This window comes from Carya illinoinensis, chromosome 4 (genome assembly GCF_018687715.1).
Source record: "Carya illinoinensis cultivar Pawnee chromosome 4, C.illinoinensisPawnee_v1, whole genome shotgun sequence".
NCBI lineage: Eukaryota > Viridiplantae > Streptophyta > Magnoliopsida > Fagales > Juglandaceae > Carya > Carya illinoinensis.
Genome location: NC_056755.1, coordinates 41,432,315 through 41,576,493, shown reverse-complemented (window position 1 = coordinate 41,576,493; position 144,179 = coordinate 41,432,315). Strand labels below are relative to the sequence as shown.

The following is a 144,179-nucleotide window of genomic DNA, read 5'->3' as shown; positions in this document are numbered from 1 at the left end:
TATAAATCTACCCCAAAATATATTGAATTACATTCATACATCTTACTCAAGTTAACTAAAGCATCCTCATGCAAAGACCCCTCAAAATATAATCAAGTATAATTAACAGCCCACATAGATTTGTTCTGATAGTAGAGAGTGGTTATAAATCTGCGTAGGCGCCATTGAAATACATACCATCACCATGCCTTGTAGCTACGCGCATAAATGTGTGCTGTTTGCAACCTTCCCAAAAAACTTGGGTTAGTTATATAAACTAACCTCAGCCACTTGTTCACATATAACTCCCTTAACACTTCCTATAATTCAAAAATCAAAAGATTGCCATTCGTGGGATTGTGCCATATATAGCCACTTGCCTCATATCTAGGCCATAAAAAATTCTACAAAAAAGTGAACCTCACTATGAGAGAAAAAAAAAAATCACTTTATTATGGTGGAGCCCATATTTTTATAAATGAATTAGGCTACCTAATGGCTTGATGACATATGATCCGATTCTCCAAATGAAAAATATGGATTCGATACCCCTACTCACTTGTATTAAAAAAAAATATATATTAGACTAAATTAATTAGCATTATTTTCCCCTTGGTCAGTGCTGCCTTGATTATTGCACATCATCAACCCACAAGTAAATGTGCCACAACAATAAAAGTACCTCATGTATATAGTTAATGAGAAATCCTACTCCCACATAAATTTTCGATAAGAATAATGCTAGAGAACCCGCTTGTTTATCTCGTTTAGACGTCCCGCTTGACATGGACAAGCCACTTGGCTTTTTCTTTTTCTTTTTTTATTTATTTATTTTAAATTTCTTTCCTTATTTGACTTCCTTTCGTTTGCTTATTTACTTCTCGTGATGACCATCATCTTCCCCTGCCCCATTCGACTGCCCCCCCTTCCCAAAAATACCATTTCAATTTTCTCCAAATCAGTGCCTTGTTCAACTGCCCCCAAACCCATCCCCAACCTCAAGTGGCATAAAACTTAACCGCTGCAATTTATCTCCTTCACAATCGGGCTAGCATTTTCCCAGATTTGAACTTCCAAATCCAAGACATCTTCCCCTCCATCGTCCTCCAAACTACCGGCGAGGCTACCATTGCAGAATCCCAAACTGCGGGGCTACCATTTTGGTCTCCTTCACTGTGGGCCGAGCATTTCATCTCCTTTAGGTGCGATAGTTGATTTCTTCTGCCATTTTGGTAAATAGAACTTTTTTTTTGTGCGATGGTTGAATTTTCCTTTATTGTAAATGGGTCTTGTAAATATTTTGCATGAAATTTGTATTTGAGATGGGTCATCGTTAAACAAGCTTATTTGCAAAGCACCAAATGTTGACATAATGCTAGAATGGATGTTGAACCCTGCACTTACCCAAAACTTAATTTTTCACAAAATGAAAATTTGGAAGCCTAGTGAAAACAATGTCCAGTTTGGAATTTGAACTTTGGCCATGTGAATGCTCATTGATTCTGTTAGAAATTATTTACAGTTGCTAAGATGTAGAGATTATCTCTTCATCATAGCATAGTTTATGGAAAAAGCCACTAAAATGATATTATGGTATTGCATTTAGTTGTGGTGCATAGCTAATTTCAAATATATAAATATATATTTATATATATATATGATGGAGGGGCACATATCCTACAAACATATATATATATATATATATGTTTAAGTTGAAGCTATTTGATGTAATAAAGTGAACTTTATTATGAGCATTTGCAATTATCATGCATAATATAAGTTGAAATGAAGTCAGCATTCATTACCTGTGATGCATACGGGTCATTAGTTTTGCACGATATTTGCACCGTGCTAGGTTTCCAATTGTGTTATTTGTTATGTTGCAAATACACAAATGGGTCTTGATTTATTACAAAGCACATTAATTTCTGCCATATTGAGATAATGTCTGAAGCACGTAGTAGCACTAACAATAACTCAATCTAAAAAAACTCTTGGCAAAATGAATACCCAATATACTTTTGCGGTATTAAAGTATGTCGACGAACTGCGCATATGGAGGATAATGAGGGTCGCCGATTTTTTAGTTGCCAAAACTTTGAGATATTATATTTCACTCTTGTTTGTACTTATAAAAAAAAATACATATATTTCACTCTTGTTTGCTAAGAAGTGAATGGTAATCCTTATTTGATAATGTGTTGGTTTATTTTGCAGGCTGTGTATTCTTGTAGATATTTTTGTTGGTATGACCTAGAAATACCCACCATATAGTGAGAAAAGAATCAACTGTTTAAAAACTAAAATTCAAAAGATATAACAGGTAATGGATATCCAAACAACTCGACATCAACTAGAAATAAAGATTGAGAGGCGCAAGAGAAAGTTTGAGAGGGTCATTGTAGTTTTAGCAATTTCAATGTCATCGGTACTTTGTTTAGCCATGGTTTTTTAGAAATTTTGAGACAAGCTGTAATGTATGAAGTTAATTTCATATAACCTTTGGGAAAATTTCATGTAATTTTATATAATGTCATTGGTACTTCAAGTAGTGTAATTTCATGTAATGTATGAAGTTAATTTCATGTAATCCTATTGTGTCCAACTTTTGCTTAATTTTTATCTAACTGTTTTTAAAATGCAAGAAGCTGATATGAGGTTTATACATAATGACACCTCTTAAAATGTAATCTTTTGCACAGATTTTGCTTTAAAATTCAAATCAAGCTCTCTATTGTAGAGTACTCTTGTTTGCAAGGTGGTCCCTCACTGCAAATCATTAAGCTGCATGCATCATTTGTTCCATTAAGGTTACGAGATACAACAAACATTTATCCAAAGAAATGCGGCACCACCTGCTATCTTTGTTGGATTCTGTATACAAAATACACTATCAAGAACCATCTCATTTGAATATAACTGAATACATTTACCTAAAAAAATATGGCACCACCTTTTATATAATTTGTTGCATACAATTGAATATATTTCTGAAGAATTATGTCAGGTTATTCACATGTCATGGAGTTTACCAATTGATCGGTGCAAAACTGCAAGTGCACAGTATCGTAGTTTTATAGTAAAGTAATAAGTAGAGTATCGTCCTCAGGGATTGGTACCTTACTCTTGCCAAATATCAAAATTATACTAATCTCAATTTTATCTAGAGGAATCGCTAAGGTTTTTGTAGTTGCAAATAAACTTAGATCAACTCAAAGAGAAATAAGCAAAGAAAATAAAACTGACTTTCAAAGATCAAATTCAATGGGGAAGAAACCTTCTAGGAAATCGATTTCACCATAATTCTTCACTATGCTTTTCTCATCCAGCTAATTTAACTTAAACCTCTTTTGTCTATTAGCAAATCTCTAATTCATCCAAAAGCCTCTTTCGATAGTCAATTGGAAGTGATTCTAGTTTATCAATTCACACAAGAGTATGCAAATTAAATAATCAAGAACGCAAAAAGACCAATGATTTAATTACTACACAGGTTCATACAAGTCTTTCGATCTCTATACTTACCTATGCTGAAATATCCAAGATCTACCCTATGATTCCCTCTTTCGATAGCAAATCACAAGATTAATAATCATCTAATCAATGGCCAGTTAATTAGAAGCATTAAACTCAGAATAAATCAGATAAACAAAGAGAGAATTGCATTAAATTAGCATGGACAAACAAGCATAGTTCGGAATTAGGTTACATCGTTTTCCTAGAAATTAGAAAATTTAGCTCATGCTAGAATTGGAATTCAACATAAACGAATTCACCATAATTGTTCTGAGAAGATGGGAAGAAGAAAATAAACACTGAAAAATCCTCCTTGCAGCCTCAACTGGTCGTCAAAAGCTCAAGGGAACGATTCAACGCCTTTCTCCCGTCCGTGCTCGTGTATGAATCCAACGTACGTGCAATAAATTGGAATTCCGTCTCCAAAACAAATTATTTGAATCCCTCTAGCTATGTTTTTCTCTCCCAAAGAGTGTTCTCCAGTCAAAACTCGCGGCTCTAGAGTGAAGAATGGCCTTTTATATAGTCCCACGGCGGAAAACCTAAAATCTGTCAAAATACGATGTTCGCTCGAGCGGGATGTCGAGCGCGCGTCGAGCGTTCGACTCTGCCTGATTTCGCTCGAGCGTCCTATCGAGCGCACATCGAGCGTTCAACTCTGCTTGATTTCGCTCGAGCGGCCAATGTCTCCGCTCGAGCGATCTTCGTTTTTCAGCAACCTGCTCGAGCTCCCTGTCGAGCGGCAGTCGAGCGTTTGAATCTGCCTGAATTCGCTCGAGCGGCCAAAAGCCTCCGCTCGAGCGAACTTGTAAAATCTGCAATATGAAATTTTGCAAGCCATCAAATACCCCCAAACTTACAACTTTGTTTGTCCTCAAACAAAAAGAAAAACAAATGATAGTTTAGGCAATATCAACTCGACCCCAAAGAGAAGTATCATCATTCACCAAGCTTTTATGAATTTAGATTTCATCTCTAGTATCTTACTCTTTTAACATCAAAGATAGCAAGAAAATCAATCAAAAATTTTGCAATTTGTCAAGCAAGAGTTAGGCGTTTACTTCAACCTAAAGCTAAGACCTTGAGTGTGTGTGTGATATAGTCAATTTAACCTCAAACCACCTGCAAACTCAGATAAAAGTAGAACAACCAAAATCAGAAGAATTCTCTTAAAACTTAACCCCATAAGTCCAATTTTCAGAAATCCTCTCCACTAATGTAGTCAACACCAAAATCAAAGATCAAAATGTCTTTATTAAGGTTGTAATGATAGGCCACAGGGTGAGGATTAAGAAAGAACTGGATATGGAAAATTAAAGCAAACTGGGAAAATACTTAGTGAAAAGAACATTAAAAGAGAAACTCACATGATTCAAATCATAGCTCTTTCTTGGCAATATGCTCATACTTGTGGCATTATTATTGCTGTAATCACTGATGTAATACCAACACTTCCCTTAACAAAATTTGAGGTAATTCACTTTCCGCTTGGCGACTTCTTTTTCTTTTTCTTTTTTTTTTTTTTTTTTTTTTTTTTTTTTTTTTTTTTATCACTTCCTTTCTTCTTCTTCTTTTTCTTTGATCAAACAGAGCAAACATAATACTTTTCATAATGAAACCAATTTTCTCTTTTAAATGTAACTCTCCACCAAAGTATTTTCTCAAACTATCAACGGTAGATTCATTGTTTTTCAGGCTTAGAGCGGGCATGGTTTATGTAGTTTAAAGAATCAATAAAGGCTCATGACGGCTCAAGGGGGTTGACTATGGAAACACACCATGTAATGATGGCATGACATTTAGGACGGCTGGGAAAGCTTTTTGGTTATGCCAAAGAAATGCCTAGATCATTTCTCTAATATTTGGTCTCAACTAGGATTTCGCCTCAAGGACCCATCAACGGATTCTAGAGCAAAGCAAAATCGAACCTCCCTCTTTCAATTAATTCAACTTCTTCTCTTCATAAGCAAAATGGAATAAGAGAAAAATGACTATGTGCTCAATTGTGTTCAAGGTCAAAGATTTAAACCAAAGTACCCACAAAACTTCACTTGACCTAAAAGAAATTTTTGAAAATTTTTCTCAAAACCATCTTCAATCACAAATTTCAGAGTCATAGAGAATTCAATCTTACTCCAATGCATGCTTGGTAAGAGACTCAAACAACCCATCAACAACCCAAGACTTAGAAAACAAGAGGATCAAATGATTATAGGAGTTTACACCCCCAAACTTAAACTAAACAATGTCCTCATTGTGATGCAAAAGTAAAAAAGATTGAAGAAATAAAGGAACTTCCCTGGTTTCATCATGAATCTTCCGTAGATTAGAATTTTTCAGCTCTTTATTCTTGCTAAATAAACCTGCATCAAAAACTAATTTATTAAAACTTAAATAAATAAAGATAATAAAATAAATGAAATAAATAAAGATAGATCTATGGGTTGCCTCCCATAAGCGCTTGTTTTAAAGTCTACAGCCAGACTTTTCAATCTTCCTCAATCGGGATCTCTAAGAGGAATAAGAGTACAGTTCCTCTCCACTTCATTGCTAAGTGATATATCTTACTGCAAGGCTCGTTCTAGGTGATTGGCTGGTGCATCTTCTTTAAAGGCCTTTTCTTCACATTGCTTAATGTCATCAATCCGAAAACAAGTGCTTGGCTCTTCTGGAATTCTCATGGCTTGGTAAATGTTGAACATAACTTCTTCCTTGTTCACTCTCAATGTTAACTCACCCTTTTGAACATCAATCAAAGCTCTTCCCGTAGCCAAGAATGGTCGGCCAAGAATTAGTGGGACTTCTTCATCTTCTTCCATGTCTAACACCACAAAATCAGCAGGGAAGATAAATTTATCCACTTTTACCAATACGTCTTCTATGATTCCACGTGGATACTTGATAGACCGATCCGCTAGTTGCAAAGAAATTGTTGTAGTCTTCATCTTTTCAAGTCCTAATTTCCTGCAAACAGAAAGTGGCATAAGATTAATGCTAGCACCAAGATCATATAAAACTTTATCAAAAAATGAATTTCCAATAGTGCAAGGCAAAGTGAAACTCCCCGGATCTTTCAATTTTTGAGGCAATTTCTTTTGAAGAATGGCACTGCATTCTTCAGAAAGCTTCACTGTTTCAAACTCCTCCAACCTTCTCTTCTTGGAAATGATGTCTTTTAGGAATTTGACATAATTTGGCATTTGTTCCAAGGCATCTGCAAAAGGAATATTAATGTGAATTTTCTTAAAAATATCCAAAAACTTAGAAAATTGCTTATCTAGTTTTTGCTTTTGAAAACGCTGAGGGTAAGGAAGTGGAGGAGCAAGAATAAGAGGATTGTCAGGAAATGAAATTGTAGGAGCAAAGTCGGTCTCCTCTAGTGTATTATTGACAATCTCATCTTCTTCTACTTTATTCTTGCTTTGGCCAATGTTCACAGCTGTAGGGGTGGACTTGCTCTCCTTCAATGGTGACCTCTCTATTTCTTTTCCACTCCTAAGTGTGATGGCCTTGCATTATTCCTTTGGATTCACTTCAGTGTTGCTGGGAAAAGCTCCTCTTTGTTGGGCATTGATGGTAGTGGCTAGTTGCCCAATTTGCACTTCAATATTCTTTATAGCAGCTCCCATATTGCTACAATGAGTCTCAATGTTGTCCAACCTTGAATCAGTCTTTTTAAACCTTGCATTGGTCTCCTGAACAAAGGAAACCATGGCATCCTCAAGTGACATCTTCCTCTCACTTGGTTGGCTATCAAATCCGGGAGGATGTTGAGGTTGCAACACATTCTTGGTATTTCCATATGAAAGATTCTCATGATTTCTAAGCCCTGAATGATAGTAATTTGGCATAGGATTACCACGATAGTTGTAGTTCCGATTGTTGACATATTGAACTTGTTCTTGACTCGCCTCATTGCTTGGAACTATCATACTTGTTGATGCTACATATTCTGTACTTTGTGGTATCTTTTGTGTTGTCAAGGCTGAAATCTGATGAGATAGAGTAGCTACTTGAGCGGAAAGAGCTGCTATCGGCTCCAATTCATGAATTCCAGCTACCTTCTTAGCCAAAGTCCTCTCAGTTGGCCATTGATAGTTGTTTGAGGCCATTTCCTCCAAAAGTGCAGTAGCACCTTCAGCTGTCTTCGACATCAAAGTTCCACCAGAAGCAGCATCAACTATAGTTCGAGTTTGCCCATTTAACCCATTATAGAACATCTGAACTTGCAACCAATTTGGCAATCCATGTTGTGGGCAACGTCGAATCAAGTCCTTATACCTTTCCCATGCTTCATAGAGTGACTCAAAATCATTTTGCTTGAATTGGCCAATCTCACTCCTGAGTTGGGCTGTTTTGGCAGGAGGAAAGAATTTAGCAAGAAACCTCTCAGCCATGTCCTGCCAACTAACGATGCTTCCCGGTTGTAGAGATTGTAGCCAACCTCTAGCCTTGTCCCTCAAAGAGAAGGGAAACAATCTCAGTCTAATGGTGTCTTCAGTAACACCATTAATCTTCACAGTATCACAAATCTCCAAGAACATAGCCAGGTGAATATTAGGATCATCAAGTGGTGATCCACTGAATTGAGCCTGCTGCACCATGCTAATCAAAGCTGGTTTGAGCTCAAAGTTGTTGGCATTGATTGGTTGGCGCATTATGCTCGAGTAATTTCCATTGACAACTGGTCGTACATAGTCCTTCAAGGTGCGTGGTAGTACTTCACGATCTTCTTCAGCCATAGCTAGTATCTTATTTTTTCTTAGTGATCTAAGAGTTCTCTCAATCTCCGGATCAACAGGAATAATGTCACGAGATCTAGTACGGCGCATCCAATGTCAAAAACACACCTGTAGAACAAATTAAAACAAAATTCTAAATTAAAACCAAGATTACTTTGTATCGATATTGACGAAAAGAATAAGAATAAACCAATCCCCGGCAACGGCGCCAAAAACTTGACCGGTGCAAAACTGCAAGTGCACAGTATCGTAGTTTTATAGTAAAGTAATAAGTAGAGTATCGTCCTCAGGGATTGGTACCTTACTCTTGCCAAATACCAAAATTATACTAATCTCAATTTTATCTAGAGGAATCGCTAAGGTTTTTGTAGTTGCAAATAAACTTAGATCAACTCAAAGAGAAATAAGCAAAGAAAATAAAACTGACTTTCAAAGATCAAATTCAATGGGGAAGAAACCTTCTAGGAAATCGATTTCACCATAATTCTTCACTATGCTTTTCTCATCCAGCTAATTTAACTTAAACCTCTTTTGTCTATTAGCAAATCTCTAATTCATCCAAAAGCCTCTTTCGATAGTCAATTGGAAGTGATTCTAGTTTATCAATTCACACAAGAGTATGCAAATTAAATAATCAAGAACACAAAAAGACCAATGATTTAATTACTACACAGGTTCATACAAGTCTTTCGATCTCTATACTTACCTATGCTGAAATATCCAAGATCTACCCTATGATTCCCTCTTTCGATAGCAAATCACAAGATTAATAATCATCTAATCAATGGTCAGTTAATTAAAAGCATTAAACTCAGAATAAATCAGATAAACAAAGAGAGAATTGCATTAAATTAGCATGGACAAACAAGCATAGTTCGGAATTAGGTTACATCGTTTTCCTAGAAATTAGAAAATTTAGCTCATGCTAGAATTGGAATTCAACATAAACGAATTCACCATAATTGTTCTGAGAAGATGGGAAGAAGAAAATAAACACTGAAAAATCCTCCTTGCAGCCTCAACTGGTCGTCAAAAGCTCAAGGGAACGATTCAACGCCTTTCTCCCGTCCGTGCTCGTGTATGAATCCAACGTACGTGCAATAAATTGGAATTCCGTCTCCAAAACAAATGATTTGAATCCCTCTAGCTATGTTTTTCTCTCCCAAAGAGTGTTCTCCAGTCAAAACTCGCGGCTCTAGAGTGAAGAATGGCCTTTTATATGGTCCCACGGCGGAAAACCTAAAATCTGTCAAAATACGATGTTCGCTCGAGCGGGGTGTCGAGCGCGCGTCGAGCGTTCGACTCTGCCTGATTTCGTTCGAGCGTCCTATCGAGCGCACATCGAGCGTTCGACTCTGCCTGATTTCGCTCGAGCGGCCAATGTCTCCGCTCGAGCGATCTTCGTTTTTCAGCAACCTGCTCGAGCTCCCTGTCGAGCGACAGTCGAGCGTTTGAATCTGCCTAAATTCGCTCGAGCGGCCAAAAGCCTCCGCTCGAGCGAACTTGTAAAATCTGCAATATGAAATTTTGCAAGCCATCACCAATCACCAAAAAGTTTTGTTGTGGTCCCTCCCAAAAAATTGTAGTTTCATTACAAAACTAGCAACAAAAAAAGTGGTCCCTTCTAAAAAATTATATTTTCATTACAAAACTAGCTCCCAAAAAAGTGGTCCCTCCCAAAATCAACCAGCTAGCTTCTAAAAGCATGGCATCTACCAATCACCAAAGTCCTGATGAAGAGCCTCTGTAGCATATCCTTGATCAGTTTTGTCCTATGGGGACATCCCAAAATGTTAAAAGTGGCAATGCAATTCACTAAAAATATTAACAAAATAACTTATAAAAAAAATATTACCAAAATATTTTAATTTTACATTACCTGTGAGTTATGAGCACTCTGTCCAATGCCAAAATAATCCGTAGCAGTCGAAGGAGTTGCAAAAAAATTGGGCGCATGTCTCCAAACTTAACTTTGTTGATCCTAGCATTAAAAGTATAATTTAGCAATAAATTAAATAAGAAACAACAAAAACATTTAACCAAGTAGTGTGCCTAAAAAAATGCAAAATTCTGGCCGTTTTGAAGAGGAAAAATTTATCTAGGTTTGAGGAGCCTGATCTTGTGTGCCACTCACAATTCATTCATCTAGAGTGTGACAACTCCGCTGTGCATTAGAATGAAGATAATATTTTAGCAAATGTGTATAGTATAATGTTCTAAAATTTAGTATACTACAATTAAAAAAAAGAAACCTCAACTTCGTTGCGGTGCAGTCATTTTTTCGTACTAGATCTTTAAGACTCTTCTCAACGGAGTGCACTTTTCTCTTAGACGGTGGTCTTCTCTTACTCCAAACGACCAATGGATTAAGAACTCTACCTGTCGTACCCGCCATGGAAGTACCTGGATCAACTGCTCAGTTAGTATCATGATCAGCCAAACTAGGGTACTGTGTCTTCAACTGTTCTATCTGGCTAATCAATTTAACACAGCTGCTCTCGACCTCTAAAGCATTAGAACACAGCTCATAGAAGCTATTTTGAATCCTTTCGTACCTTCGCGCATTGTCGATACTACTAGTGTCATAACTACTTTTCACGAATGTGTATTTTCACTTAACATCCTTCATCCACCAATCCAATATGTATTTTTTTGGTACTGTATATTGGCCTATCTAAGTTAAGATACAAAGAGCATGCCTGCACAATATACCCTTAAACTCAAATAACTTACTGCATTTCACATTAAGAGGATCTTGTTCAACCTTGACAGTAAAGGTTACACATTTTACGAAGTCATCACCAACATGAACCTCATCTACAACTACGAACGTAGATCGACTATCCTCACATCCCGACAACTAGGTAGTCAAATATAGGAATCCTCGCAATTCCTCTTGTACTTATTTGAATTTACAAGCGTATATGCTTTTTGAAATTGCTTCTCAAGATGATAGAGACTGATGCAAGGAATGCCCGTGTTAAATGATTAAAGTTAGCAATTTCTTCATTATCTACCTTCCTCCTAAGGGCCGAATCATACTGCTCAACAAATTATTTCAGAGTTGGTCTAGAGTGAACATGGTCGTCAAAAAATGCATTCATTCCTTCACTCCGCTGTGTAGTTGACATTCCTGCCCAGAACGTGTCTCTAATATAGGCCGGCACCCAAAAATGCCAATCATTATACAGTGATTCCAACCATGCATTATTATTCAAACCATAAGTATTGAGCATATTGCACCAATGTTTCTCAAATTCATGCTCACTGAAAAAGTCATAAACACACCTATGTAGAATACTCTTGATTTCTCCATATCGATAATGTGGTCCAAATTTCTCAGGAAACTTTTTCATTATATGCCACAAGCAGAAGAGATATTTGGAAGTTGGAAATACCCTCGAAATTGTAATTTTTATAACATTTTCTTGGTATGTGATGATTGCATTTGGCGGTCGGCCATTCATACACTGCAACCATAACTTAAACAATCACTCGAATGTATATGCATCCTTACTAGATATCAATCCAGATATCAATCCGCGCCGAGTAGGATTGACTACCCATGGTGGTTCACACCCACAAACGGTGCAAAAGGCATTTTATACGCATTAGTCAGATATGTTGTATAAAATGTAATCACATCTCCAAATGATTCATATGCAGCTTTACTTCGGGCGTCTGCCCAAAAAACATTCTTTAATTGTGTCTCATTGTCAAAGTCTATCTTATAATAAAACTTTTGATTTCTTTTTTGCATATCTTCGAAATAGTTACATAGAACTACACCGCCTCCAACCCTGAGGAAAAGTTGTCATGTTTTGTCAATGTAGTTTCGATACTCATTCTCCTCGAATGGTACATTCTCGTAACCCCATGCCTCAATAACCATAGACTTGAAATTTTTTGACAACTTTATCTCTACCTTGTCATTTGTTTCAAACCTCTTAGCAACGCGAGTATCAACCTTCTTAAAGCATCTAAAGTGTCTTACCTTTCCCAGACTACAAGCGTGTGTGTGATCCAATATCATTTTAGATACGGTATATCCACCTTCGTCATTGCATACAGCATTAATTCTAGCCATACACCCCATCTTCACTGTTTATCTTGGTTTTATAACATTGGCAACCCTACTCTTTGATGTGCCTCTTCACGCGCATGCTAAGCAAAACCATCCTACATTCCCATCGTCATTCTTTTGGATACGCCAAACCCTTCTTCTTACCATACTTCATATAGTAAGCATGCACTTCTTCTACATATGAAAATTTCATTCCAACCATAGGTTCTTCAATACTTTCATCACTTTCAATCTCCTTATCAATTCCTGCCTCATCACACTCATTATCTGAATATTCCATGTCGGCATCCATTGCAATGTTCGAATTATCTACAAAAACACCACAAACTTGTTTGAGAACGTGAGAGATGCATTGTATATGAAAGAATAAGCCAAAAGAAAACAAAAAAACCATAATAGTTTAAAAAACTTTGTCAAATTTGTAAGTCATTTGGGACTGTAGGCCCACAAAAAGGATGCAGCTACCAGGACCTTGCATCACACAATTATTTAATGATCTATCTGAAATTCATCATTCTTTCTACAATGCCTTCCACATTAAGAAAAGGAGAAGATAAAACTGAAATTCATTTACTGGTCATAGTTGATTCAAAGATAGTTTTATTTTAAGTTGGTTAAAGTTTTTAAACTAAAATATCTTCAATAATATTTAAAGTTTTAAGATGGTTAAAGATTTTATATAAGCTTTAATAAAGTTTTTAAATTGAAATAACTTCAATAATGGAAGAAACTATGGTTACTTCTAGTTTAAAAGACTTGCTTGAATTCAATCCTGCTCATTAGTTCTTTTCAAATATTTAACAAGCATAAGGCTTTCTTCTGAAAATAGGAAGCCGATTAAGTTGAAAATCATCTTATTAGTTTCTCCTGCCTTTTGATCTTCCTACAATGGTATCCAATAACTAAGTTAAATTTAGCTCCATAAAAGTTGGTCTGAGTGATGAACATTTTTTCTTGGCAAACTATAGAAAGTTAATCCCATATACGTGTGTCTTGGCTAATTACAAGTAGATTTGCAATCCAGTTTATGCATACTCTACATCCAGGTCATAAAAATTATTAAAAAAAAAAAAAAAAAAAAAAAAAAAGGTTATTACATTCTATGTAATGCTTACTTCTTGCAAACACCAGAACTTGGAGGACGCTGGAGGACCCCACACCCACCTATGCACAAAGTTGGAGGACGCTAGAGGGGGGCTGGTCGGGGGTTTGGAGGTTCCGATGCAAGGGAGGTCACTTCAGTCTTTGTTGGGGGATCTGTTGGTGATTTGGAGGATGATGGAGGGGTCACTCTATTGGGGGGTTTGTTGATGGCTTGGAGAACGATGGAAGAGTCTCTCTGTTGGAGGTTTCTATTTGGAGAGGGGATTACTCGTGGGTCTCTGTCAAGGGGTCATTTTGGAGGGAGATGAAATGGGTGGAAGACCGGTACGTATTGGGGTGAAAAAAAAGAAAAGAAAAGAAAGTCAAGTGGTGTGTCCACGTCAAGCAGGACTTCAAAACGAGAAGAACGAGCGGGTTCGCTAGCATTGTCCTTTTCGATAAAATTTCTACAGATTGAGCTGACTAAAAATAAAACAAAAAGGCTATTTGATCTCATCTCCGTCCGTTGAACCTCATCTCCTTGTCAGCATCCTCTCATCTCCATGATACAAATGAACCCATCTTCCTCTCGGCATCCTCTCATTTCCCTGAACCATGAACTCGCCCATCTCCCTGAGCCCGTTGCCCCCCATTTTCAATAGTCTATTTCCAAGCCATTCTACGTTTGTTATGAAGCAGAGCATTTCCCTTTGTAGCAAAGTAGAATGGCTTGGAAATGATGTAAATGCATTTTTTTATTTGTCCACATATTTTAATAGCAATATGAAAAATTGAACACATTAACCTTCTAGAAACAAAATGACAAAGTAACAAATATTTTTTGAAAAATTAAAAAAGATACAATAGAAACTTAAAAAAAAAAAATATTTTCTTTTGGTTTCATTTTGGTATTCCGTGAGTGTACATTTTTTTCCCCCAAAATGTAAATATATATAAAAAAAAATGTAAAAAAAAAGAAAAAAAATCGGAGGAAATAATAGTCAGCTAATATGGAACTCTGCTGGGTAAGTTTGCCGTGCTTCGGAAAAATTCCTACACGTTAAGAATGGTGCAGATAGGGGGAGGGAAAGGGAGGAATCTGATTTGGGTTAGACAGAGTGATGGGTTAGATGGAGTAGGTTGTTTTACTTTTTTATTTTTTATTTTTAAGCTGACAGGTGGTTATTGCCACATAATTCTATAGTTAATCTAATTATCTGATATTTTAAGCTAATTAATAAGAATTAAAATACAATTCTTACCTACAGTAGACAACCAAAAAAAAAAAACTTATTAACTGGATCAACAGGAGACCAAACCTCGACCATGGACTAATTGGAAAGGAAATAGCATTAATATGGGCCTGCCCCAAGATTTTATCCTCAGCCCAGTTTGAAATTATAAAATCTATCAAAGGCATTTGAGATCCAATCTTTCTAGGATCATATTTTCCAATAAATGCCAAAAAAATAAAAACCTGTAAACAAGGAATGCAAGTGTACTTCTAATTTAGAGTTATGGTATTTAATAAATTTAGAGTGTAATACACTAATTATGAGACCCACTATATTTATAAAAAAAAAAAACACGTTACTTGCCATAACATTTGACAACAACCCTTTTGAATGAATTTACCCACTTTTATTTTTATTTCATTTTATTTTAAAATATCGATTTTTTTTTTTTAGAAAAGAATTTGGTTGTATTTATTTTTATTTATTTAATAAAATTCAAAAATTGAAAAACAAAATAAAAATAAATTTGTAATTAGGAGCAATATTATTGTATATTACCCAACAAACAAACCGGCTTACATAAAACCCAACCCTTTAATGTTCTTCGCTCACCTCTCGCAACCACCTTGGATATAGGTGTTTCTGGTTACCAAATACCTGCACACACCCACCATGCCACTCCCAACCGTTCATCTATAGTACGAGGTGGAACTAGTACCGCAAAACGATGGACATGTGAAACGCACGCACGGCCTATCCCACGTATGGACTTCACATGTTGTTGTGCCTCAGAGCCTCTAGCCATTACACATTGATATGAATGATACGATCAAGAAAAAGTAAAGAAAACAAAAAAAGAAATCAATCATACACGAATACAAGATTTACCTGAAACGTACTTATCATGTCTACAAAACTTTAGAGGTTTTTTATTTTTGAGATGATAGTAGAATACACTCTACAGCCGTACTGCACAATACAATATATATATTTTTTTGGTGAAACCCTAATTAGGGTTATTAAGGGTAGGGAAGGATCAGTTCAAGAGATAAAACCAGGTCAAGCCTACGTTTAATGGCCCAAACCTCTTTAAAAATTTACAAAAAATTATAATGAATTCTTATTGGGTTGAGTCATCAAATTGAGCCACCATAAAATGAAATCAAGCTCTACCTAAAAACTCCAACATCCTTATGCACCATATCTTACCCATCCCACCCCATTCCTCTTCTATGTGGTCCCATGTGTCACGACAATCATATGTGTAGATTTACGGCCACCGACGATTAATTGGGTCAGCCGATGTTTATCTTGCTATGTTACATACGTTTTGTCTAACAAAGATCTTGAGGAGGGGAAGTTGGTCACTCTAACAAACAGTTCAGAGCAACAAACTGCAACGTACTTAAAAAGTAAAAGAAAACTAACCATTGACTTCATTGATAGTATTGCAACCTACCTAAAAAACCATACAAAACCGTCATTTAAGATAGTTTTTTCTTTGTGGGAAGCAACACATTTAACAACATATTTCACAATATATATGGTAAAACATGGATATATTTTGTAAAATAACGTTACTTTTTAAGGTATTTGTTTCACAACATTGTTGTATAAAGTGTAGGGAAAAGTGACGCGTGTTTATTATTTAAAAAAAAAAAAAAACATATGAAAATGGTGTTCAAAGCAAACTAACTAGCATTGCAAAGCACGTGTCGACATACCATAATGATTACCATGAAAACGCGGTCGATCTGTGAAGATAAAGTAGCATGCAAGCTCATGATATTTCTAACGCCGGATATATATTCAACTGATCTTTGATTAATTTATGGTTCTACACTTCGATTATCAAATTCTCCACAAGATTTTTGAAATATAGATCATCGTATTTAGTATCGAACTGATCCTCGCTTACATACTACTACATGTGCACTCCTAAGTATTAAAACTTTTTAATAAAAATAACATCTTTCTTTCTTTAATTAGCTAGAGATTTTGTTAAGATAAAAAATAAATAATAAAATCTACCTCTTCTGATCAGTTTAAACTTTTGGAACAAGGATTTCACATGGTATTAGAGGAGAGAGGTCATGAGTTCGAATTCTGACTCTACACTCTATCACATTTAATAAATATTTCACGTATTAGACCAGACTCTTTCACACTTAAGGGGGAGTGTTAATTAAGATACAAAATAAATAATAAAATCTATATTTTTTCATCAATTTAAACTTTTGAGACAAGTGGTGGATTCGCAAACTTAGAGTTGTAATAATCTTAATTACAAAATAAAAAATAAATAAAAAATCTAAAATCTTCGTTTTTTCTCTTTGTAGAAAACTGTATATGAGAAAATTCTCATATTTAATGTGCATTGACAATATTATGCAAGGTGGCATATAATTTGTAGTGTAATAAGACATGTAATAAAGGAAATACAATCAATAGTACCTAAATACAAAATTATATTCCGAAGTAGATCGAATATTTACATAACATTACCATAATAGTTTTAGATTAATCTTGGACACGATACTAATCTAATTAAGGTCTGTAGAAAATATGGTATTAAAAATATATGTAAATATATATGCTAACACAATATTAAAGAGGTTGCATGTAATGTAAGCATAGAATATCGAACAGTAGTAGCATTTGATGATGACAGCCTAGAAGTTGAAAACGAGCAAATGCAAACGGGTTGTCCCCAAAGTCATGATGATGATATATATGATCTGAGGCCTCCTTGATGGAGGGTTCCACATGTTTAACGTTGCAGATATATATAGTAGAAACAGCTAGACAATGAGCAGTGATTACAATGGATCCTAGGTGTCCAACACCTTAACCTCCTCCTCCTTTATCAACTTCTTTCTTTTTTGTCTTAGTCACTTTGGCATTTTCCTCAAGATTCACACCATCCAGGCACACATGTAGGCCCTTCACAGTTCACAAATCACATTGTCACAACCCCCTCAACAAACGAAAAACCTTTCATTAAATTTTGCAACTCTCAAATTAAAGACAATGCCCGGCAAATACGCCTGTGATTGATTCCCACAAAACGCGAAGCAAAGGTTGTCTGTCTATGATCTGATGAAAGGAATGTGTTGACAGATTGGAAAACTGGTTTTAGTCATGGGGTCCCACGAAGTGGAATACTCATAGCTGGCTAATATATTTGAACCCTTTTGACAGTCTGGTCCCATCCCCACCCCGATCCCCACAGACCGCCACTACCCCACAAAGCCCAACGCCCACGACGCCTAATCACTCTTTAAAAACTCCATTCCTTCCCACGACCCTTTCCCACAACCCCCCCTCTCTCTCTGATTAACTTCTCTTATTCTGTATATCATCATATTTATAGTTTGAGAACGTGCTAGCTCTTTCTCATCCCTGTCAAGTTCTAAATCTTTAGCAGTTTTCAGGTACTGTTTTTAGAGTTGGAACTAAATAATCATTCGGCATGGCTGAGGAATCTGTTCAAAAGCAAGGCCAAGAGACATTGACACAAGAAGAGGTGGTGGTCACTGATGTTGCACAGGCTGAGAAAGCCAACACAAAGGTGGAGAAGGAGCCTCAGTCAACGCATGTACCAGAGACTGAGGAGCCCGTGAAGCCTAGGACTGTCGAAGAAGAGCCTGCCGTAGAGAATGACATGTCCACAAAGCCTGCTGACAATGATGAGAAGATGATCCCACAATCGGTTTCTTTCGAGGAAGAGAGCACCAGAGTTGCTGATCTTTCTGAGACCGAGAAAAAGGCACTTGAACAGCTTAAGCAGCTCATCCAAGACGCGCTCAACAAGCATGAGTTCACTACTCTGGCTTCATCTCCAACGCCGCCATCACTACCGAAAAAAGAAGAAAAGCCAGCGGCTGTAGAGGAAAGAGAGGAGGAGAAACCCGCTGAAGAAAAGCCATCCGAAGTGACTGCTGATGTTCCTCCAATGGCACCGGAAGAATCCACAAAGCCAGAATCAGAAACTTTAGAAGAAACTAAGGATGAAGCAGAAAAGAAGGCAGAACCAGAAAATGAAACAACAGTCGCGGAACAACAAACAGAAACAGCGGTGGTTACAAAAGTCATTAAAGAGAAGGTGGCTGCGGATTCTGTAGATGATGACGGTGCAAAGACTGTGGAAGCCATAGAAGAAACCATTGTGGCGGTCTCTTCTTCAGTACCACAGGAGCAGCCTCCTCCACCTCAAACAAAAGATGCGGAAGGTCTGAAGGCTGCTACACCTCCGGAACCGGAAGAAAAAGATGCCAAAGCCCCTCTGTCTCCGGAGGAGGTCTCTATCTGGGGTATACCATTACTGGCCGATGAGAGGAGCGATGTCATTCTCTTGAAATTTCTCCGAGCGAGAGATTTCAAGGTGAAAGATGCGTTCTCTATGATCAAGAACACCGTACGCTGGAGGAAAGAGTTTGGGATCGATAAGTTGCTTGAAGAAGACCTGGGCAGTGATTTAGAGAAGGTGGTGTTCATGCACGGCTTTGACAAGGAAGGACACCCCGTGTGCTACAATGTCTATGGGGAATTCCAAAGCAAGGAGCTCTACCAGAAAACATTTTCCGATGAAGAGAAGAGGCAGAGATTCTTGAGGTGGAGAATTCAATTCCTGGAGAGGAGTATCCGGAAGTTGGATTTCACCCCAGGCGGTATTTGCACTATTGTTCAGGTCAATGATTTGAAGAATTCTCCTGGGCCTGGGAAGTGGGAGCTTAGACATGCAACCAAACAGGCCCTTCAACTTCTCCAAGATAATTATCCTGAATTTGTTGCCAAACAGGTATGTTATGCTCTATAGTCCTCTTCAATTACATGTAGGTTCTTCAATGTTATTCGGAGTTTTAATTTTCGGTTTGGATTTTGTGTTAGGTGTTTATCAATGTCCCTTGGTGGTACCTGGCAGTCAACAGAATGATAAGCCCATTCCTGACCCAGAGGACCAAAAGCAAGTTTGTTTTCGCTGGCCCTTCCAAGTCTGTGGGGACCCTTTCGAGGTGAGTGCCAAAATGTTCATCTAACCTGGCTTGGGATGTATATCTAAGTTATTTAGGTTGTCTTGTGAGTCTAAATTGGCTTGTAAAATGCAGGTACATAGCTCCAGAACAGGTACCAATCAAATACGGAGGATTAAGCAAAGATGGTGAATTTGGCACAACTGATGCTGCCAATGAGATTACTATTAGACCAGCAGCAAAGCACACAGTGGAATTTCCAGTTACTGAGGTGAATCATTATATGTCCTTATGGTCAAGGGTCTTTTTCTAGTAGCTAGAATGACTTTGAACTTAAACTACTATTTTCTAGTACTTCAATTTTGTTGGGTAAACTTCTATGGTATCTTGTGCTATTGAAAACAGGGAATCTAACCTTGGATTCTCCGAACCCCCCTCTAGTGACATTATATACTGTTGCATGATTGCTTTTTCTGTACCGGTACCATTTAATTAGGGACAAGCTGACTATGCATTGATAATTCTTCTTGAAATACATTTATAGAATAGCATGTCACCACCAATTGAAATAGTACAATTTTTACAGCATAACAAAGTCAGTAGAATATAACGAGTTAAACCCTCCATAGATGCTTGCTTATGCTGATGCCAACTACTTTATGGGGTTGAAGAAACAATAATGTTTAGAAAAGTTGTTCTGCACTGATGGTTTTTCACGGTAGGTAACAAAATGCTGAAGAGCACATAAATTACGAAGATACTGAACTTTCTTCAATTCATCAGAGCATATTATTTAGCTAACAATATGGAGAAGCTTCAGTAGCTTGCATTCAACTTGTTAATAAATGAAGTTTAAGCTGTGATCAAAATGCTCACGTTAAATGATACCATTTGTTTTCCCCTTCCTTATCCCTCTAAGTCAATGTAAAGTTTGGGTCTTTCTTTTGATGAGTATTGAACTAAGGCCTAACATGGGGAATTATTGATTTGCAGTCCTGCCTTCTCTCTTGGGAGGTCCGAGTAGTGGGATGGGAGGTGAGGTACGGTGCAGAATTTGTGCCAAGTGCTGAAGAAAGTTACACTGTGATCATACAGAAGGCTAGAAAGGTTGCCTCATCGGAAGAACCAGTTGTTTGCAATAGCTTCAAGATTAGTGAGCCTGGCAAGGTGGTACTGACCATTGACAATCCTACCTCTAAGAAGAAAAAGCTCCTTTACCGCTTGAAGACCAAGCCTTCTTCTGATTGAATAAACTGATTGCTAGAGGAAAGGAGGGAAAGAAAAAATAACTCTAAAGATTGCTCTGCTTAAAGTCCTTCATCCAATTCCATCATCATCATCATCAGAGCTTGAAGAATGGGGTTCGTTGATTATAGATAGGGAAAGCAAATATATTTGTTGAAAGTGGTTCGTGTTTCTTTTGTTTTGTTTTTGTTTACCTTAATGTGGAATTATACAGTTTGTGTTTCTTTATTAAATATGAGTATTTGATTAATTAAATTTTTTTCAAGTGTTATTGGTCTGAGAAATCTTAATTGATTTGGAGAACAAAATTCAATGCAAGCATTGATGTTTATTGGGGGCTATATACAGAATGTGTAGGGACAGAAATGAAGCTCTGTTACAACTGCCATAAGAACTGCTCCCAGTTTTTTTCAATGTAAATTTTTGTGATTCCCTTACCTTTGTTTTTCCTCACTGCGATTAAATACTTTTCTTGCAAATACAATGTATAAGGAGTAATTAATTTAAAAAAATGTTCTTGTTTTCTTAGGCTGGCCTTTTTCTGGTCAACCAATTTTTTCAGTAAAACACTCACATTTGGGTGGGAGTAAAACCACAGTACAACGACGGGGTTCAGACCGGGAGCTTCCGTCCTTAAACCAGTCAAATTTTGATTCTTTTTGTACACGAGATCCATAGATAGACAAATAGTAAAGAAAGGCAGAGACCGAGAACTAATAGTAGGATCCGTTGCCTCACAAGGTAGGATCTAACCCAACTTGACCAAACGGTGATCCAAATCTGAGCAAAGGTGCCAAATGTGTGTGTTTCGTCATGGCGGCCTGCCTGCAGGGTTGAGATGTGGTCTCTGCAAAGGTATCAGGTTAAAAAAAAAAAAGGGATGAAATAGCATAGAGAAATGACTCGTGGGAAGTAGACAGACTTAGTTGATACAAACCTCTGAGTAGGAAAACGAACACGGGTGGGGACAAGCAGCTTCGGGAGAAAAGGAATCTCTTGGTTCATGTTGGATGGAGGGGCGCCCACTTGGGCAGACCCCTCCCCTCTTGTGCGTTACAAGCACAAGTAACGCATGGTATTAAGGCCATGCGTTACATACACGGCTTGTAACATCTAACGCATTACCTTCAGAGTAAAGGCTCCAGCCGTGTAGGGTGGGCTGTATATAGCCCCCTCATTTTGTTCTTGAGTTTTACCTGACTAATAAAATTTCTCTTTTTTTGTTTTCTCTTAAAATAAGTATTTAGGTTATAGATTTGTTAAGTGTCACTCTAGTTTTATACTATATAGTGCACTTTGCCACTAAGAAGAAACGCTTGGAATTTATCAATCTAGACAAACTTGTGGAGCAACTTTATAAGTTAAACTTGAGGTACTTTTCCGCTGTACTTTCTAACAGTTCAGATGGGAATGCGTCTGTTGTATCAGATTCATTAGCTAAACTCACCCCTATTACTGGGAGAATTCCAAGCTAGTGAGTATTGGGTAAGGTTATGGAGGAAAGAGGAAATAGGATTTTGGGCATGGACAGGGAAAAGATGAGGCTCCTCTTTTCTTTAGAAGTGGTTTGTTGGGTAGCAATGTTTTCAACTGGACAGGAAGGTCCTGGGGAGGGAAGTGGCTGTCTGTTAAAAGAATTTGAGATCTCGGGGTCGGGTCGAAGAAGTAACAATAGTCGAAGTCAAAGTTGCAAAGAGAAATCGATATAGTCTTCTCTCTGAAGCTCTCTAGGGTTCCTTAGAGAACAAAGAGGTGAAGTGTTCAATCTTGATACAGGGGAGAGTATGGAAGAACTTGAAGATCAGTGGGGACACCTCAGGCTAACAGAGGAGGAGGAAGAAGTGATAGTCAACCCTTCGGGGTGCGACGATGAAGTGATTAGGAAAGGGGGCTTAAGCCTTATAGGAATAATATGCTGTGACCGGACAATAGGAAAAGAAATTGTCTCCAGAACCATGGAGAAAATATGGCGAATCAGTAAACGAGCGGTCTTCCAATTGGTGGAATGAAATGTATTCATAATCACCTTTGCAAACCATGTGGATAAGAATCGTATCCTAGAAGGCAAACCGTGGTTGTTTGACAACATGCTGTTTGTTTTGCAGCCCTATGAAGGAATGATGCAACCGAGCTTTTTGCTATTTCAATCCGAGGTGTTTTGGGTTTGCATGCACAACATGCCATTCGGTACAATGATGAAAGCTTGGGGTACACAGATTGGGGCATCAGTTGGGAGTGTTATGTACGTAGACACGGAGGAAGATGGAGTCGGATGGGGTAACTTCTTGAGGGTCCGAGTGGAAATTAAATTGCAAAAAGCTCTTCAAGGGGGAGATTCATTGATGTAAATGAAACCAAAGTCTGGATCCCTTTCACATACGAAAAACTTCCCCATTTCTGTGTCTCGTGTGGATGGTTAATACACGGAAATTAGGGGTGTACTAAGGAACTGAGTAAAACAAGCTTAAAAAACTCAATAACGGCACAGTTTGGCCCTTGGCTACAGGTGGATGAATCACCAAGACAAAAACCAGTGTTCCAGGCCAAGCAGGGGAGAGCGAAAATAGGGGAAGGGTCCGAAAGCAGTTTTGACCCGAAGCAACCTCTGCAAGGACACTGCACAACGGAATGGTGCCAACAGTGCTTCTAGAAACTCCATCGAACAGAGTGAAACTAGACCGACATCAATATCTACTGGCAAGGGGTTACCGAGGCAGGTGAAAAGGAGAGACTGGCACACGGAGAGGGTGACGCGAAACAGGGGGTTGAGTCTCTTCCCGCCAACCCAAGTCAACCGGATCCGAGTAATTTGAACCAGCCCGTTTGTGAATGGCCTTCCACTGGGCCCAAGCCCATGGACCATTCAGGGCACTACCCCCATATGGCCCCTAAAACCCAAAGCTTGATTCGGCCATCTTCTAACCCAGAACAAAGTGAAAGTTCACTTATTGAGGAAAATGTCAGTTCAGGTTCTCTTCAATGGGCGACCGAAACCCAGAAGAGGAAAGGGGCAAGTGAGGAAAGAGTAGAGTTGTAGAAATCAAGGGAGCAGACCGAGCATGAAGGACACTGGAAACGATGTGCACGTGTAAAAGGTACCCCTCTTTTACCCTCTTTGTTACCTACGGGTTTTAAGAGGAAATCTTCTCATCTGGTTGAGAACCGATCCCAGGGAGGGGGGATGAAGAGACCGAAGAGGTCTTCTTCTCTCACTGAGATGTTGCTTAAAGACCTGGCGGTGGCTGCTAGTCAGTCCCGCCGATCACCATTAAGCTCCTCAGCTGGAACTGTCGGGGGCTCCCAGTTCAAACCCTTGGTTTCTTAATCAAGGAAAAAGGACCCGATTTTATTTTCCTTATAGAAACGAAGCTTGCGGGGCCTAGAGCAAAAACTATTTCTTGTAGATTTAAATACGATTGCTGTGTTGTGGTGGATGCGATGGGAAGGAGTGGTGGATTAATGCTCTTGTGGAAGAATGATGTGGAATACGAATTATTTAATTACTCCAATCGGCATATCAATGGGTTTGTTTATAGTGAAGAAACAAATACAAAGTGGCTGCTGACCTGTTTCTAAGGGGATCCCGTGACTAGTAATAGGAGGGCATCATGGCAATTGTTAAAGTCCTTCAAACCTGCTTCTCTGGGGTGGTGTGTCATCGGAGATGTTAATGAAATTCTGACTATGGGTGATAAAGTGGGGGGTAGAGACAGAGGAGAGGCCCAGATGCGTATGTTTAGGGAAGTAGTTGAAGATGGACAGCTTTTTGATCTTGGATGGAAGGGCTTAAAGTACACGTGGAGTAATCGTCACGAAGACTCTACATTCACTAAAGAGAGAATAGATAGAGCTTTTGCTAATAGCGAATGGAAATCAGTTTATTCAGAATCAAATGTGGATGTTCTCCCAGCGACATGTTCTGACCACTGCCCGTTATTACTCTCCTTTCACTATAACAGGGCAAGGGAGGGTTGGTCTCTTTTTCAGTTCAAGTATGATGTAAGCTGGAGCAAGGAGGAGGGTTACAAGGAGTTAATAGCAGCTCAATGGCAGAAAGTGACAAGGGAAAGGGGTAAAATCCAGAATGCACAACACAAATTAGAGGACTGCAGCATGAAGTTGAAACAGTGGAGTAAAAGCCCAGTCCACCACAGAAACCAGGAAATACGTGCTAAAATGGAAGAAATCAAAAGAAACCAACAGTATGAGAATCCTAACAATATGCGGCAACTTAAAACCCTCCAAGCTACTCTAAATTCTCTACTAAAACAGGAGGATCTTCGATGGAAGCAGCGTGCAAAAATTCACTAGTTAACACAAGGTGATAGAAATTTCAAGTTCTATCATGCATGTGTAAACCAAAGAAGGAAGAAGAATAAGATAAAGTCGATAGAGGATGAGGATGGTAGGGTGATTACAGGAAGAGAGAACATAGCAAGGGGTTTCGGTAGTTATTTTCTGTAGATCTTCACAAGTTCTTTTCCAGACCACAGTTGTATTGAAAGTTGTCTAAGGGGGATCCAACCGAGAATTTCATCAGATATGTAGTCAAAATTAGACCCATCTTTTCAAAGAGATGAGATAGAAAGGCACTAAAACACATGTCACCTTTTAAATCCCCCGGGCCAGATGGGTTCAACGCTTGTTTTTACAAAGACCATTGGGATATTGTGGGAGATGACACAACTGCAGCTGTTTTGGACTATCTAAACACTGGAAATATGGCTTAGGGTCTCAACCATACCCTTATAGCCTTGATTTTGAAAATAAACTCCCCTTCTACCATGCTACATTTTAGACCTAGCAGCTTGTGTAACGTCCTCTACAAATTAATTTCCAAAGTCCTAGCAAATAGAATCGAAGGGGTGCTGTCAAATATCATATCTTGGAACCAAAGCGCTTTTATCCCTGATAGACTGATTTCTGACAATGTTATGGTGGCTTATGAGTTACTATATTCTATGAGCTCAAGACACAAAGGTAAAATGGGTGGTATGGCCATTAAACTCGACATGTCCAAAGCTTACGATAAGGTTGAATGAGATTTCTTGGAAGCTGTACTTCAAAGGCTGGGTTTCTCAGAAAATTGGACCAGCTTACTAATGGCATGTGTTAAATCAGTGAGTTACTCAGTTCTAGTCAATGGGACCCCCGGTGAGACCTTTACTCCTACAAGAGGGCTAAGGCAAGGAGATCCTCTATCTCTGTATCTTTTTATTATGTGTGCTGAAGGTTTAACTTCGCTTCTTCAAACAGCGGAACGTAATGGCAGCATACAGGGAGTTTCGGCTTCTAAAGGGGGCCTTAAGATAAATCATCTCCTCTTCGCCAACGATTGTGTCATCTTTAGTAGAGCAAAAATTGAGGAATAGACTAGAGTTATGCACCTTCTAGCAATCTATGAAAGAGCATTGGCCAAGTTTTCAATAAGCAGAAAACCTCTCTCTTCTTCAGCTCCAATACCAAAGAAGAGTCAAAAACTTTTATCCTCCAAGGGACTACAGGTATCTCTTGTGATGACTATAATAAATACTTGGGGTTTCCTACTCTCGTTGGGAGAACAAAATACAATACTTTTCGTGGTCTAAAAGAAAAAATCTGGAAGGGGATGAATAGCTGGAAAAATTCCTTCCTCTCAACAACTGGGAAAGAAATCCTAATCAAAAGTATTCTACAAGCCATTCCGACGTATACCATGAGCATTTTCAAACTCCCGGTAAGGTTGGTAAAAGAAATAGAAATGATGTTCTCAAATTTCTGGTGGAACCACAAGAAGGAAGGTAGAGGAGTTCATTGGCGAAAATGAGAGAAGATGGGGAAATCAAAACAAGATGGAGGCCTGGGTTTTTGAGACATGCAATGTTTCAACCGTGCACTATTGGCAAAACAAGTCTGAAGAATTCACAAACATCCCTCCTCTCTAGTATCTCAGCTCTACAAAGAAAAATATTTCAAGCACTCCCAGGTACTGGAAGCAAAAACAAAAGCTGGTTCCTCTTATATTTGGTAAGGTCTATGCTCTGTTTTGGACCTAGTCAGGAAGGGTTCAGTTTGGCGAGTCAGCAATGGTAACTCAATAAGAATATGGAAGGACAAATGACTCCCACAAGAAAAAACTTTTGAAGTACAAACCTGTCCCAATACGATTCCAGCAGAATCTAAAGTCTTTGCCTCATTAACTTGTCTAATATGAGGTGGAAAACAGAGATGGTTAGAACCATTTTTAAACCAGAAGAAGCAAAACTAATTTGCAGCCTACCAATTAGTCTCAGAGGTGCCGCGGATTCATCCATTTGGGGCTATACAAAGAAAGGGATTTTCACGGTTAGAAGTGCTTACTTTGTTGACTTGGACTCAAAACATCATAAATATGGGGAACCATCAGGATGCAAACAGGTTGTGTACCGATGGAAAGACATTTGGAGCTTGGAAGTTATAGGGAAAATAAAGCAATTCCTCTGGAAATCAGTCTCAAATCTCCTTCCCACTAAGGAAAATCTTTTCAAGAAGAAGGTGTTGGATAATCCTATTTGCCCAGTGTGTGATAAGGTAATAGAAACTACTCTACATGGTTTATGGGAGTGCCCGGCAGCAAGAGATGTTTGGGGGGATCGGGAATCACCAGTGGCAAAGTGGGGAAGCTCTTTTGATAGTTTTGCAGAGTTGTGGACTGAATTCTGTGACAGACTTGAAGCTAAGAACCTGATCTTGGTAGCTGTAGTCTGTTATAGAATTTGACAAAGAAGGAATGACCTTGTTTTTAGAAATAGTTTCCATGGTCCGAAAACTATGTTAAAATCTGCCATTTTTGACTAGGAGTTCTGTTCTATAGCACAAAATGAAAGCGTGGTTAGACAAAGACTTATGACACATCAAGCTGCTGCTTCTTTTTGGCACCCTCCCCCATCTTCTTAGCTAAAGGTAAACTTTGATGCTAGTTTTAAAATATCAGATTCGGTGATGGGAATGGGCATTATAGCCCGAGACTCAAATGGTGAGCCACATTTTATGTTGGCTGCACAAAAACATTCGGTATCCTCTGTTTTCATGGCTGAAGCATATGCTTTGTTGAGAGCCTTTACCCTTTGTGATGAAATGGAAGCAGGAAGTGTTATTTTTGAAGGGGACGCAAAACTGGTTGTAGATGATGTAAAGAACTCCACTCCAGATTATGCATGGCATGGACAACTTATTGAAGATCTCAAGCATGAGTTGGAGACACACCCGAATTGGAAGCCAGCAAAGGGAACAACAAAGTGGCTCATGAACTAGCTAGATTAGCTTTCTCTTTTGTAACAGAAACTGTTTGGATATAGGAAGGGCCGACTGTGGTCTCTTCTCTCATATCTGGTGACAAACCTTGTGTTAGTATTTAATGTTTTATCATATATCTCATTTCAAAAAAAAAAAAAAAAGAACAATAGTCGAAATCAAAGTGGAAGGAGAACCCAATTCGAGTATTAGGCGAACTTTCACATGCACTTACTCTGGCTTCTTCTTTCAAACACAAAACAAATCACTATATATGCCATTCCCATACAACACAAAAAACCAATAATCAACATCTCAGTGTAGGTAAGCCAGACCTATCCACAACCCTTCTTTTGGAAGATCTCCAAAGAACATAAATTCCCGAGACGTGCTCCTTGCACCTAACTTTGCTAACCATCAGCAATTTTCTTGGTTTCTCTAACATGTGTTTCAACTGTGCATGCATGACTTAAAAGCAATTCAAAAGTCATGTAAAAAATCAAACAAAGATCAACGAAAATGACCCCTTCCAGACAACTAATTGACTACCAGCTTGGAGTCTGATTCAAGTACAACTTCATGGAAATGAAGCTTACGGCATTATTTCAGACCATCCAAGTCTCCAAAGTCATGAGCCCCTTGAACTTATTTACACGGATGTGTGGGGACCCGCTAGTTATACTGGGATTGATGGATCACGATATTACCTTATTTTTGTTGATCATTATACAAAATATATATGGTTCTATCCCATGACCACTAAATCCAGTGTTTCTACAATTTTTCCGCACTTCAAAAAATTTGTTGAAACCCGCTTTCAAAAATCCATCAAAACACTATAGTCTGATAATGGAGGTGAGTTTATTGCTTTAAAATCATATCTCTTACTTCATGGTATAACTCACCTCACCATTACCCCTCACACTCCACAACAAAATGGTGTCTCTGAACATCGTCACTGTCATCTAGTTGAAACGGGCCTCACGCTCCTTTATGATGCAAATCTTGATTTTTCATACTGGCCCCACGCTTTTCAAACAGCCTCTTATCTCATAAACCGTCAACCCACGCCTCTCCTAAAAAACAAATCCCCTTTTGAAGCTCTTTTTGGTCAATCACCCAATTATTTAAAATTTAAAAAAAAAAAAATTATTTGTTATCCTCTCACCAGGGCCTATAACTCAAACAAAATGCAGCCCAAATCCAAAGCCTGTATTTTTCTCGGCTACTCACCAACTCAAAATGGCTACAAGTGTTTTAAGCTCTAAACAAAAAAACACTTTATCTCTCGCCACGTGTTATTTGATGAAAACCAAAATCATTCCAGCCAATCCTCACCCGTGCCTTCCGAGCTCACTCCACACCTTCAAGACCCTCATCAATTGCTTCCTCTTCACTTCGGTGCCTAGCCGCCTGCAGTGCCATCCTCACCGGTTTCCGACGCATCGGCAACCTTGCTGCCTCCGGAAGGTTCACCTGTCATCGTTGCGTCCTCCCCAGGTAATTTCGCACCCTCTGCTCCTTTAATTTCTGGTTCCTTGCAAGCTATAGATCTCAACCCCACCCATCCGATTACTCATCCAGGTGACAATCGAACTGGGTCTTTCTTAGATTTACCGATGTCTTTTTCACCTGATACAAATTCCGTACAGCTAATCCTCTCCCCAATCTGAATCTTACAAACCCTAACCCAACAAATCCTCAACCTCAACGCACTCACACCATGACCACAAGATCAATGAACCAAATTTTTAAACCTAAACTAATCCACACCGTGTCAAAGCATCCTCTCCCTCAAACCATTGAACCAACAAGTGTGAGTCAAGCCATCTCTCAACCTCACTAGCGTGAGGCCATGTCCACAGAGCTCACTGCCTTGATGAAACATGGGACTTGGGATCTCGTTTTACCCACTGCTGATTGTAAACCCGTGAGGTGTAAGTGGATATTTCGGGTAAAACGGAAAGCTGATAGTTCTATTGATAAATTCAAAGCCAGACTCGTGGCTAAGGGCTACAATCAACGTCCTGGTGTTGATTACACAGAGACCTTTAGCCCTGTAGTTAAACCAGCTACTATTAGAGCTGTATTGTCTATTGCAGTGATGAATGGATGGGATTTGAGGCAAATGGACGTTAATAATGCTTTTCTAAATGGTAATTTAACTGAAACTATTTTTATGGCACAACCTCCGAGATTCAAAGATTTGTCCAAATCCCAACATGTGTGCAGACTAAAAAAGGCTATTTATGGGCTTAAACAAGCCCCACGGGCTTGGTACACTGCCCTCAAAACTGCCATTCTTCAATTGGGATTTCGAAACTCCAGGGCAGACTCTTCTCTCTTCATCTACAGCCACAACTCCACTCTTTGCTACCTTTTGGTGTATGTTGATGATCTTATCATCACAGGAAATAATCCACCTCTTGTGACCTCCATTATTAAACAGTTGGGTGACATGTTTTCTCTCAAGGATATGGGTTCCCTTCATTTTTTCTTGGGGATTGAAGTGATTCCTACCAGAGCAGGGTTATTTCTCTCACAACATAAATACATCCGTGAGCTTTTAGACACTACAAGTATGAGTGGTGCGAAAGATGTCTCAACCCCTCTCTCCACCACCCAACCTCTTCAACTGATTGATGGCACGGCTGCTGTGGACAGCTCTAACTTTCGTCGAATAATTGGCAGTCTTCAATATTTGTCCTTGACACGTCCAGATATCTCTTTTGCAATCAACAAACTATCTCAATTTATGCATAAGCCAACTGCAAATCACTGGACAACAACCAAACGGCTACTCCGCTACTTAAAACAAACCATTTTTTATGGTATTCAGATCCACAAAGTTGGATCTTCTATACTAAGGACATACACCGATGCCGATTGGACTAGAAATATGGATGACCGCACGTCAACTTCTGCTTACATCAGTTTCTTGGGTCCTAATCCAATTTCTTGGAGCTCCAAGAAACAACGTGCAGTTGCAAGATCCTCAACCGAGGCTGAATAACGGGCACTAGCTAATGCAGCTTCCGAGACAATGTGGTTGTCTACACTTTTCAAAGAACTTGAACTTCCACTCAAAGACTCTCCTCATCTGTTATGTGACAATATTGGAGCCACACATCTAAGTCTCAACCCAGTCCATCATTCGCGTATGAAACACATTCAAATCGACCTTCACTTTGTGCATGACTTAGTCCAAAAAGGAAGCCTTCAAGTCAGACATGTACACACTCAAGACCAGTTAGCTGATCTCCTCACCAAGCCACTGTCAAAGCAGCGTACAGAATTGCTGTGTACCAAGATTGGTCTTGCCGATGGAAGCCCAATCTTGTGGGGGGCGTATAAGGGAAACATGCGTGGATTCTACTCAAATCAAAACAGAGCATGTTTAGCCTAAAATCATGATAAATATTTGGTCATCAATTCCATACTTGTAGCTGATTCTATTTTTGTATTATATAGCTGTCTGCTGTAACTTTAGCACAATTCTAGCATTACCGTATATGTATTTCCTAAATTAGCTTCTCCTCATTCTTGTATATAACGACACAGATTTTCTATCAATGAGAGTGTGGGAATATATTCATTGAAACCTCAGCAGTGCTTATCTTCTATAGCACCCATTTGTGCCATGTTATTAGGGCCAAACCCATAATGGGATTTAAATGCAGCCAAAAACCTCCCATCAAAATCTCTAAAAGTTCCTCCACTCCCATAAGAACCAGGATTACCAAAACTGCTCCCCTCTACATTGAGCTTGACCAATCCCAGTTTAGGACTAAACCAAGTCAATTCTTATTCATTTCTACGGTACTGCAGCTGCAAATTGTAATTATCTTGACTACTTTTAACTACTGAATGTTGAACTGATGTAATGTAGAAAAGCCGTAGATTCTGTTCAAATGCAATCTAGCTCTTTCTGAAAGCCAATTTAAAATTTGGGAGGTACCTTTCTTAAGTCGTATTCTTCTTATAGTGTAATCTATGCTTTCTTCCATTTGGATAAAGCTACTTCCTTCCTTCGAGGCCAGTTTTGGAACTATACCAATACTTCTTTCAAGATTACTGTAAACTTATAATCACTAAACAATCATATTTATATCTTTTTTGAAAGTTTCAGTGGCTGCTTTAACAGTTAGATATTCTTTAAGAAACGGTCATATTTGGATCACCACCTTTAGTTTCTAAGACCAACTTGAGCATGCTTCTCAAGTATCTCCGGGGCTATGGCTTCCCTGCTTCTTTCAGCTTCCTGAACTGTGCAAATCATGGTTGCACATGCCAAAACAAGATATTTGGCGACATCTGGAACTACTATTTTTTTCTCTTTTCAGCACTGATTTTCATCCTTAAACCCACTTTACTTTGAATTCTATAATCGTTTAATTATGCTCCAAACAAATTATTTCCCTTTCTCCCCCATGTTTTGATCCTTTTTAGGCATGAACAGAGGGGGTTTCTTTATCCTGCAAAAGCAGCGAATGGTCATCATTTAGGCTAACACTTTACTTTATGAAAGTCAAAAGTGCATGGTTGTTTCCCTTCTTTACTTTTTAAAGAATGTGAATATTCTATTGGTTTTCATCTCATCCTCTATCAAGATTGCCAACATATTATAAAAAGCATTTCATCCATAGCCAACACAGGGTAGTACGATAACTATTAACAAATGGGAAAGAGGTATCCAAAGTGAAACGTGTATATAGTTTAAACTAGTACCCTGAATGGTCCAGCCTTATCCAACGTCTTCTTTTTTCCCGTTTTCTTGATTTGTTTATGTCAAATGAGATGACAAAAGATCATTCTCCGATCTGGCAAAGTGAAAGTGAGCAGCAAAAGCATGCACCCGAGTTTATAATGTGGTCGGGGGTGGAAAGAGCAGCAATGCAGGGGCTGCGGCAGGCAGCAAGCAAGCAGGTGTGCCTTTAGTTGGCATCATCATTATTTTGTGCGGTGGTCCAAAGGGCAAAATACAACTTCCCAGTCTTGGCTTGCCCCCATTTGGTGCCGACTTGAGAATTTTGGCTACAGCTCAACACTTTTTCTATGCCATTACTGCATCAATATAGTGGAGTTTCTCTCTATAAAACTTCAAACGAGCATTCAAACATGGGGCCCGGCCACCTTTCATTCCTCTCCTCGATAGCCATGTAACGTTGGCTAGATTCTTCAAATCTTTGAGAAAGTGGGCTGTACATGCATGCCTGAACACAGGCCCCCTTTCCTGTCAGTTGCTTTGGACCTAATAATACTCCGAAAGTAATCCCTTCACCCTTCATCTACCCCATATTGGATTTAAAAATTTGTCACAATCCGAGGAAATGATAGCCAGAACTGCACTATTATAAAGCCTATTTTCACCTCTAGAATATTTCAAATAGATTTTCTTTTTTTATATATATATTGAGATTTTGAATCCAAGTTTTTCATTTAGAGAATTGGATTATATGCCATCAGATCATTAAACTCTTGGCATTCTACATAGAATTTAAGACTGATAGAATCCTCTTTACCACCCCCACCATTAATATGAAACTTAACAACTGTCATATTCGGAATTTTTATAGCTAACCAATGTGATAGTACCACATAATATTTCTCAAAACTATAAAAGAGTTGTAAAAATGTTGTAGCTGCATATATAATTGCTCTTCTGACTTATAAAACGTGTCAAGTCTCACATTATTTTGAATGAGTTGTGCCGGGATCGTATGGGTGCTAAGACTCACGAAGAAATGTTTACCAAGTGAAATTATACTCTGAAAATAATTTTCATGACTCTAGTCATAAGATCAACTAGTCTTTATAGCAAGTATAGTGTAAATGCGGTAAGCATAAGCATTTATTTTAGCACATAGGATGAGTTTGATCGTTGACGTACCAAAAAACATGTCCAAAGAGTGGTAATGGATCAAGCCCAATGGAGCTGGTTCATCCGATGGGTGTGCATGAGTAAGGCCTACTGCCCATTCAAGAAGAGACCAGAGCTAGAGAATTGGGCCCTTGGGTTATGATCATTTTAATTTATGGAAAACAGAGGTCGGCAGAACTGGCAGTAGAATAAGGTCATGTTCAGAATCATAACTGTTATCAGATTTTTTTAGAATATTTTATTATTATTTACAAATTATTTTATTATTGTTTATAGATGATTTGAGATATTCTTAACGTGTAAACCTATTAATAATTTCATTTCGCTTAGTCATTTTGTAATTATTTTTTGTTATTACTGACGAGTATAGATGGTGCATGAGATGCAAGAGATAACTTCTATATTAATCATATTAATTAGGAAACTCGTGAATGATGACAATGACTTTCTGATTTAACCATGCCGACAAAGATGAGATTTCAGTGTGAATGAATAACTGGAGTGGTCCTGCTTGAAGATAAGATGAGATTTCGGGGTTGGTTGGGAAAGGTGAGTTGTTTCTTTTTTGTCTCTTTCCTTTCATTTCCTCTGTTTCTTTCCACTTTTCAATTGCATATATGGCTACTTTACCGGATCAAAGATCCCAGCTTTTAGATATGTATTCATCTTTAGATATGTATTCATCTTTATCTTACAGCTTTAAATCTTGAAATATTAAAAACTCCAATCTCCTCATCTATATGCTTTTGTCATCTCAGTGAATGACTGCTAACTTTATTCCACTTAGCCCAAAGCTCGATTTTCTTACCCTTCTTTTTTTTTTTGTTGGTGGAACAAGGCGACTCAAACGGATCAACACTCATAAAGAGGGTAGCATTTCAACAAACACCCTGTTACATGATCTAATAACCTGTTAAGAAGGGGCCACCTAATTAAATGATGAGTTTTTTTACAGTTCGACTGTCTAAAGTGTAATAGTTGGAGACTGACAAGTCGTGGTTTTGGAGTATTGATCGATGGGATGGCGAGATCGTTCACGATCTTTAACCATGTATTTGAAACAAAATATGGCCACCCACGCATACATGATTTTGACATGTTTTACTGCATGTGAGGCCTCAAAGCTGAAAGTCTTTCAATTTCTCCTCGCCGCGATAGATTCTATATATTCTACAACATCCCCGCAAACAAATACGGGCTTTTTTATATTATGTCAGAGTGAATTTCCAGTACTCTAACTTTACACCATGACTTGTTTGTACAATTATTGCATGAAGAGTAATGGATACTTGGCGTGATATAGGCATGCATGTGAAACAGATTCTGAATTAGTGTCATTCGATGTCTGCCCTCGTTTAATATTGCTTGCTTTACCCTGACAACTAATGTTTTTGGTACCGTACCGTACCGACGGTCGGTACATTCTGTATCGGTCACCAAGTCGATACAGGTAAGATATCTATTTTGTATCGGTTGAAATACCGGTCGTACCGGCCTGTATTTCGGCCTGTACCAACCTGCGTACCGGCCAGTATTTCGGTAATTCGACCTTCATGTTTTTTTTTTTCATTTTTTTAAGTTATAATCTTATTTTTTGACTCCAATTCATATTAGACTATTTATAATTTATATATATATATATATATATATGTATTCATGTATAATTTATTTATATATAGATTATTATTTTGAAATATAATTTATATATATATTTATATATATAATTTATTTATATATCGACTGTCTCGAAACGGTATACGAAACGATATCGATATTAAAATATTTCGTTCTAGTATCTTGACCGATACGTCATCCGGTACAGTATTCAAAACATTTCTGACAACTGATCGCAAAAGGCAAACGCCCACGTACCATAACTTGATTACATTATTACAAATGCACTGTCCTCGATCTTGACAACACTATGCCATCGAATTAAAAGCATGCTTTTTGGCTCGTGTATCAATGCTCAGTAGTCTTTTACAGATCAGCATTTGTTTTTAGAGAAGTGCTATATATTATTTCACACCACATATTTTATATATTAAAATATTATTTTTTATGTTTTTTATTTTTTATTTTATTTTATTCTTATTAAACTAATTGAATTATTTTATTTATCATCCACACATTACATATTTATTATAAAAAAATAAAAATAAATTAAAATAAATGTGATGTGTGAAGTGTGAGGATGACAAGAAAAATTTTCCTTATTTTTATATATGCACCGTCCGATCACTCTTTTGCTGGATCGCTGACACGAGAGTGGTAGTACGTTTATACGTGTCGGTCTCAACTCCACTATATATGTGGGAGAGTATACACCTGGAAGAGGAGCTACTAGCATTTGCAGGGATAAGAGTTGGATCTGAAGAAGAAGAAGTAGAAGAAGAAGATCATCATGGAGAGGAAACCACTTGGATTTTTCTTGTTGCTGCTCATCGTCTTGGCTTCTCGTAGGACTTTCTAACTTCCTTTCTCCACTATTTTGATTTGTTGGAACATTTAAATTTAGTCTAAATATGCAAGATGTCTGTTTGGTGTTGATTTATTTATTTATTTTTATTTTTTTCATTACAGAAGATCAGATGATTATGCCAAGTGAGGCAAGAGTTTGCGAGTCAAAGAGCCACAAGTTCCAGGGACCATGCGTGCGCGACAACAACTGTGGTCTGGTGTGCAAGAACGAAGGTTTCACTGGTGGTAAATGCCGAGGATTCCGTCGCCGTTGTTTCTGCACCAAAATTTGTTAATTGGTGCTACCAGAGATGAGGATCATTGCCCGCATGCATCATATATATATGGTTTTTAGTAGATGGAAGTAATGAATAATTGCCATGCATATTTGTAGCTTGCTCTAGGATTTAAAGTTTGGCTTTGTGAGGTATATATAAATCATCATGCATGCATGCATGTTGTGAATGCTTGATCTTGAAGTGATCAATTAGTACTGTCATCTAGTCATGACTTGCTTGATCCATACCGTTTGTAATTTGTTTGAATAAAAGTACTGAGTCAAGTGTGTGTCATGTCATCTAGTCGTGACTTTCTTGTTAATGCATGTGTTTGCAATTATATGTATGTATTAACTAAATGAGTGAAGTGTGTACGTATTTGCCTTTCATTTTATGGTATTCCAACCTAATTATATATGTAATGCCTTTAACAAGTACTGTACTTTCTTAGAAAATAATAGCAAAGAAAGATTGAAAAATTGCGAACTGAGGCAATTGTTAATCCGTCTATTATATTGTGTCTCACTCATGAATTGAGTTCTACAAAAGATAATTTAGCAATTATATTCACTTTTGTACGTTTATCCTTATACGTGAGATTAATAAAAAATCACATTAAAGAAAAATTTCAAATGAAGTCTTAATCCAACACTCATTATTCACATGAATGATTAATATATAAATTAATATTTAATACATAAGTGATGTTTCATACATATCAAATTACAAATTAAATTTCATGACTAACAAGATTTGTAGAGTGCATAATTAATTAATTGGAGATTTTATATCAAGCTGCATATATATATGTATATATATACATATATATAAATTGTTATGAAATCATAGAAAAGAGAGAGCCATAACGTATTATAAAACTTTTACAAGGAGAGAGAAAGAGATAGAGCTCAGAAAGGTTATGAAACTTATGAATTTCTTAAAGAATTCAACGATATATATAGGCGTATAAAGGGAACTATGCTAGCTTATTATGCTGTACTATGCTAGTACTATACACTATGCATATGTCGGCCAACTCACTATGTTAGTACTATGCTAGCACTATGTACTATGCATATATCGGCCAACTCACTATGCTAGCACTATGCACTATGCATATGTCGACCAACTTACTATGCTAGTACCATGCACTATGCATTTGACGATTAGATAAATGTGGTCATACAATTCAAGATAGTTTATAACACTTTCCCTTTGGATGACCATATTTAAAGAATATGCCTTGTTAAAACCTTGCCAAGGAAAAACTCTGTGGGAAAAAACCAATAACGAAGGAAAAAGATTACAGTATTCATGTGTATCGCCGAGTGCTTTAGGATTGCCTCATTAAAACCTTGCAAAGGAAAATCCAGTGGGATAAAACTTTAGCGAAGGAAAAAGAGTACAATCAGCACAAGTCTTTAAGACATTACTTCCCCTGAAAAGTGCATGATAACATGTCTTCAAACCTCCGCATTCCAATGTTCTGCATAATCTTCTTAAATGTTGCAGTTGGTAGTGCATGATAACAGGTCTTCAAACCTCCGCATTCCAATGTTCTGCATAATCTTCTTAAATGTTGCAGTTGGTAGTGCATGATAACAGGTCTTCAAACCTCCGCATTCCAATGTTCTGCATAATCTTCTTAAATGTTGCAGTTGGTAATGCTTTAGTGAATAAATCTGCCAGATTTTTACCTGACCGTACCTTCTTGATATCAATTTCAACTTTCTTCTCATGAATTGCAATGATCTTCTTGTGTGTATCTGAAAGATAACTCGCATCTGTACATCCAACTAACTGTGGACTTGATCCATGTTGATAAAATAATCACAACTGGATCTTTCTGCTCATCACTACTCTTCTGGAGTTGTACTCTTCTAGAGTTCTTGTAAATAACACAGTTAGTGGAGAATTCATCAACATTAAACCGCTAACCTCATTTTTTAATAAAAACGATGGCCAGCCTTTTAAGATCAGACAAGCACCGCGGATTTTCAACTCCTCTGTAGGTGTCAGGCGTACTGTCAGGCTCCGCAGAGCTATGAAGCTATATTTCATCTCTTTTCTCTTGCTTCACGAGAGATGTTGTATCATAATTTTCTCTATGAAAGAGATATTCAGCTCATCCTCATTTGCATCTCATCTTCTTCAATTTTCTGTAATCATACTGCATTTTTATTCTGCAATCTCTTTCTACATTCTTATCCTACAATGGCTCAGCGATCTTCTCATGGCCAATATATGAGGTACTCTGCACCTCGTTCATCAGCTGTACCTGCTTCTACCACAAGTGTTATTATGCAATATAATGATCTGACTCATAGGTCAAATAATAAAGCTATATATGAGCTTGTGAGTCTCGGTACCCGATACTCATAATCTATTGTCGCATTTTCTCAGCGACTGTAATCCAGAACTCGTGGAGTTGATAATCTCCACGAGAATATTGCTATACTTCAGCGACTTCTTCTGGAGTCCAACATGAAGATAGAATCATTAAAGCAAGAGAATAGTAATTTAAAATCCTTGCTTAAATCTTCTTTTTTATTGCCCACCCCTTTAGATATGGATACCATGCAGATTCTTGAAGAACAAGAGCGTTTAAAGAATGAGGCAAAATACCTCAAATTTCTGTAATTCTTGCTTCAAGATAATAAAATAATATTTCACAAATATTCATATTTGTGTTTCTATCTTTTGGTAAATGTTCTGTGTGCTCCCTTTTATTTCTTCTTTAATAATACACACTTCATATCAAACTCATAATATGAATCTGAAATACTAATTGTATTAAAAGATGGTATTTCATGACTAATAACATCATCCATCTTCCCCTTGAAGCCGCAAGAGTTTCAGATTTATATTTCAAATATGTGCAGTTTTTATAAGCTCTTCTGGAGCCTCAATGACATTTAAATCATATATATAAACTGCAATAATAGCTTGTTTTTATTTGCATTTGGATTGCTTTAGATCATATAAGGATCTTTGAAACTTGATAGAATACATATTTCCAGATGTATTCATATTAGAAGTTTCAGACATTTTCTATCCTTCAGGGATTTTCATATATATATCATGATCCAATGATCCATATAAATATGCAGTTAATCATACATATCCAAACTCTCGGTAACTTTCAAGCTAATAAAAATCTCAATATGATTTCAACCACTTTAAAATCATATCAATATTGTTTCTTCGAGAAACTAACTTGTGATTTCTATATCATATTTTCATATTAAAAGTTTCAGACTTTTTATATCATGTATATAAATATCCACTGATATTTAACATAAATCACCTCTTTAGGTGTTTGGACTTCAAGTCCATATTTATCACATTTTACTTAGTGATATCAATTCTGCAAGAATTGAGAAACTGACTCGTGATTTATATATCACATTTTTATTTCCTTTCCATAAATACCCACTGACATTCAACAAGCATCACCTCTTTAGGTGTTTGGACTATAAGTCCCGATGCATCATATTTTACTAGTGAATCAATTCTGCAGGAATTGTTTCTTTTAAATTTGGCCAATATTTTACGTCGTATTTTTCGACGATTCTTGATTCACTTTCATCATTATTTCTGATAATGTCAATTGCCATCTTATATGGAAATACATTGTCGACAACAATTTTATTTCTATCCATAATTTCTCAATTATTCATGAAATGTAACGAGATCTCGTTATTTTCAGGTACCTGTCCCTCTTCAAGGGAAGACATTTTCATGAAAAACCTCTTCAGGAGGTACTCTTCAAGAGTTTATATAGGAGAATTTTATACAGAGAATTTGGATGGACTTTATTGCTTGTTTTGTGGGTATGGCCTCTTCAGGAGCACCAAATTATTTGTGCCTTGCTCTTTTGAGATACTCTATCTTTTGTATCAATAAGTCTTACATGCTTTTATATATGTCTTTAGACTGCTGAATTTCTTAATTGTCCTACAGGGACTTCAATCCTCGCTGGGATTTTAGCAGCTAGAATATGAGACATTTTTATCTTATTGTATCCAAAATTTAATTATCATCTGAACTTCTGGTTCACATATGATAATTAAGATAACGTCGAATAATTTCATCTTATTTACTTCAGGCAAATTTTTCTTTTCATTTCTGGTGGTAAAACTTTATAGTAGAAGAATCTTCTGGTTCACATATGATAATTAAGATAACGTCGAATAATTTCATCTTATTTGCTTCAAGCAAATTTTTTTTTTCATTTCTGGTGGTAAAACTTTATAGTAGAAGAATCTTATGGTTCTTTTATGGACATCCATATGAAAATCATTCGACTTATCGTAATTGATTTTGAATGATCAAGATAACCATGAAAAGATACAGATATTTTGAATCATATCACCTTTTGATGCATCATAATATTTGATTCAATAATTTGTATAATATCATCTCAAAGAGAAAGCTTACAGCTTTTCCAATACGAGATTCTGGCCCAAAAAGATATTCATTATCACGTCCAATCTCTTATTTTTTTGAATGAAATGCATCATTCTTTTCACTTCAGGGAATAGAATGATATAAATTCATTATCATTCAATTCAGGGAATGATGTAGATCTAGTAAGACGTGAATAATGATTCTTATCAAAAACTCATTATTTTGCTCAGTCACTGATACAGATTTAGAATATATTGTGAACGTTTGCATTTCATATTTCTACTTCAGGAGCATACTCGATATTGCTACTTCAGGAGCACATTCGAGACGTTCATTCAAATATATATTCTTTCCACAATTTCAATTATGCAACTTCAGGTGCATAAATCATAATGAGTTTTTGGTATAAGTATCACTCATATGAGATACTCAATAAAATTATTGATTTAGGGCGATCCTTCAGGGATGCTCCATTTCCATTCTCAGATAAATCATATCATCAATAATTTATAACAAGTATAAAAGAATAAATAAAACTTTCATTACTACAAAATATTGCAGAATATAAAAATATTTTATAATAAGATAAAGGAAATACATTAATTAAAAAGGAACACTTTCATGATCAACTTTACCACTAGAATCCTCAAAGAAATCAGAAACATCAAGACTTGTAATATCTTCTCCATCTATAGAATCTAAAGCATATGATGGTTCAGTAAAATTTGTTTCAAATTTCTTTATTTTTTCTTTTATAGAAGATTGATATAAGTCATCCAAGTGCTTATCTGTACGACAGATACGAGCCCAATGTCCAGTCATACCACATCTATGGCATCCATCTTCATCTTTCTTTAAAAATTTGTTTTGGGGACCTTTGCCCTTCTCTAAGTTGAACCACTTCTGGTGGTACGGTGTATATCTATTATTGTCCATTTTAGTGTTCATTTCTAGGACCTCCACTTCCATAGTTTTTCCTACCACGTCCACGCCCTCCTTTTCTTTGAAAAGATGCACCATTCGCTTCTGGTAATGATGTAAATCTAGTACCATTCACTTCAGGGAATGATATAGAACCAGTAGGACGTGACTGGTGATTTCTTAACAAAAGCTCATTATTTTGCTCAGCTAATAGAAGACAAGATATAAATTCAGAATATTTTTTAAACTTTCGCTCTCGATACTGCTGCTGCAGGAGCACATTCGAGGCATGAAAAGTAGTATATGTCTTCTCTAACAAGTCATCATTAATGACTTTTTCACTACATAATTTCAATAGCGAGCTAATTTTAAAGAGTGCAGAGTTATACTCACTAACACTCTTGAAGTCTTGCAACTTCAGGTGCATCCAATCATGATAAGCTTTTAAGAGGATTACAGTTTTCTGGTGTTCATATCTCTCCCTTAAATCATTCCACAAAATAAGTGGATCTTTCACTGTTAGATATTCAGTTTTTAATTCTTCATGAAGATGGTGCCGAAGGAAAATCATTGCCTTAGCACGGTCCTGCAGGGACCCTTGATTTCCTTCTTTAATTGTATCTCCCAGGTTCATCGCATCCAGATGGATCTCAGCATCAAGATCCAAGATAAATAATTTTTTCCAGAAATATCAAGAGCAACGAATTCCAATTTTGTAAGATTTGACATTTTTTACATATATAAATCAGGAATATAAAAATATATTGAAAAACTTACTTGAAGTTGAGGACTACTAGTTTCAAAATCGTCAAAACTTTCGTGCTGATAACATGTTATGAAATCATAGAAAAGAGAGAGTCATAACGTATTATAAAACTTTTAAAATGAGAGAGAAAGAGATAGAGTTCAGAAAGGTTATGAAACTTATGAATTTCTTAAAGAATTCAACGATATATATAGGCATACAAAGGGAACTATGCTAGCTTACTATGCTGCACTATGCTAGTATTATACACTATGCATATGTCAGCCAACTCACTATGCTAGTACTATGCTAGCACTATGCACTATGCATATGTCGGCCAACTCACTATACTAGTACTATATACTATGCATTTAACGACTAGATAAATATGATCATTTAATTCAAGATAGTTTATAACATAAATATATATATAGCTAGCATTTGATTAATTTGCTAAACAGTGAAACAGTATAACTCATATTCATGTATAATTGGATCAAAGATAACGACGAGGTTGGCCCGAGTGGCCGTGACAAATTAATGAAAAAGAAGGCAAAGAAAGTTTAATTAATTACAACAAAATTAAATTAAAGTTAGATGCATGATGATGACGAGATAGGTCCAGTACGTAGCTACGAAATCCCAATTAAAATCGCCGACAATCTAACTTTAATTTGGAATGACCAAATTAATGGCTTTAATTTGGACGACTGTTACGTATGTAGATAACAAAAGCAGTGCCAGCGAATGCCTTCTCTAAAATGGCTTTTGGACTGTCGGCAGCGGAAAGATAAAAATCTATTTATTCGTCATTATTTATTTATTTATTTTTCTTATCATTCTACAAATCATTTGTCAAAAACTCACCAATGTAAAGTTGGATACGGGATTTTGAGTCAATGTGAGCCTTGTGAGGTATGTTTGGATGGTTCAAAATTGTGGTAACATGACACGTACAGGTGAAAGAAAATCTATGATTATTGTACGTAGTACAAAATCTTAGAACGGTCAGAGGGAATTTGAAGTGAATAAGTTTTGGTGTATGAGGTGGTACTGTGTTTGGTCAGTGGAAACTATAAGGAAAGAAACTACAGTTTAGTTTTCGGGATCTTATCATCTCAAATTCAAATGAAATAAAAAAGATCGTTTGTTTTTGTTGTTTGGTTGCTTGGAAAATGAGGGTAAATTTATGATTTTGGACTCTAGGGGTTTTATTTTTTTCTTAGTATCTAAATACATGAACTGCTTATCTTAAACTATATATATTATTCTTATGATTTGGGTATATTGGAATTATCTCATGCATCTCACCCTTCCCAGTTGTCATCAAAGTTGAAAGGTCTTGTATATAACATGAATTGGAGAAGAAAAGTAAGCAACAATTGGAATTTATAGTTAAAGACTTGGCGGAAACAAGATTAAAGGAAAATGCTGGAACACACAATACATGTTTGAAAATCAAATGAGGAGAAAAATGTATGTCACCGAGATGAGTGGCAATCGTGGTTGTACCATTGGAAAGTTTGACTGAGTGACTAACACGAGTGATATTGTGTGTAAAAAAATTGAGATTGCATACCATGTGGTCTGTTGCCCCAGTGTCGAGAATCCACTGCAGGGATGAGGTGCTTGTGCTGTTATGTGTTAAGAAATAGGAACTATTACCAGACATAGTGGGCGAGTGGAGAAGCTGCGCCTAGTTTATAGCTACAGGTGTGTTGTCAATGGTGGATGATGAAGATGGTTGGAGTAAGGCAAGAAGCTTGCTATACTGTTCTTGAGTAATGGGCAAGCCATTATGATTTTGCTCCTATTCAAAAGAAACAATATTAGCAATGTATTTAGACTTGGGGCCATTTTTGTGGCCTGAAGGATAACCATTCAACCAATAACATTTATCTTTGGTATGGCCTGGTATACAGCAGTGAGAGCAAACTAGAAGGTTGGGATTAGCTTTGAAACAGCACTCAAGGGAATGTCCTGAAATGTTGCAGTGAGAGCAATATAAACATTCCTTGCGTGAGGATGATGAAAGCCTTGGATCTGGTCCTTGTGTGACCATCGCAGCTGGTGCTGGTGTTGGTGTATAATGGAGTTGCCGACGTGACGTCTCTCTTCTTGTTGAATGAGAGAGAAAACACAGTTTAATGATGGAAGTGGATCAGACAAAAGTATTTGAGCACGGATGGCATCATAGGAATCCTGAAGTCCCATTAAGAACTGCATGACCTTGTGACAATGATGATATTCCATGAGAGTCTTGACAGATTCGCAGGTACACAGAGGCATGAGCTCGTATATCTCGAGTTCATCCTAATACCCTTTGAGCTTATTGTAATAAATGCTCACAGAATCAATATCTTGAGTTAAGGAAGACACGGCCTTCGTGAGTTGGAAAATTCAAGGAGCGTTCATGGAGTTCACTCCATACCTCTGTTGCTGTCTAGGCATGGGCAATCGTGGGTCGAAGATCTGGACCAACAGAATTTTGGAGCCATGCAATGATCATGTCATTGCATCTTTCCCATGGGAGGAACAAAGGATCTGAATCTAGAGGTTTGGAAATCTTACTATCGAGGAATCCGAGCTTATTTTTTATGTTTAGAGTTCTGCGCATGGAGCGAGACCAGGTAATATAGTTTTCGGTAGTGAGTAACTCTGGACCATTATCACTTCGGATTACCTTAATTTTGGAAGCAAATTGGTTGTTAATGAGGGAACAAAAATTTTGGAGACAGGGGCGTGCTTCAGCTTTGGATTTTAAAAGATAGAGCCAAGTACATCTAGTAAATTGATCAACTATAGTTAAAAAGTACTTGGAACCATCATATACTTGAATAGAATTGGGACCCCATATATCAACTGAGATAAGATCAAAAGGGTTCATGACATTGTTTTCTTATTGTGGAAAGGGTAGTCTATGCTGTTTGGCAAGTGGACATATATTACATGGACTGGCTTTAGTCGAAAAATGAACATCACTTTTACTAATATCATTTAAAATAGTTTGTGTCATAGAGCTGTGTCCAAGCCGAAAATACCACCAAACAATATGTTTTTATTGTTTAATTCATTTTCATTGTATATATATCTTACAAGATAATGGAAAGGAAGCAGGTTGATATTGCCTTCACAAACAGACTTTGCCTCCTCATTTTTCTCTGCAATTATTTTTGAACCACTTCCATTATGGTATCATGAGCCAATCGTCTTCAAGCCCTTCAAGTTTCCCAATTCATACAGTCATGTCTACTCCTGAGAACCCCAAACTTGAGGACAATCCTCATCACCCAGCCAGTCCGTATTTCATTCAGCCTAGGGAGAATGCCTCATCTCCATTAGTCACCGAGGATTCTTCACTACAATGCAATTCTCAAGGTTCTACGATATCTGAAAGGGACACCAGGTCAGGGACTATTTTTTCCCATTGATTTACAACTTAATCGCACAGCTTATTCAGATACAAGTTGGGCGAACTGCCCAAGTACAAGACGGTCAACTACTGGATTATGTGTATTCATAGGAAAATTCCTGGTTTCATGGAAATCAAAAAAACAATCTACCGTCTCTAGATCGTCTGCAGAATCTGAGTACAGACTTGGCTAAATTACCTTCTTGCCGATTTGCATGTTAATATTTCTAAACCTGCCACACTATTCTGTGACAATTTAGCAGCCATTCACATAGCTGCAAATCCCATTTTTCATGAACGGACGAAACACATTGAACTAGATTGCCATCTAGTTCGAGACAAAGTGACTGAGGGACAGGTCCGAACAGTTCATGTGCCTTCACATTCTCAAATTGCAGACCTACTCACTAGGCCGTTGCAATCCTTTGTATTTACTCGACTCCTGCCCAAGATGGGATTAATCAATGTTTACTCTCTATCTTGCGGGAGGGTATTGGAATTATCTTATGCAGCCACTCATGCAGCACCTCACGTTCACTCTGAGAAATTGGTTACAACCACCAACTAATGGAATGAAATAATGGAATGCGATGGAAAGCGATGGAATCTGCTTTTAGCTATTTGTGTCTGCCACTTTTTGCTATTTGTGTCTACCACCAAACAATATGCTTTTATTGTTTAATTCATTTTCATTGGGTGTATATATATATATATATATCTTACAAGAAAATGAAAAGAAAGCAGGTTGATATTGCCTTCACAAATAGACTTTGCCTCCTTTTTCTCTACAATTATTTCTGAACCATTTCCATTAGGGTAAGTCAAGACTAAATGACATTCATTGAGAAAAAAATAAAAAATAAAAAAGCTTGAAAATTCAAATTTACAAGATCGAATAAACTACGCTCATACATAATACAGGCATAGACTCGTTATAAATAATCTGTCACAAAAAATCATTTTATACCTCCTGCTCGCAATAACTTCTCGTAAAACTGAAAAAGAAAAAGGTGATTTGTGAGATTCAAGTTATGGCTAGACAAAACCACACCAAGATCATTAACTAATAATTAAGACAGTTGGGAAATAGGTTTCTAAGTCATGTCTAGACTCTCACCTAGTTTTGGGTGGTGAATTTAAGTATGAAGGGTAGAGTGAGGGAACTTCTGTTTCTCTCCATCTGTCTCGTAAGGCTTGGGTACTTGGGCTTCCTTATATTTATAGCTTGGCACGAAGATTCACTTCTTCTCATGCATTAGAGCAATCCAGGAGGCGATGTGCCATTTATATATATAGTGAGCAAGCTGCCGCGTCATGCATGGGTGATCGATGGTTTTTGGTAAATTACTAATTTGGTTGTTCCTTATTATATATATTATCCCTAGTTCCTTCATTAATGGGTGATGGATTTTGGTTCTTCGAGGTAGGTGCATATTAATAAGGACTAATATACATGATAGTACTTTTGAGGATATTTTGCTAATCGTGTAGTCACATGTTCCTCTCGCCATTCAGACTTCCCAAGTCCCGTTAACTGTGCCAATTAAACCACACCATGCTCGATCCATCCGATTTTGAACAACTCATAAATTTTGTACCGTAGTTGAAAAGGAATCAAAGGTGCTGACTGTTTTGAGACCACGCGCGAGCGTTTGTTTTTGCGTGCTTTATTCTTATGAAAATAGTTTCGTTTAAAAAAGAATTATAAAAATAATTTATAAATTTACATAATTTGATAAAATATATTATATAAATATAAAAATTGACATGAGTTTACGGGCCATAAGTGAATTGTTAAGTCCAACATGAGGCGGGTCATAAGCCCAGTAAATTGTGAGGCTTTTTAATAACCTGAGAGATCTACGTTAGGCCACACGATCAGGCTTCACCTCCCGGCCCGGCCATCTTCCCACTCTCACTCTGCGCGCAGTCTCCACACTACACTTCGAGCTTTTGATACCTTTCCATCTTATAAGCATCGACGACGCATGTTTTGCAGCTTTGCTCTTACCGATATATATTATATTAAATTCCGTCGGATATCCTCGAGGTACCTCGGACGCGGAGGAAGTTCTCGAACCTTTTCACAATTGAACAGTTGTTTTCATTATAAAGATTCGTTTTCAGACAAGCATACTGCATGTCGTCCACTTTGCACGTGAAGAGATGGAATCTCACAGTCACCAACCATGCATTGATCATTCTTTAATGAGATCACCTCTTTGTTTATCTCTGATCTCCCTCTATATGTATTGATGAGGGAAACTATTTGGTTTGCAGGAGGTTTCAACAGTGAATGAAAGAAGATCAGAGCAAGGGTTAAAGCTAGACAAGACATGGAGAGGAAAACCTTTGGGCTTTTGTTTTTACTGCTCATTTTCTTTGCTTCTCGTACGCGACTCTCTATCACTACTCTATGGCTATAGCGGACGAGCTAGCACATTTCTTTGCTTCCATATATAATGAGAAATCTAGCTGCTAACCTATCATTAAAAAATGCCAAAGATTTTTGTTAAGAGAAGGCTAAACCCTTTTGTCTTTCAATGCAGGAGAGATGGTGCTGCGTGCAGAGGCAAGGGTTTGCGAATCCAAGAGCCATGGGTTTCAGGGTATGTGCACGAGAGATCACAACTGTGCTCTGGTATGCAGGAATGAAGGTTTCTCGGGTGGCAAATGCAGAGGATTCCGTCACCGCTGCTTTTGCACTAAGCTTTGTTGATCCTACTCGATAATATGAATAAGGTGGATAATCTCTTCTCGTTTTAGGAGAGTTGTCGTGCTAGCTTGTGTCTTTCTTTGAATTTAGGGTCATATTGTCGTGGAACTTGCTCAGAAAAACGAGACAAGCATTAACTGTTTTTGGCAATATCGTTCTTGTTTTAGAGCTCTAGGCTCGGCTTTAAGATCGGAATAATGTATCTTTTGCAATACCTTTCAGGAGCAAGATCCCACTGTTCATGCGATGTGTCTTCTTAGCGTAATGAGTTTTCTTTTACGTACTTGATAACTACTATTCTCCAAACATTTGATTTTTCTATATATCTTCATGATCTGCTGGAGTCTATTATTCACATAGCTAGCTAGCTAGAGAGAAGAAATAGACAGAAAAAGAAGTAATCGGTCGTGTCTGATGAAATGAGAGGTAGGGAGAATCCGTACGCCAATCGCAGTAGTACTTGATCAGGCCAGAATGGGGGGTTTTGGGCGCCTCCAGGTATATGGATGATCTGAGAATCTCCTCTTCATTATAACATTCTTGAGTTGCAACTCTCCTGGATTTAGGAATGGGATGGGATTATATTTTTAGTTAAAAGTGAAAAATTAAATAAAATATTATTTTTTAATATTATTATTATTTTAAAATTTTAAAAAATTAAATTATTTATTATATTTTATATAAAAATTTAAAAAATTTATATTAATAAGATGAAATGAAACACTTTCTGAATCTAAACTAATATGAATATGAAAAAACTCCAATGAGAACTACTTGATCATATGATTATAAATCTACCATCATCGATCATTCACTCGGCCTAAATAATGGGCAGGATTTTTGTTATTTTTTGTTAACTAATTAATACATCTTGTTGAACCCGAAGCTGTCAATCCACTCAAATTTTTCATTGCATTTGACAAAATAAATATAAAGAAATGATAATTTGAAAAAAAAGATAAATATAATATTTACATGAAAAAATAATTTTTTTTAATAGTGAACTCAATTATTTAAAAAAAAATGTTTAAAATTTACAAATTCTCAAACTACTATATCTAGCATTACTCGTAAATATATATATATATATATATATATATATATATATATATAATACTCTAGTCATGTTGATTTTAAATTTGAGAATGATTTAGATTTTATAAAAATAAATTTATAAACTGAAATAAGTTAAATTTTAAAATTATTTTTATTATAAATTAAATATAAAATATCATTTAAAGGCATATCAATTTAAAATTTAATTTTATAAAATGGGTAATACTTCTGATGATCTTTACTTTTATTTTCTAATTGATAAGATCAGTAGTTTGCATTCACTTCGGCTCCGAATGGGTCGGATATCCGATATTTGCAATATTAGGCCCAAAGCTGACCCAAAGCTGACCTGGGTAATATTGGCCTTGTGTTGTTAGATATATAGGCCGTACTCTTAACTACTCCGACACAAAAACCAAATGTGGTGTCACGATGTGCTGCCGATCGATCGAGAAAACGGCGGCTTAACTGCATGCATGCAGCATGGCCTGGCCAGCGTAATATCAAAAACTCTACTTTCTTGGTCTAATTTTTGCATCTATCAAATTAACAATAAGGTTAGTACTGTACCACATTTCATATCTCAAGTCATGTTAGGCCTTGTTTGTTTAGCCAAAACCAAAAATCTCATCTCATCTCATCTCAACTCATCATTACACCTTTTTCAAATTCCAATACAAAATATAATAAACAATCTAACTTTTTCAAATCCCAATACAAAATTAATATTTAAAAATTATATTATAACAATATTTTATTTATTACTATTTAAAACATCTCATCTCATCTCATCTGTGTAACCAAGCGGGGCCTTAATCTCCTATTTTATTATAATTAGGAGATATATATTTATTACAAGGTTTCATGGTAATTAGTATTGACTGTAATAGTGTTCTTGATAAGAACTAGCAGAAATGGAATCATTTGAACTCACAATCAATTTGAAAATCTACTTAAGAAAGTTAAAATCAAGCTAATAGAAAATCTACATCCGTTGAAGAAATGGAATCACTTGAAGAACGATACAAAGGTTATGATTTACTTTTAATAAATTCAAAAATTCATTCAAGAATAAAAAAAGATAAACTTAACTCACAATAAATAAAATTCATCAACCAGTCATGCAATGATAGAGTAATAAGCATAACCAATCATGCTTGTTTTTTTGTGATTGTTATAAGCTGCATCGATCATATATAATAACAATATTAAGATCAAAGAATTTTGGGGGGGAGGGAGTAAAGTTCTCCTATATGCAACTTTTCTTTTTCAAGTCTATAATCAACATAATTTGTTCAGATTCTTAACTTAATTGCAATTAAAGCGCCTCATAAACTTACAAAATTCTCTATAGTGTCCAAACAAATGCACTTGACCAAAACATTCGTATTGAATTAGTCAACATGATCATTTTAAAAACAAAAATTTTATTATGTGCCGTTACTTTTGTATGCTATTTACATATTTTATTAATGTGATTGGTTGTGTCACTTTTTTTAATATAAAATAACTACTTTAACCAATTATGACATCAGTAGAATGTATAAAAAATACACAAAAGTGACTATATATAACAAAGGTATTCTAATACCTGTTTGGCATATTTAAAAGGTGCCAATAATGCACCCCTCAAAACATTTAAATATTAGAAGGCATATGTGCCTAAGACCTCGATCGATAGAAGAAAATAATTTAATATATGGTCATTAATTCCCTTATATTCTGGTCTGGCGCCTAATGTGGACCCAATTCTGAAAACATTACATCGACAAATATTAGAATTATATTTGCAGTCAAAAGATCATGATCCTCATGTATAAGATCAGCAATAAGGATAAACTTAAAAATAAAATAAAAAATAAAGAAAGAAAGAAAAAAACATGACCATACATATATTTGCAAATGGGAATAGATAACAAGACAGGAGCACATATAAAGCACAAAGACCCACTTGCTCCAATATCTAGATGAAGTTGGCAAAAACATAAAAACATATATATTATATAGGTCTGGAGGTGGGCTACCAACCTGAAAGATTCTTCCATTTTCTCTCCTTTTTTCCCTGTTGATCCATTTGTAATCATTTATTTTCTTCAAAACCCCAGCTTCCAGAAGCAACAAAAGCTAAGTTAGGAAGATGGCCCTTACCAACCTTCCCCATAAAAGAATTTCACAATATGGCTGGTCTAAAATGACATTCTTTTGCTTTGGAAAGCTGGAATAATATTATGTTGGTAGGGTTGGTTGAACAATGAAAATGACAAAAAAATATAAAACTTTCCAAATTCAACTAAAATGAAAAGTAACGTCAAATGTTCTAGAAATATTTTCAATTACGGGCCCATTTAATATTCAATATAATTTGTGGTGGGTAGGATATATATTCTATGCGGGAAGGAAGATGCCCTTTATTGACAAAATTTAAAAAATATCTAACTCAAATTATCTTATTATTATTCATAAAATTTTTATATTTTTTGATTCTCCAAATGAGCCCTTAATTACTAGATATATATGATATTATTTGATACAGAAAATAGTATTATTTCGATATCAATATGATCAGATAAAAACAAGTAGTTCAATCCTTATTTTGGGGGTTTTTCATTAATGGGACAAAGAAATTATTATATGCATGATGTGGAAAAATGATAGATATTCATGAAGTTGGGAACAGTAGTTAATCTCAATGATCATGGCAAGTAGGCAATTAGTGTGTTACATTCATCATACTGAATTGACAGGAGTAAGTGGAGAGTTAGTGGGGATGTGCTTAATTGGTCTTCTAGAATCCTTTATTAGGAATATTGGACATATATAATTTAATTAGAAATTAATGTAGGCTGAATAGAGTGTGGAAAGGAGGAATACCATTAAAAAAAAAAAAAAAAGAGTTAGAAAAAAGAACAAGTTTGGAAGATGGGATATGTTTTGGTTGGGAAAGTCTAACAAAAAAGTTTGGTAGGACGGCCTCAGTCGTCTCAACTCATAAATGCGATCGAGTATATAATTTATGGAGTCTTATCCCGTTTTATATAATTTATAATATCTTTCTAAATATTTTGAATTAAAAAATTTTATTAGATTTTATAAAAAATGTTAGGATAAAAATTTGAATAAAAATATGATAAAATTAAAAAATTATTTAAATATAATTTTTATTTTAAAATCTTAAAAAATAGTATATATTAGTGTCTTTTATATCTTGTTAGAGAGTTTGGGTAAATTGTTCTGATTATGTAATGATTTGATTATTAAAAGAATATTAAAAATTTGAAATTAAAAAATATTTTATGATCATGATTTTGAGATTTAATAAAAATAAATTAATATATATATATATATATATATATATATATATATATATATATATATATATATATATATATATATATATATATTTGTGTGTAATTGCATGCTGAAGTTGCCCGCCCCTATCTGGTATAGTGATAAGTTGATAATTAGCTATAACTTAAAACTCTCTCGATTGGCCAAGAAAGAAAGAACTCCAAGGATCAACAAATGCATGAAAGGTCGCAACCTATAGCCAAGCTCCAATATTTTTCATGAACACAATTATTCAATATTGGTAGATTTGTTTTTTTCTCGCCGTCTTTCTCATGACATTCTATATATATTACACATATACTCTCAACGATTACCAATAATCGAAGATTAAGATGACTACTTTAAAAAAATAAAATGAAGATAGATTATTATTTTCTTTTTGGGCAACCAAAATTATTCAAAAATCATGGGGATTGAAGAGCACATTGAAATCGACTGAATTGGCATAACTAAAGAGAAATCTCCCTTTGATGTCCAGCGATAGTGGTGGTGGGCACTCAAGAATTATTTATTATCATATTTTTAATTTAATATATAACTTAGAAGGAAAAAAAAAAGAATAATGCTATATACAGTCGTAGAATGTGCAAGTACTGTGTAATTGTTTCGAAAAAAAGTGAGGTTCACTATTAAAAAAATAATTTTTTTATGTAAATTTCTTATTTATTCATTTTTTTTTAAATTACAAGTTACTTGCACATTTTTCGATTTTAAATATTATTTCTAAAAAAAAAAAAAAATCATTATGCATTGAAGGGTATTAACTTGGTAATAGATCATTGGAGGTGTAGATCCAGTAAATTTCATAGTTTGGGAGGAAAATGGAGAGTTCTAAAAGTTTGGTGAGAAAATTGAAAAAAAAAAGGGGGGAAAGTACAAATTAATATTAGTGAGTGCAAAATATTAATTTCCAAAAAAACAACAAAAACAAACATAGAGCTACCAACCAAATCGAGCACTAACTTAATTGCAACCACTCGTCGATCCTCACCAACTCGGTCAAATACACTCCCCCCGCTTTACATCTTATAAGAAAAAAAGAAAATATTGGAAGTAGCAACTATTCATCACTGCACACCACACATCCTATAAAAAATATCTATATATCTTATGAAAAGCATCCTTACACCCTATAAAAACCTATAAGTATGTGGTATGCAGCATGAATAGTAGCTGCTCCCTAGAATTACTCTAAGAAAAAAAGGGGTCCCGAGTCAATTGCACCTTCTCCATCCCTGCTCTCTCCACCACCTCCCGTTTATATTCCTTCTTCCTCCTTTTCCCCCAATTCCTTTTCCACCTCCATTCCCCGCAGGTTTCTCTTTTTCTCTCCCTTTCTAACAACCAACAAAACTATGGGTAGATCTCCTTGTTGTCAGAAAGAACACACCAACAAAGGAGCATGGACCAAAGAGGAAGATGAACTCCTCATTAACTACATCAAAGTTCATGGGGAAGGCTGTTGGAGATCTCTTCCAAAAGCTGCAGGTAACTTTAATTCCCACGGCCCTCTCTCTCTCTCTCTCTCTCCCTCTCTCTCTCTCTCTCTCTCTCAAAGAGATTTTGGGTTGTTCTAAGGATTGCTGGTTTCAATCATGTAGGTTTGCCTAGATGTGGCAAGAGTTGCAGACTGAGGTGGATAAACTACCTCAGGCCTGATCTTAAGAGAGGAAACTTCACTGATGAGGAAGATGAGCTCATCATCCACCTTCACAACTTACTTGGAAACAAGTACGCAATGAGTATTCCCTTGAAACTTTTTTGTGTCGTTTTCGTTCATTATATTTACTTCCCAATATATAAATTTCGGAAAACATTAATCCTGCTTTTGATTTTTTCACTTTTAAAAGTTAGAATACTATTAATTTAATCCCAAACAATGTTGTCTACCTCGAACTTAGTTAAATTAAGCCTCTATGGACTAAAACCTCCTTTCAACATGAGGATGATCAGAATCTGCCAAGAAAAAAGAACGAGCAGAATCCATATGGGTTTGATAATTTAAGGATTTTTCTTAATATTTTTACCATTTGCATCTTTCAGATGGTCTCTTATTGCTGCGCGCCTACCAGGAAGAACTGATAATGAGATCAAGAATTATTGGAATACACACATCAAAAGAAAGCTTTGCAGCCGTGGAATTGATCCTCAAACTCATCGTCCACTCAACGCAGCCACCACCACAAACGCGATCAATGACAAAACAAGTACAAACAACGGCAACAACAACAACAGTAAGAGCTCTGATCTCTTTGAAGTGCAGAACTACATGGCTTCATTCATGCAAGTGCCTGAATTCAAGAATCCAATGAATGGCACTATTAGTAATGCCAACGTGAAAGTCCGAACTCAATCTGCTGAAGAGTCGAATAGTAGCAGTGGAGTGACCACGGAGGAAGTGTTTCCAGAACTCAACCTCGAACTCTCCATAGGGCTGCCCTATCAGCCTCAAATTCCGTCTCCCAACATAAACGAGCCGAAGCAGCAACATCCGCAGCAGCAGCAGCAGCAACAACAACAGGAGGTTTCGATCCAGTGCCAGTGGTATGGGAATGTTAGTCAAAGTGTAGGACGTCTGTGCTGCCATTTAGGGTTTCCGAATAGTCAAGCATGTAGCTGCAAAGCCATGGGAACAACATTAACAGCTGACAATCTGATCTATAGACACTAGAAGCCTTTTTTTTAGTACTCTTGATGCCTTAGAAGTAGTCTCTCAACCTTAATTTGCTCACATGTAATGATCTTGTGGTGGTAAAAAGGCTTCTGAAATAGTTGTAAGATTTTGTTTTTCCCCTCCTCTTTGACAAGAATGGCTGGAAAGCTGTACGATATCTTGAACCTCTGAGAAAAAAAAATCCTTTGATCTCCCCCAAAGTTGTTTCTTGTCATTGGGTACGTCTTCCGTCAATTCTCATTTTATTTGCTTGATCATGATTTAATATTCTTGCCATTCATGAGTGAGAAATAGGAATTCCTCTCCTCGAGCTCGTAGAAATTAACAATGTACATATATCATGTGCGCTAATTCTTGTGATCAAAAGACTAGCCGACCATTATTAATTTAATATGGTGGAACGATCCAATGATCTTCTGTATACGTGTGTGTGTGTGTGTGGGTGACTCAGCGTCGATGAAAAGCAAGATGAAAGTCATTGCGAGTCTTAATGCTAGTATAAGATTGGGAAGTTATCCATGATATACAGTATCCAAAAAAATTCATTCATTCCAAAGAATAATAAGAAACATGTTGATCATATGCCAATTATCATCCAATTAATTCAGTAGTACTGTTGGTGGTAATCTATTGGTTAGGTGTAACGTACGTCCGACGTTAAACGAAGACAAATTATATATACCTCTGAGAACAAGATTATTTAGGACTTCAGAAAAGCTAAACCCACCTAGGATCCGGTCTCAATACATTTTTTTTTTAAATTTTTTTATACTTAAGGATTAAAAAGATATTTTGTAATAATGTCGTGAATTTTTTCTTTTTTAAAAAATTATTTAAAAATAAGATAAATAAATTAATAAGATCAAATGGTCTTTTCAGGAGCCCATCTTCAGACTACACTCTTGGTGGGTGTAGCACGGCTCTTATTGAAGTCATGAGATTTTTCAACTGCTTATATATATAATTGACCATTAAACATGAGGTATATTGCCATGCACATGTGTATATATACAGCATGAATCCTACTTCATTTTCAATTATACACACACGTAATAGAACTTAATTATCAACAAATTCTAAAGTATCTGCGCGCAGTCTATTCCAATTATTAGTTAATTACAAGGGTAATCGTGTTCTTGTACTTTCTAGTGGTATTTTTATCTTCATGGATTGATCATGTTCAAAGACGTTCGATTTATCATGTCTCGTCGTCGAATATCTAGTCGATGATCCGTTGCGAATTACATAAATATTAGCTGAAGATGAAAACAGAAAGGGCTAGAAACCTAGCTAGATGCACCAGAGAGTTTCACAGTAATTGTATTGCATGTCCTCCTGCCCTACACACTAATTGCTCCTTTTGTTTCCCTAGCTATCAGAAATCAAGAGTAATGCTAAGAATAAATTCAAACAAGTTTCATATAACTTCTTTATAAGTTTTACTAATAAAGGATATTTTTATAAAACTTTTTATTTTAAATGGGATCCAGTACTTTTACCTTTTTTTTTTTATTTTATAATTAAGAGGTGAATATTATTGATCTGAATGAAAAAGGTATATATAGCCCATGTAAATGAGATCCATTTCTTTAAGAGAACTTGTATGAACTTGTCTATTTAGAATATGTACAAATTATTTCTTAGAAATTAAACACTAACCAATTTTTATTTTATTTTTTCTGTACCAAAAGAATATGGAGAATTCTAATACAAAGAGAAGTACTAATACAATGATATTTTATAAAAATAAATTTATAAATTAACATAATTTTTTATGATAAGTTAAATCTACTATATAATAAAAAAAGAATTTTATAATTTAATATAAAAATAAAAAATTATGTTAATTTATAAATTTATTTTTATAAAATCTTTATACGGCTAAAATATTTCTATTAACGGAAATTAGGGTATATAGCAATGAAAAACTTCCCGTGAAGATGTATGAATAAAGAAGTCTTTGGGCATGCAGCCTGATCTTTCCGTTGGACAAAGTGAACCAACTCTGATGATCTGAACCTAACCTAGACATTAAAAACGAAAAACCAAACCTAAAGGACGTGAGAATTAAGATAGAATAGACGACCTAAAGGGGGCCGGGGGGTCATGTTTTGTACATGTGGTCTCCAGCTTCATATATAGTTAATTTCGTGTCCTTGTAGGTAGTTTGGGTTGGTAGATATATAGGAGGGGTGATGTCGGCCAAGAAACCTACCCCTTCCGAATCTGCTCTGGCTCATAAATTTCTTGCTATCTAGCTATATATATAACTTCTGTTCGCTGTCCTTTTAACCTTTATTTTAACATCTTTTTCTGATTCAATGAATGATTTGATTTTTCATAACCGCACAGTTTTCTTTTTGAATTTTGTATGATCAGACTTTTACTACTTTAGTCCACCAATTTATGATGCAAAGGCTGGCGTTGTTTACGAGGCATGAGTTTGGCTGTCATCATCTAGAAGGTAGGGGCCGGGAGTGCATTACATATTCGTATATCTTTTGCAGAGAGTTTTACTCACTCTCTCGCACATCCCACCTAACTCTTTGGTGTTTTCCGTTCGTCATCTTTTGAGGCTCTTTTTTCAGTTTTGTCTCGTTAACGAGTGCGCCAATAATGCATGGTTACGTATATCCTCACTTCCATCGGATCAAAATGTTGAGAATTTTTTTTTTTTTTAAAAAAAGGGAAACTAAAGCTATTTCCTTTTTAACTTCTAAGAAATGTTTCAGCTACACGAAGTTTGTGTAAAAATAAATTTATAAATTGATAAAATCATGTCATTTGTGACTTTATTTTTATAAAAAAATTTTATAATTGTAACATTTCTCTTCTCATAAATTTGACTTACACGGTACTAAAGTTTTTCACTAAACATTTTCCATTAAAAACACATGCGCAAGATAACAAGATTTGAGGAAATTCTGATTTTTTTTTTTTGTTTATAATTAGATATTACAATTAATCTCTTTCATTTTTTATATATTTAATCCTCTCAAATATATAAAAGAAAAAAAAATATACCTATTTAATGTTGATGCTAAACTATCAAAGTTGAGATATTATACTCTACCTACCCTCCTTCCATTTCCAAATGTTGAGATAATAAAAAATAAGTTCTTAAATGGGTGTTCAATGTCTCCACTTTAATATATAATTTTAGATACAAACAATGCACGCTTTTTAAAGATGCAACATTGTACATTAATGGGTAATAATATTGGGAGTACGAAGTGCGTTTTCACAAACCATAATATATAATGCATGATAGAAAGTTGAGGACATGACGAGAACAATGATTATGAATCCCATTAAAAACTTCCTTAAAGTCTCTTTTCTAGTCATCAAAGAGCATGTTCTACCATTTAAACAATACCATCTTATATGATCAGCAGAATTACATACCATACCCTGGGAAAGTGATATATATTTCAGGCATCTCCACGCTAGTTTTTTGCTCGGAACTCTTTGCCAATGACTTATGACAGTCTTAGAGCATGACTCTCATTGCCCATTGGATTATGCAAATGTAAATAAAGTGAGAAGTTTGACTAATAGAGCATAAAAACGTGTTGCATTAGATTATACAAACTTAAACAAAAATGACTTTTGGATTGGGAGGTGATCTCATCTTATCTTATCTTATCATTATAAATTTCTCAAATTTTCTTATAAAATATAATAAACAATTAAACTTTTTCAAATCTCAAAACAATAATATCAATATTTTATTTAATTTTAATCTTTCATCTAAGACTATCTCATCTCATCTCTCAATCCAAACCAGGCGTAGCCTTTAGCTATAGTAAAAAAAGTCCTTGAGTCATATTTGGTATTTACTATAGCTAGGCCAAAAGCATTAAAAAAATTATTTCTTCCCTCATTAACACACACACACTCTCTCTCTTGGCACTTTGATTGCCTGGGAAACAAATTAATTAGTATAAAAGTTATTTATGAGTTTTCAGAAATTACTTTGTTTTAGGAAATAATTAACTAAACCCAATTTTTTAAAAACACTACAATGTTCACCTCTATCTTCTTTTTCTCCAATTTCCTTTCAAAAGGCTACCTACCTCATGCATCTTTTACTTATTAATTAGGATTTTTACCGTTTGTAACAACCAATTATATGTTAATTATAATTAAGATTTTTACAATTTTTCTCTATCTTATTTTGTTAGGGTTTTTACCGTTTGTCTCTACTGCAATCATATGTTAATTATAATTAAGATTTATACAATTTGTCTCTATCTTCTTCTGCTAGGATTTTTACTATTTGTCTCTACTAATCATGATTATACTTAACATATAATTGGTAGAATTGTAAAATATTAAAAAAATAAATTAAGAAATATATTATTAAAATATTATTATTTTGACTAATAGATAAATAATCTAATGTAGAAATAGATTTTGAATAGAATAGCCAAAATCATGAGATATTATGAAAATTATAATTTTCCATTTGCATAATCGAGGATGCTATTAGAACCTACTCTTAGCATTAATTAGTCTTTGCTTTTACATTTTGGTGGTATAAGAGCATTCTTAACGGATTATCTATATCCAAAACTAAAGTCTTTTTTTACCTATTGGATATAAAAATCACTTGCAATGAATTATCCATAGTCAAATATTTTAACTTTGAGCTACAGTATATGTAAAGAAAAAAAACAAATTTGATGGTTACTGTTCTATAAGCAAATTTTTATTTTATTATTTTTTAAGTCTCTCTCTCTCCCCTTTGATATTTTCAAAACGCAATTATTATGATTTTGGTTCTTGCTGATTTCTATTTTTTTTTTTTCTGGGATTGGGGGCAAACCTCAGAAGCTTTACTTCAGGGGGTTTTGAGTTCAAAAGGGTCTATGCCAATTTGCTGGTAGATTGTGATCCAAGAGAATAAAGGGCAAATTGATGCCTTAATCTGATAATTAGGCTGTGAATTCACAAGGGTTCTATTCTATTCACAAGACTGTGAATTTACATTTGTGGTTAAATTACAATTGAAAAAATATAATTTTTTAATCTATAATTTAATTAGAATATGATTACTAATTAACATATAATAGGTAAAATAGTAAAATATAATAAATTAAATTAAATTAATAATTAAAAAAATTCAATATTTTTTAATTTATTAATTATTTTTTACTATATAATAAATAAATAGATAATCGAATGTAGAGATTTGATGTAAATAACCAAAGTCAAATTTATTTTATATTATTTTATTGTTATATAATGAAAAAATAGCTATTCCAATGTGGAGACTTATGTAAATGAAATAACCAAAATTCAAATTCATCTTACATTCATCAAAATTGTCTTTTACATATACATAATCCAATAACAATATTGCTCTAAATGGCAATCATTGGAAAGTAATATCACAATAGAGTCAATGGCAAATGAGCTCGTGCTAAACCTCGTGTCAAGCAGAAGCAATTATTTGATAGTCCCGAAATGCAGGAACATAGTACTCTAGTACTATCATAAGACGCCATGTGAATTAGAATTAGTGCTCATCTAAACAATTTTACTACGCCGTTCAAAATTCAGGAATACCTAATAATTTTCAATGAGATAGATACTATTTATTGGTAATGCCATATAGGCCACCTTCGATGCAATTAAGATCAACTATCGATTGTTTGAAAACAATCAAGTATCTACCATGGACACTTTGTTCAAGACCAAAAGTTTAGATGTAATGTGATGCACTTAACTCAAAGAAGCTTATCCAGGTTATGCTCTTATCACTTCCCCTCATCTTAAATTGTAGAGGAATCCAATGTGATAGAAGGTATTTTAAATTTGAAAATATGTGGCTTAAATCTAATGGTTTTGTTGATAGGATCAAACAATGGTGGTCTTCTTATAATTTTTTAGGCTCTCCAAGCTTCATAACGACAAGAAAGTTAAAAGCGCTTAAACATAATCTGAAGCAATGGAGTGAACAAGTTTTTGACAATGTGATTCAACAGAGACGCTATCTCTAAGAGGAGCTAAAGGGCTTAGAGGGTGAGGAGGAGGCAAGAATTTTATCTAAATCCAAGAGAACTTGCAAGAGTCAAGTAGTCACAGAACTTTCAAGAATAACATTGATGGAGGAGATCTATTGGCAACAAAAATCAAGGGCGCTATAACTCAAGGAGAGAGATAAGTGTTAGAAGTTTTTAGGGTGACTAATTCTCACAAGAGTAACAATGCTATTGATATGTTGATAGTAGATGGTGCATTGTCCTTGGATCAGCTAGTCATCAAGAACCAGAACCACGTCGCGCAGTATCACCAACATCTCCTATTTGAACAACAACACATGGCAATCAAAAAGTGGATGGTATAACTTTTTCAGCATTAGATTAGCATTGCGCAAGGTGGCTAGAGACACCTTTTGAAGAAGATGAAATGTGCAATGTAATCTGTGGCATGGCTAGTGACAAGGCTCCAGACCTGAACAGTTTTACCATGGGTTTCTTCCAAACTTGTAAGGAAGTGATCAAGGGTGACCTTTATGCAGGTCTTTCAAAATTTTCATACTAATGACAAATTTGAAAAAAGTATTAATGCTACTTTCTTAGTACTCATTCCCAAAAAGATGGGATTTGTAGATGTTAGAGACTATCACCCTGTTAGCTTTGTGAATAAGGTTTATAAGATTCTGTCTAAAATGTAATCGAATCAATTAAGTACATTGATGGAAAAGTTCATTTCAAAATCGCAAAACGCATTTGTCAAAGGTAGACAAATCTTAGATTCGGTCTTAATTACAAATGAAATTTTGGATGGTCGACTCAAATCTAGAGAACCTGAGTGTGATATCTCATATGATAGATGGTGAATGAGATCCCACATTATTTGGGAAAATAAAATTCTTGTTTTTTATAAAGTTTCAATTGGGCTCCAATTATATCATTAACTAATCATTTTAAAGTATAGACTATGTGGTTTGAGTCTTCTATTGGGGCGTTACAAATGAACATATCCCAACCATAAATGTAGGACTTGAGCCGTGCCACCTACAACAAACAATGCCAACGAGGATATCGGAAATTTAAATGGGGAAGATTGTAATACCCTGTATGATAAAGATAATGGTAGGTAGGGAATGAGATCTCATGTTACTTGAGAATGAGAAGTTCTTGCTATTTATAAAATTTCAGTGATGCTTCAATTATATCATTTACTAGTCTTTTCAGAATATAAACCATGTGGTTTGGGCCTTCTATTGGGGCGTTACATTGGGTTAATTTGCATATTAGATATGGAGAAAACCTATGATCACGTCAACTAGAAGTTCCTACTTGATTTAATTGCAAGGTGTGGCTTTGGGGAGAAATAGTTGAAATGGGTAGAATTTCGCATCTCTACAGTTCAATTCTCTTTCTTGGTGAATGGTTCGCCGGTGGGTTTCTTTGACTTCTCCCGTGGTTTGAGATAGGGGAGCCCTCTCTCTCCTTTACATTTTATTCGTCATGGAAACTCTCAATAAGATGATTGTAGGCCTTGTGGAATGTGGTTTTCTCTATGGTTTCTTAGTGGAGAATGGTGATTATGGCTCCATTGATATTTCTCACTTGCTTTTTGTTGACTATACTCTAATCTTCTGTTGAGCAAATCTCAAGCATATCCAATCTTTGATAGCTCTACTTCTTTGTTTTGAAGCTGTCTCAGATTTGAGAGTTGATCTTTCAAAGTTTGAATTGGTGTTCATGGGGGCTATCCCTGAAGCGGAGAATTTAGGCTCTCTCTTGGGATGTAAGGTATGATCTCTTACCCTAAAGTATCTTGGATTACCATTGGGTGCTCCCCTTAAATCAAAGGGAAATTGGAATGGCATGCTTGAAAAGGTGGAGTGCATATTGACTTCTTGGACGATGTTGTATTTGTCTAAAGGTGGTAGGGTCACTTTGATTAAAAGTACTCTTTCTACCTACCCACCTATTTTCTGTCCTTGCTCCCATTCCCCACAAAGGTTGCCAACCGAATTGAGAAGCTACAATATGACTTCTTGTGGAGTAGATTGGGGAAAGAGTTTAGATTTTACTTGGTTCATTGGTTAATTGTTTATACTCCAATTTTTTAGGGTAGTTTGGAGATTCGTAACTTGATAAAATTCAACCAAACCCTGTTGGGTAAATAATTGTGAAGGTACCAACATAAAAGGGGGGCCCTATTGAATTCTGTTATAAATTGACAATTGGGAGAAGTTTAGTAAGGATAGTCCTCGAATGAGATATGGGGCCCATATAAGATGGGTTTATGAATTGGAAAATTTGCCAAAAACATGAAATAATTGTAGTGGGTGACAATTCTTGTGTCAAATTTTGGTATGACAAATGGTGTGGTTAATGAAGCCTCTGAGATGCCTTCCTTGCCATTTTTGAACTCGCCAGAAATAAGGATGCAGCGATAGCCATTTTCTTGGTATTTTCTAGTGGCCTCCCTCAATAGAATGTAAATTTCATTAGGGCAACTCAAGATTGGGAGTTGGAGACTATCACTGAGTTCTATGCAGCAATGTATTTCGTAACTATGACATATTATACCATAAAATAGATGAATTGGAACCCCTCTAAGAAAGGTGAAGTCACCAACGAATGATTTTACCAAGTTCTAATGAGTCTTGGAATGATCATGTTCTCATTGAAAAGTATATGGCAGACAAAAAATCCTTCAAAAGCAGTTTTTATTTTATGGACAACATTATTGAACAAGAAGCTCACCATAGATAATTTAAGGAAATGACAAATAATGATATTAGACCAATATTGTATGTGTAAGAAAAATAGTAAATCAGTAGATCATTTGCATTTATATTGCAACGTGCTCATAACCATGCAAAATGATTTTTTCGCAATTAAGAATTGAATTGTCATGAGTCCTGCCTCTTAAATTGTTAGATTTCTTTGCAAGCTAGAGAGGCCTCCAAGGTAACTCACAAGTGGTAGCAAAATGAAGAATAGTTCCTATATGTATGTGTTGGTATATTTGACAGGAGAAAAATGATAGAAACTTCTAAAGTTGCTAGAGAATAATGGATGAGCTTAAAGTTTTTTTTTTTTTAAGTCATTATTTTTTTGGGTGGGGACCATTGTTTGTAATGGACTGAATGTCCATAATTTTCTTCTTTCAATTGTAAACTCTGAATAGGTTGTTCTCATGTATATTACCTGTATACTTGGATTTTACCTACTTCTATGACTAAAACTTCTTAATTATCTATCAAAATGTGATGCACTGTTTAAAGAGGAAACTTCCTCTCTAATTGTGCATTATATTTTACAGCATCGTTAGATCAAGGAAAGAAGAAATAATCAGACTATGCCTATCTTTATATCAATAAAATATCTTCTTACTTATCAAAAAAGAAGAAGAAATAATCAGACTGATGCGAGTTAGAGGACTCGATAGTGTAAATGACTACAAACCAAGTCACCAGTATTGTCAAGTCTTGCCTAGAATGATCTGTCAACTCTTGGTGCATTATTAATTCTACATGATCATAAACTAATGGCATGAACAATTTTTTCTTACTCTTTTCTTAATTATTGGGCATCAATGTGATGACTTCAAAGCCACAGGAAAAAAGAATTTTTTTTTTTTTTTATATCCGTCAGCAAGATTTTAGAGATTATAAGGATAGGAAAGAGCCCAATTACACAGGATATATACAAGAGCAACGTCAAGGCGTGGTATTCTAGCATTTGCATAACAGTATTTACCATAACCCAAACCATTTCAAGATGAAATTGTGATAGAGCTGGTCATTCTAGCACGTAGGGACCTTAATGATGCCCAAAAAAAAAAAAAAAAAAAAAAAAAAGAACAGACTAGAAAGTTTGAGACGGTTTTTTGGTGGTATTAAATCATTAACTCTCTTCGCGGTAGAGTTACACCACCATAGAACCATAAATGATGAAAAATACAAGCAAAAGAAATGAGGCTACATCCATAAATAGATATCACCGATGGGACGTACGTTACATATTAATACCTCTAGTTGGACGGCAAACATGATTTCTCTTACGAGCATGGTCTTCATTATGATGTTGCGTTCGACATGCATATCCATACCAGCAATCTTCCCTCTTTGATGCATCTGGCGGTAAAAGCTAAGAAAATGGTGCAAATAACCACGTTAATATAAATAATAACGAAAACTAGAAGCCATTTTTCAAAACTAACCAATTGGTTGGTTTGACTAAAATCATTACCGATATTTGATTAGACCTTCAAATCATTACCGATATTTGAAATTAAATGACTCTTCAAGAGGAGATTTCTAGAGCTGACTAATGATACTAATGATCGTTATGGTATACCAATTGGTCAGAATCACACTCGGTCAGAGAAATCACACTCGATTCCAGGGAGGAAAAATTTATTGAATGTTTCCGCAATAAGAGAACGGATTGACCAAAAAAAGATAGACCATTGGGCAAACCAATTGGAAAGCCACTTTCAGAAAGTTGCCAAGATGAGGCATTAATTTCCTTTAAGAAAATTAAAACAATTCTCGGTTGAATGACAATAAATCAAATTTGGCAATATATTCTTTGAATTGAATTTATTCGTGCAAGTTCCTATTGGACATGCGTTCACTAGAAATCATAGCTAGAATTGAACTTGATTTTATAATGATTCAAGTTAATCATACTTACATCCTTGGGCATGGAAATCCGAAACCAATATAGAAGGAATGAGACCAGTTTGTCATAACAATCGCTGCATCCAAAACAAACATCCATAATAAAAATCTAGCATTTGATGAGGCAAGATTTGTGAATTCAATGTCCTACTGTAGCAGGTAGTTTTGCCACTGCCAGAGCTTCATTCTATAATCCATGGATACAATTTGAATTAACGGGCAATTACCAAAAATAAAGGCAGGTGCTATCAGATTCAAGTTCTATTACGTCCTTCCTCAGTGAGAGCTATTTGGAGCTGAATGGCAGGAAGCTTTCTACAAAGCTAAATGTCATTAACAAAAACACAACCTGGCTGAGGTAACATCATCTTACAAAGCTCATGGACAGCTTTTTTTAATGTTGGCTGTCAACACTCAGTCAAACACAATCATGAACAAGGGGGCCTTCTAACATTTGATCATTAACAAACACCTATTATCTTCCTGTTGAGAAAAATGGTTAACTTATCAAAAGGGGGAAGAATTACTCTTATTAAAAGTATTCTTTCCAACCTCCCAACTTATTACCTTTCTTTCTTTCCTTTGCCTGCAGGGGTGGGAAACCGTATTGAAAAATTATTTCGTACATTTCTGTGGGGTGGAATGGGTGAGAAGACTAAACTCCACCTAGCTAGTTGGAATAGAGTTTGTTCTCCTATTTCAAATGGTGGTTTGGGGGGTTCCTAATTTGAGCAGCTTTAACAAGGCCTTGTTGAGGAAATGGTTGTGAAGGTATCAATTGGAAGGGGAATCGTTGTGGAGGGAGGTTATAGATCGGAAATAGGGGTGTGATTGGGTGCTTTTTTTTGTTTTTTTTTTTTTTGGGGGGGGGGGGGGGGGGGAGTTGTTGTTCTAAGGATGCTAGGGGTGCTTATGGTGTGAGTCTTTGGAAATTTATTACAAAGGGATGGGAGAACTTTGTTAAACATACGAACTTTGTTGTTGGTGAGGGTCCAAGGATCCGTTTTTGGTTTGATATTTGGAGTGGTGATCGGGCTCTTTTTAGTGTGTTTTCTGTTATTTTTCGTATAGCAGCACATCAGAATGCTTCTGTTTCTGATTTGTTAGTCCATTCTAATAGAACCTTGCAGTGGGATGTTCATCATATAACTTATATTAGAGCTGTACAGAACTGGGAACTTGATGAGGTTTCTGATTTTTTCAGCTTCATACATTCCCTGCGGGTTGGGGGTAATGAAAGAGATCAAATAATACGGAAGCATACGGGTAGCAAGAAGTTCTCGGTACGGTCTTACTACAAGGTGCTGACTCTTCAGCATTGTTCTCCTTTCCTTGGAAGCATATTTGGAGGTCTCATGTGCCTTCCAAAGTTGCTTTTTTCATATGGACAGCATCACTTGGAAACATTTTGATGATTGTTAATTTGAGAAAGCGTGGATTTGTTATTATGGAGTGGTGTTTCATGGGTAAGAAACATGAAGAATCTGTGGATCATTTACTTCTGCACTGCAAGGTGGCAAAGGCATTGTGGGAAGCTGTTTTCAGTAGAGTTGGGTTGGTTTGGGTGATGCCGATGAAAGTAGTGAATTTGCTTGCGTCCTGGATGGGGCTTTGAAGTTCTACTCAAGTGGCTGCTGTGTGGAAGATGGTTCCGTTGTGTCTCACGTGGTGTATTTGGTAGGAAAGGAATGGGCAATGTTTTAACAATAAGGAGTGCACCATGGAGAAAATCTGAAATTCTTTCTATTTTATTTATTGCAGTGGTTTTCCGCAATAGGGCTTGATGGAGTTTCAGCTCATGACTTTCTGTTTTCATTTTCCTCTTTATAGAATGTAATTACTAATTAGGTATTTCTTTTGTATACTTCATGTGTACATAGGCGAACATTCTTTGAATAAAATTCTTACTCAAAAAAAAAAAAAAAATTCCTGTTGAGAAAGCTTACAAATTAATTGATTAAAAAATAAAGATTTAAAAAACAAAACTAAAAATGTTTTATAACAAAACTAAACATTTAAAAAAAAAAAAAAAATCCATATGTAGACTGAGTTTTACTAAATCAAGAAGTACGTTACCCCAACATAGAGGAAGTACACGAGATACAACTGAGTAGAAAGGAAATAGATATATAAAATCTGAAAAGAAGAAATAGAAAAGGCCTTGGGCTTTGGGGTATGCTCTCCCTAGGTCTAAGGTTCAAAGGTTCAAATCTTCTTGAGTGGAAACAATCTCTAAGGGTCATCTGACTGAGAAATTTTCCTCTTGAATTACCTGAGGTGCACTTGCAGAAAACTCCTTACCGAGGGCCTGTGCACCTCCGGGATTAGTCAGGATGTTGTTCCTGTACACCCGATGCTTAAAAAAAAGGGAAAAGTCGGGTTGCTGTTCCTGTACACCCAATGCTTAGAAAAAAGGGAAAAGGCCACATTAATGTGGACCACCATCCACTTATTAAGGTGTTGATAAAAATTCATCACCAACTTCTCACAATCTTTGAAACTACACTTAGTTTTCTCTCCATATATACTACAATTAACAAGAGAGATTCATTTTTTCCAATAATGCTAATTGACGACTCCTGAATTGTCCATTCCAATATGCTAAAGATCTACAACCCAAGAATGCATGACCTGATCCATCTCAAATAGGCTAAAATCATGTTCCATAAAGTACTAGTTACATCACAATAAAGTAAAAGGTGATCTATGGTTACCCCATTATTCTCGCGTATTCAAGATAAGAAGTTTTCCTAAATCTTCTGTCCATGCAAAAATGTTCACTCTCGGAGGAGTCTTGTGTCGCCAAGTAATATTCCAAGGTAAAAGAGAGCTGTCATGAGCGCATAACATGCTGAAAATAACTTTTACTTGAACACTCATTTATTAGCGGGGCACCAAACAGATTTATCTTAACTATCCCATCCCACCCTAATGGATTCCAATCGGTTGAAGAACAAGTTGAAGAGATCCACCTCCAGTCAATAGCCACTCCAAAAAAATTAACATACAAGTGATATAATCACGTGAGTGCAGAGTGCTGACAATGATCTGCCATAGAAGCATCCTTAAAACGTGCATTGTCAAATAACTTCAGGAAAACACTTTTCAAGATCTGATCTCCACACCACACATCATCCAAAAAATGGAGCTTATATCCATCACCCACTTCAATTCTAATAAAGCAGGAAAAATCTCCCTAGCCCCTTCTAATGCTATTACTAAGACCAGCCTAAAGGATCCATTAACCTCATGAGAACACCAACCTCCTCCCAAGATCACATACTTTATGTCCATTAGCACCCTCCTAAGGCTCTCTTTCATAGGCCTAATGCCATAGCCACTTCCCCAAGAGACCTTGATTTAAAAGAATTTAAGGAAGCTCATATTTTGACTAGATATTAAAGAGCGACTAAAAATAAGGAGTCACCTTTCGAAGCTCATCACAAAAAGCTTTCCAACCATTTCCATCCCTTCGTTTTGCAATGCCTAACAAGCCTCTACAACCACCTCCTCCATACTCCACAAGGTCCATTAATTGACCATAGCTTTTGAGCGACAATGAACAAAAAGACTCCATTCCCAACCAAAGGAGAATTTCAAGAACTCTCTTTGCCCCTACACTTGAGGTTGAGCCCCCATTGAAAATATTAACCATGCAATACTTAGTTTACCCAACAACATCAATCAGCAACCACTTCTACTTTTGAAAATAGGGTTAGGGCAAAGGAGGTTCCCCCTCTGCCACCTCACTAGGGATGGTCACACTAGTTGAGAGGGCAAAGGGGTGTAGTCACCCCCATAAGATGGATCACACTAAGGCCCTCCCTCACCTCTACTTCAGTGCTTACAGGGGTGGATCCCAACCACCCCACAAAGGGGTGGAGGCCCCATTGCCAGCGTGAGCACCTCGTTAAGGGTGGCATGCCTCTTCTGCCATACGAAAAAGAGGAAGGTCCCCTCCACATTGCTCATCTTTTTCTTTTTCTTTTTTTATAAGTAAACGGTAGTATTAATAAGAATAAGCATAGCCCAAATACACAAGATGATATACAAGAGATAAAACCTATCAAAATCATACTAGTAGAGATAAGAAACTCATGAAGATTAAAGTCCACAGCTAAAGCCCAAAGAAAAAGGGTATGGAAAAAGAAAGCTCTAAGCTCCTCTAGTGTCCGCTCCTTGTCTTCGAATGTCCACTCATTACGTTGTCACCAAATGCACCACATAATGCATATAGGGACCATCCTCCACACGGCTTTGAATTGTGGGACACCATCCGAACTTGTCCAGCTTGCCAATAACTCAACCACTGTAATTGGCATTACCCAACTTAATTCCAAATGACTGAACACTTCACTCCAAGTGGTACTAGCTATCTCACAATGAAGCAAAAATGGTCTACTGTCTCACCGGCTTTCTTGCACATACAACACTAGTCTGAAATAATTACCCGACGCTTTCGCAGATTATCAGTTGTCAAGATCTTACCCAAGGCTGCTGTTCAAGTGAAGAAAAGTGCTTTAGGGGGGCACCTTATTCCTCCACAAGCTTCTCCATGGGAAATATGAATTAGGTAGAAGAGTAAGGACCTTGTAAAAAGGAGCGAACCAAGAAGGTACCTTTGCCCACAGGGGTCCACCACAACTTGTCAGCTCGCAGTCCATTCAATCTCACGGGATACACAAGGCTGAAAAAAGTCTCAAAGCTGTCTAATTCCCAATTTTGGGCTGCTCTACTAAAAGTAACATTCCATTGGATTTGGTTCCTAGAGCAAACCATAAAATCCGCCATTGACGCTTCTTGATTGCATGCCACTCGGAAAACGGATGGAAATGAGTCCTTTAGAGCCTCCTCCCCACACCAAATGTCCCTCCAGAATTTTATATGGGTACCCTTCCCCACCACAAGTCTAGTTTGGTGAGAAAACACCCCCCACCCTTGTCTTATGTGCTTCCACACCCCCACACCATAGGTCCCATTCCCCTCGCTAGTGCTCCAAACCCCCCATAGACTACCATGTTTGCAATCAACCACCAATTTCCAAAGAGCTTCAGGTTTCATATTATATCTCCAAAGCCATTTCCCAAGAAGGGCCCAGTTAAACGTTCTCAGGTTCTTAATCCCCAAACCACCATAGGGAATTGGTCTGCACACCTTATCCCAGCTAACTAAGTGAAACTTGAACTCGTCCCCTATTCCACTCCATAAGAAATCCCGATAAAGTTTTTCAATCCATGCCACCACGCAAGCTGGAATAGGAAATAAAGACAAGAAATAAGTTGGTAGGTTAGAAAGAGTGCTCTTGATAAGAATCAGCCAGCCTCCTTTAGACAAGTACATTCTCTTCCATCCTGTCAATCGTCGTTCTATCTTCTCAATACTAGTATCCCAAATAGATAGTGCCAGTGAGGCAGCCCCCAACAGCAATCCCAAATAGGACATGGGAAGAGAAGCCATCTTACACCCAAGTGTACCAGCCAAATGCTAAGTGATACTGACGTTCCCAACTGGCACTAACTCTGATTTATCGAAGTTCACTTTCAACCCTAACACTACTTCGAAGCAAAGGAGAGCCTTCAGAGCCTTAACCTATTCTTGCTCTGCATTGTAGAAAATTAGTGTCATCTGCAAAAAGTAGATGGGAGATCGAGATAAGGCCCCTATTCGAATCGTTTACTGAAAACCAGCCATAAAACGATATCTAACCACCACCGATAACATCCTACTCAAGGCCTCCATGATGAAAACAAAGAGAAGAAGAGATAGGGGATCTCCTTGTCGTAGTCCACACAAGCTGTTTAAAGAAACTCTCTGGGCTGCCAATGATCAAAACAAAAAATCTTGCCATTGAAATACACCATCTGATCCACAAACACCATTTTTCCCCAAAGCCGCATCAGTTTACATGATCATATGCCTTTTCCGTATCTAGCTTGCAGATAATCCTTGCAATACCAGATTTTAATCTACTATCCAGAAACTTATTAGCAATAAGTACCAAATCTAGGATTTGACGACCCTTTACAAAAGCATTTTGTGGCTTCAAAATAATCTTATCCAAGGCCTCCCCTAGCTTATTAGCAAGTACCTTGGAAATGATTTTGCATACCCCATTTATAAGGCTAATAGGTCTAAAGTCATTCACTTCCAAAGAACCAGACTTCTTTGGAATCAAGGCAATAAAAGTAGAGTTCAGGCTTTTCTTAAACTTCCCAGCCAAGAACAGCTCATGAAATACATTCATAATTTCTTCTTTCTAAACCTCCCAACAAGTTTGAAAAAACCCCACTAAAAAACCGTCTGGGCCTAGCACTTTGTCTTTCACCATTTTTCTTACCACCCCATATACCTCCTCTTCCTCAAATGCTCTTTCCAACCACGTCGTTGTCTGTGGCTGAATAGAATCAAAACCGAGTCCATCTATTTTTGGCCTCCACCCCACTCTCTGTGAATAGCTGCTCAAAGAAATTTACCACATGATCCTGAATCACAGGGGCCTCCGTGCAGTCAGTACCATTGATGTTCAACATCTCAATGGTGTTATTTCTCCTATGAGAATTAGTCACTCTATGAAAAAATTTTGTCCTTCGATCCCCCTTCTTTCAACCAAAGTGCTCTTGACTTCTACCACCAAGAGATCTCTTTTAAGAATAATATTCTTTCCAACTCTGAGACCAATTCTATCTTACGTGAGACTTCAACGGGGGTGAGGACTCTATCCTTAGTAATCTTCTCAAGATCCTGTAATTCATCTTTCCTTTTTCAACTTTTTCTCAACGTAATTTTAGTCAAATGCAGAGGCAAGCAATCCGAGTACACAAGTATACAATAAGGAACACCAAGTATAGGGGCTTTTTCCACAATAGCTTTTCTTTTTTCTTTTTTCTTTTTTAAATTGACTTTATGTTTATTTGAAAGAAACAATAGTTTTTGACATTTTTGGTTTTTATACTTTTATAGTTTTTACTTTTATAAGCACAAGAATAATACATTGTAAACTTGAAAGGGGAAAAAAATTGTAAAGCTTGAATTACAAGCACAAAAATCCATGATTAAATTTGATTATATTGGTACACTGGCGTGGCATGAATTGAAAAAAAAGAGGTTATCAAATGACTATTTATGTTTTGACAAAATAAAGAGAAAGTTCCATAAAAGTGTAAAATTCTAAGGGTGTTTTAGAAAATATGATTATAATATGATTCCAATCACTAGGTTATTGCACCATACCACCATCAGAGCACGTGTAAAAGATTCTATTCTAGTGTTACAACAGAACTAATATGAAAAGCTATTCTATTGACAGTAATAATTGTTCTTTTTCCCAATGGAATAGCCATTCCGCATACCAAATGCCCTAAATGTGACAGCTGACTGAGGGTTAACAATGACAAAGAATATACTAAAACGCAGTGTACACTTGAGAAGTAAACAAACCAAAAACTATAATTAGCATACCTTTCTTACACTCTGCACACCAATAATCAAATGACATGCACCCTTTTGGATCCATGTGGACAACCAAATAAAATAAAATGATCTAAGATTTTGTGCCTGTGTATAGATAATGTAGAATCACATGATTTGATCTATTACAAAGATTACTAAATTTGCTATGGGAAACTGTGAAGACAGATGAATTAAATAAGTAACTGCAGGCATAAATTTAATTCATTTACCCATAACACCATTGATGCAAAATGAACTTACTTGCAAATGTATGTTGCAGCAGTAATCATTTCAGCATGGTTCAGAGGCATCCTTGTTCGATCTGCCAAGAGACCAAAATTAACTCTAAATTAAAAGAAGGGACCATTCAGGGTGAGAATATTCAGAAGTTTATATCAGACCTCTATGGTGGCCGAAGGATGAATGAAAACTTAATTATATTTTACAATAATGCTTTCTCTTGAATTCATCTTGTGTACTTGGGCTATGCCTGTTTTTTGTATTAATAAAAATATGTTTTTACTTATCAAAACATGTGTGTGTGTGTGTGTATAGAGCTACATATGAAGGGGTGACAGGCGGGGTGACAATCTGTTTACTGGGTATACTTATCCATGGCTTATATATATATATATATATATAGAGAACTACACATATATCTATATTTATATAAGCTTATATAAGAGCTACATATGAAGGGGTGACAATCTTATTAAAGGCATGGATAAGTATACCCAGTAAACAATTTAGAAGACTAGTCTTCCTTTAACAATGTGAAGAAAAGATAACAACACATCAGGAAGGTTGATCAACTGCTAACTAGCAGTCAAACCAATATGATATACTGAGCATTGCAGTTACAAATCAGGACTTTCAAGCCCAACAAGTTAACTTTTTCAAACATCAAGCTAAAAGTTAAGAATTCATCAACTTGCCGATTTCTCTGTTGTTGAACTTTGCAACCCAATCTGAGACAACATCCTGCAATGTTCTGCCCATCCGAATAATACACCTCTTTGTGATCTAAGAAATCAGTAAGACATGAGTCATGTAAAACATTATCTAACCAAAACAATTACAACAGTTTGGTATTTTGGTACAGAGAAACCTATACATCTTGTTCATGCTGATTCTTTTCATGTGCAGCCTCAGGAATCCTAGAAATAGAGCAATCTGAGATCTGCAAAGTGTAACAAAAAAGTCTATCATTAAACATTTATATAGTGAACATTACATCATCATTTATAATATCTTTTGGTAACATAAGAGAAGTCCTTGATAAAACATAGGTACAGTACATAAAATATCAAATATCAATCTATCTTTCAACTAGGCAGTTTATGTAGCATATGGATGTATCTCTCAACTCATCCATATGCTATCGCTCTCAGCTCTGATGGCTAAACCAGGAACTCCTGGGAATGTGAAGATATGAAGCCAAGGTGTTTGTATATGGAATCTTTTAAAAAAAAAGAGAAAAGGCATGTAAGATGAGCAACAAAAATTGGAAGGAAAAAAAAAAAAAGCAACAAAAATGAGATTAAAACCTACAACTATTCGAAACAAGGAATATAACTTCGAGAGATTTCGTTGACAAAGTTTCAAAAGTAGTTAGACAACTAGAATCAACAAACCTAAACAAAGATTTATAAAGTTGCTGAGATTAGTCGAGACACTGTTCCAGGACACCCGGGGCCAATAAAAAAAGAGATTTATAAAGTTGAGAAAAGAGGATGCATAAAAGAGGACAGTAATGGAATGAGTGTTTTCCAAAAGAGCCACAAAAATGCCCTATTAAATGGATGTTGATTGGTGATGATCAGCAACAACAGTTGTCTAGGAATAGGAAATTCAGAGTAACATAAGCAACAAATGCAACTTTGAAAATATCAAAATTAGAAAACAAAAAAAAAAAAAAAAAAACCAAAAAGGCTACATACTGGTTTAAAAGTCTCACTACTGCAAATAGGGTGGAAGTTGCTTCCAGTAAGCCTTTGAGCATTCCAATAAGCACCACAAAAAGCTCTATCACATCCTAAACCTACAAGAGGGGAAGAAAATGGCAATTCTAGCTATTTAGAATAGATGCCTTATTAGACCTAAACCTAAAAGGGTATGAAAGTGAACATCCCGTGGAAAAGTTAATCTTCCTTATCTTAACAAATGCTCCATCCAAGTTCATGATCAATAAAACTTTGTTTACGGGTCAAAAAAATAAATGCTCAAAATTAACTCGAATTCCAAGTTTACATACACAAGTAGTACGGTTCTAGATGTAAAGTTCAAAGGGTTTACTAAACTTCTAGGGTGGGTACAGAAAAAGCAAAGTCCAAACATTTAAACTAGCAGGCTGATTTAAGTTGTAACAAGAATGACATGCTAGAAGACATAGATTTCTGCTCCAAAATTCAACTTACAGTGCTGAGGTACACTAATATCAGTTCTGGAAGGCATCATTCCTCCACATGCTTGACATTGAAGATGGACAGTGTTCTGGTTGCAGTGAAACCCCTCCAATTCAGTACCTGGAATAAATGCACTGCTTATAATTTTTTTTTTATAAGTAAATACACTTCAATAATGCACTTCTTATAAGTACTTGATCATTTTAGTAAAATGCACAGTGTGTAGCTATAGTGGATAGGACATATGCCTGAAGACCAAATATTCAATAGCTATGAATTAACTACTTTGAAAAATTTCTGCCATATAATGAACATGAAAACTTCTTTATAAAAATAACTAAAGCAGGTCGTGAAAAATACATATATTGATGGATAACATTGGCAAACTGCAAAATCTATAATTAGTAAAGCAATGAAAGAGTAAGATAAAGTTGATAGATGGGTGGATAACCAAATTGTCAACCCATAATGTTTAATAGAATGAGGAATAATTCCAAACACAAGATAAACAAATTGTATTTACCACATTGAGGGCATGGAAGGTCTATGTCATCACTTTCTTCATCCACCAGTAAGTGAGCCCTCTTCCGAGGAAGACTTTTTCCAGACCTAATCACCTAATTTAATATGCAATTACAATCAACACAAAAGGGAAAGAATCATAAATCATTTCGAAGTGGAATAATATAGGAACAGCATAAAACCCAACCAATGACGTGAACACAAAGAACAAAAAGATCATAATCTCTTATTTTTCACAAGTCAACAAGATCAGAAGCAAATTATACCCTTTCCGGCTGAAGAAGGAAAGGGAAAAAAACTACACGTAATACACTGCTCATCTGCATACCAGCTCAGGTTTCATATATTATAGACTATTCTCTAGTACAAGGTGCAAATACCATTAAAGCAACAATGCTCATTATTCAAAATGTCAAGGAATTTGAATGCAACTCAAACAATAATAATCGCAATGCTGGGATTTAAATCACTAGACATGGCAATAATGGTTTCCTGCCCACAGAAATGCTCCGTCAAAAAAGGGCTTGCTATCAAACGACTCTATTTAAAAAATAATAATAACAAAAAAAATTTTATAGTAAATAATTTTTTTTTTTTATAGGTAAAAATTTTTATAGTTAATAATCGTGGAATTGCTTGAAGAACGTCAACAACGGAGACATCATAAATTGGTTTGAGCTTTATTTTATTTATAACCTATTTCCTTGGTTTAATTATGGGATGCATGTTCTACTTCAACTTTCATATACAAAACTGAGGATTTCCAAGGGTACAATTTGATTCTTGTACATATACAATGCATTTACTAAAGATTGTCAGGCATAGACCAAGAGCTTCCTTATCTCAACAATCCCAATACCAACTAAAAGCAAAGCTATCTTCCTCATTTGTTTATCGTCTCTTGGCCTACAAGGTTGCAGGTACCAACAACCACTTAGACAGCAAGTTAGAATCACTGGACTACCACCAACAACCACTTAGACAGCAAGTTAGAATCACTGGACTACCATCATACCTTCTATTGGATTACTGTTTATATGATATTTCAAGTTATACAGCAGATTTTTTTTATGAGACGGTTTACTTCTAAATTTGCCTACAGTGAACTCCACATGTAGTTTCATGCAAAAATAAAACTCATGGTAGACAGGAGTCACAGGACTCCCTTAGATGGTGAGGAGACTTGGCTTGTCGCTGTCCGAATTAGGCTATGATACTCATATTGAGTAATATGTCGTGAATGAGATCCTACATTACTTGAGAATGAGAAGTTCTTGCTTTATAATGAACTTCAAGGGGCCCCGATTGTGTCATTAACTAGTTCTTTTGGAATATGAGCCCAGATGTGGTTTGGACCTCCCTTGCGGCATTACAAATGGTATCAGAGCCACTATCAACCAAAAATGTGATACTTAAACTGTGCCACCTATGATGGAATGACCCAACAGGGACGTTGGGAATTTAAGAGAGGAGATCATGATAACCATATTGAGTATCTGTGGTGAATGGGTTTGTTCCCACATTACTTGGGAAGGAGAAATTCTTGCCTTTTGTAAATTACTTCATGGGACTCCAATTACACCATTGACTAGTCCTTTTGAAATACGGACCCAAATGTGGTTGGCCCTCTCTTGAGGCATTATATAAGCAGACTGGGTTTGTTAGGGGAGCCAAGTCTAAACGCATACCAGATAGTGGACAATCAATGACTATTTGGGCGATCATTCAGGATTTGAGGACTTCATGTGATAATAATTTCCTATCTAAGCACTTGGCAGAATAAGCAACCAAAATATCAGAATTGGTACCCTTTTTCTAATCCTTCTGTTCTTTCCTTTGATACCTGCCTTTTTCTCCAATTTTCTCTTGCATCATTCCCTAATTAGATTGGCCTTCAACCCCCCTATGCAGGGGAGTCCCTTCCCCAATTGCCGGTAAATGAAAGTGCACATCTGTTTTTCCCTTTCGGTCAGTGTGTCATCATGACAGTGAGTGAGTAACGAGGCCTTTTTTTCTGTTCAAGTGGTTACCCCTTCCCCTTTGTCCCCATTTCATTGTATTCACAAATAACTCCGAATCTGTGATATGACCTACCAACACATTTATGATAGATGGTATTTAAAAGAATGGTGAGTGTAGGTGGAGCCAGGTCTCACCCAATGCATCATTCTCCATAAGGTTTTCCATAGGACCTGCTAAATGTTCCAAGCCACATGCCATGGGATCACAATTGGAGACATCATATTGGCAGATCATATCCTTACATTACAACCGACAAATCTATTATTTGAATGACTGGGCTGAATTCTAAAAGCAATAAATCAGATATTTCAGGGGCACACTAGAACTACAGTTGAGCATTGCATTGTCTATGCAGAAACAACCAAGCAAAAGTTATAGAAAAGTCAATAAAAGAGAGAGTATCCCTCCCCACGTGAACTGGAAATAATTCCTCCTCTTTGCTGACACACCGATGCAGTAGTCTAACCAAACAAGTCATATCTCTACCTTCATGTCTTTTTATGCTAGAAATTGTACTACACGCTATACTGCACTAACACAGTATGGCTAGATAGTAATAAGACTACTTACGAGATTCGATCGTATCGTTGCATAGCAATCTAAAAGTGCAACTTCGTCATCAGAACGCTTTAATGAAGAATCTGTTTCCAGTATATCCTAGACAAAAGCAAGCAGAAAATAGTCAAAAGAGATCAATGAAATCCATAATGCCAGAAATAATGACATGCTCTAAACCATAAAAATTTCAAACATATGAATGAGAGGTGCATGAGAAAACAAAGTGGAGACTGAAACCTTGTGAATAAACGTAAGGTAACAAGACCTTCAAGAATATCTAATATGATGCTATGCGAATACCTCACTGACTCAAATGCCTATGACGCTCGAAAATTTGTACAAAAGCAAAGTTGTAGCTGCAACATACATGCTATAAATAATTAAGCTTTCAAATTAACATTATAATCGAAGAAAACATTTAAAATTTTGGCACTAGATCAATGTTACTCTATCAAGCACACAATCATCGTCAAAATTTATTAATAATACGAACATTATACATTGAGCAGTGCTACATGTACTTATTATTTTACTTACATTTTTACGTACAAGACTCATTTTGTCAGTTTTCTTTTGAAATTCAAATTTCATAATTTTCAGTATATCAATAGCTGATACGTGAAGAAGTAAGTTGTTTATAAGTTTTTCTTATGTACATTTAGCATTTTTATTAAACATTTACTGCTCCAAACACCAATATCATACATCAATAATCTGTTTTCTTCCGATAACAAAAACATCAGCATCGAAAAAAAGCAGAGGAATAACAGCATGATCTTCCCAACACTTTTGGTAGTTGCAATATAGGAAGCAGATACAGTCTACAAGTTCTAAGTAATTCACAGCATTCTACATTTAGTTGATGATATTATAGAATACTAAAAAATGGATGATTTTCCACCAACAAATGCATAAAGAGAATAAACAACAAAAAGGATGCTATTCCACCAATCACATTTATAATAACTCCAATGCACATTTGCTTTAATAAACATCTTATCCATATAACCCAAAGCTCGTCTGCCTACCTCTGCAATATTATGCAGAAAGTGGTTTCTTCCAACAAATTGTACAACTGCTCTACACTGGGGACAGAGTACATTTGAATGTTTCTCTTGAGATCTCCTTAACCACTCTGAGAAGCACCCATTGCTGAAAATAACAACCAACAACTTCAACAGGAATCTTTAGATAGAAAATAAAAAAAGCCTTAAGGATGGCAGCTAAGCAAAAATGCCATAATAAGTAAAGTTACAGACCAGAAGTTATGAAGGCAAGGAGCAACAGTAACAACATCATGCCATATATTTAAGCAAATGCTGCATTTTGCATGCTCAACATCAACAGAAATCTGGTAAAATCAAACCGAGAGATCTAAGTCATCAGCATCACTACATATGAGAACAACCCTCAAGGGAAAATTTAAAGGTAAGAAATACACTAAATAATTTACTCACCTTTAATTTCTTCTTGCAGATTTCCAGGCTAGGTATTAACTTGAATCTGTAGCCAAGATACCCTAGAGCATCAAGAAAACATAAAATAATTTGCTGATGTATCCGGGCACAGCACATTTGATAATTTGAACCACAGCCTAAAAATTACAGTACAAAATATGTTTCCAACAAGGACAGATAATCCCTCCTGCAACAATACGCTCACAATTCTATCCACTTTTCAGATGTATATAATAGGCTCATACCTTTCTTTAGACTAATTAATTTTTCATTCACATGCATTATAACACAACCAATATGAGTATTAACCAAAGGAACAACACTTTAAATAAGTAATGAGCAGCAGAGAGTTTAAAATAACACTTTCTCATCGACAAGATCAGCCATTAAGAACTACAGAATACCAATTTGAATAGATACTGACCTTCTCTATCAGGGCCTGGAATAATTTCAGTTCCACACTTGATGACAATAGTGTCTTCATCATGGACAACAGTCTCATTAACAAGTATCGTATGGGAACTATATCACCCAAAAAATGATAATATAAATGTCAGTCTTCTGTTGCCAAATAAATGAATACAAAGGTTCCTCCAATAATATCATCAATAAAGCAACTTCAAAAACAGCCCCTTGATTTTTCAAACAACTTGAGCACAGAAGCAACCAAACGATAAACAAGAACTAATATATTCAGGAAAATTAATATGACATTAATGCCCTTTATGCTTTTTGATAATATATTTTGGCTGTTGAACCACAGGTTATCCGCATCCTGTCCTCTGATTACCCAAATTAGTTAATCATGGAAAGTTCATGAATCCAATCCATTGCCAACTCTAAAATTGACAGCTGCTATGGCAGATGATTTTTTTATTAGTTGTTATGGCCAATGATTTAACCATAATACAACTGGCATACATGGCTTTTACTGAATATTGACACCCTTCAAGGTATATCCACGGGAAATTTAATGTGTTCATCATGCGTCCATCATTATCTTACAGGAAAAATAATCATTTAATCTTTAAACGAAGGAAAAAAAGGGAAAATGAATTACCAATTTTAATATTTGCAACAAAGCATAAATATTATATTTGACAGATACACAAAAATTGAACAGCTGAATATTATTCAACAGAAAATACCTCATGTTTTGCATTGTGGCACTACATAGATTGGAATTCCGTGAAATTTTGCACCACTCTTGTTTATCAGCAGAGGAGGATCTGATCTCTGTGCATACAAGAATCTCATCCGCCCTTATATTAACTTCTGAATATCGTGAATCCAGTGGAACTGCAACATGAAAAAAAAGTTTACCAATATTCTAAATCATAAACACAATCTCAAATTCTACAATTAGTTCACTCCCCTCATTAGCTTCATATCTAGTAATAGCCACATCACTAAAAAGCTTAAAGTCATAATACCAAGGAGGAAAAAAATTATATAGACCGCCAATACAAAACAGGCTGAACTGAGTGACAACTTGAACACAGCTTCTCTACAACTTCCATTGGCTTTAAATTGTTGTGTTAGTCTTTAAAGCTTAATTCACATTGTCATATGAATATAGAATTCTGAAAGGAAAATTATTTAAATAGCCAAACCAAGGCCGCTCCATAAAATTGTACATTACTAGTCATTCCCTGTTTAACAAACTACCCTCACATACGAGTTCACAATCCATCATTCTATAGTTTAAAAATGATGAAACCTTTCCTTGTGTTATAACTAACTTCATGCTATTGCAAAAAAATCATCAACAGCATAGCTTCAGATTGACAATGACAAATAGTTGATACGTTTTTTTATAAGACAAATAGTGGACACATATCTTGAGTTTAAAAACTCACTGTTCACACATACACGAAGCGTTAAAACTGAGAACTTTTTTATTAGGAACCGGAAGACTAAACTGTTCTGATATAACGAGTGTTTGGCATGTACAAATTATTGTCGTTATCTATTGTTTACAAATACCTCTCTTGATGTACCATGCCTACAAGTACCCACTGTAATATATTGATATTCTTTCACATGTAGAAACACCTATTGTATCATGCATTCAGGTTTTGTACATAATGAAAACCATTTAATGTAAGGGGGATTTATGACATCAACAAGCGTCTCCATATTAGATCCCTCCCTTGTAGCTGGAAAATTGATATTGTTTGTCTTCAAGAAACTAAGTTGAGTTTTATTGATAGAAACATTATTCGTAGTTTGTGGGGATGTTCTTTTGTGGGCTGGAGTTATCTTTCATCATTGGGTGCTGCAGGAGGTGTTGATGTGGGATAAGAGGGTGATGGAATTAGTATAGGAATTTATTGGGATTTCTTCTGTGGCTGGTTCTTTTAGAAATACTGAAGATGGGTGGAGGTGGGCTCTTGCGGGTGTGTATGGGCCTAATGTGGATAGGGATAGAAGTTTTTTGTGGGAGGAGCTGGCAAGTCTGTATTTCTTGTGGGATTTGTCTTGGTGTTTCTATGAAGATTTTAATATTGTTCAGTTTCCTAGCGAGAGGGCGGGTGCACCTACTTTGTCTACGGCTATGGAAGAGTTTTCGAAGCTGATTTTTTATCTGAATCTTGCGGATCTTCCATTGGTAGGGGGTTTATACTTGGTCTAACAGTAGAGGATGATCAAGGTTGGATAGAGTTCTAGTCTCTCCTTCTTGGGAGACTCATTATCCGGATTTATGTCAGAAGAGTTTGCCCTGTGTCTGTTCTGATCATTTTCCCATTTTGCTTGACTGTGATGGCTTACATGGGGGTAAGAGTTATTTCAATTTGAGAATATGTGGCTTGCAGCTGATGGATTTCTGGAGTAGGTATGGAATTGGTGGGCCTCTTACTCCTTTTCTGGTACTCCTAGTTTTATATTGGCAGGTAAACTTAAAGCTCTTAAGTTTGATTTAAAGAAGTGGAATAATGAAGTCTTTCGGCATACTGAAGTGCAGAAAAATCTGCTTTGGGATGAGCTGCACGCTTTGGAGAATGAGGAGGAAAATGAGGAGTCCTTGTTAAGGAAGAATGAGCTGGTAACTGAAATTGAGAAGGTTTTGTTGATGGAAGAAACTCCTTGGAGGCAAAAATCAAGGGTTCTTTGGTTGAAAGAGGGAGATAGATGCACTAAGTTTTTTCACAAGATGACTAATTCACATAGGCACAATAATGCCATTGAGGTACTTTATTACGGTGTCAATGAGCTTCATTCCCCTTATGAGATTCAAGATCACATTGTGCAGTATTATGAAGATCTCCTAACCAAGACAGAGGAGTGGTGTCCCAAGTTGGATGGTCTGAATTTTGACCAGCTGGATTTCTATGCAGCAAGCTATACCGTTTGAAGAAAATGAGGTGCATCAGGTGGTGAGTGGAATGTGTAAAGATAAAGCTCCAGGTCCGGATGGTTTCTCTACAGCTTTTTTTCAAGAGTGTTGGGATATTGTGAAAGAAGAAGTTATGCAGGTATTCCAAGAATTTTATTCTTGTCATAAGTTTGAGAAGTCCCTGAATGCTACATTTATTGCACTCATTCCTAAGATAGCTAGTGCCTATGAGTTGAAGGATTTCCGTCCTATTAGTTTGATAGGCGAGATTTATAAAATTATTTAGAAAGAGTCAGCTAATCGCATGAGTAATGGATAAAATCATTTCTAAACCTCAAAATGCTTTCGTTAGGGGACGTCAAATATTGTATTTGGTTCTAATTGCAAATGAGTGTTTGGACAGCCGGATGAGGATAGGTATTCCGGGGGTTCTTTGTAAGCTCAACATGGAAAAGGCATACAACCATGTGTGCTGGGTTTTCTTTTTTATATGCTAAGAAGATGTGGCTTTGGAGATAGGTGGTGTGAATGGGTTAGACATTGTGTTTCAACCGCTCGTTTTCTGTATTAGTAAATAGCAACTCTTGTGGTTTTAGAGTTCGAGGGGCTTGTGACAAGGGGATCTGCTATCCCCTTTCCTTTTTTTTTTAGTGATGGAGGTGTTGAGTCATATGGTGGAGGCTGCTGTGGTGGGTGGTGGTGGTGGTTTTGGTGTTTTTTTTTTTTTTTTTTTTTTTTTTTTTTTTTTTTTTTTTGGGGGGGGGGGGGGGGGGGTGGTTGGGGTTTCTCTCTAGTTTCACAATGAATAATAACAACGGTGCTATTTTAATTTCCCACATTATTTGCAGATGACACTCATTTTTTGTGATGTTGACAGTGGACAGATTCAAGCTTTAAGGGCTGTATTATTGTGCTTTGAAGCTGTCTCGAGCCTCAAGGTGAATTTTAGAAAGTCGGAATTGGTACCAGTGGGAGATGTGAGGAATATTAATCATTTAGCAAGTTCATTGGGCTGCAAAGTTGCTTCTATCCCTATGAAATATCTTGGACTTCTATTGGGGGCATGGTTCGAAGCAAACAATATATGGGATGGAGTTGTAGAAAAGGTTGAGAAAAGATTGTCGGGTTGGAAGAGGCTATACGTATCAAAAGGGGGAAGATTAACCCTTATTAAAAGCACCATTTCCAATCTTCCCGCTTATTATCTTTCTTTATTCCCATTACCGGTAGGTGTGGCAAATTGGATTGAGAAGTTGTTTATAGCATTTTTGTGGGGTGGTATGGGAGAGAAGAATAAATTTCATCTTGTGAGTTGGTATAGGGTGTGCTGTCCGATTGAGAATGGAAGATTGGGGGTGCGAAATTTGAAGAATTTTAATAAGGCACTGTTAGGGAAGTGGTTGTGGAGGTATCAAATGGAAGGGGACTCGTTGTGGAGAGAGGTTATTGATTGAAAGTATGGATGTGATTGGGAGGGATTGGTGCTCTAAGGAGGGTACGGGATCTTATGGTGTATGCTTATGGAAATATATTAGACAGGGGTGGGACAGTTTTGTAAAACATAATAAGTTTGAGGTTGGAGAGGGTGAAAGAATTAGTTTTGGGTGGGGAGGAGGCACTGAAGGATTCTTTTCCATCGGTATACCAAGTGGCTTGCGATCAAGAAGCTTCGGTGGCGGACCTAGTGGTTCGCGCAAGGGATCAAGTCGTTTGGAATGTCACTTTCTGTAGAGCAGCACATGATTGGGAACTAAACACTTTCGTGGAGTTCTTTAACCTCCTGTATTCTATGGAGCCGAATGGTTTGCAAGAAGATAAGCTATGGTGGAAACCTACGGGTAAAGGTACTTTCTCGGTTCGCTCTTATTATAAGGCTCTTACAGTTATACCAAACTCTCCGTTTCCATGGAGAAGATTGTGGAGGAATAAGGCGCCTCCCAAATCACTCTTCTTCATGTGGACAACAGCTCTGGATAAGATATTGACTACCGATAACTTGCGAAAGCGTCGGGTAATCATTACTGATTGGTGCTGTATGTGTAAGAAAAATGGCGAGTCAGTGAATCATCTCCTGCTACATTGTGAGACAGCTAGAGTATTGTGGTGTGAAGTTTTCAGCCGAGTAGGACTAAATTGGGTGATGCCGAGGTCAGTGGTGGAATTATTAGCTAGCTAGGCGATGCCGGGAGGCGATCCACAAATCAAAGCTGTGTGGAAAATGGTACCGATCTGTATTATGTGGTGCATTTGGCAAGAGCGTAATGAACGAACTTTCGAAGATAAGGAGCAGACTATGGAGGAGATCCGTATCTTATTTTTCAGTACTTTATTCTTGTGGTCTCTAGCTATAGACTTCAATGGACAAAATGTACATGACTTTCTAGTGACTACTATAGCCACCTAGATAGGTCTTATCTCTTGTATACCATCTTGTGTACTTGGGCTATGCCTATTATTATTAATAAGATTGTGTTTACTTATCAAAAAAAAAGAATTAGTTTTGGGTTCGATGAATGGTGTGGTGAGAGAGCTCTTCATTCGGTTTTCCCGGTTGTTTTCAGATTGGTTGGAAATCAGCAGGCTGTTTCAGAGGTGTTGAGTAGTGTTAATGGGACTGTGCATTGGAATGTTATTTTCACTAGAAATGTTGAAGATTGGGAACTTGATGAGATTGCAGATTTTTTCAGTTTCTTGTATTCTCTGACTCTAGGAGGAAATGAGAGGGATCGAATGCTGTGGAAACTCATGGGGAGCAAAAAGTTTTCAGTTAAATCTTATTATAAGGTGTTATCTGTTCAGCAGCAATTCTCTTTTCCGTGGAAGAGTATTTGGAGGGTTTTTGTGCCGTCAATAGTTGCCTTTTTTACTTGGACAGCCGCACTCGAGAAGATTTTGATGGGTGACAGTTTGAGGAAACGTGGCATGATTGTTATGGAGTGGTGCTTCATGTGTAACAAAAATGGTGAAACAATTGATCATTTACTCTTACATTGTGAGGTGGCCAGGGAGTTATGGGTTGGTGTTCTTAGTAGAGCTGAGTTGAGTTGGATTATGCCAATGAGAGTGGTGGATCTACTAGCATGTTAAAATAGGCAGCATAGTAGGTCTCAGTTGGCAGCAGCGTGGAGGATGATTCCTTTGTGCATAATGTGGTGTTTATGGAGGAAAGGAATGAGTAGTGCTTCAACAACAAGGAGCAAAATGTAGAGGATATCTGGAAATTGTTTGTGTCTTCTTTGCTGCAGTTGCAGTGGTTTTCAGCTATTGTCCTTAAGGGAGGGAATGCTCATGAGTTTTTGTTTTCTTTTCAGGCTTCTAGAATGTAATTGGGTGTTTCTTTTGTATATTTCCTGTGTGCATGGGCTTCGCCTAGTTTCATTTAATAAAGTTTCTTACTTATCAAAAAATAAAAATAAAAACAATGAGATCAAGTTTTGGGTCCATTTTTCATACCACACACAGAGTATATTACAGAATGCAAAATAGAAGCTTCTAAACAAATAAATAATGTCACAACAATCCAATCAGCCAACCGGAAAACATGTCACGATTGACCCAATATCAAAAGATGCCAAAGGAACACTTTCCAAAGCAAACCAACAAAACACACATGTTATGCTTTAATGCCCCAGACAAAGAGCCTTCATAGCTGAACTTAAGTGCAAAAACACACTTGTTGTGTATAATGTTCTCAAACTGAATTGGCTAGTTCTTATGATTTCAAGGTGGTCTACCATACGCTTGAGCCTTTTTATTAACCCTTAAAAGAAAAACCCAATGCGTTCTTCACCTTTAAGTAACATTTATTCTTCAATTACTAAATGCATATGAATGCCTCTCTGATCATGAATACCAGACCCATATTTGAGTGGCTCAATACCAAAGAAACGGTATTTATGTTCAGAAGCTATTTTATTTCAATATTGCATGTTAGATACTTTTATGTATCCCAATTTTTTATTTGAACTAAATTTATTTTCGCACCTACAGAACATGCACTTTAACTCTTCCAGATTTATGACTTTTTTCAACTTTTTCTCCTAGATGTTAAGAAACATCAGCAATGCCTCAGTGCACCTTGAGCCTTCATTACCATTCATTAAAAAATAAATACAAAAGAAAGAGAAATCACAAACTGACAGGGTTTCAATCTACAACTAGTTGAAAATTTGAATTTGTGGAGGGTGATTCTTTTATAGTATCAACCTTATGATTAGCATTGTAAATGGCTGAAAACAGATTAGAAAGGATTAGAGTTGAAATGATGGGAATGGGGACAAAGAATGAGAGAAGAACATCTCTCAGACAGAACAAATAGAGACTTAATCTGATTGTTGAAGGATTTTAAGTTGAGTTTTTACAGTCGCATTAAACAAATTTCTTGAAGAAAACAAATAATTCCATTCTTTAATCCAAAATACAATCAAACAAATCCCATTTTAAAGAGGCTTCAATTGTCCAGGACTATTACTAAAATATGCAGACTGCATCAGTAGGCCAGATGGAACAAAATCTTTTTACTATTCGTAGGACTCTTAGGGTGCATTTGGATGGTGAAGTGATCTCAAATGATCTGTGAACAGTAGTGTAAAAGTAATGATAAAATATTAAATAGTAGTTAAAAGTATGTGAAAAGTAATGATAAAATAATAAATAATAGTGGAGTGATCTCACTACCTATACACACCCTTAAGCCTCTTTTGGGAATATCTCATCTCATTTCATAATTTCTCATAATTTCCCTCCCAAACATCACTCCAACACAAACAATTTTCAATTTTTTCATCTAATCATTACAACTTTTCCAAACTTCTAAACAAAGCACGAAAAAACAATATTAAAAAATTCAAAACAAAAAGTATATTAAAAACTTATATTATGATAAACCCCAAGGGGTTGGCCTAAGTGGTGAAGGCCTTGGTCTTGGGGTCTCATTCCCTTCAAGGTCCAAGGTTCAACACCTCATGGGTGCAAACAATCCTTTGGGGCCACACCCCCTGGTGAAAAGCCAGCGATTTAACCAGTTCCGTGTAGGGAAACTTCCGAGGGTGCGGTGCACGGGACCGGGGTTTATTCTGCAGGGGTGGGTCCAAAGGGCCCTGCCTTGGAGAGGTTCCCCGACATCAAAAAAAAACTTATATTATGATAATATTTTGATTGTTTTAACTTTATATAATATTTTAACTTTATATATTTTAACTTTATATAATATTTTTATTCAATTTTTTCCCTCGCCTATCCCAAAATCCAATAAAACATCGTAGCTTAAACCATTTCAATAGTATTCACAAACTACTATACTACTATTCATAAACCATTTTACTACTATTAATAAATTTTTCATCTCATCTCATTCCTCAAACGAGTCCTTAGGATCCTTTTGGCAACACAATTGTTCTTAAGTATTCTCAGATATTTCCTTCCCAAACAACACTAAAACACAAAACACTTTTCAATTTCAAATATTCAATTTTTTCATCTAATCATTACAACTTTCCCAAACTCTCAAACAAAATACAAAACACAATACTAATTTTTCAAATCTCAAAACAAAAATTATATTCAAAACTATATTCAAAAAATTTTTTAACTTTATAATACTTTAGTTCAACTTTTTCTCTCATTTTCCAAAACTCAATAAAATATTTTAATTCAAACAATTTCACTGCTATTAATAGATATACAGAGATATTCTAAATATCTAAATGGGCGCTTAATGCACTCCTTGACTGGCTAATTGATAACATCTTCGAAGACTGAACAGCACATTGGATTGTTTCAACAAATGACTCTTTGGACTATCCTGATTTACTAATGATTCTTATTAAACCAAACCCAAGAAAGATTCAAACCAACTGAGACCCAACTTCAACCCATTAATGCATAACGTTTGAACCTGAATATATTCCATCCAAGCAATAAAATGGAGCGGTGGAAGGAAAAAATATAAAGGCCTATACGGCTAAAATGTGTTGAAAACCCCCAGTAGAAGAATGTACTTCTTTTTCTTGAATGTAGTCAATGGTGATTTTTCGATTCATGCATGTACTGCACAACAAAGAAACTCCGTAGGGGGAAAAAGAACCAAAAGAGTTTAAAAAAAAAAAAAAAGAGTAAGATGAAAATACCAAGCTTGGCCCAGATTTCCTCTTCAGAGAGCTTTGCACCTGAGCCCTCTCCCACTTCCATTATTATCCGTCGATCTTTTGATCAATCAATCGTGAAAAGCTTTCTTACTAGCGAAGACGAATCGTGGGACGCACGCAGAGAAGTTAGCATAGGCGTCAAGAATGATATCCCCAAACTATCCCATCCGATCGATTGTTTGTATAAAGTCGATATTTGAAAAGGTCGGCAAATAAAATTAAAGAAAATCCCATGAAAAATTCGTTTCGTAAATCCTAAATAAAAAGTAGTGGTCAGCTTTCAAATAAAATAAAATAAAAAAGAAGTAGTTGTCAAGTAATTGGTCACAGGGCTGAGCACCGACGAATCGGAGTCGGTATTGGAGCCATCCGACTCTGACTCCGATTTTATCGGAGGCCGAATCTAGCCTCCGACTCCGCCTCCGAAGGTGTTAGACTCCGCTCCGGCTCCGGCTCCGACTTGTCGGAGCGGAGTCGGGACGGAGTCAGTGAGAAATCCTCAAAAAACAAACCCAAACGACGGATTCGGCAATCGGCGCAGGGGGAGGGGAGGGAATCAAAACCAAAAAACGAAAATACAAATCAAAACCAAAACCAAATCCATAACAGAAAAGAGAAATCAAAGAGTGAGAGAGAGTGATTCGGCGCAGGGAGAGGGGAGGGAATCGGGGGGGGAAGAGGGAGGGGGGGGGGGGGGGGCGGGGAAACCTAATAATAAGGTTTTGAGATGAGAGGTGAGAGAGATCGGGATGAGAGGTGAGAGGTGAGAGAGGCAGAGAATCGGGGAGGGGAGGGAATCGGGGGGGAGAGAGAATCTGAGATGAGAGGTGAGAGAGGCAGAGAGGGATTCGCTGCATTCGCATTCGGCGCAGGGGGACTCGAAGGGATCGGGGGGGAAGAAGAGAAAGGGGGGGGCAAAAAGACCTAATAGCAAACACTGAAACGGCGCCGTTTGGGGCTATTTTCACCCCAAACGGCGCCGTTTCAGTGACAGAAATCTGAAAAAAAATAAAGGGTTGCGTGAAACGGCGCCGTTTCACGCAACCCAGTTTCCAATAACGGCGCCGTTTAAGACTTTCTACTTCTAAATTCTACTTCTAAACAATAAAAATAAATTAATAAATAATAAGTGAGTAAAAATATATTTTAAGTTAGTAAAAATAAAATTAAGTAACAATTTAATGTGTATTATTTAATTAACTCACTAAAAAAATCACTAGTTAATTATTACTTTATTAATTATTACTAACTTAGAGAGTTATATATTAGAAATTTGACAAATTTTTTTTATTGTTGTTATATCCAAGGGAATATATTTAATAATTATGTAATTATATTGTGATATTAATTTAATATATATTAACTAATAGTATACTATTATATATTATATAAATATAGTTAATTAGTAAGTTAATATATAACTATATATATTATAGTATATAAGTATAACTATATATATTATATAAGTATAGTTAATTAGTAAGTTAATATATAACTATATATATTATAGTATATAAGTATAACTATATATATTATATAAATATAGTTAATTAGTAAGTTAATATATAACTATATATATTATATTATATAAGTACTCCTCCAATATCTTATATAAATATAGTTAATTAGTAAGTTAATATATAACTATATATATTATAGTATATAAGTACTCCTCCAATATATTATATAAGTATAGTTAATTACTAAGCTAATATATAACTATATATATTATATTATATAAGTATAACTATATATATTATATAAGTATAGTTAATTAGTAAGTTAATATATAACTATATATATATTATATTATATAAGTATAACTATATATATTATATAAGTATAGTTAATTACTATAGATAGTATAGTAACTATATACTATACAAGCCCTTAATATATATAGTATATATATAACTATATATTATATATTGACTTATAGTAAACTAGTAATGTAAAATATAAAATAAGCTATAGTAACTTATATAGTAACTTATAGTAAATTAGTAATGTAAATTAACTATATAAGGTATAGTAACTTATATAGTAACTTATAGTAAATTAGTAATGTAAATTAACTATATAAGGTATGGTAACTTATATAATAACTATATTAACTTATAGTAACTTATAGTAAATTAGTAATGTAAATTAACTATATAAGGTATAGTAATTAGTAACTTATAGTGTAACTAATAACTATATTAACTTATAGTAACTTACTAACTTATAGTAAATTAGTAATGTAAATTAACTTATAGTAACTATATTAACTTATATTATTCATTATAATGTTTATAGATTATTATTTATTAGATGTTAATATATTGATAACAAATATTTTTATAAAATATGCACAATATCGGAGTCGGAGTAGAAGTCGGAATCGGAGTCGGATTGGAAGTCGGAGTCGGAGTCGGATTGTAAGTCGGAGTCGGAGTCGGATCGGATCGGAGTCGGGACACCTCTACCTCCGACTCCGACTTCCAGGGGAAAAAAACTCCGACTCCGACTCCGACTTGTCGGAGTCGGAGCGGAGTCGGAGCGGAGCCGGAGCGGAGTCGGAGTCGGAGTCGGATTTTCGGATTTCTGCTCAGCCCTAATTGGTCAAAGGAAAAACATATTATGCTCTCTCGATATGCCACTTCAATTTTTTATTTTATTTTAATAATTTTTTATTTAATAATTAAAAAATATTATGAAACTAAAAGATAAATGATATTGTAAGAAAAAAAGAATATTGCAAGAGAAATAATTGTTATTCAATGCAAAAACTTGATCATATACAAGTGAATGATACCCATATATATAAGAGTACAAAAGAGTAATTATAACTTAAGTCTTAATTGATGTTAAAGATAGGTCTTAATTAATGGTTAAAGATTAGTCTTAATTGATAGTTAAATAGTCATACATATAAGTTTATAACACTCCCCCTTTAGATGACCATACATAAAGAATATGTCTCGTTAAAATTTTGCCAAGGAAAAACCCAGTGAGAAAAAATCAATGGTAAAGGAAAAAGAGTACAATATTTATGTATATGTCAAGTGCTTTAAGATTGTCTCATTAAAACCTTACAAATGAAAATTTAGTAAGATAAAATCTTAGCAAATGAAAAAGAGTACAATCAACACAAGTCTTCAAGACATTATTCTCCCTGAAAAGTGTATGATAATAGGTCTTCAAGTCTCCGCATTCCAATGTTCTGCATAATCTTCTTAAATGTTGCAGTTGGTAATGCTTTAGTGAATAAATCTGACAGATTATCACTTGACCGTGAATCTACTTGACATTAATTTCACATTTCTCCTCATGAATTGCGATGATCTTTCTGTGTGGATCTGAAAGATAACCTGCATCTGCATATCCAACTAATTGTGGACTTGATCAATGTTAATAAAATAATCACATATCAATCGTACCTCGGAGGTAACAAATGACATGTTTAATACCATTTCAATGTCTTCGAATTGGTGCGGAACTATATCTTGCAAGTAAATTAAATGAAAATGCAATATCAGACCGAGTGTAATTTGCAAGATACATCGGAACTTCAATTGCACTAAGATAAGGTACTTCGGGACCAAGAATTTCTTCATCGTCTTCACAAGGACGAAATTGATCTTTCTGCTCATCAAATGATCGAACAACCATTGGAGTACTCAGGGAATGAGCTTTGTCCATATAAAAGTGTTTCAAGACTTTATAGTAAAAGGTCCTTGCGTTGATGCATCTCAATATTGTGTACCAACTCTTTAAATGATGCAGTTGGTAATGTTTTGGTAAATAAATTCACCATATTGATTCAAGATCGTTTTAACATTAAATTCACTACTCTTCTGGAGTTATGCTTTTCTGGAGTTCTTGTAAATAACATAGTTAGTGCAGAAGTCATCAAAATTAAGTCGCTAACCTCCATATTCAACAAAAGCGGTGGCCACATTTTTAGACCAGACAAGCACCGCAAGATTTTAGAGCTTTTCTATAGCTGTCAAGCGCCGCAGGGCTATGATGTTATATCTCTTGTCTCTTGTAGAGAGATATTTCATGAAAGACGCTGTGAAGCAATAGAAATGTTTTGTCCTTCATTTTACTCACCTGAGGATGTTGCTCTTATGATAGGAGCAGAGATTCATTTTTCTGGAATGAGTTATTCTAATGTCGTTTCAGAATCAAGATTTCTTAGTACTCAATATTTTGCCTCTGTTACAATTATGTCTCGGAGGTTATTAGCTAAAGTGAATAAGGTCAACCAATTCAATAATCAAATATCTTAATTGCGTTAGAAGCTCTTTGCGAAGAGTCATAAGAACAAGAAATTGAAGGAGGAGAATAAGGTGCTAAAACAACATGCCCGTGATCTTCAGGATCAGCAGCAACGGATATTTGAAGAAGTCTAAATACTTAGAGAATAAGAACAAGTTGCATTTAATCTCGCCGTGGATATATGAAAAAGTCCAACTTCAAATAAAGTAGGGGTAAGCTACTTTTAATTTCATGGCCTAGTAAATAACTGTAGGATATTTGTGTTTAGCGTATCCTCTATCAATATATATAATTTTCTCTATAAAAAAAATATTCAGCTCATCTTTATTCACATCACATTTTCTTCACTTTTCTATAATTAGTCTGCATTCTTACTCTACAATTTCTTTCTGCATTCTTACTCTGTAATGGCCTAGCAATCTTCTTGTGACCAATATATGAGGTATTCTACATCTCGTTCACCAGTTGTTTCTACTTCTACCATAGATGCTATAATGCAATACAATAATGATTTGACTAATAAGTCAGATGATGATGCTATTTACGAGCTTGTGAGTCTTGGTGCCCGATACTTATCAACCATTGTCACATTTTCTCAGCAACTACAATCCAAAACTTGTGAGGTTGACAAACTCAACGAGAAAATTTCTATCCTTCAGCGACTTCTTCTGGAGTCTAACATGAAGATATGAGCAATAAAGTAAGAGAATAGGAATTTAAAATCCTTACTTGACTCTTCTTTTCGATTGCCTACTCCTTTAGACAGGGATGCCATGCAAATTTTTGAGGAACAAAATCGTTTAAAGAATGAGACGAAAAGCTTTAAATTTCTGTAATTTTGTTTCGAAATAATAAAATAATATTTTACAAATATTTATATTGTGTTTCTATCTTCTAGTAGATGTTCTGTATGCTCCATTTTATTTCTCCTTTAATAATGCAGATTTATTACAAAACCGTAATATGAATCTGAAATACTAATTTCATTTAAGAGATGGTATTTCAGAAGTAATAATTTTATTCATTTTCCCCTCGAAGCCGAAAGGGTTTCTGATTTATATTTCAAATATGTGCAGTTTTCATGAGCTATTCTGGAGTCTCAATGACATTTAAATCATCTATATAAACTACAATAAAGCTAATCTAGATACTGAAAATATATGGAAAATAGCTTATTCCACCTGCGTTTGGATTGTTTTAGATCATATAAGTATTTTTGAAACTTGATAGAATAAGTACTTCAGGACTATATGCTTTATGCATTTCATATCTAGTAATCCATATAAATATGCAGTTAATCATGCATACCCAAACTTTCGGTAACTATCAAGCTAGTAAAAACCTCAATATAATTTCATTTTTAATAATAAAAGCATATTAATATTATTTCTGCGAGAAACCGACTCGTGACTTATTTATCACATTTTCCTTTCCTTTATACAAATACCTACTGATTTTCAACAAGCATCACATTTTAGGTGTTTGGACTACAAGTCCATATGTATTACGTTTTACTAATTATATCAATTCTGTAGGAATTGTTTCTTTCTCTTTTGACCAATATTTTTATGTCGGTATTCTTCAACGATTCTTGGCTCACTTTTTTCATTACTTCTGGTAATGTCAAGTGCCATCTTATATGAAAATACGTTGTCGACAATGGTTTTAATTATATCCAGAATTTCTCTAATAATCATGAAATATATCGAGATCTCGTTATTTTCAGGTACCTGTCCCTCTTCAAGGAAAGACATTTCATGAAAAACCTCTTCAAGAGGTACTCTTCAGGAGAATTATACTCTTCAAGAGTTTTTATTATGAGAGAATTTTGTTCAGAAAGTTTGGATGGATCTTATTGCTTGTTTTGTAGGTACAACCTCTTCTGGAGCACAAATTTATTTTCTTTGTGCTTTTCTCTCTTGGGATGCTTTATTTTTTATATCAATATGTCTCAAACGCTTTTAGACATGTCCTATATTCATTATACTACTAAATTTCTTAATTGTCCTACAAGGACTTCAATCCTCGTTGAGATTTTAGCAGCTAGAATATGAGACCTTTTTATCTTATTGAATCCATAAATTAATTATCATCTGAACTTTCAGTTCACCTATGATAATCAAGATAACGTTGAATTATTTTATTTTATTTGCTCAAGCAATTTTTCTTTCCACTCATGGTGAGAAGACTTTATAATAAAAGAATCTTCTAGTTCTTTTATAGACGTCCATATGAAAATTATTCTACTTATCGTAATTGATTTTGGATGATCAAGTTAATCATGAAAAACATAAATATTTTGAATCATATCACTTTTTATGCATCATAATATTTGATTTAATAGTTGTATAATATCATCTCAAAGAGAAAGCTGGTAGTTTTTCCAATACGAGCTTCTAGCCTGAAATCATAGAAGTACTATAAAGATATTCATTACCACGTCCAAGCTCTTGGTTTCTTTGAAAAAATGCATCATTCTCTTCTAAGAATGATATAAATCAATATCATTCACTTCAGAGAATGATGTGGAACTAGTAGGACGTGACTAATGATTTCTTAACAAAAACTCATTATTTTGCTCAGCTACTAGAAGACAAGATATAAATTTAGAATATCTTGTAAACTTTCGCACTCGATATTGCTACTTCAGAAACACATTTGAGGCATTCATTTTAAACAGATATTCTTTAGTGACTTTTCTCTACACAATTTCAATTATGCAATTTCAGGTACATTAATCATAACGAGCTTTTGGGAGGATCCCGATCTTTTGGTACACGTGTCACTCCTTTAAATTATCTCATAGAATCAATAGATCTTTTATTATGAGATACTCAATAAAATTATTGGTTTAGGGTGATCCTTCAGGGATGCTCCATTTCTATTCGAAGATGAATCTTATCATCAATAATTCATAACAAGTATAAAAAAAAAAATAGAACTTGTATATAAACTACGTGAATAAAAATTGATCACAGATATAACGTCTGAAATGTAAATTATGAAAATTTTAATTCACTATAGATATAACTGAGATATAAACTATGTGAATAAACGTATAATTTTATCAAGTAATAATAAGGAATATAATATTTAATATTCACTTTGGGGATTGCAAATAATATATTGAAAAACTTACTTGAAATAGAAGACCACTAGCTTCAGAATCAGCAAAATTTCGTGCTGATAACGTGTTATGAAACTAAAGGAGAAATGATATTGCAAGAGAAAAAGTTGTTATTCAATGTAAAAACTTGATCATATACAAATGAATGATATCCATCTATATAGGAGTACAAAGAAATGTGTATAGCTTAAGTCTTAATAAATGGCTTAATGATTTTAATTAATGGCTAAAGATTGGTCTTAATTAATGACTAAATGGTCATACAAATAAGTTTATAACAAAAAATTGATTCCTAGTATATTAGTGTGATTCTACGCTACCCCAAATCTATGAATTTGCACTGACATGGCCTTGCATTATTTTTAAAAAAGTTTTGCTACACATAAATTCAAACACCACATATTACATATTTTTTTATTATTTTATTTTTTAAAATTTTTTTGAGTTTATTCTTTTCAAATTAATTGAATTCTTCTATTTATTATTCATACCATATATTTAATATAAGAAAAAAATTAAAAAAATATAATGTGTGAGCTTATAGTTAAAATGAGTGAAACAATTGAATAAAAATATTATAAAGTTAAAATATTGTTAGAATATAATTTTTGTTTATAGATTTGAAAAGACTGAATTGTTTTTTATTTTTTATTTGAAAGTTTGAAAAAGTTATAATGATTAGTTTGAAAGTATTTTTGTTTGAGATAATATGAGAATTTTGGGACTTTTTCCAAACAAACCCTTAAATACTTCTAAATAGTAAGGGTGGGTGGTGGGGCCCCGCCCCCCGTCTGCCCTCCCTCCACAGTCGAGCCCCTATTTGGGTGAGGCGGGGGCCCATCCATCAGATGTGGGCATCCACCCGCATCTAGGAGCTCAACAGGGAAGTGGATGGTCTGGGCCCAGGCTTGCCCTCATAATCCTCCATCCATCCACTTTTTTTTTTTTTTTTTGAAAGTGAAATTCCATTCATTCATGAAATTGGACAGTTACAACTTTTAACTTGCAAAATACAAGTTAAAATCTAACATTTTCTCGCTCTTCAGTCCACAAATTTCTTTGTGACTGACAGGGTCTTATCCAAAGCCTCCAGACTAACCGTCTGAGAGACAGATCTCTAGACTAACTGTCTGAGAGACTAAACTCTATCTTAGACTACTACCGTCTAAGACAGTCCACATTATATATACACATTATAAGACAGTCCACTCTGTCTAAACTCCATCATCCACTTTATATATACATATATATATATATATATATATATATATATATATATATATAACAAAACGACATCTTTTTGGGTATCCCCAATACGGCATGGTTTTATTAAGGGATAATGTCCCTTTGTCTTGAACCAATTATTTTAAATTTCGTACCGTACCAGTTGATACGGCCAAAATATTTCGTTTCCATGGCTTAGCTGGTACAAAGAAGACCATTGTTTCATACTGATCTGAATTTCGGCCATTTTAGTCCATACCGGCCTATATTACGGCCCGTACTAATCGATATTTCGACCTTTACTTTTTCTTTTTTTTTTCATTTCTTCAAGTTGCAAGATCATTTTTTGACCCTCAATTTAGATTAGGCTATTTATAATTTATATATATATGTATTTATATATAATTTATTCATATATGGACTATTATTTTGAAATATAATTTATTTATATATTGACTATTCTGAAACAGTACACAAAACAGTACCGGTACCGAAATATTTCGTTCTAGTGCCTTGACCGTTACGGCCTCCGGTACAGTATTCAAAACTTTGCTTGAACCACCCTCTGCCTCTCTCACTCTCTCAAACTCCTTTATCTCTGTCTCTCACTCTACTTTCAAGTCTCAGCCTCTCTCTCTCTCTCTCTCTCTCTCTCTCTCTCTCTCTCTCTCTCTCTCTCTCTCTCTCTCTCTCTCTCATCGACTCCATTCGTAGCTCACGTCGTAACCGAGCACCGAACCTCCTCTCTCTCCATCTCTATAAGTATTCTAAAATCCCAGTCTCACTCCATTCGCAGCTCACATCGTAACCGAGCACCGAACCTCCTCTCTCTCCATCTCTGTAAGTATTCTAAAATCCCAATCTCGATTTTTTTTTTTTTTACAATAAATTAGACTATAGAGGATGGGATCATTCATTAGATTTAGAGGATGAGATTGTGTTTTGTTTACTGTGGAGAATTGAATTGTGTGTAATATGTATATTGAATGATTTAAATAATTGATTGGAATTCATTAGGGTTTTAAACCAAAATCCTAATTTATGTTAGTGTTTCTAATTGAAAACCTAAATTAGATTGGGGGCTTATATTGAGACCCCTAACCTAATTTTATTAGAGATTTTAATGTGGGGTTTCAAAGCTAAAACCCCAATCTATTTTTAGGTTTCAGTTTAATTTCAAAGTTCCAATTTTTAAACCCCAAATTGTGGGAGATCGCCCCTGCAGCCGAATTCCAAGGGCCAAAGCCTCCCCCCTCCCATGCAGGGGGTAGGGGGTGGGATAGGGCCTACCAAACAAGGTAACATGGTTTTGGGACCTAATTATACTATGAAATGTGTTTACGTGTATATATGTGTAAGTATTTATCAAGATTTTGTATATATATGTGGGGTGTGGCTTGGGTCCTGTTACAAAAATAACAGGAAATCTCATGTTAAGTAAACCAAGGTCGTGTAGAGGTTGCCAAATCAATGTCATGTATATATCTTCTTTTTTGGCGCAAGAATGCGAAAGGTTTGGGTACATTGGCCACTAAACTTATATATATATATATATTTACTATTTTTCTTTTACACTGGCGGAACTCAGTTGCAACACTTTGGTTTGAAGTGTACTCATAAAAATCATTTTTCCTTTCTAGTAAACTACTTGCTTGCATGGAGAAGCACAGAGAAGAATGAGCAACAAAAACTTGGAATATTGGTAAATGTAAATATCCTTTGTTATGCACTTTTCACTCTTTTATTGGTAAATGTAAATCTACTCATCTCTCTCAATTCAAAGTCTTTTCCATTTATTTGTTTTCCTTATATTTGAGTTGATCTCCTAAGGATTCTTCCATTTTTACTCTGCATATCATTTCCTTAAATCCAATTTGGTCTTCCAATCTCTACGACTAAGCCATTGTTTGGTTTTCTTGTCGCTATATTTTTGTAGCTTGTGTTTGCCAATATGTCATTCTAACATGTAGACTGAGTTTTTGTTGTTTTCAGTCGTTTTTAAATTTTCTTTTTGACAAGTACTTGTCACCTTCAAGGACTTGATATGAATCTAAAAGTTTAGGTGCTTATTGTAATTTTTTAGAGACCATAATATACATGGAAGAGATAATCAAGAATAATGATCAAACTTTGGTTATAGATCATACACCAAACCTTGGACTTGAGTTTGATTCTGAACAAGAGGCATACGACTTCTATAATGAGTATGGAAGGAACTATGGATTTAGTATTCGAAAAGAGTGGTATAATAAAAGAAAGGTAGATGGCTTGGTGAATTAAAGTACTTCCAGAAAAATACATCCTTAAGAGATGGACAAAAGAAGCAAAAAATGGGAGTGTGCAAGACTTCAATGGACATGATATCATAACAGACACTAATTTGAAAGTCACAACTCGATATAAGTCTTTGCGCTCCTTGTATGCAAGCTTATTAGTTGGGCGGTTGAATGTGAAGAAGCATACATGTTAACATTGGGAAATTATAATGAGTTGAGCAGAAAGATTGAAGATATATTCAGGAAAAAAATATATCTGATATTTGCCAAATTGAAGATTCTCAACAACATTCATTAGAGAACATTACAACCATAAGTGTTAAGGGTCTTAAGAAAAAGTAGGGTTTTAAAGAAAGATGTCGATACAAAAGTTGCATTGAGATGGTTAAAAAGAAGAAAAAAATTTAGTGGCCACTGTCGCTCACAAGAAAATCAATGTACTCTTTATGCTAAAAGAAAGAAAAGAAGTAGCAACGACCAATATCAATAAGAAAATAAAGATTTACAAGTACAAATCTTGATACTCTACTTTAAAATTTATATATGTCCATTATAATATAAATTAATCTTAATTTAGTGATTGTCAAACATGAAATTTGGTAAGTTAGTGGAGTTGATAGTTCCAATCCATTGTTTCCATGTCATCCATATGAGGTATTGATCCTTGCACTTTTCTTTTTCTATTTTCATTTAAGGTGATTTAACGAGTAAATGAGATTTATATTGTTGCTGATAATGAGTAAATGAAATAGGATTTTTATATACCTGGTTCTGCAAATGCTAATGACTCTTACAATATTTACCATTCATCACTATATCAGGTACTCTTCAGAAAACCAAAGTTTATTTTATTTTGTTATTATTGAGTAATTTTTTATGTTAACCAAGCTAACAATATTATCTTCATCTTCGTTGAATAATTACAATTTTCTGAAATTTAATTTGGAATATTACAAGATACTAAAAGTAAACCATGTCTTCACGTAAGTACAAATATTTAAGACACGAGTATCTGGGACTACTTCCAAGATTAAGTTATGTTTCACCATATCATTTCTTTCTAGAAATACGGCTACAACTCAAGTATGTGCAGTTAGACAACATTTAGTTATGCTTTGTCCAAGGATACAATGGAGCAATTTTGAGGCCAATTTTTTTTTATATTAGAGAAAATATCGAGTATTGGTGCATTGATGCACAAGTTTTACTTATGTATTGTTTATGAACTGAATTCTTGAAAGTCAAACTTGATAAATATAACTATTAATTACACATTTGAGAGTAACATATCATCTATCAACATTATATTACAAACTAGAATAGGATACCCCACTTCACATTCTAAGAGTACTTTTTTACAAACACTTGTCCTACAATTTCAACTTGATTGACAACAACAACAAACTATTTCATCATGAAAATACTATTTCATAAAGAATTTTCTTAAATTCTTCCATCTTATTGGGAACCTATAGTTGCACTACTTCCTTTTGTTCTGATTGTTATTGTTGTCTCTTTTGATTTTACAACTAGGATTGCCTATTGATGTCCTTTATTGGAAGTATCAAACATGTTGTCTTCACCAACAACTGCACTCTCCTTAACATAAATAATGTAGTTTCATATTTGCCAATCCACGATTTTGCAGTTAGTTCTTGCCAATGTTACAATTGAGTTTTGGTAGCTAGCATATAGCAAAGAAATGAGATAGATATTCAGTCATAGCGGCCAACACATAGAAAAAATAAGGAAATATATACACGACATTAGTTTGGCCAGCATAACTCCACACGACGTCATTTACTTAACAGGAGATTTTCTACTATAAAAATAACAGGACCCAAGCCGCACCCATATATGTGTATGTATCGATATGAGATTTTCTACCATTTTTACTTGTATAATATATGTGTATCATTGATTTGTTGATAATTAAGAGATAATAAATGACGGTAAATAATATTTTTTGGTAAACTTACCAAACAACCATACTTATTTTAGGTATTGAGGGTAATGTGAGTGGAGCCGATAAAATAACTAATTTGGCTTAAAATTGGACTTCATTGGATTAACATCATCTAATTTTTTAGCTGCAGTAAAATAGACAGAATCAACAAATTTAGCTTGCACTGTAGCAAGGTCATTTTTTTTTTTTTTATGATTGTTTCATCCTACCAAAACCAACTTTCTTCTATATCTCCGTTGTAATTTCTTTCACATGAATTTTACCTTTCCCTTTTCTTTCCCACGTTGTTTGGTTTCCTTGCATTTATCACTTGCAAAATCTCTTGTCATGATGCGAGCAACGGTATTAACAACCGGATGTTATATTGGCAAACAACTAAAGGAGTGGAGCAACTGGATTACTATGGTGAAATGGTGTTATAACACCATTGATGATTCTTCTATTGTGGTCTCTCCATTTGAAGCTCTTTGTGGCTATTCCCCTCCCAAATTGCTTACATACATTCATGGAACTGCAACTAATGTAGCAGTGAATCAACACTTGAAGTCTCGAGAGCAACTCTTGTCTATTTTACAAGAAAATTTGCAGAAGGCCCAACATAGGATAAAACTGTTTGCTGACAGAAAGGGGGCTGAATGATCTTTTGAAGTGGGTGATTGAGTATTCTTGAGGTTTCAGCCTTACAGATAAAATACAGTGGTAATGAGGCATAGGTTGAAATTATCCCCAAGGTACCATGGTCATTTCCAAATTGTTGCAAGAATTGGAACAGTGGCATATAGATTAAATTTATCTTCTAATTCTAAAATCCACCAAAATTTTCAATTGTCCTGTTCAAAGAAAAAATTGGGAGAACAAATCAGCTCACTACAACAAATAGTGGTTTTGGGAAATTTTTTGCTGTGAATCCAATTTGGTTGCAAATAATTACTGGTTGCTATCAAATTCATGTGGTCAAAAAAAGCCAGTCGCAAATAATTACTGGTTGCTACCAAATTCATGTGTCCTAGTGTGCCTTCTTTGCCTACATTAGCACCATTGGATCATAAGGGTAGTATTCAACCTGAACACGAGACTATTCTTAAGAAGAGTTGGGAACTATGCATCTACTGAAGTTTTGATTAAATGGTTGGAGGACTAGTGGAAAACAGTTCATGGGAGTCTTTATGGAAATTGCACAACATCTACCCACACCTTGTTGGCAAAGTTCTTTATGGGGGATAGTGTAGGAGATTTTGGTATTGCATAGGCTGGAACTAAAATGAAACCAGTTCATTAACTCATCTAAGTCATGAACATGGACTAATTTTAGTGGCTTGAGTACTAAGTTGGTAAAAACGATAGCTTGATAGAATTTTAGTTATTACCATTAGATTCTACAAAAATCATTTACTTAGAATGAACAGAAAAGTGCGCTTTATAAGATTATGATAATTAAATTAAAAAAATATGATTGTTAATTAAAAAATAAAACATGACCAGTAGATATGTAATGCTACATACAGTTGGCTAATAAAATGATTGTATTTGGCTAATCTCATTAGCTGAATATGATAATTATATATACAGTTATAGAATGCGCAAGTGCTATGCAGTCATTTTGAAAAGAGTAGAGTTTATTATTAAAAAAGTAATTTTTTTATATGAATTTTGTATTTATTCATTTTTTTTTAAAGTGATTGTATCGCACTTTTGCACTCATAATTTTAACTATCATTCCTCTTAGTTTAACGATCGAGTGATATTGGCAAGACAACTTCTCTGTATTTCTGACCATTCCAATATTGTTTCTGAGTAAAAGTTTGAAACTACTTCAATTATCTTAATTTAATGATATTAATATATATCCTTAAAGCCTTCTTCGGATGTGTCACTGTATATACAAGTAAACTATCGTTTTAGAAGTTATCCAAAAATCTTAAAAAGGGATATTTGTGGGGACCGATAAGTAAAATATCAAATCAGTTTTTAACTGGAGTAATCTCGTAATACAGACACGTAATACTGTATAGCATTTCTAATTATTTTTTTTAATACAATCTATAATTTGATTCGAAATTAACTGATTATGATGGAAGAGTCTGACCAATTTAGTTAAATAAATTGGGTTATGGTTAAATTATATACAATATGAACACAATTGACACAATTAAACATAAAGAAATAATATTTATAGTCGTTGAATGTATAAATACTGTGTAATTTTTTAAAAAAAAATTGAGTAAATATGAGACCTAAATGAAAAGAATTAATTTTTTAATAGTAAATCTCGCTCTTTTTTAAAATAATTACATAGCATTTGTGCACTTTATGATTGTATATAGTATTACTCTTAAACCCAACACTCGAGATTCAAAACTAGCAATTTTTGTTACATTCGCAAACCCGACACAAACTTAACATGAGATTAGTGGATTAAGATTTAGGGATCTTAATTACTTATTTAACTAAATAGATTATAACGTCACGTACGCAAACTCAAGTACTTAACATGACTACATGATGAATCCGACGTGAAAACAAAAATTATCAATCCATTTCAATCTAAGCTAGCTTTAAGAAAATGACGTTTCACTTGCATGTGATGGAAAGTTCAGACTGATGCATGATTGTCTTTCAAGTTGTGGGTATAGATTTTCATGCATATGGGGTCGATCCGGCCGGTAGCAACATACGACCCGTCGTTGTTGCAACTTTCGTATTAGGCTCATTCCAGCTAACTGAACAATTGCTTTAATTTAACTCAATGATCATGAGATCGAGAGGACGATGATTGGTAGCTTACGAACCTATATATTCCTCCACACCTACAGCCAACACCATATATATCAATCATTACATCGGCTATAAAATGGAAATAAACAGCAAATAAATATTTATATTATTATTTTAGGACTCATTTTAAAAATCGTAAAATCTTCTTAATTTCAAATTTACATATTTTTTATGATTTAAATTTTACATAATTATATATATATATATATATATCATTACTCATTAATTAATACAAAGGATACATGATGGTGAAATGATTTTCAGAAACACATTATAACTAATTATTTTTTATAAGGATCATTTGCTTAATAATTATTATTTTTTTGCCAGCAATATTAAAAGTGTGCCTAACACGTTTCCTTATGTGTATTTTATTGACTATTATTGTACAGCACATTAGCTGAAAACACCATGAACCTAAAATGTTTTCAGACATTGGGTTTTGTTTTGTTGATGCATTGACACGCCACCTTGTGAGCTGCCACCCACATGGCTCACGTACGTAAAGGCAGATAACCAATTACTATATGCTATGTACGTACTTTGTCATTTTTGTTTTGTAGTATTTTACAAAATCAAAAGCAGATTAGTGGGAAAAATTAATATTGTAGAATCTTGGCCGGATGCATGATGAGTTTAGGTGGTGGCTGCCACCTCTGATCCCCAAATAATTATCATCAAACCTCCTTACAACATTAATTCTCTTGATAAATAATTGGCGCCGATCCCATACAAAATCCAAGGCATGCACAATCTCTAAAGGTTCGAAGAGGTGTGATCTTGTCTTGTAAAAGCCAAGATATATAATGATATAGATAAGAGATCGATGCCATTCCTCATGATTTGGGATCACAGAATATTAATAAAGAAAATGCTATATTTACCGTTGGTTCTACCGCTAGAGTCTACCGCTGTATTTTTATTTTATTTTATTATTATTATTATTATTATTTTTTATTTACTGATTAAGTAAGTATTTTTTAATAATATTATAAATTTTTTATAAAAAAAACATTTAAATGTATTAAACAACGGAAGCTCCTAACAGTGGGAGTAGCACCGCCCTATTAATAATATATGATCATGAAAGTCGATAGGAGGTGCATTTGATCCAGTAAGACGGCAAGGCGAAAGAAATTTTAGTACTGCATATACATTTAGGCCTCGTTTGGATGTCAAGCTGAGTTACGATGAGTTTATTCTTTATAAATAGTAGTGAGTTGAGATTGTGAAGTGAGTTTTGTAAGATTTACTTAAAATGAGTTTAAATATGTTTAAATGTTAAGATGAATTTAGATGTATTTATAAAAAGTTGAAAAATGTTGTAGGGCCTACATATAAAAAGGTATTAAGTTGAAAAAGGTTGTGGATTTCACGTATAAAAAAGTTTTGAGTTGAGATCATGAGTTTATAATTAATGATTTGAGAGTCGAGCGTTTAGATTTTGACACAAGATGAAATTTGATTAAAAGCATAAAAATGATTTCTGAAAATGTCCCATGCATGAATAATGTTTAGCGCGGGGAAGACTTCAATGCTTATATTAGCTATAGGTTCTTTGGACAAAATCTCTCCTTTTGTTATTGACTAACTTACATGGGAGAAGATCAAAGCAATTGACATTTCAAACCATGCGAACAAATTTCTTACATATTTTCTAAGATCATACCAACTAGGCTTGCAACCCGATCAGCACAAAGCGGGTTTGAGACTGACCCGACCTGAATACCCTCGCCCAAGGAGCCAGATAGAATCAACCCGACACAAATAAAACAAAATCGGGTCGAATCGTATGACCCGACCTTTGTCAAAAAACAACAAAAGCTTTGCAGAGTCTCCTCGTTTGCAGAAGCCATTTTCAAACAAAAACCATTACAAGAGCTCTTCATTTGTTTCACCATCACTGCATGATCCAGAGAAAAAGCACACATCTCAGATGTTTAGAAAAGACCCAAGGAAAAAAAAAATGGAAAGAGAAGCTTTGCAGTGGTCTCCTCATCTCCTCGTTCCAATTTCAGCCTTGTGACAGGTTGGTGAAGCCCATCGATGTCGCCAGCCCCTCTATGTCATCAACCCCTAACCGCCGCATCTCAAGGTGAGGTTCTTCTCCTCGACGCCATGCTAACTCTTTTCCGATGTCTCTCTCTGTTCTCTCGCTCTCATCACTCTCTCTCTCTCTCTCTCCCTTTGTTACTTGGCCATGGAGATTGACGGCAATTTCATCGCGCCACCCAAGTCAACCATGGATTTTTGTCACCGATTTGACCGCCTGGAACGGTAGTCACGTGCCTCGTCTTCCCCACGGTGACCTCTGCTGCCTTGGTTAAGTTTCTGCCGCTTCCCCAAACTACTCAACGCGATCTGATTTTGTTGAAAGCCCTATAACTTCTTATTCGACTCAGAGAAAAAGAATGATAGTGTAGAATTATATTTCACTGAATCACTATAATGAACTTTAAGTCGGTGTTGTCCGATATTGGTCAGATTTGAGGTTTGTCAAAATCGACATTTCCTCTACCCGACTTTAGCCGGTTCAACCCAGTCGGGTTGTGCAGCCCAACGGATATTTTGCACGGGCCTAATACCAACATATATTAAATGGATAATAACTTTAACCATTTAATATCAAGTTACATGTGAAAATGACTTCCATTGTTGGGAGGAAAAATTACACCACGGAGGTGATGAAGCGCCAGTTGATCGTCACCCTATCATGTTTCCCAATAAAAGGGTGGATAGAGAGGTTGAGGCGAGATGAAGGCAAGGGGTGAGGGAGGCCACCAAGCGAGAATGATGAGACGATTTCCATGATTAGTGATGGCTCTACCAGAAGAATAAAGATTAATAAGAATGAAGATTGAGGTTGTATGAGAGATATGATTAGATATGATGTGACAAGTATAATAAATGTGAAATGGTCTGCAACATGTTGTAATTATCTACTTGATATGAACATTGTCAAAATCTAGCATATATCCAACATTAAATGCATATAACAAAGTAATTCACATTAAATGTTCTATAAGTTGGGTTAGAGAAAAGGAAATTTTCCACTCTAGACACAATCAACCTACTAGAGATACATCCCTGGTAATACATAACACTCTTTATGCACTTTTTAGGAAATGTACACTCGTTGCGTTATCAACTTAAGGTTGATTACTTGATGTTATTATTTTCCTCGTACACATACTTTAAATTAAACTAATATTTTTATTGAAAAATGTTTTATTTTTCTGATTTAGCAGTCAATAAAATCAAGTAAATGATATTAATTTATATAAATTGATAGAATCATGAATTACGATCGATCTAACATATTAAAATGAAGAAAAATTCTAAACATAAGCCCATACACCACACACCATCTATTTTTTTAAATTTTTTTATTTTTTTATTTTGTCAAATGTTTAGTATATGAATAATAATTAGAAAAATTAAATTAATTTAAAAATAATAAATCTAAAAAAAATTAAAAAAAATAAAAAAAATAAAAAATATATAATATATAGTGTATGGAATTTATGAATAGCAATGTTTTAAAATGAATTGGGTGAGAAAGGTAAAACGAAGAGTCTATTTAACTAACTATTCGATTGAAAAAATAAAAAATAAAAAAACTAACTATTCGTTGTGGTCACGCAAACTCTGAATTTGCCGTGAGTGGCACACTGATACGTGGAACCTAAACAGCCTCTGTCACGACAGAGTATAGCATACGTGGAAGTCTTCCAAGAAACTGTGAAACAATGGATTAGATGGAAAAAAAAGGTTGAAAATTGGTCGCTGTCAGTGTCCCCGTCCCCGCGATAACGTTGGATCAGAATCGAACCCAAAACTAACTCCTCTTGCTCATTAACTAACCCAACCGCTCCTCTGGTTTAGTTAAAACTTCCTAAGCGGTTGTGACCCTGCAACAACACCGAATAATTTTGATATTTTTGCAATCATGTCCCTATTCTTTGGCATTTTTAATTTGTTTTCACTTGTCTATCGACATGATATAAACTGACGTGACTGTTTTGATTTTTGTTTTTCCTTCCTTATTTTCAGATCACGCTCTTGCATTATGTAGATACTTTGTATTTGAATAACTCTATTCTTTGGCCAAGTCTCCAGCATCACACACTAATTGAGCTAGCTTTTTTCTTTCAAAAAAAAAAAAAAATTGAGCTAACTTTTTCTTTTTATTATTTTTTTTAAAACGATTAGTTTAGAAGACTACTCTCCAATTTTTCCACCTTCTTTCCCATATCTTCCATTTGAATTAAGGGTATAACCGGTCCGATTCAATCTGATTTTGGATAAAATTTAGGACCGAACCGGTAGGCATCGGTTTTATATTTTTCAAAACCGATTACGCACTGATTATTCTCCTAAACCAGTACTCCGGTTTTACCGGTTTCCGATCCGGTTCGGTCCGATTTTTCAGTTTTAATAAAATACATATTTATCATAAAAAATCTGTTTATGAAAAAAAAAAAAATTGCTATATCAAAAACTTCTACTATGTAAAAAAATTATGCTATTAGTATAGCTTTAGTATAGCTTTATATAAATTATATGCTAATATATATAATTTATATTTATCTACTAATGTCTTATGTACTTATCAGAAAAAATATAAAGAGTTTTAAGTGTATTAGGCTATTAAAATTTAATAATAATATTTGAGTGATTTTCTTTCTTTTCTGGTTCTTACTTCTTATGAAATTATGATAAAATGTTATTAATAAATAAAAATATTTATAATATTATATATTTAAAGCATATGATCAATTAAATTTTCATGTTTAAGATTAAATTTTTATTTTATAAATTATAATAACATTATCTTATATATAATTATAATTTATATTATTATATATTATATATAAAAATTATATATAATATAAAATATATAATATATAACGTTAAATAAATAAATAAAAATATATTAAATAGTACCGGTCCTGTCCGGGCCGGTTCAGTCTAAAAATGACCGGAATCGAAACTGGACTGGTTCCAACCGGTTTTCCATTTTATGAAACCAGTTTCGGACTAGACCGGTCCAAAACCGGCACAACTGGTCTGGTCCGAGCCAGTTTTCCAGTTTACAGGTTACCATAAATTCAAAAGCAAGACCGAAAGAGAAATGCATCATCTTTTAGGCAGCTTATTATAATCCTTGGACTCCGTCTACTCAACAATATCTGAACCGAATGTTTGCATCAATCAACAATCGACTATTACCAAGTGAAAAACAAAAAAAAAAACATTTCTACGCTTGACGGGAGAAGGCAATTTGGCTGGGTTAGTGAGGGAGTGTTTTTCAGATCTCTTGATATATGTCTTAAGCAGTGTCGAGAGGGTCGTCACAATCGGCAGAGGGATGGAGGGAGGGATTTTGTGGGAGATTTTTCAGTCTCCTACCTGGTTTTTTGAGGGGTGTCGATGGGAAAAAACGATTCAGTTTTGGAAGGGGGAGAGGGATTCGTCAGGAAGGGAGAAGAGAAGAGAGGGGTTAGACCATTTTCAAGAAACTGAATTTGCCAGCTCAATTGGTGTGTAGTGTTGGAGACTAAATTGGCCAATGAGTAGAATTACTCTTTATATTTTGGGGTGATTTTGTTCGAAATCCCATTGGTCTAGATACAATGTAACAAAACTTAAATTGATTTATTTTATTTTTTGGCACATTGATTTACATTTCAAACAAAAATTGTTTAAATAATCTATTATAAATTAGGGAACCCTTTTTTAAAGATACTAGTAATAAGTGAATTTCATAATTTATTTAATTTTTAAAATTATTTAAGATTATTTGAAGTATACTTTTTTCGGTAAATAAATCTTGACATTTGATATTTTTGACGGAAGAGATTTTTTAAATAGTAATGATACCCTTACTACTCCATTACTACTTTTTTACTATCCAACCTTCTATTGCTTTATTTTTTTTTCCTTTTGTTTTGTCTTCTGCGCTTCTTCTCTGTCTTATGTCATAAGTTTTATGTTTGACTATCAAATATTCAAATATCTTAGCTTTAAGAATATACCTATTAGTCCCTCCACCCCTATGAGACTCAAATGTATATGTCAGTTTTGTTTTCATTTTAAAATTCATAACTACAATCTTATATACTAACATTTTCACACCTCTCCTTTCCACTCTATCGTGAATCAAGTGGAGCCTCCTCTCCCTCACAAAAGAGCAACGGGAGAGTTGAAGAAAATAAAATAAAATCACATAAATTTGAGTAGTAAATAGATAATAATAAGATAGTAAAAGTGTCATTGTCCTTTTTTTAAAGACAAATGTGTTGCTAAAAAGTTAAAAATTCCCTAGATTTTATAATCATACAAAGAGAGGCATAATTTTTAATTCTGGTAAATAGAGGGAGCAAAAGAAAGTACCATGCAGAATAAGGAATTACAAAGGAATTAAGGAATTAAGGAGGCATAACCATAAAATACAAATACAAGAATATTACAAATTTAGAGGGATATCATCGCAAAAAACACGAATTAAATATCCTGAATGACAATATCGGAAAAATTCGATTGTTTTCCAACACTCCCCAACTTCAAAACCCTATAAATACATAGCTCGATTTAAGCCGGGTTTGCCAAATTACACAGCTAAACACGTACGCACTGCAACAAAAATGGCGGCATCTTCTAGAAGATCATCAACAGGACCAGGTGCTCGATACCTCTCACCTTCCGGAGGACTCCGTGGTTCTCACTCTCGGTCACACTATTCTTCTTCCTCGTACTTCGCCTCTTCCTCCAGCTCGAATTTCTCCTCCAGATCCACCACCTTCTTCACCCGCTCCACTTCCCCGACCCGCGTCAACATGTGCGGAACCTCTCCACCTGTCCCCTCCGTACGATTCTCCTTGGACCGCTCTATCTCCCCTAGCCGTTCCATTTCCGTCTCGCCGAGCGGTAGCGGTGGCGGCAGCAACCAGATCGTGAAGCGGCAGGGTCAGAAGCGGACCTGTATGTGCTCGCCGACAACCCACCCGGGTTCGTTCAGGTGCAGCTTACACAAGGGATACGGCTCGCAGTCGGCGGCGACGTACTCGCCGAACAGGCTGAACGCGCGGCGATCGGCTATGACGAACTCACTAGTGAGGATCGGCGGAGTTGAAGGTGATCTGATGAAGCGAGCCTTATCGGCATTGATTCGTCCCTCTTCGCACCAGCAGCGTAGGCGCGCCGACTTCCGGCCAAGGCCGAGCCGGCTTTCCGTCATGTCAAAAGCCGAGGAGTGATTAGTGTACGCTGTCCGGTAAACTCTCTGTTTGAGTATTCCCGACGGCGACGGAGGCGTCGGAGTCGTTGGATTTCAAATTCTCGGATATATCAGTTAACGGCGAACGGCTCGCGATCTGATCTGCTCGGAGAAGCCGGCGATTCAGAAGGGACATGGATTTATAATTTTTTTGTGTAATCCAGCGGCCGAAACTCGATATAGGGAGTATGACACATACACCTATCTCATCTGTATAGATATATAAATAATTAATATATTAGTGAATGCAAATCAATCGTTTCGACAAAATAAAATGCTTAAAATCGAAATTAAAATTCTCTCAAATTTAGAGAACTATGAACCGACGGATACGGATTCATTGCATTGCGTTCTCGTCGCATCTGGATTTTAGAGAATATATATATATATTTTTTTTCTTGCCATTTCATATTTTGACGTTTTTAATCGTGTCTGTCCGAATATTTATCTGTTCAATTTTTGATTTCTTGGAGATAGATTTCTTATATTTTTTTTTGGTAATTATGTTTTTTATTTAAAAATTTGTGAGTTCGGATCTAACTGTGTTGTTTTGTGTTTGCAGGATTTTATTTATGGGGATGAAAGTGGTAATAAGCAAGTGGGGAAGATAATTGATGATTCAGAGAATAATCATAAGGAAAATGAAAAATGAGATAATGAGACAGCTGGAGACCCCTAATTGGGGTTGGAGCACCTGGACCATCTAATTATGAGAATTAATAATAAGAATTTGAAAAAGAGAGACATCTGGACAACTTCTTGGAGCGGAAGGTTGGATTAATTACCTACTTAATTAAATTTGATTTTAATTTATCTAATAATTATAATTTTTTTTTAAATTTTTATATAAAATATAATAAATAATTTAAAATTTAAAATTTTAAAATAATAATATTATTAAAAAATAATATTTTATTTAATTTTTATTTTTTTCTTAATTTATCTTGTATTAACTTACTGTACAAATTAGGCCTATGCAGAAAAGTCTAGGACCCGGTCTGACTGTGCGATCTGATCCCACCTGATCCGAAAAAGCGGGCTAAAGCGACTTGCGGGTCGAACTTGTTGAAACCGATTACAATCTTAAACCCTAGCTGCCAACCTGCCATCCCTACCCATTTCTCTCTATCATAATCCACTTGTGTTGTTTCTTCATTTTCAAAACCTGGGTCTCGAGCTCAAATGCCTCTCAGTCTCTAGTACGTGTTTCTTTATTTTTTTTTTCTATCGCTTTTTGTATGTGTTTGGTTTTTGGATGATGGCCTTACAAAACTTTCATATCATCTCATCTTAATCATTATAATTTTTTCAAATCTTCATACAAAATAAAATCTCAATACAATTTTTTCAAATTCCAATACAATTTTTTCAAATTTCAATATAAAAATAATATATTCTAATAATATTTTATTTAACTCATCTTATCTCACCTCATCTCATTTCATCTCATTTTTAAAAACAAACTAGGCAAGAAACAAGGTCTCAAGCTCAAATCCCTCCCCATGCTCTTTCACCATGTGATTAACAAAATTTACAAACTCAGTGGGTCAAATATGTCATTGGCTGAGTAGTGAGTCAAATATGTTACTTCTTTGATTCCAATCACGACGCCTCCCTCGCCTTGGCCATCTCTAATTGGGCTTGCTCCATTTTCAATAATGATTCGGAGAAGATGAAGCTCGTTGCCAAACTGGCGACTCGCAGTGACTCACCAGTTGATTTGTAGCTTCTGAGTCATCAAAGCTTGGGGCTCTACACAATTCTTCGTCGTCGTCGAGGGTAAGGGTGTTCGGCGTGGACCGGATAAGAATCGGGCTCAACTAGTTTGATCCGCCACTGCAGTTTTGCCTCCTTGTACTTCCAAGCTTACGTTGGGTCAGTCCAAACCGGCTTGTTCTGTTCTGGACCTCTGGTGCCAGGTCAGGTCAAGTCCGATCGTGCTCAAGTAGGGGTGGGCAGCGGGGCCCTGGAACCCGCTGCCCCGCCCCGTTCGCCCCGCCCCCGCATAGGGCGGGGCGGGGCGCCCCGCACTGTTAGGGCCGGGGCGGGGGCCCCCGGCCCGTATCCCAACCCCCAGCGGAGGCGGGGGACGGAAACGGACCCCCCGGTCCGTTTTTCCCCCGCCCCACACCTATATATATAATATAAATATATAATATATTATATATTATATATATATAAGTTTATAACCGGATATATAAGAGAAACGGCGCCATTTTGTGGTGGACAAAACGGCGCCGTTTCAATTAGTGGGTTTTATGCCGTTTCAACAAATACCCTAACCCATAACCCAACCCCTCCTGATCCCCTGATTCCCCTCCCCTCCCCTCCCCTCCCGTCCCCTCCCCTCCCGAGTCCCTTCACCCCCTTCGGCCTAATCCCTTCGGTGTTCCCTCCTCCCACCGGCAACTAGTCCGGCCGCCGCACGTATTCCATCATCCCTCTCTCTCGCACGACGCATGAGGCCGGACGCACGCCGCACGTCGCACGGTAACATTTCTCCTCCCCTTTTGATTTTCTCTGTTTGGTTATTATTTATTATTTTTTATTTAGTTTTGATCGGAGATTGGAGGTAGGATGGAGTTGAATCGGAGATGGAGGATGGGATTGTTTGGATTGTGTGCTGTGGATTCTTCGGATTGTGTGATTGTTTGGATTCAATGGATTGTTTTTTTTTTGTAAATTTCATTGTGATTCGGACCCCTAAATTGATTTAGGGGTTTCATGATTGAAACCCCTAAATCAATTTAGGGGTTAGGGTTTCGGATTGGGGTTCCAATCCGAAACCCTAATTTTGATTTAGGGGTTTCAACCTAAATCAATTTAGGGTTTCGGATTGGGGTTCCAATCCCCAATCCGAAACCCTAATTATTTATACTAATATATATATATATATATATATTTGTTAATCATATACATATATATATATATATATTTATATACATATATAAATTATTTATATACATATATATAAATTTATGGAGTTGTGAAACTTGTTTGAGATAGTAATCATCATGGACGCACGGTATGATTTATTAGGGTTTTAGGCATCTTTCCTTTCTTGGCTAGGGTTTTTGCTCTTGAAAGTATGAAATTAAGTTTTTGGTAAATTTGCACTTTTTGATCTTTTTTATTTTTCATATTTTTTAAACATCTTTCAAGATTTTAAAAAATTAAAAAATATACCAATATACTAATATTTGTGATGACCCGCTTTTGAGTGTATTTTCGTTGAAATAATTGTTTTTATTTTAATTAATATATTAGTTTATTATTTTAATTTATTTGCGTTTTAAAAATTGGTTTTTGATTTAATTTAATTTATTTGATGTTGTGTTTTATTTCTTTAAGTTGTTTTGTGGTTTTAATCTTTTTCGGCGGTTTGTTTCGTTTTCCCGGAGTGAGGATTGGACCTCATCTCTTTTCACATCTTTTTCCTTTTTTCTCTTTTTCCTTTTTCTTTTTCCCTTCTTTTCTTTTTCCTTTCTTTTTCTTTTTCTTCTTTTTCTTTTTTTTTTCTTTCTTTCTTTCTCTCTCCCCGATCTGGACCCCCCCGGTGCTCTCTCTCTCTCTCTCTCTCTCTCTCTCTCTCTCTCTCTCTCTCTCTCTCTCTCTCTCTCTCTCCCTCACGCCGGCGTCACCTTCTCCAGCCCCTACCGCCGCCGTCCGGCCACCGTTCGGCCTCCCACCGGTCTCATTCTCTTCCTCTCCCTCCGGTGCACCACCCCTCTAAAACCCACCCCCAACCGGCCGGCCGTTTGGCCGGAAAAGCTCCAAGAAGGGCGCACAGATTTTGCTCCGATCCGCCGCCGTCGCTCCACCTCCGGCCACCATTTCTTCACCACGTCATCACCGACTCCTTGCTGTCCTAACCCACCCATTTCCGGCCTCCAACGACCACCGGAACAGCTCCTACGAGCTTAGTTTCCGTTTTGGGTAATCCGGCCATTTCCGGCCATTCCGCCGCCACCCACGGCCGTTCGCCACTTCCAATAGCTTCACAACCATCCCTAGACCATTCCCTATCAATCTCGTGTCCTAGTTTGTCCCCGTTCAAAAGTGGGTTTTTCAAACCCACGGCCACAGTGAATTTTCACTGTGACGTTGCTGTTTTTCCGCCGTTTGCAACGCCGCTTGTTTTCTAAAATTGCCGTATAGCGCTGTAAGTATTTTCCAAACCCTATTTTCAGATTTTAATATATATTGCTCATTCAATTATTTACTGTTGTTAGTTGTTGATTCCGGACTGAGTCCGAGAAGTTTCGGGGATCGGATGGATGGAGGACGGAGTTGTCTGTTTAATTGATTTATGTTGGTTGGTTATTTTATTATGCATTGATATGGCATTTCATGGTGCATGCATGTGTGTTTGTGGATTTATGTGAAAAGCCTGTGTTTTGGCATGAGTGGTTTTACGGGTGCGTGTGTATCACGAGCCCAAGCCGGGATGGGTTATTATCTCGGTGGAGCTCCTCTGGTCACTCGGGAGCGGAATAAACTGAGTGATATCCCCTGAGTTGTCGAGAGAGATGACGGGAGCGGGGCTAGGGGATGCTTGGCTACGAACGCGCCGGGCGCAGAACCGGGCATCGCCCTACTCACCGACTCCATGGCCCTTCGCTGGCGAGGGCTAGAGGATGCTTGGCTACGCACGCGCGGGGCGCGGAACTGGGCATCGCTCGTTAGGTGTCACATGCGTGGTGGTACTCTACGGTGTGACACTGGAGTCAGGGTGTGCGGATGACCCCTAGGGGAGGTCATGGTGCATACGGTTAAAATTGGATAATGGTTTATGAGGCCAAATGGGACTTTTGGCGTGGGCCAGATGGACTTCTGGCGAGATATTGGGCCGGATGGACTTCTGGCGAGATATTGGGCCAAATGGACTTTTGGCGGCCAAATGTGACTTTTGGCGTGTTTTCGGAAAGAATGTGTTTTTGGGCCAAAAGGGTTTTTGGCGTGTGTGGAAAACTGGTGTTTTTGGGCTTTGGGCATTGGGCATGGTTCATGCATATTGTTTGAGTTTTATGTGTTTTTATCTGGTAGCGTTTGGGTTTTACTTACCTGCGGTACCATTCGTGGTTCCGTAGCTTTTGGTGCAGAGTTAGAGAACGAAGAGGAGGAGGCTGAGCCCGAGGATGCGGCTCCGCCGGGTTGCTGATGCTATCTTTTTATTTGTTTAAACTGTATTTGTGTTTTGTAATATTTTATTTATGTATGTTTTAAACAGCTTGTATTACGTTAAGAAAAATTCTGGTACTTAGTTATGACTTTCGTTATCCGCTGCGTGTTTCTCTGTACACATCTGTGGCCTTGCACACACTCGGCACCCGTTGATGGGATGGTGACCCGGGTTGTCACCATCCGGACGTCTCAATTTCCCCGTGTTCGGGCGTGGGGATTTTGGGGGCGTCACAGGTGGTATCAGAGCGGTTTGGCTCTGGGTAAAACCACATGTCCCGTAGGTAGTACCAGAATGTTTTTAAAGTTGTGTTTTGAAAATTATGTTAAGTATAGTTGTTTTATTTGTTTTATTTGTGTGAGCTTGTTTGTTTGTTTTTATTTATTTAGTTATGTTTTGGCATGCTAGTTTCTTTCGTTTCTTGCTGTGTAGTGCTGTTTTGTTTTGATGGTTTTAATTGTTTTCTTAAAGGAGGGTCAAGAATAGTGTTGTGACAGGAATATGGAGAGACCGGGGAGACCAAGGAAAAATACTCAGGAACCGCAGGGAAATACCTCCAGAGATGACTCCATAGCCGAAGCAATTTGGCAGATGACGGAGTTTATGCAACAGAGTGCGAGGTCTCAACAGGCAGGGCCTTGGCCACCACAAGGACCTTGGCCACCACAAGGGGGTCCTTGGCCACCATCAGGAGGGCCTTGTCCACCATCAGGAGGGCCTTATCCACCGTCAGGAGGGCCTTGTCCGCAACAAGGAGGGTATTGGCCACAACCAGGAGGTCCCTGGCCATATCAGGGAGGGCCTTGGATGTATCCAGGAGGGTCCAGCAGCATGGTGCAAGCCGGATGCACCTATGAGCGCTTCCTAGCGCATCGGACTCCGCACTTCACTGAAAATGAGGATCCAATTCAGGCTGGAAAATGGATCAAAGATCTGGAGAAGACTTTTGAGGTGTGTGGGTGCACTGAGGCACAGCAAGTACTTTACGCCAGCTACCTCTTGCAAGGCACTGCTTCTAATTGGTGGGATACCAAGAGGGTGCTGTTGGAATCTGAACTGGGATCTTTCGCTGCGGTGACCTGGCAGCGTTTCAAGAAAGAGTTCAATGACCACTTCTTTCCCGCATCGGTAAGGAAGCAAAAGGCAAGAGAGTTCTCCAATCTGGTCCAAGGGGGCGCGACAGTGGAGCTGTACGCCCAGAGGTTCATAAAACTTGAGCGGTTTGCTCCTCACCTTGTCGCCACTGAGGAGATGCGAGCAGATCGTTTCCAGGAGGGGCTGTGTAACAGCCCGCTAGAAATTCAATTGTGAAATTTCTATTAACTTTAGGAACCTCCTGAAAACCCCATAAGTTTTCACAAATCCATTAATCGTATAGGTTTTTGTCTAACTACATAGTTAGTGTTATTATTTACTATGGTATCAGAAATGTGTTTTTGATTATTGGAGATAGTTAGAAGTGTCAAAATGTATTATGGTTTGTGCCATTAGACTCGGAGGGCTATTTAAAGTCTTATGGCGCAATAACATTTTTTCATATTTTCGGACAAAACGTCTGTTCAAAAACTGTAGATATTATTGGATAAAAAGAAATATCTTGAGGTAATTTTCATGAATATTATTGGGTAAAAATATTTTGAGTTGATTTTTATAGATATTATTAGATAAAAATATCTTAAGTTGATTTTTTGTAGATACTATTGGATAGAATATTATGAGATAATCTTTTATAGATATTTTGGGTAGGAGAAAACTACACTCAACTCTCAACTCCAGCCTCATCTCTTCCATATCTCATCCATAATTATCTCCAGCCACCTCTCCCCACGAAATTATCTTCCTTTACACTTTCCATTGAAAGAATATCAAACACTCTCTCTCGGACAGCTTTTAGGAGGTATTTTGCACGCCAATTTCGAAGCTGTTGTAAGTGTTTTATCATAACGTCTCCTTCATATAAATTGTTCCCTTTTGAGTCTAGTTTACATGGATATCTTATTTGCCCCATTTGAAGATTATTTGGTCAGTCAAATATTGTGTAAACTATAGAAAGGTCATTCTGGGAGATAAACTGGAGAATATGTTATAGTTTGGAGTTTTTGACCAAGCTAATGGATAGATATTGGTCCGAAATTTTTATGGAGTATTGTTAACATGTATATATGACTATTGGTTGAGGATTTTTGCATGATTAAAGGTTTTTATGAAAGATTTTCTTAGATTTAGAAACTTAGAAACTGGAAGAGGAAAAACAGTTTCTGTTTTGAGAAAGTTTAACTCTTTGGTGGTCTAAACCTATTCTAATGACTTTGATAATTTTATTGGAAGATCCTAAGCATCTTATATACATGTTATATTATTATTTTGAAGATATTTGATGTTAGTTTCAAAGATATGAAATTTTATGCAAAGAGATATTCAGATAAGCCAAAGTGTGGATATTCTTGGCTAAATTTATATTTTGGTTAATTTCTAACCATGTGATCTTGAATTAGAAGCTTATATATGTTTTAGGATATCTTTTTAAACCAGGTGATGGTTTGGTTTGAAGATCATATATTTATAAGTCATAGATCAAGAGATTTATCAAAACTAGTTGAGGAAAAAGTTTCTGTTTTTGGACTAAGTGTAAAACCAAAAACTCCAAATGTTATTTTGTGATTTTGGTGACTTTAGTTTGATGATTTAAAGCATAGTTGATGTTAGGATGATATTATGAATATGTTAGAAGTAAGATTTGATTTTTGAAATTTTTGGAGATGTTTTGATTTAAGGTCAAAACTTGTGATTCAAGTGCTTGGATATTTTTACAAAAAAGTTTTGTGTTGATTATTAGCTTTTTCTAAATGGATGTTTTAAGTATGGTTTTGAACTTAGGATTGGAAGATGTTTGTTGCAAAATTTTGATTTAAGCATGAGTTTTGAAGTTGGAAGGAATTGCAACAAAAATCAAGGGAAATGGCCTATGGATTTTTGGCCATAGTGTGTTTTCCATAGTTGTGATTAATTTTAAATTTTTCTAAATTGATATTTGAGTTGAGGATAAAATTTACATGAGGCATGTAAATTTTGGTAACTTTTGGAGTTAGTATGCAAAATCCTTAAGTTATGGGTAAAACGGTCATTTTCCTACATGTAGAAAGTAAAATGGAAATTTTACTCTTTAAGTTAGTATTTTTCCATATTTCAAATTATTAGTGATTTAGTGCTAACTTTTAGAATCACTAATTACAGTTCCTCGTGATCGCGCTTAAGGTTTTATAAGAAATGCGGAGATCGAGGTAAGTTAGCTTTTAACTTACTAGCAGTCTACTGTGTATGTGTGCTAAGTAAAGGAACTACAGTATATGTATATGTGTTATTATATATGTCATGCCATGCTAAGTTATCACGTAATTGTCTGTTATACAGAATTTATTCTGTCATCAGTTTTTATCTGTTACATAATATATTCTGTCATGTATTATTGTACGTTACAAGTACGTCATGCTAAGTATGCCATCTATTACATGTATGTCAAGTCATGTAATATTCATTGTTGCAAGTATGTCATGTTAAATATGTTGTTTATTATATGTTATGCCATGTTATGAAATGTTTCTCTCTCAAGTTGGTCATGTATTTCAAGTTATGTTCAAGTCAACTTTATGTAGAATACATGGGGCCACAACAACTGTGGAGTATGTATTTAACTGCATTGAGTTTGTGTAGAATACATGGGGCCACAACAACTGTGGAGTATGTATTTTTCATGTTAAGTCAAGTTTATGTAGAATACATGAGGCCACAACAACTGTGGAGTATGTATTTACACGTAGAATACATGGGGCCACAACAACTGTGGAGTATGTATTTTTCATGTTAAGTCAAGTTTATGTAGAATAGATAGGGCCACAACAACTGTGGAGTATGTATTTAACTGCATAGTGATGTGTAGAATACATGGGGCCACAGCAACTGTGGAGTATGTATTTTTAATGTTAAGTCAAGTTTATGTAGAATACATGGGGCCACAACAACTGTGGAGTATGTATTTTTCATGTTAAGTCAAGTTTATGTAGAATACATGGGGCCACAACAACTGTGGAGTATGTATTTAACTGCATAGTGATGTGTAGAATACATGGGGCCACAACAACTGTGGAGTATGTATTTGCACGTAGAATACATGGGGCCACAACAACTGTGGAGTATGTATTTTTCATATTAATTCAAGTTTCGGAGCAAGTTCATGCTAAGTCAAGTTTCAGATCAAGTTCATGTCAAGTCAAGTTCAGTTCATGTTTCAATTTAAGTTATGTCAATTATGCTATGTTGTACGCTAAGTTATTCTTCAATTACTTATGAATTTGATTATGCATTTATGCTTTTACTGTCATCCATGCATCATTAGTCTGTGTGGAAGTTTTTTGTTAACTTGCTGAGATTTGTAATCAAATCTCACTGTGGTAGTCCCAACTACCATTCCCCCCGAATGGTAGATCTTGTTACAGGACCTGAAGGAGGATCAGGAGCTGACCAACTAGACACAGTCGACTGAACGACGGTGCGTCGTTAATGTTAATATAGTAGTTAAATTACTACTTGTACGATGGAGTTGCATCTCCAGTACTTTTGGATCATAACTATTTTGGAATAGTGCTGTGATCTTAGTTATTCAATGGATCTTTATGTATGAAGTATGTTTTAAGTATTTGGGATATTTTCAGTTTGGTGCTTAGTATTGCTAAAGAAAAAAATTATCCGCTGCGAATATTGCATAATGTTAGATGCATGTTAGGATTATTGCATCTTATATGTCATGAACGAGGGCAGGTAACCTTGTGTTGCATGTCTCGACGCTTCAAATGTCCGTCCAATCCCAAACGGAAATTTGGGGGCGTCACAGGCTGCGTCATGACATACGCCGTATGGTGGTCAGCCATCGGATATCCACTTTTCAGGAGTTAGTGGATGTGGCCACCCTTATAGAGCGGGAAAATAATCTGAGTATGGGCTCCCCTTCAGGGCAAAAGAGGCGGAGTTTTTCTGGTGAAGGAAGCAGCTCGGGTTCGCCTCAGAAGTTTGTTCAGCGGACCGGAACCCGATCTCAAGCATCCTCAAGTGTTCGCATGGGAGGACGTATGCCTGTTTGTGGAGCTTGTAATAGAGCTCATGAGGGCGAGTGTCGGACGAGTAGCGGACCCCAGTGTTATCGGTGCGGCCAAGTGGGGCATATTGCTCGGGATTGCCCCGTTAGAGCTCAAGGAAGCCGTGGAGGTAGACACGGTGGAAGAACCAACCCGAGACAAGCAGTGCAAGCCCGGGTTTATGCTGTCACACCCGGAGAGGTGGATGATGAGGCACCAGCGACCCATGATGCTGGAGTAATCACAGGTATGGATTAATTTAATTTTTAAGTTGGATTTAATTTTTGGTGCATTTGGTTTCTTCGTTGTTTTTTGGATTTCATGGGTTGTGTGTTTGGTTCAGGAAGAGTCCGTTTGTATGAGTTTTATGCTTGTACTTTGTTTGATTCCGGTGCTTCACGATCGTTTGTGTCTTCCACGTTTGCTCGGGTGTGTAACTTGGTCACGGAACCGTTGCCGAAAGCTATGGTAGTGGCGCTACCCGATGGCGAGATGGTGTGGTGTTCCAAGGTTGCTTTGGGATGCCCGTTAAATTTTGAGGGAAGATTCTTGGATGCTGATTTGGTGGTGTTCAAGCTGTTGGGTTTTGATATTATCCTCGGAATGGATTGGCTATACCGATATTCTGCGAGTATTAATTGCAGAAGTCGGATAATTAGCTTTCAGCTTCCAGATGGTGATTGTCTGGAATTTGTGGGGAGTAGGTTAAAAGAGAAACCGATAATTATATCGGCGATTCAGGCAAGACAAGAGATTGCATGGGGAGCGGATGCATTCTTGGTGCAGATGCTGTCCACGCCGTCTGAGAAGAAGTCTTTGGTAGACATTCCAGTTATGGAAGAGTTCCTCGATGTATTTGTGGATGACTTGCCCGGACTACCCCCTGTTCGGGAGATGGAGTTTGTCATAAATTTGGAACCTGGAGCGGCTCCTGTGCATAAAGCTCCTTATCGCATGGCACTGGCTGAATTGAAAGAGTTGAAGACTCAGTTGCAAGAACTGGTAGAGAAGAGATTTATTCAGCCTAGTACGTCGCCGTGGGGTGCACCAGTTTTATTTGTTAAGAAGAAAGATGGAACCCTCCGTATGTGCATTGACTATCGGGAATTGAACAAGGTGACCATCAAAAATAAATACCCTCTCCCGCAGATTGATGATTTGTTTGACCAACTTCAAGGAGCAGCCGTGTTCTCTAAGATTGATCTGAGGTCGGGATACTACCAGCTGAGAATCAGAGACCAGGATGTGCCTAAAACTGCTTTCAGGTCGAGGTATGGGCATTATGAATTTAAGGTGATGCCGTTTGGGTTAGCTAATGCCTCTGCAGCGTTCATGGATTTGATGAATAGGGTGTTTCAACCTTACCTGGATTCCTTTGTGGTAGTATTTATTGATGATATACTGATTTATTCCCGAGATGTTGAAGAGCATGTGTATCATCTTAGTCTGGTACTTGAGAGATTGAGAGAACACCAGCTATACGCCAAGCTCAGCAAGTGTGAGTTCTGGTTGGAAGAAATTAAATTTCTTGGGCATGTAATTTCCCGGGGCGGAGTGGCAGTTGATCCTAGTAAGGTAGAAGCCATTTTGTCATGGCCACGCCCAACTACAGTACGCGAGATCAGGAGTTTCTTGGGACTCGCCGGTTACTACCGAAGGTTTGTAGAGGGTTTTGCTCGCCTATCCAGACCTCTCACAGCTTTGACTCGGAAGAATACAGAATTTGTGTGGTCAGAGAAATGTGAGAGAAGCTTCCAAGAATTGCAGAACAGGTTGACAACGGCACCAGTGTTAGCACTCCCAGAACCGCATAAGCCATTCGTAGTCTTCAGTGATGCGTCTAAGTTCGGTTTGGGTTGTGTCCTTATGCAGGAAGGACGGGTTGTAGCCTATGCATCTCGTCAGCTTAAGGACCATGAGAAGAATTATCCGACGCATGATCTAGAATTGGCTGCGATTGTTTTTGCACTCAAGATCTGGCGGCATTTCTTGTATGGGGAAGCTTGTGAGGTATTTACTGATCATAAGAGCTTGAAGCATTTGTTTTCCCAGAAAAATCTGAATATGAGGCAGAGGCGTTGGCTGGAGCTAATCAGTGACTATCAGTGTGAGATCAAGTACCACCCGGGGAAGGCTAATATAGTTGCTGATGCTTTGAGCCGGAAGTCTCATTTGGAGGATGAAGCCGAACCGTCAGAAATGGATTCGTTACTTTATGGGATGAGAAGACTCCTTATAGAGAGTTCGCAGCAAGTAGAGATTTTGTCTTCAGTTCTTGATATTCGGATAACAGATTTTGAAGAATTGAAAGCTCTCCAAAGAAAGGATCCGAAGCTGCTGAACATCAGGAAAAGAGTCCGAAAATCTCGAGGGCCGTTGCACTATAGCATGGATAGTGATGGGATACTTCGGTTCCGAGATCGCAGAGTGGTCCCGAAGGACTCAGATTTCAAAGAACGGATCTTGGCGGAAGCTCATGCGGCCCCGTATTCAGTTCATCCCGGCAGTACAAAGATGTATCGAGACTTGAAGAAAACTTACTGGTGGGATGGAATGAAGAAGGACGTTGCCTTATATGTGGAGAAATGCCACACGTGCCGTCAGGTAAAGGCCGAGCATCAGAGACCTGCAGGTATGCTCCAACCCCTCCCTATTCCTGAGTGGAAGTGGGATGACATCACGATGGACTTCGTAGTGGGTTTGCCGAGAACACCTAGTGGGAAGAATTCTGTTTGGGTGATTGTGGACCGGTTAACGAAGAGTGCTAATTTTCTGCCTGTTAACAACACCGACTCTTTGGGTAAGTTGACCCGTTTGTATGTCAAAGAGATGGTGCGACTACACGGCGTACCAAAGAGTATAGTGTCGGATCGAGACCCGAGGTTTACGTCGCAGTTCTGGAAGAGTTTGCAGGCAGCTTTGGGTACTAAGTTGAAGTTCAATACTGCTTATCACCCGCAGACAGACGGCCAGTCAGAGCGCACCATACAGACCCTGGAAGACATGTTGCGAGCATGTGCCCTGGAATTCCAAGGAAGTTGGGAAAATCATTTGCCGCTCATTGAGTTTGCCTACAATAACAGCTACCATGCGACCATTCAGATGGCTCCCTATGAAGCTCTTTATGGGAGAAAGTGTAGGTCGCCCTTATGTTGGGATGAAGTTGGGGAGAGTAGGGTAATTGGACCCGAAATAATTCAAGAAATGCAAAGCCAAGTCCGGATCATTAGAGATAAAATGGCGGCAGCTCAGAGTCGCCAGAAAAGCTACGCTGATACCAGGAGGAGAGAATTGTCATTTGAAGTTGGTGATTGGGTTTATCTTAAAGTCTCTCCCATGAGAGGTGTTAAGCGTTTTGGTAAGAAAAGGAAACTAGATCCGAGGTACGTCGGCCCTTTTCAGATTCTGGAGAGAGTAGGGTCCGTCGCCTATAGGGTTGCTTTGCCAGATTATTTTGGGGATGTTCATGATGTCTTCCACGTATCATCCCTGAAGAAGAGCTTTGGGCAGCAAGAGCCTCGCTTCATCGACCCAGCAGGTATTCAGTTGCAACCGGATCTCACTTACGAAGTTGTTCCGTCGCAGATTTTGGATTGGAAGGAGCAACAGTTGAGGTCCAAGACGATACCTTTAGTTAAAGTGGTTTGGGGAGATCCGTTAGCTCAAGACTTCTCTTGGGAGCGAGCAGCGGACATGAGGGAGCAGTACCCGTATCTGTTCGAATGATGAAGGTATGTATTTTAATCTTGATCTCAGTTGGATTATGAGCGTTTATGTGGCTTGCTTTAAGTTGGTGGTTGATTTGCAATTTCGAGGACGAAATTGTTCTTAAGGAGGGGAGGATGTGATGACCCGCTTTTGAGTGTATTTTCGCTGAAATAATTGTTTTTATTTTAATTAATATATTAGTTTATTATTTTAATTTATTTGCGTTTTAAAAATTGGTTTTTGATTTAATTTAATTTATTTGATGTTGTGTTTTATGTCTTTAAGTTGTTTTGTGGTTTTAATCTTTTTCGGCGGTTTGTTTCGTTTTCCCGGAGTGAGGATTGGACCTCATCTCTTTTCACATCTTTTTCCTTTTTTCTCTTTTTCTTTTTTCTTTTTTCCTTCTTTTCTTTTTCCTTTCTTTTTCTTTTTCTTCTTTTTCTTTTTTTTTTCTTTCTTTCTTTCTCTCTCCCCGATCCGGACCCCCCCGTGCTCTCTCTCTCTCTCTCTCTCTCTCTCTCTCTCTCTCTCTCTCTCTCTCTCTCTCCTCCCTCTCCCTCACGCCGGCGTCACCTTCTCCAGCCCCTACCGCTGCCGTCCGGCCACCGTTCGGCCTCCCACCGGTCCCATTCTCTTCCTCTCCCTCCGGTGCACCACCCCTCCAAAACCCACCCCCAACCGGCCGGCCGTTTGGCCGGAAAAGCTCCAAGAAGGGCGCACGGATTTTGCTCCGATCCGCCGCTGTCGCTCCACCTCCGGCCACCATTTCTTCACCACTTCATCACCGACTCCTTGCCGTCCTAACCCACCCATTTCCGGCCTCCAACGACCACCGGAACAGCTCCTACGAGCTTAGTTTCCGTTTTGGGTAATCCGGCCATTTCCGGCCATTCCGCCGCCACCCACGGCCGTTCGCCACTTCCAATAGCTTCACAACCATCCCTAGACCATTCCCTATCAATCTCGTGTCCTAGTTTGTCCCCGTTCAAAAGTGGGTTTTTCAAACCCACGGCCACAGTGAATTTTCACTATGACGTTGCTGTTTTTCCGCCGTTTGCAACGCCGCTTGTTTTCTAAAATTGCCGTATAGCGCTGTAAGTATTTTCCAAACCCTATTTTCAGATTTTAATATATATTGCTCATTCAATTATTTACTGTTGTTGGTTGTTGATTCCGGACTGAGTCCGAGGAGTTTCGGGGGTTGGATGGATGGAGGACGGAGTTGTCTGTTTAATTGATTTATGTTGGTTGGTTATTTTATTATGCATTGATATGGCATTTCATGGTGCATGCACGTGTGTTTGTGGATTTATGTGAAAAGCCTGTGTTTTGGCGTGAGTGGTTTTACGGGTGCGTGTGTATCACGAGCCCAAGCCGGAATGAGTTATTATCTCGGTGGAGCTCCTCTGGTCACTCGGGAGCGGAATAAACTGAGTGATGTCCCCTGAGTTGTCGAGAGAGATGACGGGAGCGGGGCTAGGGGATGCTTGGCTACGAACGCGCCGGGCGCGGAACCGGGCATCGCCATACTCACCGACTCCGTGGCCCTTCGCTGGCGAGGGCTAGAGGATGCTTGGCTACGCACGCGCGGGGCGCGGAACTGGGCATCGCTCGTTAGGTGTCACATGCGTGGTGGTACTCTACGGTGTGACACTGGAGCCAGGGTGTGCGGATGACCCCTAGGGGAGGTCATGGTGCATACGGTTAAAATTGGATAATGGTTTATGAGGCCGAATGGGACTTTTGGCGTGGGCCAGATGGACTTCTGGCGAGATATTGGGCCGGATGGACTTCTGGCGAGATATTGGGCCAAATGGACTTTTGGCGGCCAAATGTGACTTTTGGCGTGTTTTCGGAAAGGATGTGTTTTTGGGCCAAAAGGGTTTTTGGCGTGTGTGGAAAACTGGTGTTTTTGGGCTTTGGGCATTGGGCATGGTTCATGCATATTGTTTGAGTTTTATGTGTTTTTATCTGGTAGCGTTTGGGTTTTACTTACCTGCGGTACCATTCGTGGTTCTGTAGCTTTTGGTGCAGAGTTAGAGGACGAAGAGGAGGAGGCTGAGCCCGAGGATGCGGCTCCTCCGGGTTGCTGATGCTATCTTTTTATTTGTTTAAACTGTATTTGTGTTTTGTAATATTTTATTTATGTATGTTTTAAACAGCTTGTATTACGTTAAGAAAAATTCTGGTACTTAGTTATGACTTTCGTTATCCGCTGCGTGTTTCTCTGTACACATCTGTGGCCTTGCACACACTTGGCACCCGTCGATGGGATGGTGACCCGGGTTGTCACCATCCAGACGTCTCAATTTCCCCGTGTTCGGGCGTGGGGATTTTGGGGGCGTCACAATATTAATGTCAGTAACTATTAAGAAATGAATTTTATAAAATTAAATATATGAAAAGTAAAAATGAGAGAACAAAACTATGAAGCATATTATCAAGCACTTTTTGTTTTATTTAAAAGTTTTAAATAATTATAACTATTAGATAATTAAAATTCAAAAAAAATCAATTTGAAAATTATATAAAATCAAAAAGAGAAAAGAGAAAAGAATATAATGCCTATTAAAAAATGTCTATTAAAGTGGCCTATTAAAATAATGCCTATTAAAGTGGCCTATTAAAATAATGCCTATTAAAAATATGAAGCATCTCTATTCGACTCTTCCTAATCAAATTATTTGGAATTGCTTATATGAGGTGTAAAAACTTATTATAGTGTAGCCATTCATATTATCATCATTATATATAAAAAGTACTTTAATACATCAATAATAGTTATGTATGTAGTTTTTGCTGATTGTGTTGGATTGCACTTTGAATTTTTTTTTTTTTTGTTGGAAAATCAGGAATGTCTTCGGATTTCAGTGATAGCTCGCCTTCCCCAGCCAACACCCCTACCCCAGAAACTAACCCTACTCCTACCCCTATAACGAGTACACCTTGCCCTGCTCCGAAACCCACACAGGGCAAGAAACCTGTATCTATAGTTTGGCAACACTTTACCAAACTAGAGGGTGGGGACCCCAACAACCCACAAGTTAAATGTAATCACTGTGGAAAAATGTATGGATGTCACTATAGGAAACATGGTACATCCCAGCTGAAGGTTCATCTAGAGGAACAATGCAAGAAGAGTCCAATTTTAAAATTCTTAGTAGAGAAGGGCCAATCTAGACTAGATTTTAAAATGGCTGATGGGAGTAGTGGGGCCGGGGGGCCAACATTGAAGGGGTATACGAAGTATAACCCCGATGAGTGTAGAAGGAAGTTAGCTCGTATGATTATCATGGACGAGCTGCCTTTTCAGTTTGTGGAGGGTAAAGGGTTCCAAGAATTTGTCCAAGAGTTGGAACCCAGATTTGTACTTCCTTCTCGTCACATCGTGGCAAAGGATATTAAGAAGATGTACCTTCGTGATAAAGATGTTTTGAGGGGCCAACTCGCGGGTTTGGTAGTTTGCCTCACTACCGATACTTGGACTTCTATCCAAAATATGAATTACATGTCGTTGACTGTGCATTTTGTTGATGCTGATTGGGTTCTGCACAAAAAGATTATTAAATTTTGTCAAATAACTGATCATAAGGGTGAGACGATTGGGAAGGCATTGGAGGCCGCAATAAAGGAGTGGGGGTTGGAAAAGGTTTTGTCTGTGTCAGTTGATAATGCGTCGTCTAATGATGTCGCATTGGGATATCTAAAGAATTATCTTAAAGATGCAAATAAGACATTCTTGGGTGGTGAATACTTGCATGTTAGATGTGCTGCACATATTTTGAATTTAATTGTGACTGAGGGGTTGAAAGATGTTGATGACTCGGTTGCACGAGTTAGAATGGCTGTGAAATGGGTGAGGTCTTCTCCTTCTAGATTGGAGAAATTCAAAGTTGCTGCAAAGGCTGCGGGCATAACATCGAAGAAGGGTCTTTGTACTGATGTTCCTACCAGATGGAACTCAACCTTCTTGATGTTGGAGGCGGCCCAAGAATATAAGGCAGCCTTTCAATTATTGGGTGATGAAGACATCCAATATGTCAAATACTTTGATGAGCACGGGGGATCACGAAAGCCTAATGATGATGATTGGGTGGTAGTTTCTACTTTCGTTGATTTTCTTGGATTATTTTATGATGTCACGTTGAATATATCTGGTTCTTTGTACCCTACATCTTATGGGTTTTGTCAACAAATATGTAGGGTAAAAGAAGTATTAGAAGATATGCGTAGGGGTTCCAATGAAAGGATGAGGGGGATGGCAAGTTCCATGATGCTAAAATATGACAAGTATTGGGGAGATTTGACTAGAATGAATATTTTCTTATATGTGGCTGTTATTCTTGATCCCCGTCTGAAAGTTTCAGGCTTGTTATATGGGTTGGGACTTGTTCACGATTAGGTATGGACTGACATTATTGGTGAATTGGCCCGAGATACCCTGAAAAAATTGTATGACGAGTTTATGGCAATTAAGGGTGGTACTACATCGAAGACACATACACCGACCCCAACTCCTTCTACAGACATCGTGACCAGGCCTCCTACAAAGAAGCGCAGAATGCCGTGGACTAAGACCCTCGCACAGAATCCCACACTAGTCCATCAATCTACGGAGGTCGTTTCTGAGTTAGACAACTATTTGTCAGCGGATATGGTCCAAGATGATGATGATCATTTCGATATATTAGGATGGTGGAAAAATGCCTCAAAGAAATATCCCATCATTTCTGAGATTGCCCGCTGTATTTTGGCCATCCCTATTAGCACCGTTGCCTCAGAGTCAGCCTTTAGTACCGGAGGTCGTATATTGGATCCTTTCTGTAGTTCATTGTCTCCTACAACTGTAGAGGCATTGATATGCACACAGAGTTGGACGATAGGAAAGGATATTCATGTTCCGGATATTTTAGATTTTAAGGAGACCGATGAGGGTAGTGATCAGTCTGGATTTGGACCACCTGGTAATTATTTTTTATTTTATTATTTTAATTTTTTTATATTCATTTCCATTTCATCGTTATTAATTTTAATATTAATTTTTGTAGTAACACATGAGACGTCTAGCACCTCTGCAACATAAAAATGTGCTCAAGCCCGGGCCGCCCCAACTGTCACACCCCTTGACTCAAAGACAAGCCACAGCTGACAAGCCTCTTTAAAATGATCAATTTTTAATGATTTGTAAAAATTTTGTATTCAATAATTTGTAATGTTGATACAATGTCCTTTGGACACTTTTATGTTTGTAATTTTGTAATTGTTTAGCCTTTCAATTTTGTAATAGCTTAGTTATTATTATTAGTTTATTACGTATTAGACTCTTAGACATAACACTTTTTTTTTTTCTTTTAAATTTCGAAAATTTTTTTTTTCTTTTTTACTTATAATTTTATGGGCTGAAAAATGAAAATGGCCTACAAGATATTTTTGACTTGTGGGCCATTTTGGCCCATTGCTGAGATTTCTGGGCCCAAAATGGCCCAGAAATTGCTTCTGGGCCCAAGGCCCAGAAGGGGGGTGTGGGGGGCCAGACGGACTGGCCCCCCACCCCGTACCCCGTCATGCGGGACGGGGTACCCCGCCCCCGCACACCGGAAGCGGGGGACGGGGGGGATTTTCCCCATCCGCCCCATGCGGGGGGGCTACCCCGCACAATTCGGTGCGGGTAGCACCCCTATGCTCAAGGACGAGCTGGATTGGCCAGATTACTGGCCTAGTACAAACTCCAAAAGACTCGTAAAGGTATTAATTTTGGTACCACCAAAAGGACAAAAACCTGTCAAAAATGAATTGCATTCTTTTCCAACCGAGCGGGTGTGTCAATGACTCTATTATCTTTATTATTATAACATGATGGAAGGAAGCCCGCTTCAGGAAGAAAAGAAAGATAAGGTTTCGAAAGTGAAAGGGCGTGAGTGGATAGAAAGCCGCCGCTTTTATGTGGTCTTTGTCAAGTTGTTCGGCCTTGCACCAAATGTTCAAACCCAAAATATCACTTGCGCGTAACCAGAGGTCTTGAATTAAGCTAGGACTTTTTTTTAACTATAATTATTAATCTATGTTCCGAAATTTGGACATAAATAACATCTTCGCTATTTAAAAAAAAAAAAATTATAACAAATTATTTCCAATAAAAATAACTGTTTATAATAAAAATAGACTCATTTGAACATAAAATAATAATTTTAGTAGAAAATAATTCAGAGAAATTTTAGTAAACTAATTAGTGCTGATAAATATAATGTAAATTATGCTATTCTAGCCCATTTAATCATGATGACAGTTTTTGCCGAGTGAAAAAAATAAAAAAATAAAAAAATAAACTCTAGCATGCATTTCCTTTTACATTGTATTAATGCTCGAGCTATATGGAGAATCCCCATCACCAATGGATTCAGTAACATTAGTAGATAAACCATGGTCCATGCCATAAATACCCTAAAGTTTATCACACGATTACAATAAATAAAATAGTAATTAAAAACCAAAAATATTAAAGCAGGTGAAGAAATAATGAATAAAAAAATAGATAGATATCCAGTCTCTGGTATTTATCCTCTTTGACAGTAAGGTAAAGTTTTTATTTTACATGCATATATGGCAATCAAAATGAGTGATTTGCCACCATACCGATAAAACGTAAGGCAGTCACTATAAAATCCTATTTTGAACAAAAAAGTGTACATATTGCAAACGATATATAAATGCTAAAAGTTATAAGCACATCTTTAATTTATGTATTCGTTAAAAGTTTAATCATTGATCCAAAAACTTTAAAACTGTTAGATACTAATTTTGTTAAAAATCTAATTATCAAAAGCATAATAATCAATCATGCTTCTGAATCCAACGTCCATGCATACGGCCTAGTCGATTGGCACTGATTCTATGTTAGTTCTTTTTCTTTTGACATCTCTAACCATCTATCGATATTTAACATGATTTTAATCAAACCTATAGATTACTCCCTCCATGACTTAAAAACTCATGACATTATCTGTGTCCTGAATATTAATTGCTAAAGACCCAACTATTAATCTAAAAGACCTAGAATCATAAACAGTGCCTATCAATGATGCATCAAACTATTTATTTTAAAAAAAATAGCTGATCCAAATTAAGTTAGTTAAAATAGAGTTGTACACACAAGTTTAGCATATAACATAACTCATTGTAAAGATATTGCAAATGATCTCCATCAGTCTTTAGGATGGATATTTTATAAAAGGCAAAAAAAGATAAAAAGAAAAGGGGCGATTCAAAGAGAGCACTATGTGTGTGTGTGTGTATATATATATATATTTATATATATAAGTGGCAGTGTGCATGGCAGCATCAAATGGGGTCCTTTGTCTACTTGACACTAGCCAAGAGCAGTGCAGTCGACATTAACGTTGGGACCAGGGATCAAGTGAGTGGAAAAAGCTTTGACGAGTAACACTACCCATATGGATTTATATTGATTCAGAAGGTACGTATTACCTTTTGATGGGTACGTGATATATACTTGTCAGCTGAACATTTTCTACCAGTCCTCCATCCAAGCGAGAATAAAATTATGTGTTTGTCAGTATATATAAATTCTGCACAACTGAGTCAGAAAGTGGCTTTTGGATCCTCAGAAAATCATTCTGAATTGAAAATATTTAGGACATATGTGTATTCGAAGTTTAAATGTGACTTAGGTGGGGGTACATATAGATATATAATATTGTGTAGATAATGAGTAATGACTATAATTTTAGTCCTTATTCTAGGTTCAATGTCACAAGCGCGCTAATGATCATGTGCATGGATGTACCAATTACCACAGGTCGAGTTGACGTTCTTGGATGATGATGATGGCACTGATGTTGTTTGTTCTTTTATGTTCTCCAACAATGACTAGGGACAAGAACATCGATCAAGAGGTGCGGTATTTTTTTTTTATCAATATATATCCAGTCTATGCATGCGATAATTTTGTCTGAGTTGACAATAAGAGTAAAAGAGTAGGTATTGTTTATCATTTTTTTTCCCCATTTGAGAAGAAATAATTCGTTTGAAGGAATTGATTTAATGGTCGGATTAGATGAAATTTTTTTGAGTGTAGAAAGTCAGTGCGAGCAAGCTGGTTATCATTCAAGTGATGTTTAAGTTTCAATCTTGACTAACATATATGTTAAGGATGTGTTATGCATTAATCCTAGGTGATCCTGCTTCAGCCTAATTAGAAAATAAGATACGCTTGACCTTCTCGGCCGAGGGTCGTCTATGATGCCTAAGCCAGTTTTCACCAAAGAGATTTTATCAATTATTTAAAAGATAAGAGTATGAGCGTACCTCTAGATCTTCCCTATATTCTTTATTTGTATCTCACTTTTCGGAAGAGTTTAGCTCACCTATTGCTTTCGAAAGTTTGGTAGTTGTACAACTTGTACTTTCTTGAGGGAGCATGTTGTCCCATTTAATGCGGAAACCTTCTGGGCCTCAAGACCACTCTCGCCAATCCTGGACTTGCCCTCTCGAATGGGCACATCAGTTCATTTAATGCAGCATGATGAACTGCTTCTTATGAGTGATGAGGTGGGCCATCACTTTCAGCCCTGCTCCCATCCCTAAATGACCGACCTTCAGGCCACTCACCCAACCTTATTGCCCCATACGTTGGATCCAGTTCAATGGGCTTGTTCAATGAGCTAGCTAGTTAGGTTTTATCTGGGCCCTGTAAGAAATTTAGATCCACGTGTGTGTGCTATTTAAAATATGAAGAGAGAAAAAGTGAATACAAAACCATCATCAGTTAAAGCTAAAGCTATGGGTCTTGGAAATATATTTATCTAGATGCAGCTTCATCACTGAATGGTAGCCTTTTTCTTGTTTCAGATCTATAAAGAATTTGTAAGTATTTTTAGTATTGGTTAAATTCGGTCTCAGAACAATAGATAACGTTTGTTTTTTTAACTTGGGTACGTAGATATATTAGATTATCTATAAAGATAATGGATAAGGGTTGATAAGATCAATGCTCTATTTATTGAGATAAGTTTAGTATTGGATGATGATGAAGCTTTGAAGATCTCAAATTTCAAAATTTAGATAAAAGGCCTTGCCATATGGAATTTTGAAGAAGGGTTAAGAAGGTTTGGATAGTGAGTTGAGATGAGAAGAAAGTTGAATAAAATATTATTAAAATATTATTTTGAGTTAACCTTAGAAACGGTCAGGCTTCTTAAAGCCAAAGAGCAGCCCACTAATAACTAATTGACACCTAGTATTTCCACTATAGTTATCTTGTAGTTGAACTTCATCGGATTATAGAATCAAGCAGGCCCTTACATCCCCCTCTCCACTCCCCTCTCGCACCTAGGATCTCGCAACCCCCTCTCCAACCCCCTCTTGGCTTCATCCTCGCACCCACTTTTGCTCCCTGCGAAGCTGCTTCAATTAGTTTTGCATTTTTTTGTCAAAAACACAAGAAATAATCATGCCGATTTTTTTTATATATATATATATATACACAAGTTAGCACAACGATGTTTAGATGATAACTTAGCTTCTTTTGTATTCTTTCGTGGAGTCGTTGTTTTATTGCGCACTCGTGAACTTTCAGGACATCGGAGCTTATATGTGTCTTGCAGGCAAAACATGTCAACATAAGCAAGTCCTTGGATTGGAGTTAATATATTTGATTTGATTTTCGGAAATGAGAGAGATAAAGTTGAATACAAATATTATAAAGTTAAAAGGTTGTTTGAATATAATTTTTTAATATAATTTTTATTTTAAAATTTGAAAAAGGTTGTATTATTTTTTGTGTTTTGTTTGAAATCTTGAAAAAAAAAATTTTAATGATTAGATGAAAATTTGTTTGGAGATCTAAAATTAAAAAGTAACATTTTTTAATTGAATGATGTTTGAGAAGAAAATTATGAAAATTTTAAGATTATCATCTCATCTCTTCTCATCTAAGTGCCTAGCCTAAAAATCAATGATTGAAAAGCTTTATCTTTAATCTTGTCCATCTCTATCACCATTGTCATTGAGTCAAGGTCTTCTCAAATAATGCAACCACGGTCAGTACTAGCTATAAGGACATGTCATTACTAAGGATGGAAGACTTCAGGAAACCCAGTAGGCACGGATATGTCATCACCATGGATGAATTTTCAAGATAGTAATTGGTGGAAATATGCATTTATGGAAAAATGAAGAAAGAAAAGGCAAACCAAATTATACATATAAAAAGTTATATGGAAATGGCGTATATCTGTCATTAATTTGTAGCCATACGATGTGAGCTTATTAGGTAATGAGATGCGATTTTGAAGAAGAGGTAGAGCATCATGTTTAGGAAGTGAGATTTAATGAAGATTTTGTGAATAGTAGTAAAATTATTTATGAATACTTGTGAAATGATTTGAGTTAACATGTTTTATTTTATTTTAGAAAATGAGAGAGAACAAACTGAATAAAAATATTATAAAGTTAAAAAATTGTTTGAATATAATTTTTTTAATATTGTTTTTATTTTGAAATTTGAAAATATTGTATTATTTTTTTTGGTTAGGAATTTGAGAAAGTTTTAAACGTTAGCAATGATTAGATCAAAATTAGGTTAGAGATTTCTAATTAAAAAATGTTTTATCTCATCTCAGTGCGGAAACATAGGCTAAAAATCAATATTCAGAATCTTGCTCTTTTTGTCCATCTCTATCACCATTATCATTGAGTCAAGGTCTTCTAAAATAAGGACATGTCATCCATAAGAATCGAAGACTTCTAGGAACCCAGTATGCACGGATATGCCATCAGCATTGGAAGACTTTTCTAGATAGTAATTGGTGGAAATATGCATATATGGAAAAATAAAGAGACGAACATGCAAAGAAATTATACATATAAAAAATAATATGGAAATGGCGTCCATCTATCATTAATTTGAAGCCCTATGATGCAGCCAGCTTATTATATATATATATATATATGTGTGTGTGTGTGTGTGTGTGTAAGTATGTAACTTAATCTATAAGGATAAATAATAACATATTAATAACTTAATATTCGTATTCATATTTAAGAGTAAGTTTATATCAAGAAGGCATAAACAATAATATTAAAATTTTATATTATATTAATTTTATAATAGGTGTAATATATATAGCATAAAATTTAAAGAAGTTATAATATATTTAATATAAGAAATTAAATATATATATTTCACTTTGGTTTGGTCTAATTCGGTTTTCAAGAAAAACAATACGGAACGGGTTTTTAATCAGCTTTCATTTTTAGGAAAACCAACCAAATTGGTCCGATTCAGTTCAGTTCAGTCGGTTTGATTAGTTTTTTTTCTTATAGTACTCCTTGTTTTTAACAATATCCTAATTTATGTTATCACTTTTGTACGATTAACAATATTAATGAAGTTTTTGTTTTTGTTTTTCCAAAGTTTTTGTAAAGAAATCAAGGGGATTATATTTAGCTACATTGGTTTGTGAACTTTCCATCTGCGATGCCTTTTTACGAACATAGCATTTCTCTAATCTAAAAGCTGTGATGATGTAGCGATCTATATGGTAGTCTAGGAGTCATTTAAATTTATAAATAACCAAAACTATCTGACAATCTTTTAACCATTTTTGCTTTAAATTGTATGGTGGTGTTTGTTAGTGAAAATGTTGGAATGCAAATCGTTTGCATTTAGGTTTGCTTGGACACTTGGAGTATCTCATCATTTTGTAAATAGTAGTAAAATGTTTTGAGTTAAGATATTGGGAGAAGAGAGAGAAAAGGTTGAATAAAATATTATATAGTTAATAAATTATTTAAATATTATTTTTATTATGAAGATTGTAAAAGTTATATTGATTTTTTTGTGTTTTATTTTCAAGTTTGTGAAAATTGTATTGATTTTTATGTTTTATTTTAAAGTTTGTAAAAGTTGTACTCATTTTTGTGTTTGGCTAATGATTAGGTTATGATTAAATGAAAAGTTTAAAAATTTAAAATTGAAAAGTATTTTATGTGTGAATGATGTTTGTGAAAGAAATTATGATAAGTTTTGATAATTTTTAGAATCATGTCTATCCAATTTGACTTATATAAAAATGTTTGATTGGCCCTCTCTTAACTCAAGATGAAAGCAAAGTAACTTGGCCGGGTTAAGAATTTTAAAGCAAATTAAAGATTTAAAACATAGTTAGTCATACTAAAAATCAATGATTCAAAAGCTAGCTCTCTTTGTCTATGTCTATCTCCATTATGACTGAGTCAAGGTCTTCTCAAATAATGCAACCGTGAAAACTACCTACTATAAGGACTTTTCATTAATTAATAAGGATTGAAGACTTCTAAGAACCCAGTAGGCACGGATGTGTCATCACCATGGAAGACTTTCTAGATAGTCATCAGTGGAAATATGCATATATGGAAAAAGGAAGAGACGAATATGCAAAACAAATTATATATATATAAATTTATTTGGAAATGGCGTCCATATGTTGTTAATTTGCAACCATATGTTGTTATTTGGAAATGGCATCCATATGCAGCCATATGAAGTTCACAAGTTGAACTTAAATAATTAGGAAAAAATAAAATGTTATAATTATTGCTTGAAATATAAGATACTGAATAAAATAAGTATCTTGCTAAATCCAAGTCGGATTTCCCTAAATCCGACTCCGACTTTGCTCAGAGTTTAAATTCGAACTCCAACTCTGACTTCGATTTGTCGAAGCGGAGTTAAGCGGAGTTAGGTTTAGACTTTCAACTTTAGACTTTTTTTTACCTTCATATCTTATCCATTTAAAAAAAGGAAAAAAAAATTATGGGCTTTCAAATTTCAGGTTTTACAAAAAAATTAAAAACTAAAACTATATCACTCACTGTTAATTTACTTCTATATTAATATCTAACTTATTTTTATACTAGACTTATACTATAGTGTCTAATTACATGTTATCATACTATAGTATTACATATTATTTTTAGTGTCTAATTACATGTTATTATACTTTAGTAAATTAATATTATGCATTATTTACTTATTATACTAGACTTATTAGTTATTTATATACTAGTATCTAGTTTATTTCTATACAAGACTTATACTATAATGTCTAATTACATATTATTATATATTAGTAATACATGTTATTATACTAATGTCTAACTTATTTTTAACTTAATTATATACTAAAGTTTCTAGTATCTAATTATATGTTATTATACTTGTAAATTAGTATATGTGTTATTAACTTATTATATTAAACTTATTTAAATAATAGTGTCTACCTTATTTCTATACTTGATTATGCATGATAGTAATACTAGGATGTTTATATATTCTAAACTATCATTAGTCTATTTATGTTATAGTATAAGTATATTATTTTATAATAATGAACTCATACTAGTATATTATTGAATTTAATTATATAAGTTCAGTTACATAGTTTATATATGATTAATATATAGAGAAATACATATTCTGAAAACATATGTATAATATCGGAGTCGGAGTAGGAGCATAAAGTCGGAGTCGGAGTCGGTCTAGTAACACCTCCAACTTCAAGTCCGACTGAAAAATTAAAAATAAATCCGACTTCGACTCCATTTTGTCTAAGTAGGAGCGAAGTCGGATTTGAAGTCAGATTTTCAAATTTTTGTGCAGCCCTATATGGACTATTAGAGTGACCCTAACGGGCTACAAAAAGGTTAGCTCAAGCTCTATTTGTGTGTTATTTTGAAGTTTGTAAAACTTCTATTAGTTTTTATATTTAGATAATGATTAGGTAATAATTATATAAAAATGTTAAAGATTTGAAATTTAAAAGAATTTTGCGTTTAAGTAATATTTGAGAATATAATTATGAGAATTTTGAAAATTTTATATCTTATCTGTATGTCCAAACTAGCCTTTTAAGTCTCTTATCTAAAATCTAGATTACTAATTTGTGTGGACTTATATGTATATAATTAAATATGAGATACGAATGAGATTTGTGTTGGTTTGTCACAGTTTGATTTGTGAGAAATGTTCAAAATTAAATTGTTTTCTAAACTAAAATTTGAAGTATAAATAGTGTGGATGATGCGTCTCTCCCAACAACTTACAAATACAATTTTTCTTAAAATTATAGAAATATGTGTCCCACATCCAACTTCAATTTGACAAAAATGAGTGAGATTCCTAGCGTATCCCACTCGAAATGAAAGCATAGGAAGTTGGTTAACAATTTTAAAGTAAAAGATGTGAAACTCTCCCTCTATGTCTACACCTTTCTCTCCCACTCCCCATCTATTATAATTTATTTCTCTCCCACTCCCCATCAATTATAAGAGGCGTTATAAATTAAATTATATAATAAATTAAAATTTAACATGTCAAAGGAGTAGATGATGTTTCCACCACAATAAGTTACAAATACAATTCTTCTTATACTTTTAGAAATACGTGTCCCACGTCCAACTTTAATTTGACTAATATAAAATCTGAGAGATTCCTCAAACACCCTTACCTTGGCCCTCTCTTTACTCGAAATGAAAGCATAGGAAGTTGGTTAACAATTTTAAGGCAAAAGATGTGAAACTCCCCCCTATGTCTGAACCTTTCTCTCCCACTCCCCATCTATTATAATTTATTTCTCTCCCACTCCCCATCTATTATAGGAGGCGTTATAAATTAAATTATATAATAAATTAAAATTTAACATGTCATTGAAGTAGATGATGTTTCCACCAGAAGAAGTTACAAATACAATTCTTCTTATACTTTTAGAAATACGTGTCCCACGTCCAACTTCAATTTGACTAATATAAAATCTGAGAGATTCCTCAAACACCCCACCTTGGCCCTCCCTTAACTCGGAATGAAAGCATAGGAAGTTGGTTAACAATTTTAAAGCAAAAGATGTGAAACTCTCCCTCTATGTCGGCACCTTTCTCTTCCACTCCCCATCTATTATAATTTATTTCTCTCCCACTCCAAATCTATTATAGGAGGCGTTATAAATTAAATTATATAATAAATTAAAATTTAACATGTCATTGCAATAGATGATGTTTCCACCACAAGAAGTTACAAATACAATTCTTCTTATACTTTTAGAAATACGTGTCCCACGTCCAGCTTTAATTTGACTAATATAAAATCTGAGAGATTCCTCAAACACCCTTACATTGGCCCTCTCTTTACTCGAAATGAAAGCATAGGAAGTTGGTTAACAATTTTAAGGCAAAAGATGTGAAACTCCCCCCCTATGTCTGAACCTTTCTCTCCCACTCCCCATCTATTATAATTTATTTCTCTCCCACTCCCCATCTATTATAGGAGGCGTTATAAATTAAATTATATAATAAATTAAAATTTAACATGTCATTGAAGTAGATGATGTTTCCACCAGAAGAAGTTACAAATATAATTCTTCTTATACTTTTAGAAATACGTGTCCCACGTCCAACTTTAATTTGACTAATATAAAATCTGAGAGATTCCTCAAACACCCCACCTTGGCCCTCTCTTAACTCGAAATGAATGCATAGGAAGTTGGTTAACAATTTTAAAGCAAAAGATGTGAAACTCTCCCTCTATGTCTGCACCTTTCTCTCCCACTCCCCATCTATTATAATTTATTTATCTCCCACTCCCCATCAATTATATGAGGCGTTATAAATTAAAATTTAACATCTCAATGGAGTAGATGATGTTTCCACCAGAAGAAGTTACAAATATAATTCTTCTTATACTTTTAGAAATATCTGTCCCACGTCTAACTTTAATTTGACTAATATAAAATCTGATAGATTCCTCAAACACCCCCACCTTGGCCGTCTCTTAATTCGAAATGAAAGCAAAGGAAGTTGGTTAACAATTTTAAAGCAAAAGATTTGAAACACAATCAGTCAGTTAGGGGTATGTTGGGTAACACAAGAAATTTCCAAAATTTATGGTAACTTCATTTTCAAATATCAATCAAACTTAAAAAGTTTCTCTAATACAAATTTAAACATTTTGTCAACGCATTCACTAATCATTATTCAACTATAAAAATCAATACAGTTTTTATGAATTCCAAAATAAGAATTATATTAAAAATACTTTCTAACTTTAGATATTGACTTTCACAAACTAGTACAATACAATATTTATTTTAAAAATATTTTTACTTAATTTTTTCTCACATTTATTAAATTTCAACAAAACGTATTTACTTATTTCATTATTATTAACAAAATATTTAAATAATTTAAATATCCAGACGGACCAAACCACCCTTAAACTAATAAAAAATAAAATATGAGCGAAAAGCGACAACTTCTGTCCATCTCCACCAAAGAAGGTCACCTAAAATAATGTAACCATTATAATACGCACCGGTGATAAGGACATGTCATTACTGGAAGACTTAGGCTGGGTTTGGGTAACCCAGAATACCTGAGAAATCTGAGAAGTTTCATACGGTTGAAGACCTTTATCCTCCCAAACATATTTGGAACACTTCAAACACATTCGTAAAACAATAAAAGAAAAATAACTTAAAATGATGATTAAGGGGGAAGGATTTTGGGGTCAAAAAGCTGACTATCAAGCAAAGCTGGAGTCCATGACTTGCGCGCCGAAGAGAACTTTCAAAATTAGAGTCATATGCATGATTCTAATACCTGTAGCTAAAGTTATGACCAAAATACTCACGTGA

At 36.0% G+C, this 144,179-nt stretch overlaps 7 protein-coding genes, 1 long non-coding RNA gene and 1 other non-coding gene across 11 annotated transcripts; 7 read left to right on the top strand and 2 right to left on the bottom strand.

Moving 5' to 3' along the window:
- The first annotated feature begins 7,737 nt into the window (after positions 1-7,737).
- Positions 7,738-7,844, top strand: LOC122308542. Its single transcript, XR_006242064.1, has one exon. It is a non-coding gene; the product is annotated as a small nucleolar RNA R71 (small nucleolar RNA).
- A 10,085-nt stretch (positions 7,845-17,929) lies between these two features.
- LOC122308455 (patellin-3-like) lies at positions 17,930-21,122 on the top strand. Its single transcript, XM_043121785.1, has 4 exons — positions 17,930-19,440; positions 19,530-19,654; positions 19,748-19,883; positions 20,606-21,122. Exons 1-4 carry the CDS (start codon positions 18,112-18,114, stop codon positions 20,858-20,860), a joined length of 1,845 nt encoding a protein of 614 aa, XP_042977719.1. The 5' UTR covers positions 17,930-18,111; the 3' UTR covers positions 20,861-21,122.
- Positions 21,123-21,465: 343 nt separating this feature from the next.
- Positions 21,466-21,976, bottom strand: LOC122308456. The gene is made up of 2 exons (XR_006242053.1): positions 21,795-21,976; positions 21,466-21,704 (listed from the first exon to the last, which is right to left on the bottom strand). It is a non-coding gene; the product is annotated as an uncharacterized LOC122308456 (long non-coding RNA).
- A 2,565-nt stretch (positions 21,977-24,541) lies between these two features.
- On the top strand, positions 24,542-25,168 carry LOC122306522. Its single transcript, XM_043118949.1, has one exon. It carries the CDS (start codon positions 24,542-24,544, stop codon positions 25,166-25,168), a length of 627 nt encoding a protein of 208 aa, XP_042974883.1.
- An 11,117-nt stretch (positions 25,169-36,285) lies between these two features.
- Positions 36,286-37,116, top strand: LOC122306603 (defensin-like protein 1). The gene is made up of 2 exons (XM_043119030.1): positions 36,286-36,448; positions 36,573-37,116. Exons 1-2 carry the CDS (start codon positions 36,394-36,396, stop codon positions 36,743-36,745), a joined length of 228 nt encoding a protein of 75 aa, XP_042974964.1. The 5' UTR covers positions 36,286-36,393; the 3' UTR covers positions 36,746-37,116.
- An 11,328-nt stretch (positions 37,117-48,444) lies between these two features.
- Positions 48,445-49,178, top strand: LOC122306849 (defensin-like protein 1). Its single transcript, XM_043119374.1, has 2 exons — positions 48,445-48,606; positions 48,765-49,178. Exons 1-2 carry the CDS (start codon positions 48,552-48,554, stop codon positions 48,932-48,934), a joined length of 225 nt encoding a protein of 74 aa, XP_042975308.1. The 5' UTR covers positions 48,445-48,551; the 3' UTR covers positions 48,935-49,178.
- A 5,300-nt stretch (positions 49,179-54,478) lies between these two features.
- Positions 54,479-56,203, top strand: LOC122306782 (myb-related protein 308-like). Its single transcript, XM_043119290.1, has 3 exons — positions 54,479-54,823; positions 54,937-55,066; positions 55,379-56,203. The coding sequence occupies exons 1-3, from the start codon at positions 54,691-54,693 to the stop codon at positions 56,004-56,006; spliced, it is 891 nt and encodes a 296-aa protein (XP_042975224.1). The 5' UTR covers positions 54,479-54,690; the 3' UTR covers positions 56,007-56,203.
- Positions 56,204-65,664: 9,461 nt separating this feature from the next.
- On the bottom strand, positions 65,665-90,772 carry LOC122308451 (E3 ubiquitin-protein ligase CHFR). Of its 3 annotated transcripts, XR_006242051.1 has the most exons (16): positions 90,545-90,772; positions 82,228-82,378; positions 81,504-81,601; positions 81,080-81,141; positions 80,882-80,973; positions 80,651-80,774; positions 79,635-79,721; positions 77,044-77,137; positions 76,533-76,640; positions 76,056-76,156; positions 75,230-75,295; positions 75,051-75,138; positions 74,377-74,437; positions 66,894-66,981; positions 66,680-66,743; positions 66,055-66,130 (listed from the first exon to the last, which is right to left on the bottom strand). XR_006242051.1 is itself a non-coding variant. In XM_043121779.1 (15 exons), exons 1-15 carry the CDS (start codon positions 90,603-90,605, stop codon positions 65,999-66,001), a joined length of 1,389 nt encoding a protein of 462 aa, XP_042977713.1. In that variant the 5' UTR covers positions 90,606-90,766; the 3' UTR covers positions 65,665-65,998. The 3 variants fall into 3 exon arrangements, 2 of the variants coding, with proteins under 2 accessions (XP_042977713.1, XP_042977714.1); XM_043121779.1 differs by lacking the exon at positions 66,894-66,981 and having other exon boundaries at positions 65,665-66,130; positions 90,545-90,766; XM_043121780.1 differs by lacking the exons at positions 66,055-66,130; positions 66,894-66,981 and adding an exon at positions 74,125-74,220.
- A 21,936-nt stretch (positions 90,773-112,708) lies between these two features.
- LOC122306636 lies at positions 112,709-113,745 on the top strand. Its single transcript, XM_043119076.1, has one exon. It carries the CDS (start codon positions 112,844-112,846, stop codon positions 113,453-113,455), a length of 612 nt encoding a protein of 203 aa, XP_042975010.1. The 5' UTR covers positions 112,709-112,843; the 3' UTR covers positions 113,456-113,745.
- The last annotated feature ends 30,434 nt before the right edge of the window (positions 113,746-144,179 follow it).

What these genes read in the sequence shown, in the direction of transcription:
- LOC122308455 (XM_043121785.1), top strand. Translation starts at nt 18,112, where the DNA reads ATGGCTGAGGAATCTGTTCAAAAGCAAGGCCAAGAGACATTGACACAA. An exon ending in TCTGTGGGGACCCTTTCGAG is followed by an intron (nt 19,655 to 19,747) that starts GTGAGTGCCAAA and finishes TGTAAAATGCAG; the next exon opens with GTACATAGCTCCAGAACAGG. An exon ending in TGGAATTTCCAGTTACTGAG is followed by an intron (nt 19,884 to 20,605) that starts GTGAATCATTAT and finishes ATTGATTTGCAG; the next exon opens with TCCTGCCTTCTCTCTTGGGA.
- LOC122306522 (XM_043118949.1), top strand. Translation starts at nt 24,542, where the DNA reads ATGGGTGATAAAGTGGGGGGTAGAGACAGAGGAGAGGCCCAGATGCGT.
- LOC122306603 (XM_043119030.1), top strand. Translation starts at nt 36,394, where the DNA reads ATGGAGAGGAAACCACTTGGATTTTTCTTGTTGCTGCTCATCGTCTTG. An exon ending in GCTCATCGTCTTGGCTTCTC is followed by an intron (nt 36,449 to 36,572) that starts GTAGGACTTTCT and finishes TTTTCATTACAG; the next exon opens with AAGATCAGATGATTATGCCA.
- LOC122306849 (XM_043119374.1), top strand. Translation starts at nt 48,552, where the DNA reads ATGGAGAGGAAAACCTTTGGGCTTTTGTTTTTACTGCTCATTTTCTTT. An exon ending in GCTCATTTTCTTTGCTTCTC is followed by an intron (nt 48,607 to 48,764) that starts GTACGCGACTCT and finishes CTTTCAATGCAG; the next exon opens with GAGAGATGGTGCTGCGTGCA.
- LOC122306782 (XM_043119290.1), top strand. Translation starts at nt 54,691, where the DNA reads ATGGGTAGATCTCCTTGTTGTCAGAAAGAACACACCAACAAAGGAGCA. An exon ending in ATCTCTTCCAAAAGCTGCAG is followed by an intron (nt 54,824 to 54,936) that starts GTAACTTTAATT and finishes TCAATCATGTAG; the next exon opens with GTTTGCCTAGATGTGGCAAG. An exon ending in CACAACTTACTTGGAAACAA is followed by an intron (nt 55,067 to 55,378) that starts GTACGCAATGAG and finishes TGCATCTTTCAG; the next exon opens with ATGGTCTCTTATTGCTGCGC.
- LOC122308451 (XM_043121779.1), bottom strand. Translation starts at nt 90,605, where the DNA reads ATGGAAGTGGGAGAGGGCTCAGGTGCAAAGCTCTCTGAAGAGGAAATC. An exon ending in CCTTGCCTTCATAACTTCTG is followed by an intron (nt 80,775 to 80,881) that starts GTCTGTAACTTT and finishes TGTTATTTTCAG; the next exon opens with CAATGGGTGCTTCTCAGAGT. An exon ending in GTTCAACAACAGAGAAATCG is followed by an intron (nt 74,438 to 75,050) that starts GCAAGTTGATGA and finishes GTCTCTTGGCAG; the next exon opens with ATCGAACAAGGATGCCTCTG.
- LOC122306636 (XM_043119076.1), top strand. Translation starts at nt 112,844, where the DNA reads ATGGCGGCATCTTCTAGAAGATCATCAACAGGACCAGGTGCTCGATAC.